The sequence below is a fragment of the Schistocerca cancellata genome, chromosome 8 (genome assembly GCF_023864275.1).
Source record: "Schistocerca cancellata isolate TAMUIC-IGC-003103 chromosome 8, iqSchCanc2.1, whole genome shotgun sequence".
In the NCBI taxonomy this organism is placed as follows: Eukaryota; Metazoa; Arthropoda; class Insecta; order Orthoptera; family Acrididae; genus Schistocerca; species Schistocerca cancellata.
Window position 1 is genome coordinate 312,268,481 of NC_064633.1, and position 144,179 is coordinate 312,412,659.

At 42.0% G+C, this 144,179-nt stretch overlaps 1 protein-coding gene across 1 annotated transcript; it reads left to right on the forward strand.

Moving 5' to 3' along the window:
* The first annotated feature begins 6,786 nt into the window (after positions 1 to 6,786).
* LOC126094754 (sorbitol dehydrogenase-like) lies at positions 6,787 to 112,774 on the forward strand. Its single transcript, XM_049909305.1, has 8 exons — positions 6,787 to 6,902; positions 36,386 to 36,419; positions 56,341 to 56,505; positions 60,387 to 60,546; positions 91,165 to 91,349; positions 99,008 to 99,186; positions 99,268 to 99,386; positions 112,468 to 112,774. Exons 1-8 carry the CDS (start codon positions 6,849 to 6,851, stop codon positions 112,625 to 112,627), a joined length of 1,056 nt encoding a protein of 351 aa, XP_049765262.1. The 5' UTR covers positions 6,787 to 6,848; the 3' UTR covers positions 112,628 to 112,774.
* Positions 112,775 to 144,179: the final 31,405 nt, after the last annotated feature.

The following is a 144,179-nucleotide window of genomic DNA, read 5'->3' on the forward strand; positions in this document are numbered from 1 at the left end:
CTGTAACATTTCTTCTGTAACAGAAGCAGTGAAAGTGTATATTGCAGTTTTCAATTCATCGATGGATTTTTAGCGGTGTTATAGACATTTGCTTTCGCTGCACCCCAGAAGAAAAAGTCAGGTGGTGGTAGGTCATCATGGAGACCAAAGTCCCTACGAAATTATGCGATCACCAAAAACATCAGCAAGCAGTGACATTGTAATGCGAGCTGCATGAGCGGTTGCACCATCTTGTTGAAAATAGCCATTCAGTATTTCACTTAACACAAGATCTCCTATGAATAGGTACAGAATATCGCTGCAGTATCGTTGTGCCTTTATTGTTTCGTTGAAAAATATGGGACCCAAAATACGACGTCTAGAAATTGCAATCCACACTCCTATTTTCACAGAATAAAGTGGTTCCTTATGAATACACAATGGATTTGCAGTACTCCACGTAAGAGAATTTTGCGAGTTTATGTACCCGGATAAATGAAAACACACCTCATGAGTGAAAAACTTTTCATTAAGAATATCCCTTCCACTTTGTTGAGCGAAATTTTTCAACCATTGAAATAAAGCAGTCACTAGCCATGATCGCTATTTTTCAATTCTTGCACGACTGTCACTTTGTATGGGAAAAGTTCGAACAGCTGTGTGGGCCGTTCCGACACTAACATCGATTTCCTGGGCGAGTTTTCTGACTTATTCGGACTCATGGACATTTTATCGGAAATATCGAGTAATTTATCCTCAGACAAAACGCTGGGACGACCACTTTTCGGTGCATCTGCCACTGAACCCGTGCTTCGAAATTTGTTAATCAAATCTCGCACAGTATCGCGATGTCGGAGTGTTGTCTCCGGGAAAACTGAATTAAATGTTTGACGAACTGAAACTGCGTATTTACCGCCAGCTTTGAACACTTGTTCGACTAAAAACAAACTTTCTTCAATGGTCAGCATTTTAACAGTGACAAAAACGATACAAACGAACAAAGAAACTAAACTTAAACGTTCACGTCAACACGTAACGACACACACGGATACTGCTGACGCTGGCTGAGATAAACGAAACAGTGGTATGTTGGGAGAGTCCACTTGAAGGGAAGTAACCCAGGCAGGCGAACAATCATACGGCACGCTCGGCTAACAATCACACGACACTGCGGAGACTTTTGGAACATCCCATAGAAACAAATTTTGTGGCTATGCGCCCTTTAAGTGATGGTGTCATGTGTGTTTAACGGTAATTCAACACAACTGCTTGTGGTTTATAAAGCGTTTACTCCTCCATCTCTCCCACTTAACAAATATGTAGTCGAATTCTACGACGACATAATTGTCTTGATGATAACCCATATGAATGGCGTCCGAAAGCTTACAACACAGATGGGATCATCGAGAATATTATACGCCACGATCGGCTTCGTGTACGAAGTAAATATCACCACATCCACATAAGAAGAAAACGTATCCTACATTTTGGATAAAAGGTTAACTGTGAGAGTCCTTTGTGCAAGATTAGCGCCGTATTTCTTGAATGTCGACCAAAAGCATAAATCAAAATTAATTTCTCAGCAATGTTTGGATTCCTTTATATCAGGTTGCGCATTAGTTCGTAGCGTTTTTCGATAAGTTTAATAAATACAACAGACGGACGTAATAGAGACTTTAGTCATCAAGAACATATTCTCCTTCACTATTTACAACAGTCTGCCAACGCTGGGGTAACTTTTTGATTCCGCGACTGTAGAAATCACATGATTTTCGAGCAAAGAGCTTGTCGAACCATTTTCGGAGCGTATTTTTATCCGGAAAGGAAGTTTCTTGAGGGCTGTTAATACAGAGAGGAAAAGGTGAAAATCTGAGGGCGCAAGATTACGTGAATAAGGTGGGTGCGGAATGACTTCCCAATATAACTCTTGCATAGTGTTTCTTGTCAGTCTAGCAGAATGCGGACGGGCTTTATCGTGGAGTAGCATTACTTCTCGCAATCTTCCTGTCGTCGTAGTTGGACTACGTCTTTAAGACATCTCAGTTGAAGACAAATGTCAGCAGTGATTATTACATCTCGGGGAAGCGATCGTTAGTACATCACACAGTGGCTATTCCACCAGATGCATAACATTATCTTTTTTGTATTCGAACACGCCTTTGTGTGGGGAGTTGCTGCTTTGTTTGGACTCAACCATTCCTTTATCTTCCTTACGTTAGTTTAAGGTCACCATTCAAAAATGGCTCTGAGCATTAAGGGACTCAACATCTAAGGTCATCAGCCCCCTATAAGTTAGAACTACTTAAACCTAACTAACCTAAGGACAGCACACACATCCATGCCCGAGGCAGGAATCGAACCTGCGACCGTAGCGGCGCGCGGTTCCAGACTGAAGTGCCTAGAACCGCTCGACCACACCGGCCGGCGGTCACCATTCCTAGTCAGCATTAATGATACGGGATTGGAATCTCTACAGATCTAAACCAGTCATCCACAAATGAAAAGTAAAAGCTTATTTGTGACCACAACTATGATTGCTAAATAAATTATAATTTTGTCAGATCGCTGTTTTCTGGAACAATATTCCAAAAAAATTTGTTAGGATGATAATTTGATGCAGAGCTCGCACTCATGGTTCGAAAAAATGGAACAATAAATAAATATTCAATCGATACCAAATGCATAAGACAAGTACGTAAATGTGAGGACTTCCTACAAACGAAGTGCTAAAGAATACCGACCAGAACTGAAACTTACGCTAAGCGTGCCCGCTCTGGGCATCACTACGCCGTCAGTAGGAACAGTCTCTCTCGAAACCCTCCAGATTACCATGCTAGCCGCCGTTGCCCGGATCATCTTTGCAGAGTGGAGGGATGGCTGGTAAATTGCAAAAACGCAAAAGAGGCCCAAGGCGTTTGTCCAGTCGGGAGGATTCTTAAAAAAAAAATAGCGGGAGGCCATTGTTCTGTCACATTTGAATCAGATTCCGTGGAAACTTTCCAAGACTCTAGAAAGAGATTTAACAAAAACTACTCTAACACTCCTCGTAAGTGTGCACACCCAAGTACCCGCACATTCACACATTTCAGAGTTTATTTATGGTGGGATTATGAAAAAAGGATAAAACAGGATGCCCTTATAAAAAACAAAATATAATAATCAGTAAAAATGAGTCCTCACGCAATCCTTCTCCCAGTATAGAAAATACTAAAAGAAAAATAGCAGGAGCTGCTATAACTCAGAGAAGCTACGTACTGCAAGTAACAGTTATGTGAAAGGACACTGAAACAGGCTCCTTTTAACGTGTACTAAGCTATTGATCCAGACCAGATGGATAAAAATACGCGAGAAGAGGACTGAATTGTAAAAGAAATAAAAATTACACCACATTCCTCATATTCACCAAACATCTTTGTATCAAAATATTATATTGAAAACAACATGTATTATCTGTCTTTCGCCCATTTTGATGCTGTTCACCAATTCTTTCATCCAGCAGAATTCTCCGTTTAACTTACTGCATTTCACTTCCTCCATAATTTATAATATCAATTTCACTGCTCTTTATCCCTCGCAAATTTTTGTTCTGCTGTACCTTTTATCAGCTGGATAATTAGTCTAGGACATTTTTGAATATTCTGATCCTCCATTGCTTCACACTGAATGCATGCTCCAATTGTCATGTTATGGTGCGTGGCGGAGAGAATTTCTGATACCACAACTTTCAGCCCTTCTTGTTCCATTCACGAATGGTACAAGTCAAAAACAACTGTTTATGAACTTCTGTATGGGCTCTTCTTACTGCGGTTTTCTGGTTGTGGTCATTTTGCAAGACATATGTGGGAGGGAGTGATGAGATGACCGACTCTTCTTCGAAAGTACACTCTCAGAATTTCGACACTAAATCGCTCCGTGATGCATAACGTATCTTTTGTTGCGACTGCCACCGGAATTTTACGACTGCCACCGGAATTTGTTCGTCTCACTAGTGTTCTCACGCGGGCTACACGAGAATGTAATTGATCGTGCCACTCTTCGTTGCATCTTCTCTACCTCATGTGTTACCGCGCGACCGCTACGGTCGCAGGTTCGAATCCTGCCTCGGGCATGGATGTGTGTGATGTCCTTAGGTTAGTTAGGTTTAAGCAGTTCTAAGTTCTAGGGGACTGATGACCTAAGATATTAAGTCCCATAGTGCTCAGAGCCATTTGAACCTCATGTGTTAATTCTACATCGTAAGAGCCCCAAGCTGATTATCAATACCCAGTCGAACAAGTTTTTAGTAAACCAATTCTTTCGTAGATAAATCAAATTTACCTGGGATTCTTCCACTGAATCTCAGTCCAGCATTTTGTTTTCCTATAATTAGCTTTAAGGGGTCATTACACTTTAGTTCACTCCAGATGGTTAGGATCCACGGAGGATGTGGTGGCTGGATTCTTAGTGGCCAGTTTCATCCTATGTCCTGGGCGAGTTCAATCGTTTGTCTGGAAGGGGAGGCCGACACTGCCCGCTTTCGGCCAGTAGGTGATATGCTGCGATGGCAGAATTAAGGCACACGCCCTGTAATCTTTCTCAAACGGTTTTACAGAAACAATTCGGTAAAAAAAATCATTTTTCCGTTACGTATAGCTTTGTATGTCAGCTGCATGAGGACATGCCCATTATTTCGTTAATGGTTATAGATAGTGTGATATTTGCATTTAAGACAGTGCGCAAAATTCGAAAAAGTTTGCAATGAAAAATAGGGATAGTTATGATTTTGCGTCTGGTGCATACATAATATGTTGCTGAATGTGAAATTTAGCTAACATACTGAATTTTTCCCTGCAATTGGGCGGAAGTCTCTATCTGTCACCAACGACGAGGAAACTGATTTTATGTAGTGCACTCATGTGGGATCGTTTGTGCCATCAATAAAGCCGGAGTGAAATATGCATAACATTCCTTAGATCTCATAAATGGTTTTAGATATCGAAACGATATTTTGGTAAATGAGAGCACGCAAGGAGGAGAGTATTTTGCCATATCGTTGTTATGTGAAAATCATTATCTACTTTGTTATTCCACTAACAGACTTTTTCAATGAAAGCATATAATTTTTAAGGGCCTTCAGTAGCTCGCTAAAGGAGAAGTGCTGTGGGTTTTGGAACAACATAAGTGAAGAGATTACACGCTACTTTTTGCACTAAGGACGTGCTTTGTTGTAAGTTATTGACCTTAATTTTCGTCAGTACCTCTCTTAGTAAACTTAATAAACCACTGTTTCAGACTTCTCTCGCAGTTGCGTCTGCAAAAAACGTTAGTGAGGTGACATTGTGTATACTCCGTTGTGTGTTGGCAAAAGAAGTGAATTAACATGGAACAAGAGAAATGTAGGTTTTACTCAAAATCCGCCACTCATAAAAAATTACAGACAGTTAAAAAGTCAGGCGAAAATAAATCACTGCTTTTTTATTGCATTTTCAGCGGAATTCGTTTTAAATACTGTCCAAGCAGAAGTGACAGTATATCTTTTTGGATGGTCACCACGAAAGTGTGGGCGTGGAGAGGCTCCACTTAATATTTACAATAATGCGAGCGTAGGCTTCAGTTCAGAACAGCACTTACCTCCAGAGCTTGGCACTTCCCAAACAGCGCGTTGGTAACCGTTCATAACTCCCAACAGTACCGCTATCCCCACGCTTGCCCTTCCGTCAGCTCAGGCCACGTTATTCTGTGCACACTCTGCTCGTAGGTACTTTAAGGCAGTAACTGTTCTTCACTAGAACTATAATCCAACAGTAATGGATAACTTTGTCTCTTTACGCTCAATGTGTTATATTTATTTAATTCAGGGCCAACTGCCTGTTCCTGCACCAATTCTTGATCCTTTGCACGTCTTTCTGCAGTTCACTACGCTGTAGTGTTGTCGCATTACAACCTACCTACAGACAACTGCATCTTCCGCAAGAATTATCATAGAGCTTCCAACGTCAACTGCTAGACCGTATACAAACATTGTAAACAGTCCTACAACATTCGCTTGATGTACTCCCGAAGTTACCTTTTTAGTCTGTCTGTTTCATTCCCTTGAAAATAATGTACTGAGTTTTATCCACAAGGAAGCCTTGAATTAAGTAGTAAATCTGGTCCGGTACTCGGTAATTTCGTATTTTGTTCACTACACGACATTAGAGAACTGTATCGAATGCCTTCTTGAAGTCAAGGAACACAACATGAGCCTGGGCGCATTTGTCTACGGAACTGCGGATTTCATGGATGAACAGAGCGAACTGTGTTTCACACGATATCTGTTTAGGGAATACATGTTTCTTGAGAACGAAAATCTCTTCTGCAAAAGCTCATGTCATAATGCGAGAGTATAGAACAAGTTCCATAATCCTTCAACAGATTGATGTCAGGGATATAGGGCAACAAATGTGTAAATCACATCGTCAACCCTTCTAGAAAAACAGGACTGACCTGTGAATTTTTCCCTTCAGCTAAATACTCGTATGTCCACGCACGGACTTCCTTTTTGTCTACTTCGTCAGTTTCTCATATCGTAGTCTTCCTGTCCAGCTAGTGTTGAAAGCTGTTAAGCGAAATCTGGTAACGATATCAGCCACAGTTTCTTAGCCTGATCAGCGAACCGCTGCAGCTCTCTCACTTTGTCCCCGGGACAAACACCATTGCCTTGGCAACTGTCAAGTTTCTCCCTCAAGTCAAGATATGCAACAGTAGTGCTGTAAGCTGTTACGAAAGGCACCCAACTGTCAGAAACGATAAACCGCTGCCATATATATGTATTCTCGGGGCAGCGTAATGCTGTGTGCGTGACTCTGCCGACGATACGGGCCCAGTGTAGCAGAGTCGGAAACAAGAGTATGGCGTCGAACAATCTGAGCGCTATTCTCCACGGCAAGAATGATCTTCGTCTTGTGAGTATCCATTAACGCAACGATTGAGTTATCTTTCTGTCATACGGCCATAGCATATCGAAATATTTGTGTAATTCCAGTTTCGTGGCCCTGCGCAGAAGAATGTATTGTCATTTAGGATTAAAGTATCTCGCGTTTGTGACCGTACCACCACAAAAACTTAATCGGTTTAGTTGCTATTTCAATCAGCCTTAATTAGTATGACGATGGCGGTATTGTCATCCCAACGATCTTCGTATCGTCACTCAAAAGAAGGGCACCTATAATTATGATCGAGCCGGCCGCTGTGGCCGAGCGGTTCTAGGCCCTTCAATCCGGAACCGCGCTGCTGCTACGGTCGCAGGTTCGAATCCTGCCTCGGGCACGGATGTGTGTGGTTTGTCCTTAGATTAGTGAGGTTTAAGTAGTTCTAAGTCTAGGGGACTGGTGACCTCAGACGTTAAGTCCCATAGTGCTTAGAGCCATTTGAACCATTTGAATCATGATTGAAACGTTGGAGCACTTGAAACCATTGTGCTGTAACAAGTCCACAAGCACTTATCCAAACTATCACCGTCCAATGAATCCTGCTCTCTTATGTATTCTTCATTTTTATGTAATAGCTTCCGGTCTAAGCAATTTATGTACTCTAGGTAATATAATACATTCGTGTTATAATGAGATGTAGCAGATAATCGAATCACTTGCTGATCAGTAGAGCGAGTGCTACAACTGGGTTACTGCCTAAGATCTTTAGATAGATTCAGAGGACCTACAGGAAGTTCTGAGTTCAATTTAAAGTCTTTGTAGAGCGCTATAAGCCTGTCAATGCTCTACAATCCGAGATGTGATTAATCTCAGAGTCTGAATCAGGAAAACTAAAATTTAAAACAGTGTATTGCAAAGAAGTATCCGTAGCCCGACAGGAACAAAGGTTACTTAGTAGGGATGAGTTGTCAATTGAGGCAGAGTTCCAAGAAAACACTGCCCTGATGGCAGCCTTGACACAGCTGGTTCTCTTTCAACAGGTGCTTTGCTCCTCTTACGTTGTTTTCCATCTCAGATTAGAACGTTATGCAGGGCACATGACGACGCATAATCTACTTCGTGTCGTCAAGGAGGTTACTCAGTACTTCGATAGTCTCGAGTCAGCCTCCAATGCCAACTATTCTAGGTGTGAAGAGTCTGCCACGCTGTCTAGCATAAGAAACTTTATGTAAACTCTTCACTCAAGGTAAGCTGGGCTCATATGAGATCATCGTCAGTTAAATGAGGTAAGCGACTTCGCTTACAGGATCGCTTCCATGGACAAGGGCGTTTTCACTACTTATGCCACCACTTTCCTATAACGGTGGGAACCAACAGAATGATGTAGGCAAACGACATGTCAATCATCATACGAAGTTGATGACCTGTCGTACTATAGCACGGAATACAGCCTACTACGAATGTGATCGACGCTACAATGCTCATCGAACAGCGTCCATTAGAATCTTCTATATCCTCATCACACAGAAGCAGCCCGTAAAACTTATTGGCTACATCAGAATGAAGCTTGGACATGGCCATGACAGCATGTATGGAAATGAATCTCCCCATCTCAAAATGTTGTGCTGAGCAGGGTCTTTGTCTCTCGGAAGCAATGTACTGCTTCAGAACGACATGCACGCTCAAGAGTGTTTTAATTAGAAAAGCCTATTCAACAGTGCTTGGATGGGTGACGGTATGGTCTGCCGAGCGCTGTTGTTAAGTGGCACGCACGAAGCCCTAGTGAGGAAAATTTAGAAACTACTTAATCGAGAGGTAGGAGCTCTGGTCTCGTCAACTGATAACGGCCGGGAGAGCGGATTGCTGACCACATGCCCCTCCATATCCGCATCCTGTGACGCTTAATATCTGAGGACGACACGGCGGTCGGTTGGTAACATTGGGCCTTCAAGGCCTTTTTGGATTGAGTTTTACTTAACAGTCTGAAACACCCTCTTTCTCCCAGATGACGATGGCGACGTATAGTGGCACAGATTCTACAAGACACCAAAAGTGGTGGGCAGCCAAATTGCTCTATGATTGTTAGATTAGCACCCTCACGTCACGATCACTGGTTGGAGCCGTATTCAAGGCGGAGACATTTTGCTCTGCAGCATCCCAAGTGTGACCAGTACGGCTGAGATAAGATCATCTGTGTGGCCACATCCTCATGTGAGCAGACTGTACCTCAAACCTTTCTGTCCAAACTAGTTGGAGGTATGGGTGATCTACTTTCTTACTCTAGGCGAAGCAACAGACAGCAGATCTCTGTATGAAACTCCAGCAAGATACTGTGGCAGGGACCTCAATTCGCCCATGTAAATGCCTCCATCCACCTTCTCCACCCTCCTTCCTGTACCTCTACCTCTGTCCCCCTCCCTTCAAACTCACACCTTCCTCAGAATAACTCATGCCTGAACGGAACCATATTAGTGAGCAGGATACATTATCTTAATGGTTTACAGTGTATGCCACGATTCTGTAACTTTATTTTCATGCCTCGAACCACCAGCGACGCTGTTCCTCCGACCATGCTTATTCTTGTGCCCACTGAGACGTGTGGTTACCAAAGGTGTGAATGGTGATTTCTGTATCCTTTTTCTTGGAGTTTTCTTTCTTATTTCAATGTATTGGCCTTCTGTTCGTGCCCATTCAGTAATGGAAAGATGATATGATTGGCGACTATGTTCTCGTCAGTTACGGCGATACAAAGGAAAGGACAACACAACCGGCAGATCCCGAGAGGAGAAAAATGCCGACCCGGTCAGAACTCGAACTCGAGCCCTTTCGGCAGGCAATCTGCTGTGGTGACCTCGCGCCTACCGAGGCGGATAGGCAGATAGTTTGTTTCGACAGTAGGGCTTCTGACTCGTACTTGTCGTCCTCCATTGTCTTGGTGTGTGATCTGCTACACTATGATTTTTCTATCTGCTATTGTTCACGATCTGTATATTGAACAAGCAGTAAAGGAAACAAAAGAAAAATTCGGAGTAGGTATTAAAATCCATGAAGAAGAAATAAAAACTTTGAGGTTCGCTGATGACATTGTAGTTCCTCCAGAGACAGCAAAGGACTTGGAAGAGCAGTTGAACGGAATGGACAGTGTCTTGAAAGGAGGATATAAGATGGACATCAACAAAAGCAAAACAAGGGTAATGGAATGTAGCCGAATTAAGTCGGGTGATGCTGAGGGAATTAGATTAGGAAATGAGACACTTACAGTAGTAAAGGAGTTTTGCTATTTGGGGAGCAAAATAACTGATGATTGTCGAAGTAGAGAAGATATAAAATGTAGATTGGCAATGGCAAGGAAAGCGTTTCTGAAGAAGAGAAATTTGTTAACATCGAGTATAGATTTAAGTGTCAGGAAGTCGTTTCTGAAAGTATTTGTATGGAGTGTAGCCATGTATGGAAATGGAACATGGACGATAAATAGTTTGGACAAGAAGAGAATAGAAGCTTTCGAAATGTGGTGCTACAGAAGATTGATGAAGAGTAGATTGATAGATCACATAACTAATGAGGAGGTATTGAATAGAATTGGGGAGAAGAGGAGTTTGTGGCACAACTTGACTAGAAGAAGCGATCGGTTTGTAGGACATGTTCTGAGGTATCAAGGGATCACCAATTTAGTACTGGAGGGCAGCGTGGAGGGTAAAAATCGTAGAGCTAGGCCAAGAGATGAATACACTAAGCAGATTCAGAAGGACGTAGGTAGCAGTAGGTACTGGGAGATGAAGAAGGTTGCACAGGATAGAGTAGCATGGAGAGCTGCATCAAACCAGTCTCAGGACTGAAGACCACAACAACAACATTGTTCACGATGCCAACGGCCCTGTCGCAGTGGTAATACCAGTTCCCGCCATATCACCGAAGTTAAGTGCTGTCGGGCTTGACTAGCACTTGGATGGGTCACCGTACGGCTCTGCGGAGTGCTGTTGACAAGTGGGCTGCACCCAGCCTTTGTAACGCTAATTGACGAGCTACTTGACTGAGAAGTAGTGGCACCGGTCACTAAAACTGACAATGGCCGGGAGAGCTGTGTGCTGACCACATACCCTCCACACGCGCATTCAGTTACGCCTAAGGGCTGAGGATGACACGGCGACCGGTCGGTATCGTTGGACCCTCAAGGCATGTTCGGAGAGCGTTTCTTTCTTTGCGTGTTTTTTTTTTCACGATAGTCGACATTGTCCTGACATCAAGACGTTGTTATCCTTCAAAGCTGACACAGGCGCGACTGTTTTTTTTTTTTTTCCTTTTTTCTCGACGTGAAAATCTCAGTGGTTACACAACATGGGAGGAGTTACCGTACATCAGGGGCCCACGAGTTGACCGCCATCAAATCTAAATATTGTTTCTGTACTTACAGCCACCGAATACCCAGAGACAAATGCAACAGAGGAAGGAGAATGTGCATTGAACCCCCCCCCCCCCTACTTTGTCTTGGTACGTGGCCAAATATTATGATTCCGACAATAGCCATGTAAATAGCGACGCGCTGATACTGGTATGATATGCGCAATTGTCCTAGCTGCAATATGACGCCGCAGATAAGAACGCGATGATGCTGATTTCAGGATTTCCGGAATGACATCAAGGTCGGGATCAAGACTGGGTCTTGTACCCAGTGCTACACCGCTCATGAATCCCGACAAACTGACAAAAATACTGTTCACTTATTTCGGTAAACCACAAATGAGTAACACGTGATGAAAAAGAACTGTAAGGGACGTAAATGGACTCCGAATTTCCCCACAGGATTTCGAGGAAAGAGTGCCGTTCAGTAAGAATCTGGAAGATTTGAAAGGTTTCCATGAAAATCCCTAAGACGGATGAGGCTCTTGAAGTGAAGAAAGAACAGAGAATGGGAAATGATGAGAGAAATGTGGAAGGAAAGGAAGCAGGAAGAAAGGAAATAAACTTAGTAATACGTCACATTTATTATTTCACAGAGTAAGATTTTATTCGGGATTCCAAAACACCATATTATTTCCCACTCTTTTAGCTACAAGATCCTATTGCTCTACATAATCTCCGTTGAATGTAACGGACTTATGCCATCTTGCCGATATGACATGCGCAATTGTGTCAACTGCAATATGAATAGTCGACTTCGGAACCAACGCCTTGCTGGATCAATAACCTCCCCATCATCCACGCACTGCTTCTCATGGAGTGCATCCTTCATTGGGACAAACAGATGGAAGGTGCGGCATCCGGGCTGTGCGGTGGCTGAGGAAGACCAGTCCAGTGAAGTTTTGTGATTTCCACTCTGGTGCGCAGACTTCTGTAAAGCCTTGCGTTGTTACGGAGAAGGAGAAGTTCGTTTGCATTTTTGTGGCGACGAACACCATACAGGAGTCACAGCTGTGTGCGACCGGCCTGCACGCCGGAGATCCGACAGATTTGCGCGACCTTGCTGTAATGATGACAGATGCCTCGCCTAACGACTCACCATGCTTTTGTTCTCTGGCAGGTCTTTCCAGACATTCTGCAAGCGCCTATGAATATATGTGATGCTCTGTTATTCCGCCAAAAGAAACTCAATGACAGCTCTCTACTCGAAACGCACCTCTGCTACAGACAACATTTTGAAGGTTACGTATAGCACCGCCACCTATCGGAACTTCATGAAACTACAGGGGCTGAAGTGGAAATACACTACTGGCCATTAAAATTGCTACACCAAGAATAAATGTAGATGATAAACGGGTATTCATTGGACAAATATATTATACTAGAACTGACGAGTTATTACGTTTTCACGCAATTTGGGTGCATACATCCTGAGAAATCAGTACCCAGAACAACCACCTCTGGCCGTAATAACGGCCTTGATACGTCTGGGCATTGAGTCAAACAGAGCTTGGATGACGTGTACAGGTACAACTGACCATGCAGCTTCAACACAATACCACAGTTCATCAAGAGTAGTGTCTGGAGTATAGTGACGAGCCAGTTGCTCGGCCACCATTCACCAGACGATTTCAATTGGTGAGAGATCTGGAGAATGTGCTGACCAGGGCAGCAGTCGAACATTTTCTGTATCCAGAAAGGCCCGTACAGGACCTGCAACATGCGATCGGGCATTATCCTGCTGAAATGTAGGGTTTCGGAGGGATCGAATGAAGAGTAGGGCCACGGGTCGTTACACATCTGAAATGTAACGTCCACCGTTCAAAGTGCCGTCAATGCGAACAAGAGGTGACCGAGATGTGTAACCAATGGCACCCTATACCATCAAAAATGGCTCTGAGCACAATGGGACTCAACATCTTAGGTCATAAGTCCCCTAGAACTTAGAACTACTTAAACCTAACTAACCTAAGGACATAACACACACCCATGCCCGAGGCAGGATTCGAACCTGCGACCGTTGCAGTCCCGCGGTTCCGGACTGCAGCGCCAGAACCGCTAGACCACCGCGGCCGGCCCCATACCATCACGCCGGGTGATACGCCAGTATGGCGATGACGAATACACGCTTCCAATGTGCGTTCACCGCGATTTCGCCAAACACGGATGTGACCATGATGCTGTAAACAGAACCTGGGTTCATTCGAAAAAAATGACGTTTTGCCATTCGTGCACCCAGGTTCGTCGTTGAGTACACCATCGCAGGCGCTCCTGTCTGTGATGCAGCGTCAATGGTAACCGCAGCCATGGTCACCGAGTTGATAGTCTATGCTGCTGCAAACGTCGTCTAACTGTTCGTGCAGATGGTTGTTGTCTTGCAAACGTCCCCATCTGTTGACTCAGGGATCGAGACGTGGCTGCACGATCCGTTACAGCCATGCGGATACGATGCCTGTCATCTCGACTGCTAGTGATACGAGGCCGTTGGGATCCTACACGGCGTTCCGTATTACTCTCTTGAACCCACCGATTCCATATTCTGCTAACAGTCATTGTATGTCGACCAACGCGAGCAGCAATGTCGCGATACGATAAACCGCAATCGCGATAGGATACAATCCGACCTTTATCAAAGTCGGGAACGTGATGGTACGCATTTCTCCCCCTTGCACGAGGCATCACAATGACGTTTCACCAGGCAAAGCCGGTAAACTGCTGTTTGTGTATGAGAAATCTGTTGGAAACTTTCCTCATGTCAGCACGTTGTAAGTGTCGCCACCGGTGCTAACCTTGTGTGAATGCTCTGAAAAGCTAATGATTTGCATATCACAGCATCTTCTTCCTGTCAGTTAAATTTCGCGTCTGTAGCACGTCATCTTCGTGGTGTACCAATTTTAATGGCCAGTAGTGTATTGCACTATATTCCACAAGACATTCCGCATTCGTTGAACCGAAACTGGCCGAGAACAATACGTGTTTCAGTACTTACTGAACATCCCTTGTGTATAATTGCAGTTCGTACATAAAAGAAGAAGAAACTGATGGTCATTAAAATTGCGACACTATGAAAATAGCATGCAACTAAATTTAAATTGGCTTGAAGTGAATATGCCAATGATTACCATTACAGTGCAGCTGCAGGAAGTAAGGGGGACTAAGCGATGTTCTGTATACAAGGAAAATTTGCGAAGCGGTTTTCTCATTGAGAAATTGCATTGCAATGTTGTTTACCTGTGGAACGATGGTGTTATTCCTCGAGTAGGAATAAGTAACATCTACAGCCACGTATCAAAAGTCGACAGCTGTAGGATTTTCGCCAACAGAGATTCTTATCGTTCCGCAGTAGTACTGCTCGCGTTAGTAGGGATCCAACGACTGTAGTGCAAATATGGAATCAACCCATTCAGGAAGGTCATACTCAGCCCCAGGCAGGAACTCAGCGAACCGACATTACTAACGGCCAAAAGGACACGGCCGTGTAGGATCGAAAAGCCACGTCTCGTAACTTGAGTCAGGAAATGGGCTGATTTACTGTAACATAATTCCACATGGGCAGTGGGCCGCCTAGAACACCACAGACTGTCACCACGGGGACCGTCGTTGAGGATTGCAGTCTTACGTTTGTAAATGGACGGTGGGACGTCTGGAGCACCACGGAGTCTCGCCACAGAGACCATTGTTGAGGCTTGCAGTAACGTAAGTTTCCATCCGAATAGTGGGATATCTGGAGTATCACGGATTGTCACCACAGCGATCAAACTTTCCTTGACGGGAAGGAGAGAGTGAGGCGCCGACAGTGGTGTAACCAAACGACAAACACTGGACATGGGAGTGACACCACATCGACTTTTCAGATAAGTTCCGGTTCTGTGTAAACATTAAGATGCACGCAAAAGTGTGCGTAGGCTCCGAGGTAAATGAAAGTCGCCATATTACATCAGTCACAAGCCCAGTGTCTGGCGTAATGGTATGAGGTTCCATTAAGTACAGAACACAGTCACCTCTGGTTCGCATAATCGCAAATGTGGATAGAAGCCGTTACATCTCTGAGTTCTTCAAGGCTGGCAGCTTTGCCCTATGAGGTGTTCGTGACATTGTGTTTCAACAACATGTTTTATGCTCAAAAATTATGACGCTTTTGAAATAACGAAAATTTTCTTTACAAAAATCTACGTGGATTCCGGAAACAGAGTTCTTGTGATAGTCAGCTTGCTCTGTTTCTCCGTGAGATACATAGCGTTGTAGACGACGGTACTCACGTAGATGCCGTGTTCCTTGACTTTAGGAATGCATTTGACATAGTCCTGCACTACCATTTACAGAAAAAAAACGAGCTTATCGAGTATCGGACCACAGTTGATGTGGATTTCCTTGCAGATACAACTCAACATTTGGCCCTTAACGGAACAAAATCGACAGAAGTAAATTTACGCAAACGATCTTATTCTTTATAGTGTATGTAGTTAATCCAGTAGGTGTTGGATGCTCTTTAAGACTGTTCGCAGATGATGCGGTTGTCTGTAACAAAGTAGCAACGCGTAGAAGACAGTGTCGATTTGCAGAATGAACTGCAGAGGATTGATGAACGGCGCAGTCTCTGGCAGTTGACCCTGAACGGAACTAAATGTAACGCATTGCGCATATATAGGAAAGGAAATTCACTAATGTGTAACTACACTGCTGATGAGAAACTATTGGAAACAATATCTATGGGAAAACATCTAGGAGTGCCTATTCAGAGAGGAATGATCACAACAATAGTAAGAAAAGTAGGTACCAGACTGGGATTCATAGGAAGAATCTTGAGTAAATGTAACCCATCTACGAAGGAAATGGCTTATAACACCCTTGTTCGACCGATTCTTAAGTGCTGCTCATCAGTATGGGATCCTTACCAAGCAGGACCGATGGAAGAAATAGAGAAGACCCAACAAAGAGCGGAGCGTTTCGTCACGCGATCGTTTATCAGCGAAATGACCAACAAATTACATTGGCAGACATTATAAGAGAGGCATTCTTCGTTATGAAGAGGTATACTACTGAAATTTCGAGAACGCGGACAACATATTACTTTCTCCCACCTACATCTTGCTTTATGACCACGACGAGAAAATTCGAGAAATTAGAGCCAGCACACTTGCCGACAATTATTCTTCCCACGCACTAGTCGCCACTGGACCAAAGCAGGGGAGGGGGTCAGTTAGTGATGCCAGATGCCAGATGCCAGACTGTTTGATGGCTTGCGTTGTATGATGTAGATGTAGGCAATGTAAGACCGCATGTACACCATGCTATCCCGACCTATCTCAATGTAGAGGATATTCAACTGTTTCCATAGACAGCATGTCATCCACATCTCATCGAGAGACTGGTACACCACCAACTGCCAGCTACTACAACTGGTGGACTACAGCGTACCGTTGAAGCACTGTGGAGTCGTACACCTGCATCTGCCATCCAAGTTCAGTTCGACTTCATGCCCAACTGGATTAGAGTCGTCTTTGCTTCCAGACGTGGTAGTTAACGGATATTAAATGTCGTACGCCGTACACCGCAAATCAGCTACAAATTTAATCTAGTATTCTTCCTACTATCGGTGTGCATGCGACGGCATGTGTACCTAATATGTCCCACAACGCCGCGCATAAAAACAGAATTTTCCGGTGCTCATACCTCGGGTTCTACTGGTGCTAAAAAAGGTGGTTTGGATAGCCCTTTGGCTAGGCACCATTTGTATAGCCAACAGAAGGATTATCTTAGCTTCACTATCCTACAGTGCAAAGTCGAACTGTGAATATTACACACGTCCTCCTGCTTAGACAAATGGAGCAAAGCGGCTAATTCTTCTTGCATTTGATGTGGTCTACTGTGGATCTGACGGGACTTACGAAGCAGTTCCTCCGAAAACGCCACAAACGTGTGTTTTCTATATTTTCGCCGTCACCGCCGGACCAAAACTCAGCCGAGGATTCCAACAAGGCTATGCACAGAAAATGGCTGAAATCTTTTTCAGAAATCTTTATCCCTTATCGATAAACACCCCAAATAGTTGTTGTTGGGGTACCTAAACCCAGCCGCGCATGCACAGCACATCAGTTTTACGATGTGTTACTAAGATCCTGGTCTCGAACATCCTTGAAAATTTTCTTCATATCTTTACCCGTTTCCCAGATACAGTGGTTCAAAGTTACTCTTCACGTGCACGTAGAAAACGCACGTAAAATCCGGTGTGAGGCGAAAACGTAGTTTATAAAGTGACGCAGCGCTAAAAAGTATGATGTAAAGTGTCTTCGTAATCGTCTGGGAGCCCCATGCTCTAGTACTAAAGCATATGCAAAATTAATTTGCACGTAAAATCCGGTCTGAGGTGTAAAATTAGTTTTATGTTATTCCAGTTTCACATAAGTAAACTATCTAAATTCTTCTGACCAATAAATTTCTTTTCATATGAGTTACATGCCCTGCAGTAGCAAGGAAAAGAAGGGAACCAGCGGAAGAGTGCCCCTATGGAGCACTAAAAATGAGAATATGATACTGTTTATCTAAAGGACTGTGACTGGAAAGTGGGGTATCAGCTGCCTCGTCTTACGTTCCTTAGTACCATTAAAAATTTTGGCATGTAAACATATTCACCCTTTTTTATGCTGAGGGAGAATAAGACAGTGGTAGTGGCAAAGAAATGGAAAAGTATACTGGAAGACAGTAGATAGTTCGAAGGAGGCAATGGCAGTCTGAGAGGAAGAGGACACAGTGGTATTGAAACATAGTTGGCAGTGATAGAACAACGCTGGGAAAAGCATGAAGGAGACAGTGGCACTTAGGGGGTGGGAGGGGGGGTGGGGGGGGAGGCGGGGGAGAATAAAAAGAGAGAAGTGGAAGTGGATGAGTGCCAGTGATAATGAGAGACAGAGTATATTACAGTGACAACGAGGAAGAGAGAGATAGTGACAGTGAGAAGAGATACTAGCAGCAGGAAGGAAGGAATGAGGTATTAGCAGTAAGAGAGATCAAGAAGGAGACAGTGATAGTGAGTAGACATAGTAGCAGGACAGGACAAAGGGGACTGTGGCTATGACACAGGAGACAGTAACAGTTGGACTCGAAGAGACAGTAACAGTCAGTGGGGCTGAATGATTGAGTGAGAAAGGGCAACTGGGAGTGGATTGATGTGAGCGACTTACAGCGGTGGGCTAGTCAGGAGTGAGTGAGTTACAGTTATGGGAGCTTTTGAGAGTTGAAGTGAGTTGGATGTTAAAAACAGCGCGAATATGTTCACACTCCAAAATTCAAAATTTCGGGGAAAATTTTTAAATGCGCTGAGGAAGTTAGAATGAGACAGCTGGAATCCCACATTTCAGTCAGAGTCTTTGCATACACAGGCACATATTCGGACTTTTTGTGCTCCGATAGAAGCATTTTTCCACCGATACAGTATAAGCGCAGTAAGTAACGTTTCTTTCTTGATGTTGGAATCTTAATGGTCCACAGTGTCGTAATAATAATAATAATAATAATAATAATAATAATAGAGGCAGTGAAAAGCTCAAAAGTAATAATAAGTAAATGTACAAAACATAATGACTCACCAATTTCTGAGAAGGGGAATTTCAGGTCAACTGCCTCGTATTTGGAATGTGTGAAACATTTAATATCCATGAGCTCTAATGGAGTAAAGAGTGCCTCCAAATACTTGGACAGAAATCGTTGTTTTTATAAGAGATTTTTAATCTCTGCTATTATTCATTTATCTGCTATTGTGATGTAGGTCATGTTCCTACTACCGAGCACCATTTAGAGAAGTCGGCGATATGACGGAGTCAGAAACAATGGGTTTTGCTCGAACGGGCTATTCAGGTTATGGTGTTACGACCGAGGAGATATAATCGCGCATAAGTTGATCAGACGGTAAAGTAAACAGAGTGCGAAGATCACTGCGCTTGTCTTCAGGTAGTCAGCATAAGGAAAACAGATGGTGAAAGGTGACAAATATACCAATATGGCTACACTGAAAATCGCACTTAAGTGGCTGGCAGAGGGTTCATCGAACCACCTTTACAATAATTCTGTTATTCCAGTCTCGAACAGTGTGCGGAAGGAAACAAACACCTGAATCTTTCCGCGCGAATTCTCGTTTGCTTACAGTATCTTTATCATCGTTTCTTCCCATATAGGTCGTCGTCAACAAAATATTTTCGCGTTCGGAGGAGGAAGTTGGTGATTAAATTTCGTGAGAAGTTCCCGTCGCAGCGAAAAACGCCTGATGTCCTGCCAAACCCATTATCATGTCAGTGAGACTCTGTGACGTCGGTGGCATTCGTTACGTCATATACAAAAAAATTACATATATATTTTATATATTTTTGTTTTTAATTTATCAGCATGCTTCTTTCTCTCAGGGATATTGTCTTTTCTTATCACTTTTACTTACGTGCATAAATAAATATGAAACGGGTTCTTGAAGGGCCTCAGTTATTCATGTACCAACTTTAGATTTTGAAAGTGATGACTAAAATATAGTTGCCGTTAACTGAATTGAATGTAATTTTGTTAATTTCTATTTATTGATTGCAAAGCAAGGCTTGAGAGAATTTCGATTGTTGCCGTGGAGCGGCCAAGATAAACTTTACCGAAATCATGGACTCTGTATAGTTTAAAAACATGAACTTTAACGTAAATTAATCATCTGTTGCAATTAAAAAAGGTTCTTATAACGAAATTTCTCGCATTTACAGTTACTGTTAACACTGAAAAATAAATTAATACTTCGGCGCGTAATGGCCGCCCAGAGGCTGCAACGGAAGATGAGCTTCTCGCAGCGCAAATTACTAAAAAAAAATGCTTATTAAAAATAATTAACCACTGCGAGCATTTGAGGTGACAACTATTACAAAGAAATTCATTTTGTAATAATAATAACAAGTTTATTTTAGCAATAAATACTAAAACTTACATAAAATATGTGTAGCCACTCAATGGCTGCCTTCCGTATAGCGGAATAAAACAGTGTGTCTACCACAAAATACGTCCTTCCTCCTCGGCCGTACAATCGCGTCTCTTTTGATCCTTTTTTATTTTCATAGACATTAAATAAAGATGCTACGCTTTAATTATCGCTGCATATCAGTTGTTTCAAGAACATTAACTATATCTTTTACACCAATTATATTCATAAAATACTTAATTACGGTTTACAACCGATAAAAATGTCAATATTTATGTCACGTACCGTCACAACTCTCTCCCCTATTTCTCGATAACACAAAACGTGCTGTAGTTCTATGAACGTGCTCGATGGACTCAATCAATCCTCTCTGGTAAGGATCCCACACCGCGCAACAGTACTCCAAAAGGGGACGGACAAGAGTAGTGTCGGCAGTCCTTTAGAAGTTCTGTTACATTTTCTAAGTCTTCTGTCAATAAAACGCGGTCTTTGGTTTGCCTCGCCCATAACATTTTCTGTGTGTTCTTTCCAATGTACGTTGTTCGTCATTGTAAATCCTAGCCATTTAGTTGAATTTACGGCCTCTGGATTTAATTCATTTATCGTGTAACCGAAGTTTAACGAATTCCTTTTAGCGCTTTTGTGGATGAGCTCACACTTTTCATTATTTATGGTCATTTGCCAATTTTCACCATAGAGATATCTATTGTTTTGATCTTCTGACGACTTTACTAGTCGGTAAATGACAGCATCATCTGCAAACACCCTAAGATGGCCTCTCGAATTCTCTTAAATCGTTTATACAGGTAATGAACAACAGAAGGCCTGTAACACTACCTTGGATAACGCCAGAAATCACTTCTGTTTTTCTCGGTGGCATTCAGTCAGTTACCATGAACTGTGACCTTTCTGACAGGAAATTAGGAATCCAGTGGCATAAATAAGACAATCTTCTATAAGCAAGCAGTTTTATTACAAGTCGCCTTCTGGAAATCTAGAAATGTTGAATCAATTTGCTTTGTCGATAGCACTCAACACTTCGTTGGAGTAAAGAGCTACTAGTGTTTCACAAAAACGATGTTTCCCAAATCCCAGTTGACTATGTGTCATTGGCTATGTGTCAGTAGACCGTTCTCCTCGAGGTAATTCAAACTGTTCGAACACAATATATCTTCCGAAAACCTGCTGCATATCGACGTTAATGATATGGTATGTAATGTAGTGGATTACTCCTATCGCTTTTCTTGAATATTAGCTTGACTGGTTCAACTTTCGAGTCTTTGGATACGGATCTTTCGTCGAGCGAACGATTGTGTACGATTATTAAGTACGGAGCTATTGCATCAACACATTCTGAAACGAACCAACTAGTGTACAGTCTGCACCGGAATACTTGTTTTTATAAAGTGATCTAAGTTTCCTCACTTCTCCGAGAATATTTACTTCTAAGTTACTCATGCTGACAGCTGTTCTTGGTCCGCAGCTCGTGGTCGTGCGGTAGCGTTCTCCCTTCCCGCGCCCAGGATCCCGGGTTCGATTCCCGGCGGGGTCAGGGATTTTCTCTGCCTCGTGATGACTGGGTTTTGTGTGATGTCCTTAGGTTAGTTACGTTTAAGTAGTTCTAAGTTCTCAGCACTATCATCGATGGTATATTCATTGCTATCGGCGAGAGAAGGCACTGATTGCGTCTTGCCGCAAGCATACTTTACATACGACCTGAACGTCTGTGCATTTGCTGCCAGGTTTCAAGGCAAAGTTCCGTTTCGGTAACAAGTATAAAGCATCTCACACTGAACCCCGCGCTAAATTTCGAGCATCTGTAAAAGATCGCCAATGTTGTAGGTTTTGCTTTTTTTAAAATTTGACATGCTTTTTTCGTTGTTCTGCAACAATATTCCGTGATATTTTGTGTATCATGGGGGATCAGCTCCGTCGTTTGTTAATTTATTTGGTTTAAGTCTCTCAATTACTGTTGATTCTATGTCTTTGAATTCAAACCATTTATGGTCTACATTTACATTGTTAATTTTGGAAGGAGTGGAGATTATCTCTCAAGCGAAATTTCATCTGCTTTTTTGAGTAGATATATATTTCAGTTTATTTTTGGTGGATTTTAGAGTTACAGTACTCACTCTCGCTACGACAAAAATGTGTCCACTTGTAAGCTTCCTTAGGAACATGTTGCAGCATGACGTTATTGTAATGAGCACTTGTACGTTTCTTTTTCAGGTCCAAAGCAATTTTTAGATTTTTCTGGAACCTAAAGATATGCTGTGCAGGTTGTAGCTGTTTTCAGCCCAGATGGGGTTTTTACACTCTTCACCGACTGAGAGGAGTTCGTGTTAGTCTCCCTTAGGATCCCGAAATTTACGATTGATGAGGCTGGAATGACCAACAACAACACCCACATGGCTACATACTTTTTCCCAGGAGTATTAGCCGTGCAAGTCGTGCCTGGACAGTTTAACCATTGCCCACGAAAGGCAAGGCCGCGGGTTCGAATCCACAGTAACGCCCACAGTAAGGAGGTTTACGTATACTGGGAATCACAATCCTCTCGAATACGATCAGGAGGTTTCCGATACAGACGTCCCCATTCGCAAGACGAAACACCAGAAAGAGTGGGTGTCATACGTGAGAGGCTGCAGACAAGTTTGGGATTTAATCCAGCATCCTAGCACAAAGCCTTCTCATCAGCAACTCATCTTTCCCTACCAAATACTGGATGTATAAATTTTGTACACCGTTAGGATTCGAACCACCTACCTCTAGTAGAGTGCTGGCGTACAAGTTTTCATTGGCGATCTTGGCTATGGAAGCAGGTTAAACGGATTATATGTTAATGGGGGAGGTAGCTCAGCTATTTCATTATGCAGCAAACTCTTCATAGCAAAACGAAGATGAATCGTTAGTCAGCAGCACTGTGCTCCTATTCTTGTTGTACTGTATCTAAATAATAATGTTGCAGTTCAGCCAAAAAGAAATGTCATAGCTGCACCTAATAGTTTTACAGGCAACGAAATATGCCACAAATCTTATCCATATGTCTATGAGTTCTGAGAAATTAGGATAATACGTGATGGACCAACGCTGGGTAATCATTTAGTATGTTTCATAACACAAATAGCAAGTGCAGTCAGGTATAAAATGCCGAAGTTCATGAAAAGTGGAAAAGAATAGTCACTGGTTGCGCGATGGTCACAATATGGTAATTACACTACTGTTTGGAAAAAAGTGGAACATCAAGACCGAGAGATGTGATCAAAATGAAATTTAATCCACTGATTAGGGACATGACACTACACAAATAATTAACATTACAGACCTGTACATACACTGTGACTGTGGGAATTCAGCACAGAGTAGCGCAACTACGTGCTGCATTCAAAACAGCTAGAGATCGTGGCGTGGAATCAAAGAGCACCTGATTATGGTGATGGGATATACTCTGCCACACGGTTTGTAGGCGCATCCACAAAACAACAACTGTGACTGCGGGATGACCTGAACGTACAAGTTGCCGACCGACAATATCCCAGACATGTTTGAGGGGCGACATGTCAGGGAAACGGGCTGGCCAAGTAAGCAGTGGTTTTCGTAGCTCTTCGAAGAAGGCTTGCACATTCATCGGCACATGTGGCCGGGTGTTATGCAGCTGAAATATGGCACGTGAAACGGCCTGAAAGGGGGCAGTACCCCGGGCTGTAAAACCTTCCTAATGCATCTGTTCAGATTATCCTCAAGCTGTAGGAGGCGAGATCGTGTCTTACAGGCAATGCCGCCTGAAACCGTCACATTTGGCGTTTACCCGCTACGCTGCTAAACAATACATTCTGCCCAACTGCATTCACCACGGTAGCGTCAAACCCGTAAGCGGCCATCACTGTAGGACCAGTTGAAGTGGGATTCACCCGAAAACACTAAATTTTAGCACTCAACATGTCAATGTCAAAGTTCATGTGTCCATTGCAGTCCTCGATGTTGGTGGGTTCTGGTCAGAGGATGCCGACGCAGTGCCATGAATGCAACCAGTCCAGCCCTCAGAAGACGGCGTCGAACCGTCGTCGCAGACATGACCACACCCGTTGCACTCTCCAACGTCGCTCCAACACTGTGGACGAAGCTGTTCTGCCCGCTACGGGCAAGCAGACAAGATGGCGGTCATCTCGCGCTTTGGTCAAACTGCGTCGTCCAGTTCCCTGTCGAAGCTGTGTACGGCCCTCTTCTCTCCACTGGTTCAACATACGCCTCTGTGTTGAAGCAGCATGCCCTGTACGAGCCGCAATGTCACGCAACGATGGACCCAGATCCCGGAGACCAATCATTGAGCCCACTTAAATGCCGATATTCCACCCTGGGATGTCGGCGAGGCGTAGTGGCACTTGGTTACACGTTACCAATTCGTATGACGGCTCCGCACTGACTTAGCGTTGCACAGCCCTGACCGGTCCGATAACACAAAGGAGGGCACTGTTGAGCCAATGTGGACGTCACCTCTCTGCCATTTAAATGACTTATAAACGTTCTGCTTTTCTAATTGTCCCCTAATCACGTCGTGTTGCAGACCACTGCTTGTGAGTGTTTTACTCTTAACAAGCAGTAGTGTACTTTCATTTAAGGCAGTTGATAATGACAAAGATGATGAAACGCTTAGTTTAATGCAGAAATAAATGTTTGTTGCAGAATTTTTATAAAAATTTTTCAAAGTCAGTACTGTGACAAAATAATAAACGAGGAGTCTAAATGCTGACCGAGTGAGGTGGCGCAGTGGTTAGCACACAGGACTCGCATCCGGGAGGATGAAGATTTCCCTAAATCGCTTCAGGCAAATTCTGGGACGGTTCCTTTGAAAGGGCACGGCCGACTTCCTTCCCCAACTTTCCCTAATCGATGATATCGATGACCTCCCTGTTTGGTCTCTTTTACCACATCAATCCAATCTAAATGCTGATTTAATGGTTCTAGAAGTACTGACTTCCTACTGAGGTTAATAAGAAGGTTTTTTCTTTTGAGGGATAGTTTGCACTGTTTAAAATAATCTACTGTTCTTGACACCATACATACTGCATATGAGCATCAATACATTTATTAGCTACTACTGTAATTTCGATTGTTTGTCATTTTCAAGTTTACATACGAAATGCCGTGGCACACATAAGCAATAATTCTGACGAACAAGATTGTTAAAATATTGTTTGTGTGTGCCACGTCATTCGACGTAAGCTTGAAAATGACAAACCACAGACCTTCTAATAAATCTATTGACCCTATTTCATGTACGGTAGAAACAATTATTACCGAAGGAGAAGACATGTAAGAAATTGTTCCTTGTACCGTTTCGTTTGATCGTTGTATTTCCAGCAGATTTTGCTAGCATATAACATTGTTAATGTATAGCAAGGTATTCGGTAAGTGCGCTAGAAAATTACAAACCTTAGAAATTTCAGTCGTAGCTTGTAATTTTACTGGTAGTTATAAGTAGTATTTATTACGTTCAAAAATTTTGTAAGGCTGTTCAGTTGTGTTCTATTTAGATATCTAGAGGAGAATTGCAAACATATGGCTACGAATTCAGAGGAAAAGTATTGAAGTTATATATAGTGCTAGTGGACTGACATAACAGCAAGCCGAAAATTAGGTTTTCAAGAAGAATTACATCACCCAGTTAACAGTCAGGATCACACACATCAAATCACAGCATGCAACCAGCGGGTTTCGTCAATAAACAGTGGAAGTGATTATCAAAATTTGTATGTGAACAAAGCAAGTTGTAAGTAAAGAAGAAAACAGCACTTAACTAGTAGAGGAAAATTTTCAGCGAGTTGGGTCGTGACATTGAAGATAAAAATTAATAAGCTAATAGCAAGCGCATATACTGTTAAACAGTCAGGTCATGATAAAATAGCAGCACGAAAATGGATATCGGGAGAGGAGCAACAAGATAAAAGTTTAACTTAAGGCCGTGACACGAAAACAACATGGGGGCAAAGACACGAAAGAGCATCCCGATAACAAAAAATAACCTGAGACCTTCTGTAGACAGAAGGTGATATCGTTGAATACATCGTTAGAGATGTTGAAACGCGAAAATACTAGCAGAATTCTAAAGCGAGTTTCACATTGTAAGGCAAATAATACGCAATTTACGCAAAAAAAAGTTCACTGCTTAAATCAATACTGTTGTCTACTCGTATTGGTAGATTTCATGGCTAATTTGTGAGAAACAGGCTATCTACGTTTGCTGTCTGACGCATTAAAATATTTCCCGTAACACTTTTACGGAATAAAGCCGAGCTTTTAAGAAACTATTTATGTTTATTGTACAGAGTGAACAAGACTTTGTTGGGCTCTTCATTCAACAAAGAAATGACTTAAATGTAACTCTGACCATCTTCATGGGCACGACGACTATCTTTTGCTATTACAGATAAAGAAGATAACGAAAGTAATAACACTCGACGCGTCATTTCCAATATGACGGCAACTTTGGTACCTACGACAGAAACTCTCGTTAACAATCACTTCTGAGAGCGAATTAGCAACTTATGTCAGTACAGAGAGAAGCCGCAAAGGTGATTTGGAAATAAGTGTGCAACTCAATAACAACCGGTTTATAACACGGTCAAAGTCCAAAAAAAAACTTGTCGTTGTTTGTATCCGACCATGATAGTACATGATGCTTGTTGTAAGAAAGATTTGAGTAATTTTTCCATAGCTCCATACGCGAATCGAAAGGACAGGAACTAGGTAACATTGTTACGAAGAGGTCTCCGTTGTATACAACATGGTGGATTGTTGAATGTGTAGGGGAAGGTTAAAATGGTCACTCTAAGGGAAACTGAACTTTCACCAAAACAGGGTCATTTGCAGAAGCTTACCGCTTACATATTTTGAAACTTCATACACTACTGGCCATTAAAATTGCTACATCAAGAAGAAATGCAGATGGTAAACGGGTATTCATTGGACAGATATATTATACTAGAACTGACATGTGATAACTTTTTCACGCAATTTGGGTCCATAGGTCCTGAGAAATCAGTACCCAGAACAACCACCTCTGCCCGTAATAACGGCCTTGATACGCCTGGGTATTGAGTCAAACAGAGCTTGGATGGCGTGTGCATGTACAGCTGCCCAAGCAGCTTCAACACGATACCACAGTTCATCAAGAGTAGTGACTGGCGTATTGTGACGAGCCAGTTGCTCGACCACCGTTGACCAGGCGTTTTCAATTGGTGAGAGATCTGGAGAATGTGCTGGCCAGGGCAGCAGTCGAACATTTTCCGTACCCAGAAAGGCCCGTACAGGACCTGCAACATGCGGTCGTGCATTATTCTGCTGAAATGTAGGGTTTCGCAGGGATCTAATTAAGGGTAGAGCCACGGGTCGTAACAAATCTGAAATGTAACGTCTACTGTTCAAAGTGCCGTCAATGCGAACAAGAGGTGACCGAGACGTGTAACCAATGCCACCCCATACCATCACTCCGGGTGATACGCCAGTATGGCGATGACGAATGCACGCTTCCAATGTACGTTCACCGCCCGGATGCGACCATCATGATGCTGTAAACAGAACCTGGATTCATCCGAAAAAATGACGTTTTGCCATTCGTGCACCCAGGTTAGTCGTTGAGTACACCATCGCAGGCGCTCCTGTCTGTGATGCAGCGTCAAGGGTAACCGCAGCCATGGTCTCCGAGCTGATAGTCCATGCTGCTGCAAACGTCGTCGAACTGTTCGTGCCGATGGTTGTTGTCTTGCAAACGTCCCCATCTGTTGACTCAGGGATCGAGACGTGGCTACACGATTCCTTACAGCCATGCGGTTAAGATGCCTGTCATCTCGACTGCTAGCAATACGAGGCCGTTGGGATCCAGCACGGCGTTCCGTATTACCCTCCTGAACCCACCGATTCCATATTCTGCTAACAGTCATTGGATCTCGACCAACGCGAGCAGCAATGTCGCGATACGATAAACCGCAATCGCGATAGTCTACAATCCAACCTTTATCAAAGTCAGAAACGTGAAGGTACGCATTTCTCCTCCTTACACGAGGCATCACCATAACCTTTCACAAGGTAACGCCGGTCAACTGTTGTTTGTGTATGAGAAATCGATAGGAAAATTTCCTCATGTCAGCACGTTGTAGGTGTCACCACCGGCGCCGACCTTGTGTGAATGCTCTGAAAAGCTAATCTTTTGCATATCACAGCGTCTTCTTCGCGTCTGTAGCACGTCATCTTCGTGGTGTAGCAATTTTAATTGCCAGTAGTGTATCATAAGGTAACACATTAAATATTTACAAGTAAAAAAAGTATAGACCAGCATGCATTATTCTGAGAGCATGCATTAGTCAGAGAGCCCTATCCCCAACCTAATGGAGTAAAGTGGCTAGTGCGGCAAAACGCTGTCCAGTCACGTCAGTGCGATACAGTCACGTTAATGTGACCACCTACCAAAAGCCTCAATAATCACAATTTGCAGCGAGGAGCGCTGTGAGATGGGCAGGAAGAGAGTCAGTGATATTCTGCAAGGTACCGACAGATATGTGGAGCCACGCCGACCCCAGTTTCGTGTCCGCAGCTCGTGGCCTAGTGGCTAGCGCTGCAGCATGTGGATCAAGGGGTCCAGGGTTCGACTCCCAGCCGAGTCAGAGATTTTTCTATGCCTGGGTATTGAGTAATTATGTTGCCCTCATCATTTCATCATGATTCGGGAAAGCGGCGAGACTGGACAGTGGGAAGGTTGGGCATTTATATAGGCGCTGATAACCATGCAGTCGAGCGCCCCACAAACCAAATATCATCATCATCTAGCGTTATGTCCAACTGCGCTGTATTTCTCGGTTGAGAATCCATGACGTGAAAAACCCGATCGAGGTGGTTTCACAGATCCTTAGTCGGGTGTAAATCGGGGGAGTTCACCAGTGGTGTGCGGTTAACTTATCCTGGTGCTCTTCCAACCACGCACATACACTGCGAGCTGTCACATGTTGTATTTTCCTGCTGGTAGATGCCATTGTGTTAAAAACATGTTCCCCAAGGATAGATGCATATTTGTGTTGATCCGCTGTGGCTTCCAGAATGACGAGATCACAGACGGAATGCCACGAAAACATTCCCTAGTCCGTAACCCTACCTCCTCCGCCCTGGACTCTTCAGAGAGTTGTTGCAGGGTGTTTGCTTTCAGACGTTTCACGCCATACACGCCAACGGCCATGTGTCCGGTGGAGTATTAAACGTGATTCATCTGAAAAGGCCAAGTGTCGACTCTCAGTGGACGTACAGGTGCGATATTGGCGTGGAAATTCTAGCTTTCGTCGCCGATGAACAACAGTCGGTATGGGTGCATGAAACGGGCTCCTGCTGCAGAAGCTCATGAGCAGCAACGTCCGCTGAACGGTCGTTCAAGAGACAGAGTTGGGAGCCCACTGGTTCATCTAGGCGGTCAGCTGCGCGTCTGTTCGCCCGCACACATCTGCGCAGTCGTCTTTCACCCCTAAGGCACGCATTGAACCACAGCTGCCTCAGCGCCGGTTTTGGATAGCATTTGTACGGGCGCTGATAACCATGCAATTGAGCGCCCCACAACCCAATTATCATCATCATCCAGTGTCAATAGGTCTAATATAATAGAACAGAGACGGTTTTAAACGACGTTAATTAGTTAATTAATTCAAAATGACAGATGACAGCTTTGTATACAAAGGGATTTAGAAGTCAGTATGCAGTACTACGTCTGATATGTGGAAATAACCGACTCTTACTAAGGGATTCCGCAGCCCATGGTCTCGCGGTCGCGCTCTCACTTCCCGAGCACGGGGTCCCTGGTTCGATTCCCGGTGGGGTCAGGGATTTTCACCTGCCTCGAGATGACTGGGTGTTTGTGTTGTCCTCCTCATTTCATCATCATTCCTGAAAAGTGGCAAGACTGGACTGAGCAAAGGTTGGGAATTTGTACGGGCGCTGATAACCGAACATTTGAGTGCCCCACACACCAAACATCATCATCATCACCATCTTACTAGGGGAACCAGATCAAAACACTGGCCACCTTCGCCATTTTTCCAGACGAGTAGTGTGGCCATTTTTCCCAATTGGACGGCCCGTAGCATTTCCGGAAAGTGAATACCGTTTTGGAACAATCAGTCTACTGACTGGTTTGATGCGGCCCGCCACGAATTCCTTTCCTGTGCTAACCTCTTCATCTGAGAGTAGCACTTGCAACCTACGTCCTCAATTATTTGCTTGACGTATTCCAATCTCTGTCTTCCTCTACAGTTTTTGCCCTCTACAGCTCCCTCTAGTAGCATGGAAGTCATTCCCTCATGTCTTACCAGATGTCCTATCATCCTGTCCCTTCTCCTTATCAGTGTTTTCCACATATTCCTTTCCTCTCCGATTCTGCGTAGAACCTCCTCATTCCTTACCTTATCAGTCCACCCAATTTTCAACATTCGTCTATAGCACCACATCTCAAATGCTTCGATTCTCTTCTGTTCCGGATTTCCCACAGTCCATGTTTCACTACCATACAATGCTGTACTCCAGACGTACATCCTCAGAAATTTCTTCCTCAAATTAAGGCCGGTGTTTGATATTAGTCGACTTCCGTTGGCCCGAAATGCCTTTTTTGCCATAGCGAGTCTGCTTTTGATGTCCTCCTTGCTCCGTCCGTCATTGGCTATTTTACTGCCTAGGTAGCAGAATTCCTTAACTTCATTGACTTCGTGACCATCAATCCTGATGTTAAGTTTCTCGCTGTTCTCATTTCTACTACTTCTCATTACCTTCGTCTTTCTCCGATTTACTCTCAAACCATACTGTGTACTCATTAGACTGTTCATTCCGTTCAGCAGATCATTTAATTCTTCTTCACTTTCACTCAGGATAGCAATGTCATCAGCGAATCGTATCATTGATATCCTTTCATCTTGTATTTTAATTCCACTCCTGAACCTTTCTTTTATTTCCATCATTGCTTCCTCGATGTACAGATTGAAGAGTAGGGGCGAAAGGCTACAGCCTTGTCTTACACCCTTCTTAATACGAGCACTTCGTTCTTGATTGTCCACTCTTATCATTCCCTCTTGGTTGTTGTACATATTGTATATGACCCGTCTCTCCCTATAGCTTACCCCTACTATTTTTTTCAGAATCTCGAACAGCTTGCACCATTTTATATTGTCGAACGCTTTTTCCAGGTCGACAAATCCTATGAAAGTGTCTTGATTTTTCTTTAGCCTTGCTTCCATTATTAGCCGTAACGTCAGAATTGCCTCTCTCGTCCCTTTACTTTTCCTAAAGCCAAACTGATCGTCACCTAGCGCATTCTCAATTTTCTTTTCCATTCTTCTGTATATTATTCTTGTAAGCAGCTTCGATGCATGAGCTGTTGAGCTGATTGTGCGATAATTCTCGCACTTGTCAGCTCTTGCCGTCTTCGGAAATGTGTGGATGATGCTTTTCCGAAAGTCAGATGGTATATCACCAGACTCATATATTCTACACACCAACGTGAATAGTCGTTTTGTTGCCACTTCCCTCAATGATTTTAGAAATTCTGATGGAATGTTATCTATCCCTTCTGCCTTATTTGACCGTAAGTCCTCCACAGCTCTTTTAAATTCCGATTCTAATACTGGATCCCCTATCTCTTCTAAATCGACTCCTGTTTCTTCTTCTATCACATCAGACAAATCTTCGCCCTCATAGAGGCTTTCAATGTATTCTTTCCGCCTATCTGCTCTCTCCTCTGCATTTAACAGTGGAATTCCCGTTGCACTCTTAATGTTACCACAGTTGCTTTTAATGTCACCAAAGGTTGTTTTGACTTTCCTGTATGCTGAGTCTGTCCTTCCGACAATCATATCTTTTTCGATGTCTTCACATTTTTCCTGCAGCCATTTCGTCTTAGCTTCCCTGCACTTCCTATTTATTTCATTCCTACTTAGTTGCCTCAATTGTTCAGGCATTTATCAAAGCAGGAAACCAGCTTCTCCATGCTCTCTTCAAAGAAAGTTGCCGCCAGTAAGGACAGCCACTGCTGAACAACATTTTTTGTGTCACATAAGTGTGCGAACACTATGACTACCAAACTCAGAGACATTAGAAGTCTGGGTATGTCCGCAAGGAGTGTTCAGACAGCCGAAGCAGTTAATGCGACCATTCGCGTTAACTGGGAAACGTGGGTTCCTATCTCGAATAAGACACAAATTTTCATTTGTCTCCAGCAAATTGTGTAGCTATGGTGGAAATGTATTCGCGGTTTCCGAATACATTTCGTGCTTTTGCGTTTAGGGTAGTTGCAGAAATTGAAGAGATTGACAAGATGACGACGATGATTGATTTTTGGCGCTCTCAACTGCGCGGTTATCAACGCCCGTACAAATTCCCAACCTTTGCTCAGTCCAATCTCGCCACTTTCATGTATGATGATTAAAACACAAACAGCCAGTTGTCTCGAGGCAGATAAAAATCCCTGACGCCGCCGGGAACGAACCCAGGACTCCGTCCTCGGGAAGCGAGAACGCGACCGCGGGACCACGAGCTGCGGACAGAGATGGCCAGCCAAGTAAATGAACAAGTATAACGGGAGTCTGAATTCCTTTTGGTGAACTATTGAGGGTTTTCAAAATTAAGCTTCCGATACGTCTGAAATGGTAAGATATAAAATGTATTTGTTTTCAGTTTGGAATTATGGCAATGAGATGTTGACTTTTAATGCGAAAACCATTCAAAAACTGAAGTTGGCAAGCGATTAATGCAGAAGTACATGTCGGGCAATGCTAGGAGAGACTGGAAAACAAAAAAAATGTGCAGGGAACAAAATGGTTAGGAAGAAAGACGTGTTTATGACGATAACAAAAATGAATGGGAGATTGGCGGCGCATGTCACCAGTCGAGGCAAGTGGTGCAAGGAGGCTCTTCGGTGTAGGAACAGACCGAAACGACGATCTACTTGAAGGTGTGGAGAACACGTAGAAGCAATGTGGTTCTAGGGAAAACTCTAGAAACGGACTTCATCCAGCTGCTAAAGATGATGCTGAATGTCAGTTTTTTTAAAAATATGTGTAGATAAATTTTCAAATTATTCTAAAAAATCGAATTTTTACCCTCATCAGCAGTGTGAAGGATTATTAAGCCGTTTTCTACGTCATGAATTTTGTGTGTTATCCCACATGTGTGTGGCCACAGATGATTTACTCAAATGTTAGAGTTTGAAAGTGTCTACGCGTTTTCTCGTATGTTTTAGGAAGCTCCTCCCCGTTTGCTTTACGTGGAAAGACGAACAGGCTTCAGGTGAATACTTGTACAAACGATTTCGTTAGTACATATCAAAACAAAAGTATCCAGTCACTACTATCCAACCAGAATCAACCACTACATATCACGAGAGGCGGATCCGACAGCGTAATTTGAGGAGCAGAGTACTGTGTTGTCTGTAGTGTAGCAGTAAGAACAGAAATTGTCCGTCAAGATGACTTAGTAGGTGTTAACAGAGTAACAGTTATATCAAGAACATATCAGCCACTCTAAAGCTGCCCAAGTCGACCGTTGGTGATGTGACTGTGCAGTGGAAACGCGGAGGAATAACAAAGCTAGACCAACAACCGGTAGACCTTATGTATTGTCGGACAAGGGTTGCCGGACACTGTGGGGGGCGCTCATAAAAAAATCACTTGAAATCAGTGGAAGGAATCACTCGTAAGTATCAAACTTCTACTAGTAGTCCAGCTAGCACAATGACTACGGGTAAGGAGTTAAAAATAATTGTGTACAATGGTCGAGCAGCTCCATGCAAGGCACACATTTCTGCAGTCAGTGCGAGGTGACTCTTGAGGTGGAACAAAGAGTAACACCATTGGACAATGGGCGACTAGAAACGAGGGATTTAGAATGGTGAATCTCGCTATAACCTGTGACAATCCGATGGAATGCCTTGCGTTTGGCAATGCCTAGAGAACGTTTCCCGCCGTCATGTGTAGTGCCGACAGTGAAGTATGGAGAAAGTAGTGTACGGGTTGGGGATGATTTCGTTGTTAAGATGTGGTCCCCTTATTACACTTAAGAAAATGCTAAATGCGGAATTATATGAACACACTTTACAGACATCGAAAAAGTTCAAAGAAGGGCAGCTCGTTGTGTATTATTGCCTGATACGTGAATTGGAGTGGCAATCATTAAAAAAAAGGCGTTTTTCGTTGCGACGGGATCTTCTCATGAAATCTCAATCACCAGTTTTCTCCTCCGATTGCGAAAACATTCTGTTGGCACCCACCTACATAGGCAGAAATGACCATCACGATAAAATAAGAGAAATCAGGGCTCCCGCAGAGAAATTTAGGTGCTCGTCTTCCCACTCGCCGTTCGAGAGTGGAACGGTAGAGAGACAGCTTGAAGGTGGTTCATTGAAACCTCTCCTTCGCGCTTTATTGTGAATAACAGTGTAATTACTTAGATGCAGATGTAGATGTACAGCATTGTGCACTGTGTGCAGCAGAGGAGCTTTTCGGGGGCCATGACTGTATTAGCGTGACAAAGCACCCTGTCAATAAACCAGCATCTGTGAGGCAATGGTTTGTGGGCAACAGCATTTCTGAAATGGACTGGCCTGCCCGAATTCCCGACTTGAAACACCTTTGGGATGAGTCAGAAGGTCGGCTTCATTCAAAACCTGAGTGTACATCACTACCTTATCTCGTTTCGGCTCTTCAAGAAGTACGAGCTCGTACTTCTTGAAGAGCCATCCTCCCACAGGCATTCAGACATGTCGCTGGAAACGTACCCTGCAGAATTCAAGATGTCATAAAGCAAAAGGGTGGACACACGCTATATCAATGTCCACAGCCGGCCTGTGTGGCCGAGCGGTTCTAGGCGCTACAGGCTGGAACCGCGCGACCGCTACGGTCGCAGGTTCGAATCGTGCCTCGGGCATGGATGTGTGTGATGTCCTGAGGTTAGTTAGGTTTAAATAGTTCTAAGTTCTAGGGGACTGATGACCAAAGTAGTTAAGTCCCATAGTGCTCAGAGCCGTTTGAACCAATGTCCACAAACAGGGACCCGGACACTTTTGATCAGATAGTGTAATTGTCCAGTTTGTAGAAAAACTGGTAATGAAGGGACTTAACCAAGTTTCACATATCACGTCACACTTGGTCGGGAAATTTTCAGCTGAATTTAGAAGGCCTGACTCAGAACACATCTCGCCCTACTACTGTTTTGTCTTTTACAATACTCCTCCTTGATCTGAAATTTCCCAATGCTGACGTAAATAAGCAGCAGGTAGCCATAAACGTAAGAATTGTTCTTTATTTTGAATCAAAGTTGTTGATAGCACTGAACCAGTAAACGCTTTATATAACGTCTTTCAGCTGATAATCGGCCATTTTCAGGAATATTTCTGTTATACTTTAAGGTGTTAACGTATGTTTGCTAATGGTGTCACCATTCTCTCATGTGTCTGTACAAAACTGTATACTGCGTTCAAGACTGACATTTTATTTAGCGGTAAATTGCTGAAAATGATCGCATCTTTCTCAAGTAAACGTTATGTCACTCTCTATGAAAGGACAATGCATATACAGAAACTCGTTCAGTTCTCTACGAAATACAAGCTGAAATTTTCTATCTTAACAGTAAACACACCAAAGTTTGGACTGTATTAACTTTAAGCACGTTTTTAGATTGCCAGTCGCCGAGTGATTGAAAAGAAGAATCCATATTACTGTTACGACTCAAGGTAAGTGGGTGGGGCTTTCGTGCCGAGTAGCCATCGTTAATGAATATCATGAGAGTGATTTTTTTTACATCCGATAGCTCGTAGTTAGTCCCCCCCCCCCCCCCCCAATGTACCGTATCTTGCAAAGTATATTGTAGGCAGCACGGTCGACAGATGCATCAGCTACGGAAACAACTTAATTAACGAGCTCAGCTCTTTCAGAGGCTGACATATTTCTACAAGTTACAAAGGTGGAAAAGAAGCTACAATGTCATTCACAAGCAAATTACACTACCAGTAATCTCAGCCACAAAGACTGTGAGCTGGTGGCAACAGATGAGTGATGTAATAATTCCTTTTGTTATCTCTGAGCACTGTAACTGACATACGTCATTACTGTACTATAAGCATCAAAATGCGTAATTTAACGTTGTCTCGTCTCCTTTTCAGGAGCAGAGGCCGATCCCAGAACCCGGAGAAAACGGTAAGATTCTCTTGGATATGACCTGCATCTATACTTCATTTCAATGTTGTATGTTCAGCTAGAAATAAAATTTATATTTCGAACTGGAACTTCAGTAAAAAGGACTTTTCATCTCGTTTCTCGAGTAGAGAAAACGACTATATGTACCATATGTGTAAGCAATTTTTATCCGTTGTTCAATTTTATCTGCTTGCTTGTTATTTTAAGTGTACAATTTGGAATCTCGATAGTTTGGTGTGGAAAATCACAAAAGAGGCACTCTCTTTTCTTCTAATTATCATAAAACACAGTGTTCAATAAGCGTGCTGTCACTGCTTACGAAACGGAAAGAGAGAAAATTTCTAAAGCCAAGATCGCATAAATATTTCTTTATTTTCTACAACCAGTTTCGACAGATTTTGCTGTCATCTTCAGGTCTTAGAACTTTTTCGTACAAAACATGTCAATTGTGAGTTGCAACCTCATATCAAGTTGTCATGTTAGTGGTTAAAATGTAGCACTTTATACACTCCTGGAAATGGAAAAAAGAACACATTGACACCGGTGTGTCAGACCCACCATACTTGCTCCGGACACTGCGAGAGGGCTGTACAAGCAATGATCACACGCACGGCACAGCGGACACACCAGGAACCACGGTGTTGGCCGTCGAATGGCGCTAGCTGCGCAGCATTTGTGCACCGCCGCCGTCAGTGTCAGCCAGTTTGCCGTGGCATACGGAGCTCCATCGCAGTCTTTAACACTGGTAGCATGCCGCGACAGCGTGGACGTGAACCGTATGTGCAGTTGACGGACTTTGAGCGAGGGCGTATAGTGGGCATGCGGGAGGCCGGGTGGACGTACCGCCGAATTGCTCAACACGTGGGGCGTGAGGTCTCCACAGTACATCGATGTTGTCGCCAGTGGTCGGCGGAAGGTGCACGTGCCCGTCGACCTGGGACCGGACCGCAGCGACGCACGGATGCACGCCAAGACCGTAGGATCCTACGCAGTGCCGTAGGGGACCGCACCGCCACTTCCCAGCAAATTAGGGACACTGTTGCTCCTGGGGTATCGGCGAGGACCATTCGCAACCGTCTCCATGAAGCTGGGCTACGGTCCCGCACACCGTTAGGCCGTCTTCCGCTCACGCCCCAACATCGTGCAGCCCGCCTCCAGTGGTGTCGCGACAGGCGCGAATGGAGGGACGAATGGAGACGTGTCGTCTTCAGCGATGAGAGTCGCTTCTGCCTTGGTGCCAATGATGGTCGTATGCGTGTTTGGCGCCGTGCAGGTGAGCGCCACAATCAGGACTGCATACGACCGAGGCACACAGGGCCAACACCCGGCATCATGGTGTGGGGAGCGATCTCCTACACTGGCCGTACACCACTGGTGATCGTCGAGGGGACACTGAATAGTGCACGGTACATCCAAACCGTCATCGAACCCATCGTTCTACCATTCCTAGACCGGCAAGGGAACTTGCTGTTCCAACAGGACAATGCACGTCCGCATGTATCCCGTGCCACCCAACGTGCTCTAGAAGGTGTAAGTCAACTACCCTGGCCAGCAAGATCTCCGGATCTGTCCCCCATTGAGCATGTTTGGGACTGGATGAAGCGTCGTCTCACGCGGTCTGCACGTCCAGCACGAACGCTGGTCCAACTGAGGCGCCAGGTGGAAATGGCATGGCAAGCCGTTCCACAGGACTACATCCAGCATCTCTACGATCGTCTCCATGGGAGAATAGCAGCCTGCATTGCTGCGAAAGGTGGATATACACTGTACTAGTGCCGACATTGTGCATGCTCTGTTCCCTGTGTCTATATGCCTGTGGTTCTGTCAGTGTGATCATGTGATGTATCTGACCCCAGGAATGTGTCAATAAAGTTTCCCCTTCCTGGGACAATGAATTCACGGTGTTCTTATTTCAATTTCCAGGAGTGTAGAAAGGTTTCTCAGAAATAAAACATTTACAATCAAAACGCGCTGTGTGCACATGGTCATGTTTGTATATGTAGTGCTCACAGACGATTCTTACGTCATAAACATCACAATACACAATAAAAAGCACATTAACTCATATATTTACGGTAGCTTTACACGTTCCTTTCAACAATGATCCACGTTCTACGCCGTATATGGTGCAACTAGTTGTACTATACATGGTTGCCACTTAAACGTTTAAGCGCAAATACCTCTGGGTCAACAATAGATATTGAAAAACGACTTTCAGAGGTATGAATGAAGGGAGCGGTTCACGAAAGTAAATACTATAAGACATTCTAAAACGTAATCTAATATTAGTTTTTACACATATTTATGTTTTGTTTAAATGGGCACCCCATATTACACAGAAGAGCCAAACAAACTGATACCCCTGTCTAATAGCATGTTGGGCCTCCGCGAGCACAAGTGCCGCAACACGACGCGGCATGTACTCGACTAATGTCTGAAGTAGTGCTGGAGGGAACTGACACCATGAATCCTACAGGGCTGTCCATAAATCCGTAAGAATACAAGGGGGGGGGGGGGGAGAGATCTGTTCCGAAAGCACGTTGCAAGGCATCTCAGATATGCTCAGTAATGTTCATGTCTGGGGAGTTCGGTGACGAGCGGAAGTGTATAAACTCAGAAGAGTGTTCCTGGAGAAAGCAATTCTGGACGTGTGGGGTGTCGCAGTGTCCTGCTGGGATAGCCCAAGTCCATCGGAATGCATTATATATTTGATGGATGCAGGTCTCAGACAGACAGCCGGTGTGGCCGAGCGGCTCTAGGCGCTTCAGGCTGGAACCGCGCAACCGCTACGGTCGCAGGTTCGAATTCTGCCTCGGGCATGGATGTGCATGATGTTCTTAGATTAGCTAGGTTTAAGTAGTTCTAAGTTTTAGGGAACTGATGACCTCAGATGTTAAGTCCCATAGTGCTCAGAGCCATTTGAGCCATTTAGGCCTCAGACAGGATGCTCACGTACATGTCACCTGTCATAGTCGTGTCTAGACGTATCAGGGGTCCCATATCAATGCACCTGCACACGCCCCATGCCATTACAGAGCCTCCACCAGCTTGAACAGTCCCTCGCTGACTTGCAAGGTCCATGGATTCATGAGGTTGTCTCCATACCCGTACATGTCCATCCGCTCGACACAGTTTGAAACGAGATTCGTCCGACCAGACTACGTGTTTCAAGTCATCAACAGTCCAATGTCTGCGTTGACAGGCCCAAGTGAAGCGTAAAGCTTTGTGTAGTGCAGTCATCAAGGGTACACGAGTGGGCCTTCGGATCCGATAGCCCATATCGATGATGTTTCGTTGAATAGTTCGCAGGCTGACACTTCTTGATAGCCTAGCACTGAAATCTGCTGCAATTTGCGGAAGGATTGCTCTTCTCTTACGTTGAACAATTCTCTTCAGTCGTTGTCGGTCCCGTTCTTGCAGGATCTTTTCCCGGTAGCAGCGATGCCGGAAATTTGATTTTCCCTAATGATTGAAGATTCCTGATATTCGGGGTACACTCGTGAAATGGTCATACGGGAAAGTCCCGCTTCATCGCTACCTCGGAGATGCTTTGTCCCATCACTCCTGTGCCGAGTATAACACCACGTTCAAACTCACTTACATCTTGATAACCTGCCATTGTAGCACCAGTAACAGATCTAACAACTGCGCAAGACACTTATTGTCTTATATAGGCGTTGCCGACCGCAGCGCCGTGTTCTCCCTGTTTACATATCTCTGTATTTTAATAAGCACGTCTATACTAGTTTCTTTTGTGCTTGAGTGTATTTTTTAAGTAATCAGTAACATGAAAAATAACAAAAAGAATAGCGTTGGTTGCATCGCAGTATGTCAATTACATCGAGAAACATTGCAAGGCGAAGTTGACACTTGAAATAAAAGAAACGTGCCGCTATTGTACTTCCCGAGATGCCAGAAAGATCCTCATGTTGCTTGTAATCGCAATGTTATTTACATACTACGATGTGACAAACGCTATACTTATTGCTATTTACACTGTTACTAAGAGGACTGGAAACAATACAGATGTCCAGCCACACACAATGGAAAATAAGGAAACGATTTGTTGATGGTTAAAAGATTACATAAACGTACAGTAGTACCTAGAAAACAAAACACGTCTTCTCAGAAACACAGAAAATGCACTCCTGTATGCAGTCACATTAACCGGCCGCAGTGGCTGAGCGGTTCTAGGCGCTTCAGTCTGGAACCGCGTGACCGCTACGGTCGCAGGTTCGAATCCTGTCTCGGGCATGGATGTGTGTGATGCCATTTGGTTACTTAGCTTTAAGTAGTTCCAAGTTCTAGGGGACTGATGACCACACATGTTAAGTCCCATAGTGCTCAGAGCCATTTAAACCATTTTTGAGCAGTCACATTTCTCACAGCAGAAACGCTACAATGTAAGTTCGAAGAGATCACCGTTAAATGGCAACACGAGGTGCGCCCTCTAACACCGATCGACTCGCTGCTGTCAGTGTTTTTGGTGTTACTACACCACATGCAGCTGCAATGTGGGCTTTCATGTTGTCCATTGTTGCTGGAACATACTGATACACCACATTTTTCACATGTTCCCACACCGAAAAGCCCATGGGGGTTAGGTCGGCGACCGCACTAGAAATCTTTTAACAGGACTGCCCCGTCCTATCCATCGATTTGGGAATTGTTTTCTCAGTGCATTTCTCGATACCATGGCATTATGCGCAGGGTATCATGCTGATACCACATTATTTGACGCAGATGAAGCGACAGGTCTTCCATCAGTCTAGGTAAGGTACATCTCAAGAACCGCCCATATTGTCGTCCGTTAAGAGAGCTATCAATGAAATACGGGCCAGTGATGTGTTGACCTGCAATACCACTTCATATATTGACACATCACTGACGCTGAAGTTCTGCCTGACAAAGCAAATGTGGGTTTTCCGCCGACCACTAGTGCATATCGTGTGAGTTGACGTTCCCACGGTCTGTACATGTAGCTTCATTGGGAAACAGCACCCTAAGCATGAAGTCTATCGTTGCCGTAGAACCAACTGTCAGTACTCCAGACGAATTGAAAGTTATTACCTTGTAGCGACACGAGATATGGTTGGTATCTATACCTGTGAAGAATAAGTAGCACGCTTGTTCGAGGAATTCTCACCAGTCTCTTCATTTCACAAGAACTGGCATGAGGATTTAATGCAGCGGCCGCCAGAATCGCTACTTCTGCTGCTTCAAGTGTTACCGTTTTGCTACGAATACGCGTCCATGGAGACACTTGTTGCGAGAAGCTCTCTAACAATATTCGTGAAGGTAGGGCGGTTCGGATGATGTCTATTAGTGTAAGGCTGGCCACACAGTTATGCCGCTCGTGTGCCTTTTTGGTGCAGAACTCCGTAAAGTAATAACAAAACCATTTCCAATGCCTAAAACGGACGTATAGGTAAATTAACATCAAATTTACAACATTGATACCAATTACAATTTACAGTGCATCAGCGCCATTTATCTGTACATGAATCTACCTACTTCCAAGTGAGCTGTTCCACACACAGCACCGATTGCGGTCCGTTCCAGTACACAACTGTGTAGTGTAATGGGTGGGCGTGTACAGACCGGTACTCTTCCGTAGTGCGTAAGTAGATAAATAAAACATGCAAGAGGGAAACCATAAATACACGTCAATGTTTGTCGCAGGAAACGGTATCATTACTTTGGGCATCGTAATGACACTGAAAGTAAGAATAGGTACCTCAATCACATAGGGCTTACGCGCACCATGGAGGTCACGCTTGCATCTCAGGATTTGCTATAGCGGTGCTTTTTGTTTATTTCAAGTGTCAACTTCTCTTTGCAATTTCTCTGGATGTTATTGATGTATTGCGATACAACCAACGCCGTCCTCTTTGTGATTTTTAATGTTATTGATTGCATAACAAATAACAAGGGGTGTCCATTTAAAAAACATAAGTTCGCATGAACCGGCTGTTTGCTTACTTTTTAGAATATCTCGTAGAATTTACATCCGTGAACCCCTGCCTTACACTCACGCCAGTGAAAGTCGTTCTTCACCATGTTTTGTGGATCCAGAGACGTTTGCTCAGAGACTTTTAAGTGTGCCACCCTGTATACGCCATCTAAAGTTGATCATTAGTGAATGGAACCTGTCAAGCTAAAGTAAACGGATGTACTAGTTAGCATCGCAACTTCTTAATTCTGCGCGTTTCGTAACAAATATTTCGAAGACATCAAAGTCTGCTGAAACTGGTTGTTGATGATAAAGAAAACTAGGCTTTTGAAAGCTTTTTACGAAGTAAAACAGATCATTTCTTCAGATTTCTCGATATGAGAAAATTCTATCACCTGAAACGAAAGTTGAAACCTTGCGAGCTGCTCAAGTAGATTACAGTAATCACTGAAAGAGTTGAGGTACTCCTCTTGTAAGACGATGAAGTATTAACTTAACATCTGAGGTCATCAGTCCCCTAGAACGTAGAACTACTTAAACCTAACCAACCGCCGGCCGCGGTGGTCTAGCGGTTCTAGGCGCTCAGTCCGGAGCCGCGCGACTGCTACGGTCGCAGGTTCGAATCCTGCCTCGGGCATGGATGTGTGTGATGTCCTTAGGTTAGTTAGGTTTAAGTAGTTCTAAGTTCTAGGGGACTGATGACCATAAATGTTAAGTCCCATAGTGCTCAGAGCAATTTGAACCATTTGAACCTAACCAACCTAAGGACATCACACACATTCATGCCTGAGGCAGGATTCGAACCTGCGACCGTAGCGGTCACGCGGTTCCGGACTGAAGCGCCTAAAATCGCTCGGTCATAACGGCCGGCCTGCAACGTCTTCTTCCGACTCCGCAAATCACGAGGAGAACACGGCAAGTGCCACCACCCGATTTATCACGAACTTCGTTCAATGAAAGAGCAGTCAAAATAAGCGAACACGTGTCTCGGCTTCTCTGTGGGTATCCGACCGTTCCTGAAAAAACGATCAAAGTTTTCAATACATGTTCAAGATACTTTATGTGCCTTTTACCGCGGAATAGCCTTAGACGAAATAGTCGCTCTGTTGTTAGCGTCGCAACTTCATAATTCAGCGCCAAATGTTCGAAATCCGATTACTCTTTTTTTACTTATTTTATTTTATTCTTTTTTTTCATTTATCTACCCATGTTCATACAAGGTTACTACACAAGTGTTTCGTATCGTATTAGGGAAAATAAGGGCGTTATATTAATTGTAAAATTACAACTGGATTTCACAATAAGTGTCACACATTTATAAACATATGCCTGTGTGGTATTTTGAGGGGTTACAATCTTTTTAAATTCTTGTATTCTAATATTTCATTCTCATATCAATTCTTACATTAATTCTCATATTTTATTCATGTATTTATTCTTCAGGAAGATTTGGTGCTTTCTCTTGGATCATACCGATCGTACAAACATTCGAAACACAGATATTCCGCCGGCCAGGGTGGCCGAGCGGTTCTAGGCGCTACAGTCTGAAACCGCGCGACCGCTACGGTCACAGGTTCGAATCCTGCCTCGGGTATGGATATATGTGATGTCCTTACGTTAGTTAGGTTTAAGTAGTTCTAATTCTTAGAGCTCTAATGCTTAGAGCCATTTCTACATATAAATGACCTTGCTTGGTTATACAACATACACATTCCCGGGTTTTAAAATCACTTTCATTTAGGTTTAGCCGTTCAAGCCGGGATACGTCCCTGAATGGCAATCAAGACTGCAGCGCGCTACCTGAACTACTTCAGCGTGCATGCTTTATGAGTCATCACTGGACTATACCAGGTTCATTTCTCCTTTTCATTTTCCATTCGCGGATGATGCACGGCTAGAGAGATTCAACTTCTTTATATAACGCTGAGGTGACGGAAGTCATGGGATAGGAATACGCTTATATATATATATATATATATATATATATATATATATATATATATATATATATATATATATATATATATATATATGGTGAGTCACCTAACATTACCGCTTGATATATTTCGTAAACCACATCAAATACTGACGAATCGATTCCACAGACCGAACGTGAGGAGAGGGGCTAGTGTAATTGGTTAATACAAACCATAAAAAATGCATGTTTTTTAACACAAACCTACGTTTTTTTAAATGGAACCCCGTTAGTTTTGTTAGCTCATCTGAACGTATAAACAAATACGTAATCAGTGCCGTTTGTTGCATTGTAAAGTCCGCAGCTCGTGGTCGTGCGGTAGCGTTCTCGCTTCCCCCGCCCGGGTTCCCGGGTTCGATACCTGGCGGGGTCAGGGATTTTCTCTACCTCGTGATGACAGGGTGTTGTGTGATGTCCTTAGGTTAGTTAGGTTTAAGTAGTTCTAAGTTCTAGGGGACTGATGACCATAGATGATAAGTCCCATAGTGCTCAGAGCCATTTGAACCATTTTTTTGCATTGTAAAATGTCAATTACATCCGGAGATATTGTAATCTAAATTTGACGCTTGAAACCTCCGACGTTCAGTTGCGTGTTGTTTATATGTTCAGATGAGCTAGCAAAACTAACGCGGTTCCATTCAAAAAAACGTAGGTTTGTGTTAAAAAACATACTTCCGTGGAATTTTTTATGGTTTGTATTAACCAATTACACTAGCCCCTCTCCTCACGTTCGGTCTGTGGAATCGGTTCGTCAGTATTTGATGTGGTTTACGAAATATATCCAGCGGTAACGTTAGGTGACTCACCCTATATATATATACAGGGTGTTAATTGCGGAATGTGCAGGTGCACCATCATGCTGATACCACATACCACGTTAGGTGACTCACCCTATATATATAGGGTGAGTCACCTAAGGTTACCGCTGGATATATTTCGTAAACCACATCAAATACTGACGAACCGATTCCACAGACCGAACGTGAGGAGAGGGGCTAGTGTAATTGTTTAATACAAACCATACAAAAATGCACGGAAGTATGTTTTTTAACACAAACCTACGTTTTTTTTAAATGGAACCCCGTTAGTTTTGTTAGCACATCTGAACATATAAACAAATGCGCAATCAGTGCCGTTTGTTGCATTGTAAAATGTTAATTACATCCGGAGATATTGTAACCTTAAGTTGAAGCTTGAGTACCACTCCTCCGCTGTTCGATCGTGTGTATCGGAGAGCACCGAATTACGTAGGGATCCAAAGGGAACGATGATGGACCTTAGGCACAGAAGAGACTGGAACAGCACATTACGTCCACATGCTAACACCTTTTTATTGGTCTTTTTCACTGACGCACATGTACATTACCATGAGGGGTGAGGTACACGTACACACGTGGTTTCCGTTTTCAATTACGGAGTGGAATAGAGTGTGTCCCGACATGTCAGGCCAATAGATGTTCAATGTGGTGGCCATCATTTGCTGCACACAATTGCAATCTCTGGCGTAATGAATGTCGTACACACCGCAGTACATCTGGTGTAATGTCGCCGCAGGCTGCCACAATACGTTGTTTCATATCCTCTGGGGTTGTAGGCACATCACGGTACACATTCTCCTTTAACGTACCCCACAGAGAGAAGTCCAGAGGTGTAAGATCAGGAGAACGGGCTGGCCAATTTATGCGTCCTCCACGTCCTATGAAACGCCCGTCGAACATCCTGTCAAGGGTCAGCCTAGTGTTAATTGCGGAATGTGCAGGTGCACCATCATGCGGATACCACATACGTCGACCGTTTCCAGTGGGACTTTTTCGAGCAACGTTGGCAGATCATTCTGTAGAAACGCGATGTATTTTGCAGTGCTCTCCGATACACACGATCGAACAGCGGAGGAGTGGTACTCAAGCGTCAACTTTAGGTTACAATATCTCCGGATGTAATTAACATTTCACAATGCAACAAACGGCACTGATTACGTATTTGTTTATATGTTCAGATGTGCTAACAAAACTAACGGGGTTCCATTTAAAAAAACGTAGGTTTGTGTTAAAGACATACTTCCGTGCATTTTTGTATGGTTTGTATTAAACAATTACACTAGCCCCTCTCCTCACGTTCCGTCTGTGGAATCGGTTCGTCAGTATTTGATGTGGTTTACGAAATATATCCAGCGGTAACGTTAGGTGACTCACCCTATATATATATATATATATATATATATATACAGATGGCGGGATGGCGGTAGTAGATCATACACAAGGTATAAAAGGGCAGTGCGTTGGCGGAGCTGTCATTTGCACTCAGGTGATTCATGTGAAAAGGTCTTCGACCTGATTAAGAACGCACGACTGGAATTAACAGCCTTTGAACGCGGAATATTAGTTGGAGCTAGATGCATGGGACTTTCAATTTTGGAAATCGTTAAGGACTTCAGTATTCTGAGATCCACAGTGTCAAGAGTCTGCCGAGAATGCCAAATTGTGGGCATCACTTCTCACCACGAAGAATCCAGTGGCAGACGGGGTTCACTTAAACACCCTGAACAGCAGCATATAGTTATCAGAGCTGACAGAAAAACAACACTACGTGAAATAACCGCAGAAATCAATGTGGGACGCACGACGAACGCATCCTTTAGGCAGTGCGGTGAAATTTGGCGTTAATGGGCAGTGGCAGCAGACGACTGACACGAGTGCTGTTCATAACAGCACTACATCGCCTGCAGGGATTCCCCTGGGCACATGACCATATCAGTTTGACCCTAGACTACTGGAAAATTGTGGCCTGATCAGACGAGTTGGCAAGCGCTAATGGTATGGTTCGATTGTACCACAGACCCCACGAAGCCATGGACCCAGGCTATCAACAAGGCACTGTGAAAGGTGCTGATGACTCCACAATGGTGTGGGTCGCGTTTACATGGAATGGACTGAATCCTCTGGTGAAACTGAACCGATCATTGACTGGAAATGGTTAATTTCGGCTGTTGGAGACCAAATGCAGCCATTCATGAACTTTATGTTCCCGAGCAACGATGCACCATGTCGCCAGGCCACGACTGTTCGCAACCGGTTTGAAGAACATTCTGGACAACTCGAGGAGACGATTTGGTTACCCAGATCGCCTGATTTGAATCCCATCGAATATTTATGGGAGATAATAGAGACGTCACTTCTTGCGCAAAACCCTGCATCAGTAACTTTTTCGAAATAATAGATGGCCGTAGAGGCCGCAGGGGTCTTATAACTACTAGTTAGTGTATTGTATTGTATGGAGCTGGGGACCTAGAAAGGACGGAGAGGCTCCGTCCTCGCCGTGGCACACAGACCCACAACCGGCTACAGCAGTCCACTCACCCCACCGCCGCCCCACACCGAATCCAGGGTTATTGTGCAGTTCGGCCCCCAGTGGACCCCCGGGAACATCTTACACCAGACGAGTGTAACTCCAATGTTTGCATGGTTGAGTAATTATGGTGTACGCGTACGTGGAGAAAGTGTTTGCGCTGCAATCGCCGACATAGTGTAACTGAGGCAGAATAAGGAAAACCAGCCAGCATTCGCCGAGGCAGATCGAAAACCGCCTTAAAACCATCCACAGACTGATCGACACACCGGACCTCGACACTATCCGCCGGGCGGATTCGTTCCGGGGACCGGCACGCCTTCCCTCCCGGAAAGCAATGCGTTAGACCGCACGGCTAACTGGGTGGGCTAACTACTTGTTAAGTCCACACGATATCGAGTTGCTTCACTAAGCCGGGCAAAAGGAGGTCCGACACGATATTAGGAGGTATCCCATGACTTTTGGCACCCCGATCTCTGCCTTTCCTTAGAGATTTTACCCTCTTCAGCTCCCTCAGGTACCATGGAAATTGTTCCCAGATGTCGTAACACTTGTCCTATCATTCTGTCCCTTTTTATGTTTTCCTTATATTCATTTCCTCTAGGATTCCTCATTCACTATCTTGTAAGTCCACGTAACTTATAACATACTTCTGTAACACCAGAGCTCAAACGTTTCGATTCTCTTCTGTTACGGTTTTCCCACAGTCTAAGATTCATTTTTATTCAATGGTGTACTCCAAACATGTATTCTCAGAAATGTCTTCGTCAAATTGATGCCAATTTTTATTTTTTTTATTTTTTTTTATTTTGTAGTCCTTCTTTCGCCAGGAATGTGCTCTTTGGCTGTGCTACTCTGCTTTTTATATCTTCCTTGCGTCATTCGCCATATGCTATTTTGCTTCATTCGCCATATGCTATTTTGCTTCCAAAGTAGCAAAATTCCTTCACTTCGTCTTCTTCGAGGTCCCAAATTCTGATGTTAAGTTTATCGTTCAGCTCATATCGGCTACTCCTCATTACTTTCGTTTTTCTTCGGTGAATCTTATCATTCATATGGTTTCACCCTGAATTTACTTTCCCACTCCTGAACCTTTCTTTCATTGCAGCCATTGTTATTTCGAAGTACTTGCGTGGACTGAACAGCAGCGGCGAAAGATTTCACCTATTTCTCATCCGAGCAATTGTATCGTTTTGAATTGTCTAGGTCGACGAATACTATGAACTACTCTAATTTTTCTTAAGTCTTGCTTCCATTGCCAAGGACAGTGTCGGAATGCCTTTCCTAAATCCAAACCCATTTTCATCAACCATATCTCCAATTTTTTTTTTCAGTTGTTTTATATAGTGTTGCTCATTTTGAGTGATATGAGTTGGAGGAAGTAATATGTCTCTACTCTCTTTCTGGAACAAGAACACCAAGAATCATGATAGTAAGGTTCTATGTGATGGAAGTGCAGTTTTGTGGTTTGTGCCCATTTTTGTAAACCTCCCGCCCTAAGTAAATATTATTTATTCTTCTAATTATCTCTATTGCTCCTGCTGATTCCGTAAGGCTTCTAGATCCGAGAACAATGGTGAAAATTTGGTCCAACGAGCCTTTCATAAGTGACATCCTTCATCGGTGAATTATCCTACTTTTGGATTAGTCCAACAAATCTTTCTGGCGTCTGCCTTCCCACAGCTAATTTTGAGTGTCTGTTTTCATCTAGTTGTGCGTTTCATGTTTCAAGTATGCATATTAACGGACAGCTTTGCCTCAGAAGCTAACGAACTGCAAGCCTTCCCACATTTGGCAATCCTTTTTTAGCCGCTTGTCTTCAATCTACACATCTGCGACGTCTGCGCAAAGTCTTAGGGACCTAAAAACGTTGTCTGCCTGGTCGTTTACGTACAGGTTGGTCATAATTAACCTTCCGCTACTTGAGATGGTCCCCGTGAAAAACGAGTGATTGTAAAAATCATAAATAAATCATTGAAAGAAACACATTTTAATTTCCACCTTAGAGAGAAACATTTGTTAACAGCGTGCCATGTTCACATAGGTTATAAACGTTGCTGAATGTGACGGCCGTCACCATCCACGACGGCCTGGAACCGCACTAGAGATAGCATTTCATAACTGTTAGCGTCCGCCCCAGTAGCTGAGTGGTCAGCGTGACGGATTGCCGTCCTCCGGGCCCGGGTTCGATTCCCGGCTGGGTCGGAGATTTTCTCCGCTCAGGGACTGGGTGTTGTGTTGTGTTCATCATCATTTCATCCCCATCCGGCGTGCAGGTCGCCCAATGTGGCGCCGAATGTAATAAGACCTGCGCCAAGGCGGCCGGACCTGCCCCGCGAGGGGCCTCCCGGCCAATGACGCCAAACGCTCATTTCCATTTCCATAACTGTTAGCAACACATACCGAACGGTGGACCATGGAACGTTCAACTGTCATAACACAGCTCGAGCGCTGTTTGAAGATCGCACACTGCGTCCAGCATTCTCAGTCATGGAAACAGTCAATTACTCAGCACTTTGTGACGCAATTCCAAAATTGCCGTTTAATTCGAACTTCGCAATCGTGCCGAAACAGGATCTCTCCGAATTTCTTTACTGTATCGATACTTGCGGAGAACAGCAGCACTACTGCTGTTGTTTTGATAAATCCTCTTTACGAATAAAGCTATGCTCACCTCGTGCAGATCCACATTGGCTATCTGAAACTGTAACGCACACTGATGCTTGTGTTTCACCTCAACGTTGCTATACCAGTACCGGCGCCTAAAGACAAGTCTTGACACTAACATTACGAACATCGCAAATCCTGCAGCACACAGTCTGCACGTCATTCCCATAAAGTTAGGTACCCATACGGTAAATAGTTTTCCGTGTACATTGGCTGAAGTACCGAAAGGTTACTTATAAGCGCCCTGTATACAGCGAATAAATAACGGCCTTACCCTCTTCCTAGATTACGCCGGAAGGAGCTATAATTTCTCATAATGGCTTCTCATTAAGAAGGACGTCGTAGAAAATCTCGCAAGGAAAACTCCCCATCGCACCCCTCTCAGATTACGTGGTATGGTAAGATGGCGCAGAGGATACCCCGTCAAAAGCTGAACATGAAAACAAGCATGAAAACAGGAAGAACGTGAACTGAACAGTGAAAAAGAAAAGCGAAACAGCAACAGTGAACGGTCCAAAGGGAAGAAGTGCAATGAGAACAACCTTAAACTGCTAAGTGTTCATAGCCTTGGCCTGCCACGCGGGCATGCCGTTTTCAACACTCCCTCGACTTATTAATTTTCTTTTTCCCCACAACATTATGAACTATCTGTCCGGTCATTGAAATGTTTTTTCTCTTTCTGTAATCTTGGCAGTTGTCATACTATACATTGGTTATAGAATGTGAGTCATGTGGTAACAATACGTTACCGTCGCAAGTAAATGTGATGAATAGCGAGGGCAGGCGAGATACTACAAAGACGTCTTACAGAAATGAAAACAATAAATAAACGTCTAGTGAACTATGTCACAGCAAAGGAATTCAAGAGTTAAAACTTCTGAAACGGAACGCAACTTCAAAAACGTTAAAAGCATATGTTTTGACAGAGCACAGAGAAATTGTGTGAATGTGAAACTATTGCGTTTATTTGTTGCAGCTTATGTGACAAAATATTATGTGTTCATCATTTTCTTGGAAGTGGTCACTTTCACTTTCATACGAACCCCTATCTCGGGCAAGGAGGCATCTCTCACTCACTCACCTGTCCTGCAAATTACGTGCTTCGATAAGAGATTCCTATCAGATAACACACATACTGTCACGAATGCCGTGTATGACACACCAGACGTGTTTTTCGGTGGAGGATTCGGTTGACTTGTCGCCTTGTCATCAAATGTTTGCGGATTCCATTCGAAAGCCACTTCCTTTCGGCTGCTAATAGAGTAGTTGTGCAGAATCAGCTAAGCGAACAGTGAGAAAAAAAATTGGCACGAGTGAAGTTTGAACACAGTGTGGCCGCGTCACAGTCAACACCGTAACCACTGAACCAGTACGTCGTGTCAATTCGCTTCTGCTATATGCTGCATTTCCTGGTCTTGGACAGTTCACTGTTTATTTATTTATTTATTTATTTTTTTTTTGTTGCACAGTCCAGTACACCTTCTTCCTGTTTTCTTGCTTGGTCTGTGTTCAGTTTTTTACGGGCTGTCCACTCGGCCCTCTTACCACTATATCTGAGGGGTTTCTGATGGGGAGTTTCCCTTGTCAGCAGGAAAGTATTAAATCGAATCACATACCTGCTCTGACGTTACGCAAGTAAGCGTTTTGTGAGTTAGTCGTCTGTACAGGAGCATTAAACCAGCCAGCACACAACATTGGAAGTTATGTTCAATAAATCAATGGCATATTGATGTCAGTGAGATAGGTCTATTGTTCTTTGTATCCAGAGCTATTGACTTCTATGCATCAGGTACAGATACCCCAAGCTGTAATAAAGCATTAACCTTACACTATAACTTGAACTAATGCCAAAATGGCACGATGTGAGACACTCTACAGTTTTTTATGACTACATTCTTCGATAAATATTTCCACGGTGAACAGATCGATGAACGTATTCGTTTCTCACTTATATAGAGTTGTCAGGAACAGTCTGAAAACTTGTGAGAATGTTACCGGGTACGTTGTGCTCAAAAATAACTGTTAATAAAAAACTTCGATACGTTGCGTCTTTTATGAGTTAATTAGCATTGAAGTTAACCAATCATACCCCTGCGCGTGCAAATTCAAGCGGCCCGCCGGATACAATCAGAGTCAGTTGTTCTCGTAGCATAGACGATAGCATACGAGACTGCTTAGCCTTTAGCTAGGATTCGAGGCTTGCTACCGTTCCATGCCAAATTTTTGTATCGCGCTATTGTCCTGTTTGGCGATATCGTCTCTGGCAAGCCACTTGAATTTGCGTGCACAACGGCCTGAATGGCTAACTTCAATGTTAATTAAATCAAGAACGGCACAATGTATCGAATTTTTCTCTTAACAATTATCTCTGAGCACAGACTATCCTGCAACCGCCGAACAAGCTTCTCAGACTGTTTCTCACCACGCAGTAAATGTGATAAGAAATGAAAATGAAATGATTATGAGGCATTATTGGTCGAGAGACCGCATTTGGGGTTCTTCGGCCACCTGGTGCAAGTCTTTTTATTTGACGCGACTTCAGCGACTTAATCGATGAAGATGAGATAAAATTGTTAGGAAAACATAGAAATCTAGAGCCCGAGCGAAGAAAATCTTCGACACAGCCGAAAATCGAACCCAGGACCCCGGTATCTACAAGCAGCGACGATAACCGCTAGATCACGAACTGTGGATATGGGAAACAAAAGTGGATAACTCGTCCAAAGTCCTTTTATCAATGGCACTTGTTTATAACGGTACCTCTGCTCGTTTTTTTATGTCCCATGTTTTCTTCGATTTTATCCGTCCCGACATGATACATATTTCCGAAGGTCAAAAGGACACACAGATCACAGTCGTCCACAAGAACGGCAGCACAAGTGATCCACTGAATTACTGTCCAATATTTTTGTCATCCATTCGTTGTAGAATCTTAGAACATATTTTGAGCTGAAACGTAATGAAGTGTCTTGAACAGAATGACCTCCTCCATGCCACATAGCATGGATTCCGAAAACATCGATCATGTGATACTCAACTCGCATTTTTCTCACATGTCATCATCAAAGCTATGGACCAACTCAGTAAGATAAACGCAGTGTTTCTTGATTCATTATTATCAAAACTGTGGTTGTATAGAACATCAAGAGAAGAATGTAACTTGATTGAGAGATGACGCATCACATTATCTTAGATGGAGAGTTTTCGCCAGATGTAGAGATAACTTCGGGTGTGCCCCAGCGAAGTATTTTGGGACCAAATTGCATATTAATGGCCAATGGCTTCGTAGCAGTGGATCACCGGTTTTTGTCAGATCACCGAAGTTTATAGCTGTAGGGCTTGACTAGCACTTGGATGCGTCTGCCATACGCCGTTGGCAAGAGGGGTGCCCTCAGCCCTTTTGAGGCCAATTGAGAAGCTACTAGATTGAAAAATTGCAGCTCTGGTCACGAAAACTGACAACACGGAAGCGAGAGCGGTTTTCTGATCACATTCCCCACCATTTCCACATCCAGTGACGGCTGTCGACTAAGGATGGCGCGGCGGTCGATTGGTGCCGACGGACCTTCTGAGGCCTCTTCGGACGAAGTTCAGTTTTTGTATATTAACGAACCTGCTGTCAATAATAACCTCAGACTTTTCGCAGACGTTGCGGTTATCTGTAATGATATCCTGTCTGAAAAAAGATCGAAATAAATTCGCTGAATGTGAATAATTTAGGGTCAGCTGTATTAGGTACAGTTGTTATACTTGTGGTGAAATATGAAAATTTGTGCCGGACGGGGATTCGAAACAGGAATTCCAGCTTATCACGAGCGGTCTCTTTATCATCAGGTTACCCGTGCGCTCCCCGGGGCGATCCAAACCCCCTGTGTCTACATCCCTACACCTTTGAGGTAGAACATTTGTACCTAATGCAGCTGACGCCTACTTACGCGCATTCAGCGAATTTATTTCGGCCTAATTACGAACGGCTCTCCGTTATCATCAACGTAAATATGTCTGACGCAAACTGTACAAATATTTAGTCAGACCTGGAGAAGAATTCTAGCTGGTGCAAAGAGAAGTCACTTGCTTTAAAGATTCAGAAATATGAAATGTTGCAATTCACAAAAAGAAAAAAAAAGTAGTATCCTGTGACTACGATATCAGTAGGACGAAACATTAATCAGTCATTTCATATAAGTATGAGGATGTAACAGTTTTCGGGAACATGAAGTGGAACCAGCACACAGGCTCAACCGTAGACGAAGCAGGTGGCAGACTTCGGTTCATTGGTAGAGTAGTAGGAAAATGCAATGTCTACACTGCGGCCTGTTTGCAAAAAAACTCGTGCGCCCGTCTTAGAATATTGCTCAAGCGTGTCGAATCCTTATCAGATATGACTGACAACGGACATTGAACATATCCAAAGAATGGAAGCATGAATGATGACAAGTGTGTTTGACCCATAGGAGAGTGTTACAGAGATGCTGAAGAAACTGATATGGCAGACACTTGAAAACAGGCTTAAATTATCACGAGGAAACCTACTTGCAAAGTTTCTATAACGCGTTTTAGGTGAGAAATTTAGGAATATACTACAGCTCACATCTTTCCCATAGGAATGACAAAACAAGATTAGAGTAATTACAGTGCGCACAACGGCGTTTACGCGTCATTCTTTTCGCGCTCCGTACAGGAAAGCGCCCTAATTTCTAGTACAACAGGAAGTACCCTCTGCCATGCACTTCACAGTAGTTTACAAAATATAAATGTAGATGTAGATGTAGATGTAGACGCAGATGCAGATGCAGAAAGTCATCAAACTCTACGCAAAACAAGATATTTCAACATACACACTGAAAGGGTATTTATCCAAAAAGAAAACCAAATAACACTCAGTGGATTACGAATAATAGCCAACCATTTGCAAAATACAGGTTTATTAAACTTTCGCCATGGTTTTGGCAGTTTTAAAACTGTTTTCTTCAGATGACTTTGTACCTATTAACAAACATTACGACATTGTGTGTAGAACAGGTAGTGTAAATAGTATGCTTTGTTTACCTGAGACTGTAGGCTCTTTATTTGCCATAAGACTTTAATGGCATGCCTTGTAACCCCTCCCCCCTATTTAAACTTTTTAATTAATATGTTTATTCCAATGTTAAATATGTACTTGTGATGCAGCATACGCTGCTCGTTGCAGCTACGTGCATATACGACGCGCATGAGCGTCACCTACCAGAAGCGACCTGAAACTAGAGCCTCTACTCTTCAACTAGTCGGCGAATGTCACTTGTTCTGTATGTGGCATACTTACGCTCCTTAGGATCCGATACCACGTTTTATATTTAATGTCATATGTACACAGATCTGTCAAGTGGCACACTACATGTTGTTGGATCCAGCGTCAAATGCGATGTTTTAAATAGATTTAAGACGAAGCTCTACAGTAGAGCGCTACTACTTTTGAATCACATATTTAAATGGTGATTAAGTGGAGGCGACGCGCATGTACCAGACAGATTCAACGACTCCCATGTTGGATATAGATAATGTGATTCTACGTGAGCATGCTTCACTAAAAGTGTTTGTAAACGTTTACTGTAATTCTGTTTATTATAACGATACCGTATCTCTTCTACATAAAATGTCGTAATATTTGTTAATAGTGTAATACGTTCTGCAGAAGACAGTTTTGAAGCTGTTGAGACCATAGTAAAGGTTTAAGAAACCTGTATTTTGCAACTGGTTGGCTGTTATTTCCAAGCCATTGAAGCTGTTGCACGCATAGTTGCTGAAGCGCAGCCATGTTCAGAATCTTGGATATCATTCATTTTGGGCTGTCTGGGATACCTGTATTTCTTACGGTCACCGATCTTGCATGGGAAAAGTTCATCTTCTTTTTCTTCGTAGCACGTGTCCGTGATCGACACCTGCTTGCAACATTCGCCAGAACTGGCAAGTCTTGCACGGACGTCTTTTTCTGCTTGCAGAGGTACTGCTGCGTATGGCCTGCGTCGGCATCTGCGGCTCCGACGTCCACTACCTGACACACGGCAAGATCGGCGACAATGCGGTCGAGGTGCCCATGACTATCGGCCACGAAGCTTCAGGGGTCGTCGCCAAAGTGGGGCCCGGAGTAAAGCATCTCAAAGTGGGTCAGTGCACACGTTTGGAAATTTTTATTTTGTCATGACACGTGCGACAGAAACTTTAAATTACAAATTTAATAAAGATTTAATAAAGTACAAGTATCTGTCGTCTGAATGATAAACCTGGTTGTCTTACTATGGGAGGTCACAACATTGGCAAAACGGATTTTCTTCGAACTTTGTACACCTCTAGTAGGCCATTAAAATAATATAATGCGTGAGTAGTAAGGTGCAGTGCTCTGGCAATTCCGAGAAAATCGCAAGAGAAGTTTTACGCATATATTACGTAACTGATGTATCTGTGCGTAGGGGCCGCATGTTAGAGATCTTGGTGGTCAAGTAATGCCGCACGGTAGATCAGCATGTGCAGTTAGAGGGTTAGGTGCCCTCTGTAATAAAGAAAACTGAGTGAATGGATCAACTATGAACTTGAACGAGTGTCATTGGACGTCCGCCACGAAAGACGAACGTGTATGAGGCGACGGTTCGACTCCTGCTCAAACCGTAAATTTTGGGATATTGAACAAATTTGCACCTACACTATTCGTTCTACAATAGCAACGTCTCACCGCTACGCAGGTTAACTGCCAGATGGGGCCTGCCCCTACGTCTGCAGCTCGAAGTTTCGAGGTACAAGTAGTTCCGAGTACCGTACCAGACTGTATATATAAGGGATTTAGCAAATCACGACAGGCATACATTTTCAGAAAACTCTATGCGTCTCTTCATTTACTCGTCGATAGTTATAAATATGTTTGGTCTAATAATCAAATTTAATTAAAAATACTAAGCCGTCAAATAACATGAAATTCACTAAAACTCCTTGCAAGTGCACATCGTTTTTTAAATTATATTGCCTTCATATAAATTAAATAATATGACAAGTGATGAAGAAATATAGATTAAAAATTAAGTTTGAGCAGAGGCAAACCGTCGCTTCATACAGGTCCATCTTACAAAGCTCGAACGCTAATCTCTTCACCAGCATGAAGTATAACGTCCAGCCCCTACGCTCAGATACATGTTACATACACTACTGGCCATTAAAATTGGTACACCACGAAGATGACGTGCTACAGACGCGAAATTTAACTGACAGGAAGAAGATGCTGCGATATGCAATGTTTAGCTTTTCAGAGCATTCGCACATGGTTGGCGCCGGTGACGACACCTGAAACGTGCTGACATGAGGAAAGTTTCCAACCGATTTCTCATATACAAACAGCACTTGACCGGCGTTACCTGGTGAAACGTTGTTGCGATGCCTCGTGTAAAGGGGAGAAATGTGTACCATCACGTTTCCGACTTTGATAAAGGTCGGATTGTAGACTACCGCGATTGCGGGTTATCGTATCGCGACATTGCTGCTCGCGTTGGTCGAGATCCAATGACTGTTCGCAGAATATGGAATCGGTGGGCTCAGGAGGGTAATACGGAACGCCGTGCTGGATCCCAACGGCCTCGTATTGCTAGCAGTCGAGATGACAGGCATCTTATCCGCATGGCTGTAACGGATCGTGCAACCACGTCTCGATCCCCGAGTCAACAGATGGGGACGTTTGCGAGACAAAACCATCTGCACAAACAATTCGACGACGTTTGCAGCAGCATGGACTATCAGCTCGGAGACCATGGCTGCGGTTACCCTTGACGCTGCATCACAGACAGGAACGCCTGCCATGGTGTACTCAACGGCGAACCTAGGTGCACGAATGGCAAAACTTCATTTTTTCGGATGAATCCAGGTTCTGTTTACAGCATCATGATGGTCGCATCCGTGTTTGGCGACATTGCGGTGAACGCACATTGGAAGCGTGTATTCGTCATCGCCATACTGGCGTATCAGCCGGCGTGATGGTATGGGGTGCCATTGGTTACACGTCTCGGTCACCTCTTGTTCGCATTGACGGCACTTTGAACAGTAGACGCTACATTTCAGATGTGTTACGACCCGTGGCTCTACCCTTCATTCGATCTCTGCGAAACCCTACATTTCAGCAGGATAATGCCCGACTGCATGTTGCAGGTCCTGTACGGGCCTTTCTGGATACAGAAAATGTTCGACTGCTGCCCTGGCCAGCACATTCTCCAGATCTCTCACCAATTGAAAACGTCTGGTCAATGGTGGTCGAGCAACTGGCTCGTCGCAATACGCCAGTCACTACTCGTGATGAACTGTGGTATCGTGTTAAAGCTGCATGTGCAGCTGTACCTGTACACGTCATCCAAGTTCTGTTTGACTCAATGCCCAGACGTATCAAGGCCGTTATTACGGCCAGAGGTGGTTTTTCTGGGTACTGATTTCTCAGTATCTATGCACCCAAATTGCGTGCAAATCTAATCACATGTCAGCTCTAGTATACTTTACGTGTCCAATGAATACCCGTTTATCAACTGCATTTCTTCTTGGTGCAGCAATTTTAATGGCCTGTAGAGTAATAGACGCGTAAAACTTCTCTTGCGATTTTCTCGAAATTACCAGGGTAGTGCATCTTACTGCTGGCACATTATGTTGTTTTAATGGCCTATAAAAGATGTACAAAGTTTGATGTAAATCTGTGACCCCACGTCGTGCGCCCCCCCCCCCCCCTGCTTTTTAGAGTACGACTTGCAAATCTGTCCCTTGTACTGGTAAACGTTTTTTGAGGACGAGTTTCTTCTTCTACAGCATTTCTCAATTTCTCTTCGAATATCTTTCGCTTCCAATCAGATACATCGTAGAAAAGATACTCGACAGACTCAGAAATTTGTCGTAAAAAAAAGAGTTTTGGTATCCAGGCATCCTGTACGGGGAGACTGATCCCGAAAATTAACATCATTCTCATATTATTTGTGTTCCGCTGAAGTTATTTGCCAAAATTTAGTCATAAATTCCTCACCCAGTGTGATGAAAACACGTTGAAACGTTAAAACATGTACATATTTTTTGTCAAGCAGTAGGCCTACTTGAGGTCACGGTTGTTAATTTTGTACCGAAGCTAATTTCTCATGGAAAAGTTTACGTTCTACTACAAGCCACACAGCTTGTTTTCAGCTAACATTGCTGCAGTCACGCAACTATCATCATAGCTCACTGACAGTGCTACAGTACTGCCTGTACTCAAATATACTTGCAAATTACTCTTCTCACGGACTACTATTAAAATTCTATCAATTTCGATCCAATGTTTCTTGGGGGGGGGGGGAGAGGGGGGGGGGAGAAATTAATGTCGTAAGTCGTCTTTCAGATTGTACATGTCATATAGAAAAGTTGACTGGTCTTTTAATTTTTCTCTAAACTCATTTTAAAATATGTTTATTGAAATTATTTTATTTTATTACGGGCTTCACTAGCATTAAAACTGACTTCCAAATAAAAGGTCATTGTTTTATTCATAAACTTTGTCTCCCTTTAACTGTAATCTGAACCTCAGCAGACTGAAGGTATGCTCGCTATATATGTAGAAAACCTTATGAAACGTTCCCCGTACGTATCTTAAATAGTATATCAATTTCAAATATCTGGTTCAAATAAAAATCACCATTTTGACTGAGAATTAATGTGAATGTTTTGGTATGTAGATGCACCGAGGTAGGTCTATTATCAGGCAGGTGGAAGATCTTTAAGTGTCAATATTTTTTGCAATTTTTAGTTCAACAGTTATATTATTTTTTTCTTGACGTAAGTAGTTGTGTAAGGTCGGTATTAATGATTTCTAAACAACAACAAAGAACAAAAAGATCGTCGGCATAGCCTAAATAGAATGTTTTCTCAGTGATTTCTACTAATAGGACACGGAGGAAATCTGTAAAGATGGTATTTAAGCCTGTGGATCTTTCACATGATAATGCAGTGTTAACTTTATCTGCTCCGTGTGTAGCGTAAATACTCGAATGTACACTTCCAGGTGACCGAGTCGCCATAGAGCCTGGTGTTCCGTGCCGTAAATGCGACTTCTGTAAACAAGGCAGCTACCACCTGTGTCCGGACATCTTCTTCTGTGGTACTCCGCCTCATAACGGAAATCTCTCTCAGTACTACAAACACGCAGCTGATTTCTGTTACAAGTAAGACTTATAATAATAGAATTATGTTTTTGTTTTAAAAATAACGTGTAGCTTGGGCTGTAGCGTTTCTGACATCCGTTTAAACGCTCTTGAAGTACAGAATATTTTTTCGCAACATCCATTCAGTTTTACTGTTCTTGGAAAGAGCTCTTCATGAAATATCGACTATTCATCATGCAAGAATTGCCTGTCTCATTATGAAACATTTAGTGATTACGAAACCGGTTCTTTAAATGTATAAGCGCCTAAGTGGTCCTTCCTACAGTCCATCTTATCCACCTTATCTTTAACAGCTTCTAGTAAATTTTCCCTGTATCTTCAGTTTTTCCCAAGTCAAAAACGGAAAGATGACGGTGTGCATTGTACCCTGACAAATCTGACGCTGGAATCGTTACACAAACGTCTCTTTTCATGATCATTCTTAGACTCGAGACACCTATCCCCACCATGTGTTAGGTTTCGTGTTAAACTTAACATAAAAAAGAAAACATTGCCCTACTTCATTACGAATCAACAGTTTTCTTCCCATCAACAATAAAAAGAATTGTAAGCTGTCGTACTCATTTCATTTACTAGACCCATGCTCCCAGAAACTTCCACATTACTTACAATATTACCACTACATCTTTAATGTTTATCTTAAATCACGATTCCTAGGAGTAGCTTCCACCCAAGGAAATATCAGCTACATTTTTGTATCAACAAGAAGTGAAAGCTATGACGTTTTCCGATGACGACGTACTTCTGGCTGAGAAGGAAAAGGACTGGACACAATAATGTCTTCAAAGGAGATTATAAGAAGAATAGTAACAAAAGTAAAATAAGGGCAATGCAATGTGGTCGAATTAAACCAGGTGACGCTTACACTTACGCCTGAATAAGGTGATGACACACCAAAAGTATGCAATGAATTAAAATAACTAACGATGGCCGAAGCGTAGAGAACATGAAATGAAGACTGGCAATAGGAAGAAAAACAGAAATTTGCTAGCAAGGAATGTACACTGAGGTGACAGAGGTCATGGGATACTTCCTAAAAATCGACTCTTCCTTTTGCAGGACCTCGACGTGGCACGGATTCAACAAGTCGTTAGAAATCCCCTGTAGAAATAATGAGCCATGCCTGCTTAGCCGTCCATAATCGTGAAAGTGTGACCTCTCGATTATGTTCCACAAATGTTCGATGGGACTCATGTCGAGCGAGCTGGGTGGCCAGATCATTCGCTCGAAATGTAAAGAATGTTCTTCAAACCAAATACGAACAGTTGTGTCCTGGTAACGTGGCGCATTGTCATTCATTAAAATTCAGTCGTTAAGTGGCTGCATATGGTCCCCAAGCTGCCAAACATATCCATTTTAGTCAATGATCAGGTCAGTCGGACCAGAGAACCCAGTCCACTGCATTTGAATACAGGTCACACCATTATGGAGCCACCACCAGGTTGCACAGTTCTGTGTTGACAACATGGGTCCATGGCTTCGTTGGGTCTGCGGCACACTCGAACCCTACCAACTGCGATCTGAAGTCTTCTGACCAGGCCATGGTTTTCCAATCCTCTAGGATCCAACTGATGTGGTCACGAGCCCAGGAGAGGCGCTGCAGGCAGTGTCGTGGTGTTAGCAAAGTCGCTGCATAGGTCGTCTGATGCTACAGTCAACTAACGCCACATTTCGCCGCACTGTCCTAACGGATACGTTTGTACATTCGTCGTACGTCTGAAATGTCCCCTTAGAAAAATTAGGAATGACTGATTTTCAAACAGCTGAGCAAAACTCAACGTACTCAAACAGTTTTCTCTTTACTTATTCTTATCATCACTAAACTGACACACAATATTTTTAACGCAACGCAATCTGACATTCAATAATTCCTACAAAAGAATGGCCCTGATTAACAAGAACCTATACCTTTCATGAATCACTTACCTCACAAAAACCTTCGTTACTCGATCTACTGCAACACAGCGAGCGCCAATACTGCCAGCTAAATAAAAAATTCTGACTACTGAAGGTACTAACTACTGATAGGCATAGTTAGCAAATGAAAGATTTTGATAGAGAACAAACAATGTATTTACCTTAATAGTGTTCAAAAAAATGTTCAGATGTGTGTGCGAAATCTTATGGGACTTAACTGCTAAGGTCATCAGTCCCTAAGCTTACACACTACTTAACCTAAATTATGCTAAGGACAAACACAGCCGGCCAAAGTGGCCGAGCGGTTCTAGGCGCTACAGTCTGGAACCTCGCGACCGCTACGGTCGCACGTTCGAATCCTGCCTCGGGCATGGATGTGTGTGATGTCCTTAGGTTAGTTAGTTTTAAGTAGTTCTAAGTTCTAGGGGACTGATGACCACAGCAGTTAAGTCCCATAGTGCTCAGAGGCATTTGAACCATTTTTTTGACAAACACACACACACACACACACACACACACACACACACACACACACATGCCCGAGAGAGGACTCGAACCTCCGCCGGGACCAGCCGCACAGTTCATGACTGCAGCGCCTTAGATGTGTTCTAAAGTCATCATATATATATCTATCAATTCATAACATCCATCTTTACAAATTTCCTGGCGGCTCACCTCCAACTGCCCAACGCTACGCGCTGTTCACATCCAACTGGCCAACACTACACAAGCGAATATTCCAACAATGAGTCCAACCAGCCAGAGACTGCACACGACGCAGTCAGCGATTTTCATACACAGCACTACGTGGCATTACCAACATAAAAACCTAAACAGTGTACTTACACTTCCTACGTTGATTTCCTGCTGTCATCTCACGCAGTACCCCTTGTCTGTTAGCACTGACAACTCTACGCAAACGCCGATGCTCTTGGTTGTTAACTGAAGGTAGTAGGCCACGGCGTTGTCGGTGGTGAGTAGTAGCAACCTGAAACTTGATGTTCTCGGCACACTTTTGATACTGTGGATCTCAGAATACTGAATTCCCTAACGATTTCCGAAATGGAATGGCCCGTGTGTCTAGCTCCAACTACCATTCCGTTTTCAAAGTCTGATAATTCCCGTCGTGCGGCCGTTGGAAAACTTTTCACATGAATCACCTGAGTACAAATGACAGCTTCGCCAATGCACTACATTTTTATAAAGGGTGGGACAAGTAAAAGTGACCCGGAGAACAATGTTTCAGAGTACAAAGAAACACAGCAGAGGAGAGGGAATACAGCACTAACTTGACTATATCAGACGATGAGTGACCACTATTCATTACTTTACATTTTTGAGCCCCGGTAAGTAAGTTGCTGAAGGTGGATCGAAGCTGGATTACTAGAATTGCAGCAATCTCATCTGAAATGTTCTGCTACCACTGTCTACTAATGTCTCTCTCCCACTGTCTCCTTTTTCTCTCGTTGGCACTTTCTCCCATCTGTCTCTCGAATGTTACTGTCTTTATCCCTTTCTCTCATCTTGCCTTACCACTGTCTCCTTCTCTGCCACTTTCACTGTCTTTCTTTCCCACTGCATTGTCTTCATCCCACTCTTTTTCTCTTCCATGGCCACTGTCTCTTTCTTTCTCGCTTAGTCTGCAGTCTTTCTCTTCAACCACCATTGTCTCCTCTCCACACATGTCTTTTGGGATGATTAATTTGGGGTTTTCACCTCTAGACGAGGAAACTACAACATGTGAGTATAGAGAGTGTCGGAAACTGACCAAATCTTTTGTGTTAATTTTCGCCGGTCTGGGGGAGGGGAAGATGTAGCAGGAGGGCCGAGGTCAGTCCACCCCCCCCCCCCCCCCCCCATCTCCGACCAAGCCTATGCATGATCTCAACTTTGCCTTGGCTCTGACTGCGGTTTTATTCATCCATCTCTTTATCTCTTCCACTTTCTCTCTCTCCATCACCTCTCTCTATCTCTCCTACTGACTCTGCCTCCTTTCTCTTTCACCGTCGTCATCTCTCTGCTACTTTCTTCCAGCACGAAAAAGAGTGAATACGCCCGCATGCAAGGCGAAACGAGGGTTGGCACAGCTAGTTCTCCGCTCATTAGCCAAAGTCTTTTAAAGAGGAGCATATCCGCGTTTTTTATGCTCTGATAGGGGCATTTTTCAGTTGGTTCCCTTCTTTTCGCTGTTACAACAGGTTGCACTGCTTGTATAAAACGAATTCTGTAAGAAAAGTTTTGACAGTTTATGTATGAGCTTCGTCATATTGTTATACTATGACACACATGAAAAACAAGTAAGTACGCGTAATATAAGATTAAAACAATATCGTCTCTCTTCCAAAGCAAGTTCACTTAACACTACTTTGCATAAAAATGCTCCAACATTTTTAGGCTACAACTACAGCATACCAAAAAATGCTGTGTTTGATTTGTAAGAACAAAGGATTTCGTATGACAAAATACCTTTTTGTAACATCCTTACGCCGCCAGGTGATGCCATCGAATAATCTCCAGGTCAAAACGGTTTGTACAGGTGTGAAGTGCCTATTATTGAGGAACAGCGCGTCATAAAGTTTTTTTGGTGACAAAATGGCGACTAAAAACAGAGATTGGTGACATCAGAAGCTTTGTGGGTGGCACCGGAACCCTTTGCATGTGTTCAGTACGTCAGTTAAAACTACATTTACGGCCCATACCGGACATTACGATCATCTTTTACGCGCATATGTACTGTCACTTTGAACATCTGAATCTTGCTAATGATAACGATAACGAAAAAATTTCTAATTTTCCGGAGAACAACTTCTTAAGAACAAATGGTAAAAGTTTCGACAATTTGTGACGAATGGAAAGTATAGAAATGGCTTGCGTAGGCCGAAGGAAACGTATAATGGTTAAATTTTGACTCTGTAGTATACTATAGCTACAGTATTCCCGTTTTTCTGGTATTTCTACAAGTGATCGCTGCATCAAGGGCTATCCAAAACGCTTGACACCTTCTCTTTGTGATCAGTAGTGCACGAGACATGACTCTCTGAAAATGATATTTTCGCGCGCGGATTTTTGGAATTATTGGTACTGTGCACTGCCATGCACGGACCGGTAATAATAATTTTGTGTGACACAGTGGCCTAGTGCAAGTCTTTCAATCTTTCAACTGGACGCCATTTCGGTGACTTACGTATCCCTAATCTACGCTAGTTATTCGTCCGCGAAAGTAGACATGCCGTTTAATGTGGAATCCGAAACACTTTGTCTTTTCTGGCGACTCCTCACATTGTTCAAAGGTGATGGGTGGGTTAAAACGCAGAGTGAAAAGTGATGTTGAATCGAAATGGACAAAAAGGAAATTTATGACACAGCTTGACTAAAATAAGGGGTCGCTTGATAAGATCCACCCTGAGACATCAAGGAATCGTCAGTTTGCTGATGGAAGGAAGTATAGGTATTGATTGTAGAGGGAGACCAAGATATGAATACGGTAAGCAGGCTCACAAGGATGTTGGCTGCAGGGGTGAAGAGACTTGCACAGGATACAGTAGCTTGGAGAAATGCATCAAACCAGTTCCAGACTGAAGACCACAACAACGACAAAAAAGTCAACTGGTCTCAGAAGGGCTGAGTTCTCCCCGCTTACCAACAGTACTCAGCAGACCCTGACGGTTAGCCATCCAAGTGCTAGCCAAGCCAAACAGTGCTTGACATCAAATGGTTCAAATGGCTCTGAGCACTATGGGACTTAACATCTATGGTCATCAGTCCCCTAGAACGTAGAACTACTTAAACCTAACTAACCTAAGGACAGCACACAACACCCAGCCATCACGAGGCAGAGAAAATCCCTGACCCCGCCGGGAATCGAACCCGGGAAACCGGGCGTGGGAAGCGAGAACGCTACCGCACGACCACGAGATGCGGGCAGTGCTTGACATCGTTTATCTGACGGGAATCGATGTTACCACTGCGGAAGACCGTATTTTCACAGAGCAACCGGTCATAATCTGGCCTTTAGAATTCTCACCCATGACGTGGCGGATGTATTCTGATGAACAGTAAATTTAGGGATGCATCACAAACAATTTTCGTACTGCAATTTCCCGCGTGACAAACTACGTGTTGGACAGGGTCTCGAACCTGAAACCTTGCCTTAAACGGGCAATGCTCTTAACAGTAATGCTGTTAGGCTAGGCGCGCACTGGCGATTTTCCGTCGCGCGATTTATTTGTCGCAAGAATGAAACACAGTGGCTCGAACAGGAGCGCGCGCACGTACGACAAAAAAGTAGCGGCGATTTAAAAGACGCAACCGGCCCTATTTCACGCGCGACGCGATTGTCGCAGGTGTGGAATGATTCTCAGGCACTGGCATGGGCCCGCGCGCACTAGCGACGCGATTTCTCAGTCAGTTGCACTCGCTCTGTGTTACAAGTTCAGTGCGCCAGCAGCATGTCTGATAACGGGAGTTGCGCTACGGATAACGTTGTAAGTTATGTTGTCGATTCAGAAAGACAAATTGCAGAAGTAGAAAAGCGACCAGCTCTCTACAACAGGAAATTAAAAGAATACAGTGATCGCAATTTGAAAGAGAAACTATGGGGAGAAGTATGCTGCAGCCTAATTCGGAACTGACTGGACTGCCTGGACCAGAAAAGATTAACAAAGATATTTGATGGTTCACTTATTTTATTCATTCATGTAGACATCACAGTTACAACAATTTAAATGTTTTCATATTGCCAAGATACTGATCCTTGTGAAGTCACAAAGTAGTTTGCAAAATAATCCCTTATCTGCATACCACATGCATCAGCTTTTATTCCTACAGGCTCACAGCCTTGCAGAAGGCATTCCGTACGACTTGTCCTCAGTTCGTACACCGTCATTTTGTCTTACGAAATTATGCAGAATACATGCTTTTATCATTATGTTTTTGCAGTTTTCTCATGAAACAAGTTCGCAAGTTTCGACTTGCAGTGGTGATTTTCTCGATGTATCTGATCAGTAATGTACAATGGCAACAGCAATTGTTGAATGAAATGATCCTCTTGATGTATCTAATCAATAATGTAAAAGGGCAATAAAAACTGTTGAATGAAATAATGTGTGCTCACCTCAAAGTCCTCATGTGGTATACACTTCCTCCATGTCGTACCTTGTTTTGTTACATTCGGTCCTACTGTCTGAAGCAGCGTATCAAAACTATTCTTACTCATTCGATAGTATTGACAGAATTTATTTTGGTGATTTTGTAACTCTTCGTGTAATTTGTAAAACTGCCCTCTAACTAGTCTCTGACTTACAATCGGATGCACCCAGTAACGACATTTGCGCTGCTTTCTCGCTCTTCTTCGTAGTATAAGCGCCACCAAACAAGCTGTTTCGATGAAATCCAAGCTGGTACTGATAGTAGTTGCGATTTTCCTGCCGCTGTGTGCGCACCACAATGTACTTCCGCGACAGCGATTGTTAAGTCGCGCCGACTGAAAAATCGCCTGTGCGCGCCTAGCTTAGCTCGGGTCGCGTATCGTGCCTGGATAGCTCATTTCGTAAGAGCATTGTCCGCGAAAGGCAAGGTTTTGGGACCGTGCCCAGCACACGGTATTAATCCGGTAGAAAGTTGCATAACAAAACTCACTCCTCAGCAAAGTGGGAGGTTCATTCTGGAAAACTTAGCACTTTCATCCTGACGATGAATCGATTGGACAGGTAAAACGCCAAATAACACTGAAAATTGTGGAGCCACACAGGTCCATGACTGTTCAGTAACTGCAAGCAACGCTCGAATATTCTTTTAAATCTAAGATGTCAACACCACTCACAACAGCAGAAACGATCTTGTTACTAGGACTGTAGTCTAGTAATTTTGTGAGTATGGCAAGTGTTCCCACCTCTGTGAGGTTTCACTAGGAAGTTGCTAGCGAACAAATGACTATAACGGATGTTTTGCCGACACCAGCATGCCCTACTGGCAAGAGCTTTCTCATCACTTCTTTTGCTTTGCAGGTGAGTACCGTGCTCTTTTATTGCATCTCAGATTAAGTGACACTAAGTCTCCAGGTACTTTGAATAGCTTCTCATGTCTGCTTTTTAGCTCACAATGCTCATACATGCCTACGTGGGATTGTCAAACTTATTGGAAGTTGTATTTGGTGCTTACAAGCCTAAAAGCTCATCTGCTGTCACCGGAGGGCCCTCTTCTTATCTCATGTTCATTCCCAGAAATAGAGGTATTTGTGAATTAGCTTATCTTTCTAGTGATTTACTTCCGTTTAAAAACTTACTGTTAACACATCAACTGTTAATCCAACAGAGGTAGAAGAGCTAGCACTATACCTTCACCAAAAATATTTCGGAACTTGACATATTGTCAAGAAAGAAACGTAATTTAGTAATGTAAGGCACTGTTGCTACACTGTCATGAATGAAAAACTACAATAATAATAATAAACTCGAAGTAAGGTATATAAAAGACAATGGATAGACTGCCAATAAAAACAGTACAAACATAAAACACATAAAAGAAGAAAGTGTGCCCATCTCTTTTTTGTACTTGAAGAAATTTCGAAAAGTACGAAAATCACTGCCACGGCAAACTGCTTAAGGGCCATTCCACACAAAGTGGATCAATAATCTCCACCTGAACATCTCCAGTATGAATAAAATTTTGCACAGATGATTCTTATAGAATAAAACTAAGCTGTGCAAAATCATACCTCAAAATACAAAGAAGTCGTTGTTTTGCAAGGCTTTCAGTCGGAGGCTGCGAAATGTTGTATGTCCCAAAGACTGTTTTGGTCAAATTTAAGACAAATTAAAATTGAAACGAGATGTAATCTAGAGGCGATATTTGGATTAGATGCACAGCTCTTTGCGTTTAACACGATGTTAAAGCTTCAAGTTTGTGTCATTCGTCGTGAGGTCAAAATTGGAAGTAAGTAAACTGTGACAGCTTTCCAACCAGTCTGTGACTACAATACCGTTTGGAAAACCAAGTGTGTTGTTTATCCTTTAGTGGTTCCACAGGGAAATAATTGTCAGTTGCACCGAACTGCAATGGTTATAAGGATGTAAATATGGCATCAAATTTTTTTGCGTACTCTTATGGCGCAGTGTTAATTATTATCAACTTACTTTTGTTTCACATGAAGCGGCACGTTATTTTATACTACAAAAGGGTTTATTTGTTAAGGCCCATTGGATACGTTAAATAACATTCACAAACCATAATTTTAACAATCGCATTTATATAAGAGACATAAAAATAACTAAATGGTAGAGACATTCTTTGACCTAAATATTCAGTACAGCTTTCACAAAATGTTTCAAAGTTTTTACATACAACAGTCCATTTAATGTATTTTCATTACAGTTAAATTCGTTGTACTCCAAGTAATTTAAAATTCTATTTTGTATGTTACGAGAAAGAACTTCACCCTTTTTCTCATGAGTAATTGCCAATGTAACCACCCGCTCTTCAAGTTTTGTGGCTTTTTTTGCTAATTTAGGATGAAACTAATTTAATGAGCTACCTGTGTTATCGACGACTTTTTGGAGTGAGTGTTAACATTTTCATTTTACATCAGCCTTTTAAGAACCTCACTTTTTTGTTTCAACTCTTTCAGTAGGCCATCATAATAAACACATCACCATTGCTGGTCGTTACAACTGTGTTGTACAAGTGTATCTGGTTCAAACCCACCAGAAACTGAAAGCTGGCCCAAATTCCACTTAGTACTTGAGAATTCTTGCGTTTTATGTAGCTATATGAATCTTATTTCGAGACTTTATGACTTTTGGAAGAGAATACTCACGACTTCACAAACTTCAGTTGACTCTTTTTGCTGTTTCTATTTGTCCGTCACTACTGGAACCTAAAAACTCTGTGGAGAATAACAGATCTGCAGGTTCCTTGTGAACCTCATTTTGGAATACCGAGCACAGCATTTGTGAGCGTTCTTAATCCAGCTACGCATGTTTTTTAACGATACTTGTTTCTGCAATAGGTTTGTAGAAATGCTTCTGCGAGAATTCAAACATCGTAGAAGCAAGACTTCCTGATATAAGTAGATAACTTAACACATTTCAAGGTCACAAGCAGAGGCTTTAGCAATCTTCGGTATTCGAGTGACTCGAGTTTTTTTTACAATTACTAAAAGATGCCAGATGAAACTCTTAATTTTCATTACAACCACTTTTGTAAGGTAGTAATTCACGGCCAGTTTTAAGTAGACATCCTAGTGATACAAAACATTGAAGCTGCTCAGTAAACAAAATAGTTCTATTAATATTGTGAGCTTGACAGCTAAGTTGGTGCCACATTGAACAGTGTGTCCCTGGACTGAAAACTTATTAATTCTTGGTTATAATTCATAAAAGCAGAACAGACTGCCACTCACCCATAAATGATTTGTACAAAAGTACACCTTTAAGTACCAGACATATGCGCACACTCCACACACACACACACACACACACACACACACACACACACACACACACACACGCAGTCGTTTACAGACGTACACTGCTTAACGAGCACTGCGTCTGAGTTGCTGATGGGAGCCACCAAACATTATCACACTAACGACCAGGCTGCCACCAACACCTTTATGTCAAAACACACGTTAACCATTATGCTTCTGGAAACACTTACATGGGGCTGCCTCTAGGACTTAAAAGAGTTCAGTTGTAGAGTCACCTGAGTTCAGTGGTAGCGTGTTTTCGATTTTGAATTATGACTAAGAAATGAGCCACTTCTGAGTCTAAGACTAGTTGTTAGACTAGCAATTGTCGCTAGCTGCCACCAGCAGGTAAAGTGCAGTGTCCACAGCCCTTGCGTGTCTCGAGACAAATAATGTGGATGTATTTACTACGTGAAGTGTGTTACTACGATCATCTACAGATGACAGATAGACTGTTTTCCTTTTTCAATTATTTCGGGCTCTGAGCACTATGGGACTTAACATCCACGGTCATCAGTCCCCTAGAACTTAGAACTACTTAAACCTAACTAACCTAAGGACAGCACACAACACCCAGCCATCACGAGGCAGAGAAAATCCCTGACCCCGCCGGGAATCGAACCCGGGAACCCGGGCGTGGGAAGCGAGAACGCTACCGCACGACCACGAGATGCGGGCTTCAATTATTTCCACCCAGGATTTGTACTGCTGAATAATTTCTTGGATATGACTTATCTGTGGGTGGAAAGTAAAAATATTATCAAATACACTTAAAATTCTGCCAAACATTAAATATAGCAAGAGTTTGCCAATGTTTGACTCCAGCATTTTCAAACTCTTTTTCCAAACCTTACCCAGATAGTATCCACAAAAAACAAAAGCTTTTCTAATACAAAAACAGTTCTCTTCCTAATGAAACGAAAATAAATAAGTAGGTGGTCATATTCGGCCATACGACATCAAAGTATAAACAAATATGAAGCAAAACTTTTTGATTGCATGTTTACGGTGGAAGCGATAACAAGCAATTTCACTGCGGAACCACTAAAGGACAATCGATATGTTCGTACAAAAATTGTTGGAGTCACAAAATGGTTGAATAATTGTGATTAATTTTTCGCTATCTTTGACTTGACGTAGCGCCTAAAACGTTGAACGACTCAGCCTTGAAACTTTAACAGTGTGAAAAGCACAGAACGTTGTGTATCTGATCGAAATATCTCGCTTATTTGGCACCCATTTTCAATTTTAAGCCAGTTTTAATTTTGCAAAAACTGTTGTACAAGTCGGAAAGCATTTTGCAACACTCCACTGGACGCCTCTTAAAATTTTGAATCTTTGGTATCTCGAGTTCAAATTTTGCACAGTGTACAAAGCTTTATTCTGTTATTGGGAACCTCTGCAAAAAATTCGTTCGAAATTGTGATGGTCAGGTGGAGCTGGTTCCTAAAACCAGTTGCTGTGGAATGTCCCTTAACTAAGAAGTCAGTTGTACGATTGGTCACTACGCTCATTGTTCGCAGTATGCCTATGTAGTGACCGATACGCGAACAGATGCAGTTTCAGGTTTAGTACGTTTATTTAGTTTTGCTATTCTGTCTGCATCCAAGATGCCGAAATCCGCGTTGGGAGAATGTATGATATCATCAAACGATGACCGTATTCACAGAGAAGAATCTGTTGCAAGATGCAGTATTTGTAGCGTCTCAACCGCAATTCATAGAAAACATCAATGAAATCAGTTCAGCATCATGTGGAAAGGACAATGCAAGCTAAGAATTACGAATACGTCTACAGTACGGTGAGACAGCAGTTCATTCGTGAGGCATTGGCACTTAAAGTAAAAAAAGTGGGAATTGTGTTTGGAAATTTTACGTGTTCATTGATTACTTACCTTATAAATATTAAAGTATAACGAAATAGTGATAGCAAAAATTACTTACTGAAATAGGTTAATTCCGTTACTGAACCCTTTTTCTTTGCACACCTCAGAAAATTTGATAAGGAATCAATAGTTTGTAGAATTCAGACACCCCGCTGGTACGGAGCGAGGTGATGCAGTGATGCACATCTCACACTAACACACAACAAAGCAAACAGAAACGATCCGCCGAATTGTAAACACATATCACAGACGTCAGTTTGAAGTAGAATTTTGAAACTTACTCTGTTTGAATTACCCCGAAGAAAGCGATCTATGGACCTTTAATCAGTACGGATTCAGAAAGTATCGCTCTTATGAAGTACAACTGGCTCTTAGTTCGGACGAACTAATGGATGCTGTCGACAGCGGATCTCAAGCTGCAAGGGACTTCCAATCAATGCGCGTGACTATGGAATATTGTCTTTGATGTGCGACAATATTCGTGATTTCCTGACAGAACAGTCACAGTTAGCAATGAATGGCGGGAGGTCATTTAGTGAAACCGAAATTCTATCTGTGGTTCCCTAAGGACGTGTTGTAGGCCAACTATTACGTTAAATCTACACAAACGAGTTTACCGTCCAGTAATGTTATCTGAAGATTAAAATCCATTACGAAATTATTTAGACAACTTATCTGGATGGTGCGAAAAGAGGCAACTGAGTCTTAACAATAAAAAAAAATACCATGTCCTCCACCTGAGAACTAAAAAAAAATTCCGTTAAAATTCGGTTCGTGATACAAAGATTATCGAGTCAACTAAATGTCTAGAAATTACAGTTACGAACAACTGAAATTGGGACCATCACAGAGAAAATGCTTTTTATTGGCAGTAGGTGCAAGAAATCTACACGGAGGTAACAAAAATCATGGGATACCTTCTCATGACGTGTCGGACCGTCTCTTCTTCCCGGGGTAGCGCAGCAACTCGACGTCGTGGCATGGAATCAACAAGTTGCTGGAAATCGCCTGTAGAAATAATGAGCCATGCTGCCTCCTTAGGCGTCCATAATTGTGAAAGTCTTACCCTTGCAGGCTTTTGTGCACGAACTGACCTTTCGACTGCATCCCTTAAATGTTCGATACGATTCACGTCGGGCAATCTTGGTGGCCAAATCATTTGCTCGGATTGTCCGGTAGGTTTTTGAAACCAGTCGCGAACAACTGTGACCAGGTGACATGACATCGATGTTTGTGGACATGAAATCCATGAATGGCTGCAGGAGGTCTCCAAATAGCCGAACGTAACAATTTGCCGGCCGCAGTGGACGTGCGGTTCTAGGCGCATCAGTCTGGAACCGCGCGACTGCTCCGGTCGCAGGTTCGAATCCTGCCTCGGGCATGGATATGTGTGATGTCCTTAGGTTAGTTAGGTTTAAGTAGTTTCTAAGTCTAGGGGACTGATGGCCTCAGATGTTAAGTCCCATAGTACTCAGAGCCATTTGAACAATTTCCAGGTAGTGATCGGTTCAGTTGGACCAGAGGATCCATTCCGTTCCATGATAACACAGCCCACACCATTATGGAGTCACCACAAGCTGGCACAGGGCCTCATAGGCAATTTAGGCGCGACAATCGAACCGTACTACCAACTCTTACCAAATGAAACCGAAACTCACCTGACCAGGACACGGTATTCCAATCGTCTAGGGACCAATCGATAAGGTCACGAGCAGAAGAGAGCGCTGCAGGCGACGTCCTGCTGTTAGCAAAGGCGCTCGCGTCAGTCATCTGCTGCCAAAGCCCATTAAGGCTAAACTTCGCCGCAATGTCCTAATATATACTTTCGTCGTACGTCTGACAATGATTTCTGCAGTTATCTCACTCAGTGTTGCTTATCTATTTGCACTGACAACTCTATGTAAATGCCGCTGCTTTCCATCGTTAAGTGAAGGACGTCGGCCATTGCGTTGTCCGTGGTGAGAGGTAATGCCTAAAATTAGGCATTCTCGGCACACTCTGGACACTACGCATCTCGGAATATTGAATTACGTAACGATTTTCGATATATGATGTCCCATGCGTCTAGCTCCAACTGCCATTCCGCGGTCAAAGTCTGTTAATTCCCGTCATGCGGCCATAATCACGTCGGAAACCTTTTCACATGAATCACCTGAGTACAAATGACAGCTCTGCCAATGCACTGTCCTTTTACACCTTGTGTACCGCCATTTTTACACATCGTTATCGCATGACTTTTGTCACCTCATTGTATTTCAGACATTGCCTACTCTTAGCTTGTCTGTCCTCTTTTGAAGTACTGCTGCGCGATATGGAATCCTTACTATATAGTATTGTCGGAGGACATCGAAAAAGTTCAAAGCAGCGAAGCTCGTTTTGTATTACCATGAAATACAGAGTATCCACTGTTTAAAAGTCCATAACTGGCAAACTAATTGACGGAGTTGTCTCATCTTTGGTAGTGTAATAGTTCGTATTTCCGGCAATCGCCACACAAGCGTTGTATTACGTTGATTTGTTTTGTCAGATGACAGTCGCCAGATAGTCAGTGTTTTGTTCTTAGTTGCACCTAGTTACTCGAGTAAACATGGCTGGCTCAAGGCTTACATTCGATGAAAGGAAGTCAGATTTGAGGTGGTATTTTAAGTACGAAAACATTAATGAGGTCCAACGGCAATGGCGAAATGAGTATCAAACAGGGCCATCGAAACGTTTAACGATTCCCCGCATTCGAGACAAATCTGAAGCCGAAGGCTGTGTTAAAGATGTACACAAACAACGATCTGGACGACCTGTAACAATAACAAGTCCGGCTAACTCCCGTCGTGTGCTACAACAATTCACTCGCTCACCACAGAAGTCTGTGAGACAGTGTGCCCGTGAAACTGGAGTGAGGCGATCAAGTGTTCGGCGAATTTTGAAGACAACAAAGTGGAAGTGCTACATCCCACGTTTGCTACACGCAATGAACGAGGACGACCCAGATCGTAGAATGGAGTACTGCGAGTGGTTTACCAGCATGGTGCGCAACGATGAAGAGTTCGCAGAGCTGATTGTGTGGTCTGATGAGGCACAGTTCAAACTCAAATGCCCCAGCCCACTACCAAAATAGTGTTAGGGCGTATCTCGACGAAAATGTACCAGGAAGATGGATAGGCCGTAGAGGTGCTGTGGAGTACCCACCACGTTCCCCAGACCCAACTCCTCTGGACTTTTACCTGTGGGGAACACTAAAGGACGTCGTTTATCGACAAATGCCACGCATATTGGATGAACTTCGAGAATCCATCGTGCATTCATGTGCAAATATCCAACTGAACACGTTGCAGTCAGTAGTTCGTGCTGCAGTTCGGCGGGATCGCTTGTGTGTGGATATTAATGGTGACCATTTCGAACACCTACAGTGATACCTTTAAGTTGGACTTTAATTTACACTATCACCAAAAATGAGACAACTCCGTCAATTAGTTTTCAAGTTATGGACTTTTAAAGAGTGGAAATATTTTTTGGAGCCCTCTGTAGATGGAGAGAGGGTCACGGAGCTGTAAGCGAATTGGTGTCAGTATCATTAGAACAACGGCGCATTTCATTGCGGTGAAGTCTCAACAAAAATTCAGTCACTAATTTTCTTCTCCGAATGTGAAAATATGTTGTTGACTGCCACCTACGTAAGGAGGAATGATTATCGTAATAATAAAAAGATGAATCAGAGAAGGAATATTTAGGTGTTCAGTTTTCACTCGAGCTGTCAGGAAGTGTAACAGAAGACAGATAATCTGAAACTTGCTCTATGTACCCTCTGCCAAATACTTAAGTGCGAACTGCAGATGAGTCATGTAGCTGTAGACGTGGTAAAACACTGGACTGGTCTCTCGGTTAGCCTGCGTTAGAAATGACAGTATAAGTTACTATATCAGTCAAATTAAGAGGTCATCTGTGAATCATTTGGGAGCAACTGAGCACTGATGCAGAAAGTGAGACATCCTGATTTAAGTTTCCTATAGTTTCCCTAAATTACTTAAATTAAGTAGGACATTCTGGTTTAGATTTCTTCTGGTTTCCCTAAATTATTTACATTCCAAAACTGCTCCCCTGAAAAGGACACAACCGCTTTCCTTCCCTGTTGCTCCCCAAACTCGAACTACGTCTCTAATGACGTAGTCATCAACGGAATGTTAAACGTTAACCTTCCTTTTTTGCTTTTATGTTGCTGGTTAGTTCCACTGAGAAAGCGCACGCATATTAACTTTCTCAGAAGAGCTCTGCAAATAATTATCTTGTAGATATATCTGGATTTCCTCGTCCAGTTAACGACAATTGTCATGTCTATGTATAGTGGTGAGTCTTTATCGGCCTTCCACTGGCCATGATGAACATTTTCTGTGGCTCTAAATCTTCACCATGGCCTTGAAATGAAACTTCGTGGCACGGTCAAAGTTACTGAACCTCCGTACTGAGTCTTACGTATTTCAAGGGATTCGAGGATCCCATAATCGTAAACAGGATTCAGGTGGAATTAAGTTCTAAATGTTAGCAGGATACTACACTCTGACTGCAACGTAAGTTTACGTCTCTAATACACTGCTTTTCTTTATACAGGCTTTCCGGGCCGGAGGCATACAAAAACATTTATTTATATTTAACTGCCTATTAAAAAATGTAAATGTCATGTGACTAGGGCCTCCCGTCGGGTAGACCGTTCGCTGGGTGCAAGTCTTTCGATTTGACGCCACCGGTGACTTGCGCGTCGATGGGGATGAAATGATGATGATTAGGACAACACAACACCCAGTCCCTGAACGGAGAAAATCTCCGACCCAGCCGGGAATCGAACTCAGGCCTTTAAGATTGACATTCCGTCACTCTGACTATTTTTTGTTGTTGATCGTTGTGTTTAATCGTTTAGGACGTCACATGACATCCGTTAAAATTCGTTTTGTTGATCCTTCCACTCAGTTTTTTATTACAGAGGCCAACCAGCTCTCTGACCGAACACACGGAGCTACCGTGCCAGCAACCACTCAGCTACCGGGGGCGGAAACTGCCTCTTAAGGATTATAACTTTACTGGTCCAATATTACTCACAGGAGCTCCATCAGTTTTATGAGTGTTGGTACAATTCAATGTGGGCACCGTTCCTTGTTGGACAGATATCGGAACAGTGTTCCACATCTCGCCACATGTTCGTAAGCATGAACGGTGTTACGGCCTCTACTGCGGCGTAGATCCATTGTCCCAAATCTACCAGGCCTCTAACTCTTGTTCTGTTCAGAATGTTCTTGATAAACACCCATGCACTGAGATCTAGCAGAGTCAGTTCGGGAGACCGAAGGGGCCGGACAATGGAACATCTCCTTCCTCTTCCTCTTCCTCCCCCTCCCCCTCCCCCTCTCCTTTCCGAATCAAATCTCAGAGAACATCTCATGAAGGAGTGTGGTAACATTCCCATGATAGTGGGGTGGAACACCATCCTGCTGGAAAGTGACTCGGGAGGCGAATGTGGAACTTCAAAGTTCGCCAACATGTCGAGATAGGCGTGCTCTGTCACTGACGCGCATGCGCCTTGCGACTCAGCGCTGTTCATGAAATGGTGAGGATCGCTTCTTGCATCGTGTCTCTATAAATTGCAAATTTACCCAACAACATAAAATGTCGAATGCTTTCATTATAAGAATTTGTTTGTGTATACACCTAGTCCGGACAATACGTAGGTTACACATATTTATGTGAAGGGAGCGATCTGTCTATTAGATAGAAAAATATTTCTTCTGAAGCCATTATCCAGCGATCTTTGCACTGCTTTTCGTTATCTTTATACCGGTTGCCATTAGAATCAGGCAGCGTTCCTTTGTTATTGAAAAAGTACTACAGTTGCGGTGTGGGAAATTCTAGGCGGTAATTCACACTGATCGCTAACCTCTCCGATTTTCCTTTTCTCCCAGTTACTTCGAACGTTTGAAAATTAAGATTCTCTGCTCGCGCTGCCCGACCTTGCTTGTTCACGCACAGCAAGACGAAGCGTAAGATAGAGCAGTTTACCTCGGCACAGCTCGTTACGATAACATCCTGAATCCTGGGCACACCGTCCATTCTAGAATACATTGGCTTATCACCAACCTCTGGGAATTGCTTCTGCATATGAAGTCTTGCGCGTGGTGCGCTGCTGAAACTTTTTATGTTAATGCAAGGCAAACTCGTAGTCTTTTACAACGCGAGTGCTGCAGTCTACAAATCTAAGGAACCTACATCTATATATATACTCTGCAAACCACATTAAGGTGTGTGGCGAAGGGTACTTGCCCCCTCTCCTGTTCCAGTAGCGAGTGGTTCACAGGAGAAACGGTTCTCAGTAAGCGTCTGTCCGAGCTCGAATCTCTCTAATATCACTTTCATAGCCTTTTCGCAAGAGATATATAGGAGGCAGAAGTGTGTTGGCGAACTCTTCTATGAAAGTACTATTGCAATACAAAAAGGAATTCTGCGTCATTGTAAAATTTTAGAAGTTTTTTCCCCCAGCACAGTATGATAATTAGAATGTAACCAGGAAGTGAAGCCAACTTGGCACTAGTGGAGAACACAACTGAGGCATTGCCACAGAGTGTGACCACAGCAGAATAACCGCATCATAACTTCATTCTGACAGAAATGGAAGGTGCCGTAACAGCACGTAAACCGTACACAAGAACGGCCTACTGGTATGGCAGAGAGCACCAAGTTGCAGAAGTGAAAGTGACAGCAGGGACACTGCAGAACGGTGTAAGCTGCCGACAACCTTAGAAAACGAGGCTAAATGATGCATTCTCACCATGTTAGATAAGAGTGGCCTGCTCAAAAGGTCCCATCTTTTGCACTAGACTAAAGGTCAAAATAAATGCTTGAATATGACGTGTTCCAAGTCAGCGCAGCTGCGCTGCCAAACGAAAAATCAGTCAGAAGTAGGGAGAGGAATAGAGTGCCTGCCACGTGAACTAAGAGCCGCATGACCAGAAGCAGCATAAACTACAGCCTCGCATTCTGACAGGCAGACTAGAGTTCAAATACATTACTGTTACTGTCTCAAAAGAGACCGGCACATACTGACACTTGCAAAGATGCATAGCACCCACAATTTTCGATAAACAAGCGACAAAAACAATGGATATTGCATATTGCAGATTGAGGACTAGGCGCCATTCTAAGCAAACGACAGGCCAAAAAGTTATAAGTTATTCATTTCTTTTATTTAACTGACGAGTGGCGTATTTTATGTATATTTTCGTGATGATACATAAATGTTGATATTATTACGAAATTAGGAAAATTTAACAGCTTGACAACAATTCTTTACACTGCTTAGCAGACTAATTTTTGTTAATTGCTGTTCCTAGTCTCGCTTTTAGTGACAAGACTCTCACACGCAGTCAATGACTGGTGACAAATTATTCGGAAGTTCTTAGCGCAGGAGTAGGAATCTGTCTGCAGTTGTTAGGAAGTTTTGTAGCATTCCGAATGCTCCAAAACGTTCATGTGCAATAGCGTTCCAGGAATGATCAGATCATACATTTTCTCACATCATCTACATTTTCTTTTCTCCGTGCAAATTTTTCTCTTGCTCACTTACCTCGTATGCTCCTCAACCCTGCGACAAACGACGTAACTCATTGTCAGTCAAGAAAAACTGTAAAAAGTTAACTGCATTGGGTATGACTCGAAGCAGCATTCTTTTGACCATTAATCAGCTGAAAATTTATTCTAAACATTAGGTATTCGCTCACTACCTAAATCAGAAAAGTCCGTTAAATGACTGTATTATGCATTTATACCAAAACATCTCAAATCGATTGGTACTGAAGAACGTGTATGGGGCACTTTGTCGAAAACCAACGTTGTGGAATGGTGCGCTTAATTTCGCGCTGGTCGCAATTCGACACAAGACTCCGCTCGATCCCGTATCATAAATGTCGTAACGCAGAAGTTACGCCAACAAAAATGTGAGACTCTCGAGCACCGTCCTATGGTCCTGATCAACCCCCCCCCCCCCCCCCCCCCCCCGTGCGATTATCACGGCTTCCGCCCCTGAAAAGAACCTTGAAGGGTTGACGATTCCTGATGGACGAGAATTTGCAGCAGGCATTTACGGACTTCTTCACGCAACAGGACACAGTGTTTACCAAATGGCCATCTTCAGCGTCATGCTTCGATAAGGCGATTCCCTTATTGCTCACGAAGATTGTGTCTGATTGGCATACCAATTCCGGACTCTACGGTCTTCGAACGAAAACATTTTGATCGCTCCTTATATTTATGATGGCGAAAAACGAACTTTTGTTGTTAAAAGCTGTTTTATGACTATTTTACAATAAAGTCTTTAGCTAGCTAGATAAAGTATTAATCAAATTCTTCTCGGTTTGAGGCCGCATTGTCATCTGTAAAATTCCGACGTTTCGGCGACTGCTGCAAGGCGCCTTCCTCAGGGTGTATTGCTAACTGCTGAATGAGCACTAGTTTGGATACTTATATACTATGGAGGAGTGCTGTAATTGGATGTGAGGGTGAAGAGGAAGGGTACTAGTTCATTTTATTGGTCTTTGTATTGCGTGTTGTCATTGGCGGAAACGGGCATTAAGCCGATTTTTCGTAGCAACAACAAAATAAAAGACATTCTGGGCTCGATGAAAGATACAATTGACAAGTTTCATGCCACCGGAGTTTATGAAATCTGGTGCGAATGTGGACTGGTGTATGTAGGTGAGACTGGGTGTGCAATAAGCACAAGGTTAACTGAACGCAAGAGATATATCCGCCTCAAACAATACAACAAATCAGCGGTGCCAGAACATCAGGAACAGTATAGAATGAAGATCGAATTTCGAGAGGTCCGCGTACTGGCGAAACAGCCGTTTAGTTTGAGCAGGAAGATTAGAGAGGCTATTCGATACTAGGCATTTAGTAAACAACGCTTCGCTGTAGTCGCCGCTCAGTTTCCTGTTCGCCGATTTCCACCAATGGCAAGCAGTAAAGGAAACTCCAATGGAAAACGCACATTTCCGCCAATGACAACATGCAATGCAAAGACCAATAAAATGAACTTCTAATACCCTTACTCCTCACCCTCACATCCAATGACAGCACTCCTCCATAGTATATAAGTGTCCAAACTAGTGCTCATTCAGCAGTTAGTGATACACCCTGAAGACGCCTTGAAACAGTCGCTGAAGCGATGGAATTTTGCAGATGACAATGCGGCATCAAACCCAGAAGAATTTTATAGACAGTGACAACGGCCGCGGAAGCCTACGTTTACGTTTACAATGTCGTGTTAGTGTATTAAAAAGTTTCTCTTAATTCATAACTCAATGTTTCGAGTTTTATGTAAATTTGTATGCCTCAGCAATCAACTTAAATTTATCAACCCTATTACTATCTGACAGTCTAAGATAAAATCAACATGTTGGAGTATGATCTAGCGACTTGATACGTTCTCGCAAAAAACAAGCCATAGGTGCACACAAAGCGTGGGAACTACGTAGCAACATCTCTGCTCGGCGTATTGAAAGGCCATCAATACTGCTTCTACATGAGTGATTACATATCACTACACCACAATAGGCGTAATTAAACGATTTTGCACAGATCAGTTGGTTTGGACTATCTGTTCATTAAGAATTCGTTGACATCCGTTACGAAACGGTACCCTTCCTTTACTAAATATACACTCCTGGAAATTGAAATAAGAACACCGTGAATTCATTGTCCCAGGAAGGGGAAACTTTATTGACACATTCCTGGGGTCAGATACATCACATGATCACACTGACAGAACCACAGGCACATAGACACAGGCAACAGAGCATGCACAATGTCGGCACTAGTACAGTGTATATCCACCTTTCGCAGCAATGCAGGCTGCTATTCTCCCATGGAGACGATCGTAGAGATGCTGGATGTAGTCCTGTGGAACGGCTTGCCATGCCCATTTCCACCTGGCGCCTCAGTTGGACCAGCGTTCGTGATGGACGTGCAGACCGCGTGAGACGACGCTTCATCCAGTCCCAAACATGCTCAATGGGGGACAGATCCGGAGATCTTGCTGGCCAGGGTAGTTGACTTACACCTTCTAGAGCACGTTGGGTGGCACGGGATACATGCGGACGTGCATTGTCCTGTTGGAACAGCAAGTTCCCTTGCCGGTCTAGGAATGGTAGAACGATGGGTTCGATGACGGTTTGGATGTACTGTGCACTATTCAGTGTCCCCTCGACGATCACCAGTGGTGTACGGCCAGTGTAGGAGATCGCTCCCCACACCATGATGCCGGGTGTTGGCCCTGTGTGCCTCGGTCGTATGCAGTCCTGATTGTGGCGCTCACCTGCACGGCGCCAAACACACATACGACCATCATTGGCACCAAGGCAGAAGCGACTCTCATCGCTGACGACGACACGTCTCCATTCGTCCCTCCATTCACGCCTGTCGCGACACCACTGGAGGGGGGCTGCACCAAGTTGGGGCGTGAGCGGAAGACGGCCTAACGGTGTGCGGGACCGTAGCCCAGCTTCATGGAGACGGTTGCGAATGGTCCTCGCCGATACCCCAGGAGCAACAGTGTCCCTAATTTGCTGGGAAGTGGCGGTGCGGTCCCCTACGGCACTGCGTAGGATCCTACGGTCTTGGCGTGCATCCGTGCGTCGCTGCGGTCCGGTCCCAGGTCGACGGGCACGTGCACCTTCCGCCGACCACTGGCGACAACATCGATGTACTGTGGAGACCTCACGCCCCACGTGTTGAGCAATTCGGCGGTACGTCCACCCGGCCTCCCGCATACACACTATACGCCCTCGCTCAAAGTCCGTCAACTGCACATACGGTTCACGTCCACGCTGTCGCGGCATGCTACCAGTGTTAAAGACTGCGATGGAGCTCCGTATGCCACGGCAAACTGGCTGACACTGACGGCGGCGGTGCACAAATGCTGCGCAGCTAGCGCCATTCGACGGCCAACACCGCGGTTCCTGGTGTGTCCGCTGTGCCGTGCGTGTGATCATTGCTTGTACAGCCCTCTCGCAGTGTCCGGAGCAAGTATGGTGGGTCTGACACACCGGTGTCAATGTGTTCTTTTTTCCATTTGCAGGAGTGTATTACCCATAATCACACTACGTGCTGGCTATATCGGAACACATGATTCGCAGACACCACTTTAAGCAACCGATGTTCGGAAAACCAATATTTGATCGTCCTAGCAAAATCGATACGAGAATAATTTATGAAGATTGCAGCAAAATCAGTTTCCGAAAGTTTTATATTTGTCTGCTCTTAGTAGTGTTGCACGTAAACGTGATGTGTAGACAAACCAATTTCCTGGAAAGCCACTCGTGCTGCCTCATCCAAACTCACTCGTTGACACCGAGCCCACTCTTGCTGGGAAGCTGTGCTGACAGTAGTTTCCGGGTTTCCACTTTATCTGATAGCTCTTCATTGACTGAGTTTAGCATTATACTGACCTTTCCATCCACATGCGAGGCAACACGTGTGACATTCGCCTGCAGTCAAATCAGTTATTGCTGGTACAGTGCTTTACACAATCTCCAAGTTTGAGTTTATTCGGATCAATCTTTCTGAAGTTGTAATTTTCTCAGAAGTTGGTATATTCTGAAATCTGCTACTGTTAACTCTTCTCTCCCGTGCATTTATAAAATTACAATCTTTTTTTTTACGGAGGATCTTTAAATTACTCAAGCAAACACGTATGGTGTTCCATGCCCTGTCCGGTTTACAAACCTGTGCATTTCCAGACATTTGCTTCTGACCTGTAACTTCCGCACTGACACACTACACTTTTTTTCACGATCAGCCATAGTGCATACTCCACCCTGCATCTTCCATTCACCTGCAGGGGCTCGCTTTCCCGCCCATTTATTTATAAACCCTCATCCTGCACTCGCACCTCTATCATATTTACGATTTGCTGATCATCATGCCCAACAATTTCCGTCATCTACTCACCAGAGGAAGCATCATCACACGCAGTCCATTGCACTGATCTGTTATTGTGTAAAAATTACACTAATGTAAATCATACTTGGTTGTGTCTTATCACGAATTATTTTATTCATTTAAATTGTATAAATCTCTCTAAATTTTAAATGATATTAGGCTGTAGAAACCTAACATGGCCACTTGCCAGCCTACACGTATATTGTAAGAATAATTACGTATTTCCACTATTAGTGATGATCCTTAGGATAGCATTTTGAGCGAACTGCTCACTTAGACAGCATAAAAAAGTAGATTTTCCTACATTTATTCACTGATAATGTAAATGTTGTGTGACCAGGGCCTCCCGTCGGGTAGACCGTTCGCCTGGTGCAAGTCTTTCGATTTGATGCCACTTTGGCGATCTGCGCGTCCATGGGGATGAAATGATGATGATTAGGAGAACACAACACCCAGTCCCTGAGCGGAGAAAATCTCCGACCCAGCCGGGAATCGAACCCGGGCGCTTAGGATTGACTCAGCTACCGGGGGAGGGGGGCGGACATACCCACTGATGAAATTCGCAGTTAGCATTTTATTGCAATTTATTGGAATCTGCGAAAGTTCCAAGAAAGTGGTATGGATATGTGCACAGACGAGTGGAGTACTACGCGGGGAGAAGAATTGAAGACCTAGAAATCGAAGGATCAAGGAGAAGAGGAAGACTGAAACTGAGATGGAAGGACAAGGTAGCAGGGGACCTAGGGGAGAAAGGACGGCTCAGAGAAGAAGCACTGGATAGGCATTTATGGAAGAGAAGGATCCAGCAAAACAACGCCGACCCCACATGACGTGGGGAAAGGCTGAGATGATGGTGATGACACTAGTAGGAAAAATTTTTTTCACTACTCCCTATTGCAGGTCCTCTCAGGGTGTTTGCACCAGCGCAACACACAGTGCAATGTGCAGAACGCCTCTTCACTATTTTGACGACGATGCAAAGCCCCATTCCTCGACTTGTCACAATAGCGCTATCTCTCTCTCTCTCTCTTTCCATTACGCTTGTCTCGGTCGTTCCGCCTATTTCGACCTTTTCTAGATCTTCACCTCTATTTCCTTCGTCACTGCCAAATGTTTATGTGCAGTAGGCGGAGAGTTTAGTCTGGTGGGACAAGATTAGTGGGACAAAGCAGATTTAAATAATAATAATAATAATAATAATAATAATTTCAATTTGGTTTCAACAGCAAATTATCTATTTCATTTTCTCATTCTTTTAAAAATGGTTCAAATGGTTCTGAGGTCATCAGTCACCTAGACTTAGAACTACTTAAACCTAACTAACCTAAGGACACCACACCTAACTAACCTAAGGACACCACACACATCCATGCCCGGAGCTGGATTCGAACCTGCGACAGTAGCAGCAGCGCGGTTCCGGACTGAAGCACCTAGAACCACTCGACTACAACGGCCGGCCTCATTCTTTTATTCGCAATAATCTGCTAAGATCTGAAACAAGGGATCGACTGACAGCAAGTTTTAGAGCATTTTTAAAATTACAATCAGAAGTACTTGCACCTAATCTGGTTTTAGTACAAGACAAAACAGAAGAAAAACTTTCACATACGTATGTGGAATCAAACACAGAGATAATCTTCGCTGCTTCTCTGTGCAGCTTAGGAAATTCTTCCTTCCACAAATTCTGGTAAAATTCGAGCAGACCTTTGGTACTGTAAAATAACTCCTTCCGGTGATCATCGGTTTGCAAATCGATTAGTTCGAAATGTAAACCGGAAGGCGCACTTTCAATTGCTATCGACAAGATCTTTACAAACACTTCAAGTATTGGCTGCAATGTAGTAATTTCTTGTAACAAAAAGAGAACCAAATGTTAATAATTGAAAGTAAAGTATAAAGTTGCTTTGAAGAACTAAAAGGTGTTACGTTTTAAGAAACAGGTACAATGGACTATGGTTTTTAATGTAATGTAACACTTCTAAATTTAACTAAATCGATTTTATTTTTCTGTTAATGATATACCGGTACACTATCTGGAATCGGTCGTTAAGCTCATTTTCAGTGATTTTTCACAGCGCGCCTTCCCGTACAGAAGCTGTCAAACAAAACAATAATACCGTTTCGAATAAAGCGCTTTCAAAAGCCCGGATGGATGATTAAAGGTAAAATTTATATATCGCTTGCATAACTCACGAAATTGTAGCGGACTTTTCTCTGAAAAGTTGTTTTTGAGGAGCTGAAGTTTACTTTGTAAAGCGTTTATTTTCCCAACCATAGCCTTGATGAGTCTATTTTGTTTTTGGGGTTTCTGACTTAAATCATTTAGGAGAGCTATAATGTCTGCTAAAAATCCTAAATCAGCTGTCCATTCAGGGTCATGCGAAAGTGCCTCCGGACATCCTTTGCCCTCCAAAATTGTCCGAAAACTCAGGAAATCTCTTTTCCTTTGCTAAGCCGGCATACCTCAGCATGGCAGGGGATATCTGGATACTTCTCCTCGAATGAACTAAAAAAGTCTTTGAGTTGACTATGAATGAGCCCGTGAGAAAGATACGCATCATCACATTCATTGCGCCTTGAAGACCGATAACTTTTGCACAAAGTGTGCAAAACAATGAACGGAAGGTAAAGTAGGCATGTTAAGCTTTTTCCACCGTACGGCAATAAATCCTTTTACTATGCCACATACTGCTGGCGGCCGTCTATGGTTGAAGATAACAGCTTTACCCAAGTGAGTCCTATCCCTTCAGCTGCCATTTCGATCACTTGTAAAATATCCGTCCCCGTAGCGGTGTCCTTCATCGAAATCATATCGAGGAGCACTTCCGTTACATGTAGGTCGCCTTCTACGTCACACAAACAAATGGCTAACTGAGTGTGTCGCTAATATCCGTGAACTCATCAAGTGCGATGGAGTGAGCTAGGAGGTTTTCAATGTTGGCTGCCACCTGTTCGTGCAAATTCCCGGCAATGTCGCTGATTCGACAAGATATTGTCATACTGGGAAGTGGTAATCTGCTGTATGTGGAAGCTAATGTGGGATTCATTGTCTCTACTATGTCCAACAAAACATTCTTTATTAATGACCTTTCCATAAACGGCTTCCCATCTCTTGCTAAGAGTAGAACAACTTTATGACTAGCTCTAAGAGTCCTTTCGCAGCACCCTTCGTCTGCTTCTGCCTAAATTAGAATAAAAAGATTGTGTTGGGAATAATACAAGCGAAAACAAAAGATAATACACATGTGAGAGGAATGTAAACAAACTTCAGTTCGTTTCGTTGTACCTTTAAGCAAAATAAACAAGCTAAAGTATTAGTACAAACCTCATATAGGGATGCAAAATTCTCTTCTGCAAGAGTTGGCAACCTCCTTAAGTCTTTCTGTCTTTCTCTCTGGCATCCCCTATACTTTTCTGAATGCAGATTGCTGTAGTGTCTTTTAACAGGCGACTTTCGTACACGCGTAACCACTGTGACGAGGTTAGACACTTGGATTTATCGTCACAATTAAGAAAAAATAGTAAGGTTCTCATTCCAGTTTAAACAGACTTTCGGAAATGTTTTTTCGGAGCAGTTTATTCCACAGTTCTAGTAACCGTCCTGCGCTTATTTATTTCAGTGTTGAATAAGCCGTCTATCGACGCCATCGGCAGCACACCACGGCGGCTGCACCATCCAAGCCGAGTAGAGGCGAATTAAGCCGAGTTTAGACCGATTCACCGTGCAAGCACGCTCTCTGCGCTTCTCTTGGCGCGCGCACTTTTCTGAGAGTGAGAGGACCTGCTCTATTGACTGTAATTTTGGCCCAAAGTGAGTGAAATACTCATACACATTAGCAAACGGTAGCAATTTACCAACTGAAAAATGTGTGGTGGACTACGGGAGTATTTCGTAATGCAGAGTAAAATGTTTCCTCATTAACAACTACTTCTACAACACAAAAATTTCTTTGGACAGAAATAAGTAGTCAATTACAAACTCCTAAATGTCAATTTTGTAGCTTTTTAAATACATTTTTTCAAGAAGAATACGTAAATTTTATTCGTTTTCATTGTTCCACATCATAAAATTTATCATGAGTGTAATCCGTGGACCACGTAACTGAACAAGATAACAATAAAGTATAGACTAATTTCGTCACCAGGGGAACTCAGAAGGTTCAAGAATGAACCGTTTACAAGAGAAACTCCCCATCGCACCCCTCAGATACAGCCATAAAATAGGCCAGTGAGAAGCCCGTCAAAAACTGACCATAGATTAAGCATGAAAACAGGAAGAATGTGTACTGCACTGCAAAAAAAGAAGCAAAATAGAAACAGTGAACGATCAAAGCTCAAGATGTGCAACATCGAACGTACTGCGAAAACGGCGGCGTCAGGTTGAGTGGCACCGCTCGCCGCGTCGCTGCCATGCTTGCCGTCAATAGCAATTTCGTGTATCGTAGAAAGTCGATTCACCAGTGGACACAGTGTGAAGCCATTCATCAGCAGGCCTTGCTTTCCCATCGCGGCGCCATTTCAAAGCAGCCGTTCGATTGTGGTGTTAAAGGCAGCCTACATACGAGGTGTCATCAAAAAGTAACGGAATTTTTGTTTTTACTAAAGAATATTTCATCAACGTCAGCTTTGTCCTCTTCAACGTAATCCTCTTCAGATATAATGCACTTTGATCAGCGTTTTGTCCAATCTTCGAAACACTTCTGGAACTCACTTTTCGTTAAAGTGTTGAGCTACTTCAGCAGTTCTATTAGTTCTCGTCAGCCACTGGAATAGAAAGAAGTCGCAGGGGGTCACGTTCGGCAAATACGGTGGCCGCAGCAACATAACGGTTTTGTTTTGCCAAAAAATCGCGAACAAGCATTGAGATGTGAGCGGGAGCACTATCGTAATGCATCCATGAGCGGTTTTGCAACAGTTCTGGTCGTTCTCTTCGGATTGTTCCACGCAAACGGCGCAGAAATTCTAGCTAGTATTCGTTATTGACCGTGTGACCATAACGCAGGAAATCGTGATGCATTATCCCGTTGCAACCGAAGAAAACAATGAGAAGAACATTCACATGTGGTCGAACGTCTAGAATTTTTTTCGGTCTCGGCTCTACAGACAGTTCCCATTTGGTACGATTGGACCTTGGTTTCGACGTCATACCCTCATACCCATGTTTTGTCACCTGTTATGAACTCGTTTAGAAGTTCTGGATCGTTGTTGACTTCATTCAGCAACTTCTGAATGATGTCTTCGCAACGTCGTTTTTGTTCAAAATTCAGCAATTTCGGAACAAACTTTGCTGCTACACGTTTCACGCCCTTCTCGATCCTTTTTGAAACGTTTACAAAACTCGGAAACTCTTGTGTTTCTCATAGTAGAATCGCCAAACGCCACAGTCAACATTTCGAATGCGATGCTGCACTTTATTCCAATTTTCAAGCAAAATTTAATGCAAATTCTCGGTCCATCTTTTTCGAAAGCAAAAGGTCGCCGAGCGTTCGAAAACACTTATAACCTTTTCGACTGTCAGTAATAAAATAACTATTCAAAACAGCTGAAAATGCAAACATACATCTGAAACATACATGTGTACCAACAAGAAAAAGTATTTGAAAATCGGATGTATAAAGCCCGCGAAATTAAATAAATTCCCATTACTTTTTGATCACGCCTGGTATTGAACTTCAGTTCCCTTGTTCTACCTTCCCCAGCATTAACTATACGGGATGACACAAAATGTTGTAGTGGGCCCACTATTTGTTATCCGATGGCATGCACAGCTGTAAGGTGTTAGGACGTGCCTGGTGCACCAAACGGCGATCCACCCTTCTGGTGCTCGTTCGACTCGAACCTTGACAATGGTTAAGCCTGCCCTCACGATCCCATGCAGTTCAACGTTGGGCCGCTGTTACATCTGAATGCCTCACAAATCTGGATATTGCATTATTCGACCAGCTGGCCAAATGGAGACCCACAATGTGGCGCAGTGGTCACAAACGACACTAGTGCACTCTGGTGGCCGCTCTGTCACGGAGAATTGTAGCTCTTATCACTTACAAACTCGCCACTGGTCTGGATGTGATAGAAGTTGCATCGACATCCGACCATGTCATCAGGATGCTTTTCTTTTTGCATTAGGCACTTTAGTCCCCTAAAGAGGCAAAATACAATTAACATGTCTATATCTGAGCAAATTCAACGTAACTCTCTCCAGATGATTTGTTTAAGACAGTTGTTATTAATGCTAAAAGAATTTTTCACACGATGGGAGATGACAGGTGCCCCATTCGAAGAATCTATTATTTCTGAGATTCCTGTATATGTTCCAACTGACCCCAGCTACCACATGTGTTTGTTTAGCAAGTGTATGTCATGGAGCGTTTTTATGAAGGCTTCCAGAACACGTGTCTCTGGAGGAAGGCGCCCTGCTGGAGCCGCTGTCGGTGGGAGTGCACGCTTGTCGCAGGGCTGGAGTTACACTCGGCTCCACGGTCCTCATCCTGGGAGCAGGGCCCATTGGACTTGTCACTCTCATAGCAGCCAAGGCAATGGGAGCGGCGAAGGTACTCATAACAGGTAAGAACGAGGTAGACTTGTCAAGGTGCCAGCAGCTGCTGGATTTCCAACTGGTTGATTAGAGTAGAGAAGCTATCGATCTTACAACGATTATAGGTGTGCCCGCTGACGAAAATGATCGTCTCGTCGGTCCAAGAATCAGAAAAGTGCTAACGAAACTACGTTAACTTATGTGAAAACTGTAACAGCGACAAAGAAAGAAGTATATTCAAACTTAAAAATGTGGATAAAAGTGTTTAGGAGGCTCCACGCTCTGCTATGAAGTCTTTTCCTAGGTCGGTGTACACCCACTAGTCAGTGCCACCAGCCTTGAAAACGGGCAGACAGGTAAGCCAGTACCACGCCAGCCTAATGGAACACACTGGTGAAGTGTTTCAAAACTTTTCACTCGGAGAAAACCACTTGGGTGACCACTGACTACCAACTTCCAAAATACGCCAACACTACCTCCGCACAGAGTCCACAAAACGAGCGTCGTGTACAAACGAGGGCTGCCACGAACTACAAAACCGCTCCAGTAAACCATTTTAAAATGCTTTTACGACTCCCCAGCCACAGGAGGTGTAAATCCCCAGGATGGCTGTGATATATCGTTTGGGAGAGACGGATGGAGCACGCGTGGATGTGGAGAGATACGCAGACAAGTTTGATATCGACTTTTATTTCGTTGAAGAATACTCAGTGCCCCTGCTGATCCGGACATCGGCGGCGCGGTGTTTGTGCATATGTCAGCACAAAAGCTAGCACCAGAATCTGCTGCTATGCCACCGGCCGATCCGACCCAGCGATGTAACTGATGTTCAACTAAGTTGCAAAAAATATTCTAATGTGTGTGAATTCCTAAGGAATCAAACTACTGAGGACATCGGTCCTTAGTCTTACACACTACTTAAACTAACTTATGCTAAGAACAACACACACTCCCATGCCCGAGGGAGGACTCGAACCTCCGGCGGGAGGGGCCGCGTAATCCGTGACATGGCTCCTCAAACCACGCAGCCAACCAAGTTGTATCGTCTAGTTGTCTAGTTGTTCAGCTGACTGTTTCAATCCAAAAGAAAGGAAATATTTGCCTCCTGGCCTTTGTTCTTCTAAGATAATGAGAGGTGTCATTATACCGTAGATCATATTACATCATAATTACGCTGATAAAGAAAAAGAGTTTGAGAAACTAGTTCTTCTGCGCAATGTCGAGACGCTACATTTAGTGCTGATTCCTCTTAAACGTGACATCAATCATAAATATACTGAACGATCAAAAATTTTATGTTTGAGGACGTTGCTGTAGTGTATATGCAACGTAGCGCGACTCTGATGCAGGTATATAAGCTCCGACAGGTAGGCAAGAAATGTGTGGCATTCATATCTTTCCGTCCTGTCTACCGTACATGCGGAAACGTCAACTATGGCTACGTTATTATCAAATGCATCCAAGCAGGACCATCTTGCTGTTGCTCTCTTCTTGGATGCCAAAGGACCAACATCGATAGACATCCATCGGAAAATGAAGAAAGTTTATGGTGCAGCGTGTCTGTCGTAAGCCACTGTCGTGGAATGGTGCGCCAAGTTTGGTGCTGGTCGCGATTCGACACAAGACGCAAGTCGATACCATATCGCAAAGCAAAAGTTATGTCATCTCAAGTGGGAGATACTCCAGCATCCGCATTGTAGTCCTTATCTCACCCCAAGCCACTTTACGCCTTCGGTCCGTTGTAAAAGGTATAAACGGCTTTAAGGAGGCGGCAATTTTTGTCAAACGAGGATGTGCAGCAGGCACTTACGGACTTTTTCACGCAGCACAATACGGTGGCGGCTTTTTTTATTTTTATTATTTATTTATCTTGAATCGTCAGTCTTTCCAATGGTTTGATTCGGCCCCTTCACGAATTCCTCTCCTGTGCCAACCTTTTCATCTCAGAGTAGCGCTCAAGTCTTAACAGATGTGCTATCATCCTGTCCCTTCTTCTTGTCAGTTTTTTCTATATATTCCTTTCCTCTACGATTCAGTGGAAAATATCTTCAGTCCTTTCCACATCAGTCCACTTAATTTTCATACTTCTCATATCCTTCTCTTTTCTTCTTTGTTTTCCCACAGTCTATGTCTCACTGCCATACAATGCTGTACTCCAAACGTACATTCTCAGAAATTTCTTCTCAAATTAAGACTTATGTTTGATGTTAGTAGACTTCTCCTGTCCAGAAATGCCAATTTTTGCAGAGCTAGTCTGCTTCGTCCGCCCGTCATGGGTTATTTTACTGCCTAGGTAGCAGAATTCCCTAACTTCCTCTACTTTGTGATCAATCCACTCTTCTCATTTCTGCTACATAGGATACTTCCGTCTTTCTTCGATGTACTCTTAACCCACATTCTGTACTCATTAGACTGCTTATTCCATTCGGTACTTACTTTCACAGAGGATAGCAATGCCATTAGCAAATCTTATCATTGATATTGTTTCATCTTGAATTTTAATCAACTTTTATTTTATTTTGGTCACTGCTTCTTCGACGTATATGTTGAACAGTAGAACGACTGCATCCTTCTCTTACAGCCTTTTTAATCCGAGCACTTCGATCTTGGTATTCTGTCCTTATTTCTCCCTCTTTTTATGGTTGTTAAACACACTCTATATTACCCGTCTTTCCCTATAGTTTATTCCTACTTTTCTCAGTATTTCGAACATCTTGCACCATTTTGCAAGGTCTAACGCCTTTTCCTGGTCGACAAATCCCATAAACAAGTCTCGAGTTTTCTTCAGTCTCGCTTTCATTACCAACCGCAACGTCATAACCGCCTCTCTGCTGCCTTTGCGTTTCCTAAAGCCAAACTGATTGCCATCTAACACATTCTCAGTTTTCTTTTCCATTCTTCTGTATATTATTCTTGTCAGCAACTTGGATCCACGAGCTGTTAAGCTGAGTGTGTGGTAATTTTCGCATTTATCACCTCTTGCAATCTTGGGAACATTGTGGACGATGTTTTCTCCGATAGTCCGATTACGAGGGTTGGAACTTAAATAGTGGCGACTATTTATTCACAACCGATTTAAAGAGTTACACGTTTTCACCTGTTGCTATCCTTGAAAGTAGTCACCAGCGTTATGTAGAACCCGTTGCCAGAGATGTGGTAGGCGTAGTATACCGTTAGCAGGGCCTGTTCTGTTGATGGTGCGAACGGAGCGGTCTACTGCCTGTCGAATCTCTGGAACAGTTCTGAATCGAATGCCACCGTCAGTGCACAGTATTGCTGTTCGTTTTTGGAACATCACCTGTGACCAGCTTTGCGAAAGAAGCGGCTACACTTTCTGCGCAACCCACCCATCATTTTGCACAATGCGCGGGCGCACACAGCGCAAGCTGTGGCTGCTCTGTTCGGTCGATGGGACTGGGAAGTACTGTACCATCCACCATACTCCCCGGACTTAAGTCCTTGTGACTTTGATTTGATACCGAAGATGAAGGAACGACTTCGTGGCATTCGCTTCAGAACTGTTCCAGAGATTCGACAGGCAAGTAGACCGCTCCATTCGCACCATCAACAGAACAGGCTCTGCTAAAGGTATACTACGCCTTTCACATCGCTGGCAACGGGTTCTACACAACGGTGGTGGCTACTTTGAAGGACAGTAACAGGTGCAAACACGTAACTCTTTTGTATCAGTTGTGAATAAATAGTTTCCACTATTTAAGTTCAACCCTCGTACATGTTGCCAGTCTTATACTTTCAACACATAAAAGTGAATAATCGTCTTCTTGCCACTTCTTCCAATGGTTTTAGAAATTTTGATGGATGATTATCTATCCTTTCTGCCTTATTTAAGTCATCCAAAGCTCTTCTAAATTCTGATTCTAATAGAGTATCCCCTATCTCTTCCCTATTGACTGATGTTTCTTCTTCTATTACGTCATCAGATAAGTCCTCTCCTTTATAGAGGCCCTCAATCCAGAATTTCCCTGAATATTTATGTGGTTCCTTCTTGAAGGATTTCTTCTGTTACCCATGATTTCTTCGCAGTTAACCTTCCTTGTACCTAAGTTTCCTCTCCAACTTCTGTAACGTGCCCTTTTTAGTGACGTCAATTCCTATACAAGTGAACTGCCTACTGAGCTATTTATTATCGCAGTACCTATAGTCTCAGAGAACATCAAACGTACCTCATCATTCCTTAGTACTTCCGAATCCCACTTATTTGCGTATTGATTCTTCCTGACTAGTCTCTTAAACTTCAATCTCCTCTTCATCACTAATAAATTGTGATCTGGCTTTATATCTGCCCCTTACAATCTAATATTGGATTTCGGAATCTCTGCCTGACCATGATGTAATCTAATTGAAATCTGCCAGTATCTCCCGGCCTTTCCAAGTATATCTTATCCTCTTGTGATTGTTGAATAAAGCATTCAGTATTATATTCTACACTTAGTTCAGAACTCAATTAGTCTTTGTACTCTCTCGTTCCTACTACTCATCCCACACTCTCCTCCTACTCTACTCCTTCCCCTACAACCTCATTCCAGTCCCTCGTGACTGTTAGACTTTCCTTTCCCTTTACGTACTGAATTACCCATTCAGTATCCTAATGTACTTCCTCTATCTCTCCATCTTATACTTGAGGCGTCGACATGTATAACTGAACTAGTGTTGTTGAAGTTGGTTTGCTGTCGATTCTAATGAGAACAACACTGGACTGTTCATAGTAACTCGCTCTCTGTCCTACTTTCCATTTCATAACGAATCCTACTAACGTTACATCATTTTCTGCTGCTGTTGATATTATGCTACACTCGTCTGACTAGAAATTCCTGTCTGATTACCTTAGCACTTCGCTGACGCTCACTATATCTAGATTAAGGCTTAGAATTTCCATTTTCAGATTTTCTAGATTTCGTACCACGTTTATTACCAAACGGTTATCTTCAGCCCGGTGTGTCACTGGGATCACTGTCTCAATGGTCATGGCGATTTTGCTTGTTTGTCATAACGATTGTAGACTGTGAGATCTTCGAACGGAAACTTTTTGATCGCTTCTTGTAGTATTAATCTAAACACAGAGTGGTGATAGCCGGAATTTAACCAGTGTAAAACTTCAAGTTACGGAACACGCTCTCCTGCATAACGGTTTTCATTCCCTTCCACCTTCAGTGACAACTGAGAATTGCGAGGCGATGTTCCGAGTGGTGTTAAATCTGTTGTTACAACAGCGAAGAAACTGAGACAAAGAAGATGAGAAAGAAAGAAGGAAATACGTGTGGAATTCATGCATTGTTGTTGTATAGGTGGTTGTGTAATTAGTTTAAACTGGTAGTTAGTTATTGGGGTAGATGATTTAGTAACATGTATTGAAGGTACGCCTCCGTAGCTGAGCGGTCAGCGTGTCTGATTGCATAGCAATGAACTCCTTATCGATGGCCAGTACTGCCAGGGAAGTTTCCTTTTTGGAGGTGGTGTACTGAGCCCCGTGAAGTCATCTGCAGAAGTACAAGACTGGACTGACAATGAGTGGCTCCTAGGTTCTGGAAGCTGGCAACCGCTCCCTATAGCGTCCAAATGACGCCATTGGCAGAGGCTGACTCTGCAGCCGGTCGGCATCTGGCTGTCCACAGGAACTGATAATGGAGCTTTTTTTAATTAAGGTAGTAGGATGTAATGGGAGTGACTTGTAGTAGCTCTCCGTGCTATGATCAGGAATCCAATGCAGCAATCCAAGAATCCACGGACCCTGCATGTGAGTAGGGGACTGTTCAGGCTGGCGGATGACTCGTAAGGCGTGAGGCGTGTGCAGTTGGAGTGATATGGGACCTCCGATACGTCTAGATGCGACTCAGACAGTGACACGTACAGGGCTATTACAAATGATTGAAGCGATTTCATAAATTCACTGTAGCTCCATTCATTGACATATGGTCACGACACACTACAGATACGTAGAAAAACTCATAAAGTTTTGTTCGGCTGGAGCCGCACTTCAGGTTTTTGCCGCCACTTCAGGTTTTTGCCGCCAGAGCGCTCGAGAGCGCAGTGAGACAAAATGGCGACAGGAGCCGAGAAAGCGTATGTCGTGCTTGAGGTGCACTCACATCAGTCAGTCATAACAGTGCAACGACACTTCAGGACGAAGTTCAACAAAGATCCACCAACTGCTAACTCCATTCGGCGATTGTATGCGCAGTTTAAAGCTTCTGGATGCCTCTGTAAGGGGAAATCAACGGGTCGGCCTGCAGTGAGCGAAGAAACGGTTGAACACGTGTATCTGGACATGCTGGAAAATTGGCTCATGCCACAACTGGAGATCGACAGCGCCGACTTCATCTTTCAACAGGATGGTGCTCCACCGCACTTCCATCATGATGTTCGGCATTTCTTAAACAGAAGATTGGAAAACCGATGGATCGGTCGTGGTGGAGATCATGATCAGCAATTCATGTCATGGCCTCCACGCTCTTCCAACTTAACCCCATGCGATTTCTTTCTGTGGGGTTATGTGAAAGATTCAGTGTTTAAACCTCCTCTATCAAGAAACGTACCAGAACTCCGAGCTCGCATCAACGATGCTTTCGAACTCATTAATGGGGACATGCTGCACCGAGTGTGGGAGGAACTTGATTATCGGTTTGATGTCTGCCGAATCACTAAAGGGGCACATATCGAACATTTGTGAATGCCTAAAAAAACTTTTTGAGTTTTTGTATGTGTGTGCAAAGCATTGTGAAAATATCTCAAATAATAAAGTTATTGTAGAGCTGTGAAATCGCTTCAATCATTTGTAATAACCCTGTATGTAAGAATCCTGTTTGATCACCTGCATCCATTCATGTCAATTGTGCATTCTGACGGACTTGGGCAATTCCAGCAGGACAATACGACTCCCCATATGTCCAGGATTGTTACAGAGTGGCTCCAGTAACTCTCTTCTGAGTTTAAACACTTCCTCTGGCAATCAAACTCCCCAGACAAGAACATTATTGAGCATATCTGAGATGCCTTGCAACGTGCTGTTCAGAAGGGATCTTCATCCCCTCGTACTCTTACGGATTTATGGACAGCCGGCACTACTTCAGCCGGCCTCGGTGGCCGAGCGGTCCTAGGCGCTTCAGTCCGGAACCGTGCGACTGCTACGGTCGTTGGTTCGAATCCTGCCTCGGGCATGGATGTGTGTGATGTCCTTAGGTTAGTTAGGTTTAAGTAGTTCTAAGTTCTAGGCGACTGATGACCTCAGATGTTAAGTCCCATAGCGCTCAGAGCCATTTGAACCACCACTACTTCAGGCATTAGTCGAGTCCATGCCACGTCGTGTTCCGGCACTTCTGCGTGCTGGCGGGGACCCTAAGCGATATTAGGCAGGTGTACCAGTTTCTTCGGCTCTTCAGTATAGAAGTATAGCACAAACATAGGCAGTCTTGCCTGAAGTACTTTATGTAACGGTATCGACAGTAAAAACGTCAAATATAGGCAGTCTTGTCTTAAGTACTTTGTAATAGGTTCCATATAACAGTAACGACAGTGAAAACGTCTTTGCGAATTTTCTTGCTTCAAAAGGGAGTTTTTGCTCCCTCGTAGATGTGATAACTTGCCTCTTGAGACAGACATCATTGCAGTGGAGAGAGAAAGGTCTGGATACGAGAAATATGCCTACGAATCTTATGTGTTCATTTTTCAGATATAAATTCTCATCGCCTGGAAGTATCTAAGAAGTTTGGTGCTGACTACACATTGCGGGTGTCTAAGGGTATAGACGAGAAGCAGGTGGCCAACGAAATACGAGCTATTTTGGGAGTGGCTCCTGACATCAGCATTGATTGCTGCGGCATGGAGTCCACTGTGGTTCTTGGACTGCAGGTACGGCTGACATATAGCTAGTTCTTTTGTTGCACTTAAGGAAACGAGCTTTCTAACGGTGGCGTGTTTCCCTGTTGACAGGCGACGCGACAAAATGGCGTAGTGGTGGTCGTGGGGTTGGCGGAGACGCACGCCCGCATACCACTCAGGCCTCTCTTCTACGAGATAGACTTACGTGGCATCTTCCGCTACTGCAACGAGTACGTATGCACTTTCGTCACGCTGACGCGGTATCACAGTCTAAGAATAACATTTTAGGAATGTCTACATTTTTATAAACCAGCGGCTATAATTGCAACTAAACACCCGAAAACGCCACATTTAGCGGGTTCACTGCCAGGAGATTGTTTGTGAAAATTGCTGCACCTTAGAGTAATAAGCAGCAATCAAAGAAATTTATTCGACTCACGAAACGTGGCTACAATTTTGTAAAAAAGTTGTATCATTATAATTTTCAGAGTTAACTGACTTTGAAATTTTCATTTTTATAATTTTTTTCACAATCACTTGCACCGTTTAGGCATCCTGTTAATTAAGACATATGTAAGGAGTGAATCACTTAAAATGTGCACCACAAATATTGCAGAAACCGAAAGTGCTACTGAAGTGCGGTTTTCACAGAATGGATTGGTAGCCAGGGGCTCGTATTGTTAACCACTAAACAGATTGTGGTAATACTTAGGAAGTGTATCTTTGTGCAAACAATCTCTGTTTTGAATGAAACAAATCCCACTGACATTAACAAACTAGAAGTAGGGCAAATTAGAATGTCAGTGGTGTTTGTTGTAGGGTTCTAGTGCAGGTCGTTTGCGAGATATCGTGCAAGTTTTAGGTGATCCACTCAGTGTGTCGGGAGCCCCATTTGCAGATAAGTGCAGGTGATCAAAATGGGGTGAAAATTATTTGATAAAATCCAAGTAAATTGGAAGTTGGACAAGGGTGTAATACGTCACCCGTACTTTTTCTACACAGGGTTTAACTAATATGAATGAAACCTCTGGGGATTGGATGGAGGACTTAAAAAGAAGCAACAAAGTTCATATATACACATTGCATTTTCTTAGATGCGTTTTTTGCTGTTTAGCTGTTTTGGAAGCAAGGCATCAACAACAGTTTGGCGTTAATGTATCGGCTGGTATGACTGGAGAAAGATTAATCAGACCTTTCATTTTCCATGGAATACTGGCTGGAGCATCATACAGTGAATTTTTAACGGAACATTTATATGTTTAATTGGAAGACGTTCCACTAAACTTACCACAAACTATTTTATATTCCGGGCAACCGCAGCTGTCGAAACGCATGACGTTAGGAAGATCTCCGCTGACAGCTGGTAAAATTGTTGTTTATTAAAACACAGCCAGTTTCACGGCTTAAAGCTAAATCATCAGGTGCAACAACGTTAAAAGGTCATAAGCATACCCACCGCTCTTAGTTAAATTTTATTATTCAGGGAATATCGTCAGTACTATTGTTTGAATAGTGTATTTTGACTAGGAGCGATGACGTTTTAACGTTGTTGCACCTGATGATGTAGCTTTAAGCAGCGAAACTGGTAGTGATTTAATGAAAAACATTGCTAACAACTGTCAGCGGCGTTCTCCCTAACGTCATACACTAAAGTTGCGTCAGAACATGCGATCCACACACAATCGGGCATCTCATTTTTCTCTGTAAGAAAAACCAATTTTAAATCAGTATTTCCAAATTCTTAACGGATAGGTCATAGGGCAGCAACATCTGGGCCTGCTCGATCTCCTTTCAGTCCTCTGGATTTTTTATTTTTTGGGGAATTTAAGGGATATAGTGTATTCAGGAATTACTGCGAATGTTGGTATTCCTCGGCAAAGTGTTCAAGAAGGATTTCAGCAGATACAGCAGACACTTGAAATATTGGAGCGAGTAAGACAATTCATGACGCAGTGTTTATAAGCTTGCGTTAGAGCTAATGGTAGACATTTTGAGCCTTTCATTTAGTCATCAGAAGACAACATTTGAAAAGAAAAAGTAACTGTAGAACCAAGCTGGAAATTTGGTAACAAAAAGACAGAAACGAAGCGAACATGTAAAATGATAAAAGTGTCTGTAACTAAGAAAAAAGCAATAAATAAAAGTTACTGAATATATGAACTCCATTGCTTCTTTTTAAGTTCTTCATTCATTCTCCAGAGGTTTTCCAAATATTAGTTTACTGACGACTTCTTGAGAAAGTGGAAACTTTTAGTTCATCAGTTAACTGTATGTGCTGATGAAAACAAACTGCATAGCACTATCCTCAAGCTGAGCTCACTGTCCCAAGAACCTAATATGAAGATTATTTTATTCATTATGGTTATAGAACACCGCAGATATTTTCGTAAATTTCACTGTAGGAAATGCTGCGATGAACCATAAGTTTTCTTGAAACGATTTTATTGTACCGTTCCTAATTTCGGACCTGAGCCCATCATCAGACGGTAGCATTGACTTCTTTGCAAGTTTTACATGTCTGCATACTATTCATTACTGAAGTGTCAGATCAGACTGAAAACTATTCTGTGTCAAAAATATCAATATTAGTTTTTCCACAAACGACGAAATGAAGCCAACATGGTTCACGACTTAAATTTAAAAAATTAAGTACACCAAAGGTCTGGCACTTATAAGCTAAATTGTTCTGTGTGCCACAAATTTTACAGTGGCCGAACTGGTACGAATCAAAGTGCGATACCGTTAACACATGGACGCTCTCAAGGTCAATGACTTAGATAAGTCAACTCTCGCTATCTGATTGGTCCAACACGGAAACACAGACATAAGCATCGAAGAAAACTGAGAGATATTACATTTTTCCGGAAAAGGACTTCAGATTAATTTGTTGAGGAATTAGAAATATACAAGCACACTTACAGTAAACCTCACTGCATCGTGAATGATCAACTAGAATTAAGGAACCAACTGTACCAGCGAAAGTTCATAAAACTCCTATAATTTGTAATGACATAAATAATAATTTCTTGACAGAGAGACAATTCTTCGTTGGCCATTACCAGCATATTTCATACTTAATTAATTAAATGTATAACCGTATAAAATTATCTGTACTACGAAGTACAGTATCTTTGCAGTAACTCCAGAAGTGTGCCATATATGCATACATATCACATTCTTTAGCCAACCAAATCAGCAACCGATGTAGACAAATGCATCAGCCATCTCGTATTTAGTTCAGTTCATTGTTCAGAGTGAATCGTAAAATAAAATAATAATAATTATAATATAATATAATAATTATAATGTTATAATAATAATTATAATATTTAAAAGAGAGCTTTTCGTGAAGTATAAAGCATTTATTGTGCATACGGAAGTGTAAAACTATACATTCACAAAAACCTTATCATATTTTAGGACACAAATGTAAAACTTGCAAAGAAGTCAACGGAAGCATCTGACCATGGACCCACGCCCGAAACGGTACAATAAAATTATTTCAGGAAAACTTGTAGCTGCTTGCAGTATTTCATACAGCGTAATAATATGAATATCTCTACCAATAAGGCAAAATGAATAGCTTTGAGAGTAATCGAACATATAAGATGAAAAATGGGCTCTTATGACAAAACAACAGGGCATGTAACACATTTTAACTATTTTGCAAGTCAAATAAATTATCTAGACGATTAAAATGTATGTAAATAGACTTGTATTATTTCAATATGTATCTGGTATTGTAAACAGAATTTTGAAAAAATTAGTTAAGAAAAATTATATTGTATAAAACTATGACAGTTCATGTACTTCTCTGCAGCAGTGGAACCTTGATCCTTGCTAAAGGACAAAGAAGTAAGATTCAAGCGTCTGAAATGAGCTTACTACGAGTTGTGAAACGGTGTACAAAATCAGACATAATAACAGATCCAGATATTATAAACGAGTTAATAGTTGAACCTATGACAGATATAACAGATGAATACAGAGACAGATAGAAGGACCGTGTGGAAAGAATGCTGGAGCGGTATGTCTGCTGCTCGCCATGAAACGTTTTGCACATAGAGAAAGAAAATACAAGAAGAGAGGGCATGAATAAAATTGACCCATAAAAAAGGAACAGGCGTCACCTCTGGTCTCTGAAAGTGATGAAAGCTAAGCTTTGTCTCCGCAGCCAAAGCCGCCTTTTTCGGCAGTCGTCTTTATCTCCACGCATGAAGAACACTTCATCTCACTGATAAGGATGTTCTCCGTCGTCGTCGTCGTCCCCCCCCCCCCCCCCCCATTTTCTTTTTTGCCTTCGAAAATGTTTTGTAGGAAAATATCATGTGAAATTAAGTGGCCAGTGAATTTTGCTTTACGCTGGCCTATAATTTTCAGTTCTTCCTTCTCTCCTGTTTCTTGTAGAACTATCTCATTCAGTCCATAACCACATTTCCGCAGCTTCAAGGTGAGCTTTCTCCAGCTTTGCTCACGACCAGCTTTCAGATGTCTCTGTCAGATCACTCCACGCAAAAGTTTTCACAAATCTTTTCTTAGTATGGAAGCTAGTATGCTTGTTCAGTGAAAGGGCTTATTTTGGAATTCGCTCTTGGGCAGTGCTAATCATCTCTTAATTTTGGTCTGACATATTTTGTTTTTCTCCACAGTGCTACCGAAATAGCAAAATTCGATTATTTCCTCTAATTGCCCACTGCTTACTTTTATGCCAGTTTTACATTCACCTACTTTCGTGTCTATAACCATGACTTTTGTCTCTTGGTAGTTATTTTTAGTTTTACTTTTGTTGTCTTCTGATTTCTTGTGATTTAATAACTTATGCATTTTATTTAGTTCTTTCTCTTGTCAGTTCTGCAATATCATCGTCACATCTGATGCAGTGATTGTGAATACCACTGATTTTGTTTCGCTGTTGCCTCGTCGATGAACATACTGAATAAGTGAGGTGACAGAGGATCTCCCTGTCTTAAAAATGGTTCAAATGGCTCTGAGCACTATGCGACTTAACTGCTGAGGTCATCAGTCGCCTAGAACTTAGAACTAATTAAACCTAACTAACCTAAGGACATCACATACATCCACGCCCGAGGCAGGATTCGAACCTGCGACCGTAGCGGTCACGCGGTTCCAAACTGAAGCGCTAGAACCGCAAGGCCACACCGGCCGGCCTCCCTGTCTTACCCCACTTCTGATTTATATTTCTTTCTTCCAACCATTCACACTCAGTTAACATTTGTATGTACTCAAAGTTAATCGCCTGTCCTTCCAGTCAAGCCTTACTTTGCGAATTGCTTTAAATAATAATAACTTCCAGTCACCCTTGTCAGATACTTCTAGGTCAAAAACGCTGTATACGTTTATTTCTGTAATTATAATCTTCATACAAAATCTGGCGTAATGCTAATATTGATTCTACTGTTCCTTTCCCATATCTGAAGCCACATTGGTAACTCTCTAAGTTCGAATCTATTTTCTTTTTCATCCTTTCTTTAACTGTTGACAGCAATGTTTTCATGCATGTGACAGAATGGCAGTCCTTTGCATTTGTCCTTAGGCAATAGCTCTTCTTTTTTAAAGTCGGCTGTTATTATACCCTCTTCATAACATTTTGATACCACAGTAAATAACTTACTGTGGATGTAGTCACAATTATTCTGTAAGAGCTCTGGTGGGATGTCATCTATACACATTGCTTTATTTGATTTTAATATGTTTTGTTCAAGGAAGAGCTTATTGTTTTCATGAATTAATTTTTCATCTTCAGTATACTCATGTAAACTTCCAGTTTCAGAAACACTGTACAGATCTTCAAAATACTCTTTCCATTTGTCAGTTACATCTTCTATGTCAAATATCAGCTTCCCATTTTAATCTCTCACTGTATTATTCTTGGTGCTCTGTCTTTGTTGTAAATAATTTAATCTTTGAGCAAGCTGTATCCTATTTTCCACATTTAAAATTTCTTTGTTAATTTTTCATAGCCACTTTTCTTTGTTTAAACAGCACATTGATGTTTTCTTGTTTTTTACTGCATTATACTGATCAAGGCTTTTCTTTTTTTAGGCTGTTCCTTTTGTAAGTTGAGTTGCAATATTTCTTGGATCATTCAAGACTTCCAGGTTCTAACTTCCTTATTCTTAATACGTCTGTCGACACATTTGTTATATTCGACTTGATAACATCTCAGCTGCCTTCTTCCTGTGTGTTTCCATTGTTACATGCTTCAATTCCTGCACAACCTCTACATTCTTCAATTTATACACTGCCCATTCCTTTGGATATTTCAGCTGATGCTTCTTAAATCTGCTACTGTACTTTGCTGAAACAAGTGTATGGTCACAATCTATATTAGCACCACGGTAACTGTGACTACATGTCACTTGATTCCTTTACCTCTGCTTTACTATTATATAATCAGTCATGTTTTTCCCGCTGTGGCCAGGTGTCTTCCACACTTAGTGTCCTCTCTTTGGCGCTTCATAGCATGTGTTTGTTACAACCATCTGATGTTCTTCACAAAATTCTAATAATTTCTCACCTCTTTAATTCATTATTCCCAGTGCGAACTTACTAGTGCAGGTGTTGTTCTCTTGTATACCTATCGATGCATTACAATCTCCAACGTGAATAACATTTTCTTTTGTGTTTATATATTTTGTCTATAATTTTCATTAATCGTTCAATGGCGTCATGAGTGTTTTCTGTTTCTTCATCGCTACTATTGTCGTTCGTAAATGTGCTTGGATTATTGTTAACTCAACTGGGCTAGCTCTTAAGTTTATCATTAATATCCTATCACTTACATGATAGGCGCTGATTACATTATGCACGTATTTCTTTGATAATACAATAGCTACTATATTCTTCCTTACTGTTGGTTTCCACTACGACAAATACTCAAATCATCTAATGAGCCACCGTTTCCATCCCATCCTGTATCACGTAGTACTAAAATATCCTGTTGACATTTCGACACAACCTTTCCGACTTTATCCCGTTTTCCAGGATTTAACAGTATTCGCACATTCGATGTGATAATGTCAAATTTACCTTTTGCTTCTCTGTGAGGATTTCGTTGAAAGACGACCTGAGAAGCCACACCTGTCCTCCAGCCGTGTCTTGAGATCCGAAACCCACGGTCAGTAAGGATACATATACTGTATTATTAGATTCTGCTGTGTCTGCTACACATGGGATATCCACATGGACCTTTAATGCAGTAGTTTCCAGTTTCATTCCACATCTCCATGCCGTTGGCCTTGGTGGCTCATCCATCAATTAATGAAGGGAAAAACCGAAACTACACGTCCTATTGGTGGGGAGCAGGCAACGTTTCAGACAGCTAAGGTAGTTGAGGGATCAGATGTCTCTAAGAATAAGGAGTTGCAACGGTCTCTTTCGAGAGCGGATTAATGGATCTTGCTTTTGGGATATGTGTTTTATATAGTCGCTTGCAAATCTTTCGGTGGGTTAAACTTCTAAGCCGTTTCCAGGCCACTCAGGTAACTATTTTTCTTTCTCTCAAAACAATCCAAAACCATTTCCGGACTATGGAAACGAGCACAAGTATACATAAATATATCCATGTTACAGGTAGATCTTCGCCACCAGTTTGTTTTCCGACACTTCTACGTAACATTTATGTCATAATTTTAGTAGCTAACATGCAGTCATAGCTTGTTACTGTAATTCACCCAATAATCGACGCATGATATTTGACAGATAGAATACACAGATAGCCATGAGGGCACTCTCTCTTTTCGTATTCTAATTGGTCTTACATGCGACCAAGCAAATAGAAGATGGAAACCATCAACTGTTAAATTTAACGAAAACGGTAGAAATATACGCACAGTTTAAACGCCTACGGTCACTAACTCGCGTCTGTGCGCTGGCGCTTGAAATCCTGGTGGTGTAAAATTTTCATTGTCATTATTTGGCCGGCAAGGGGAGGAGAAGTGGAGACGTACCTGATCGCCAGTCTTTGCGCCAATGTCCCAGATTACATTCCAAACCTCTCCGTAGTGTCTCATGAAATGAGTGCATGTGGTACTGATGGTGGTAAGCCGTCCGTCGGATGGGGACGTTAGGCTCAGCGGTCCCCTTTGTGTAGGAGTAGTGGGCTATGTGCTGTTATCGGGAGTCAACCTCTTTCTTGCCCAGGTACATAACAACACAAACCCAACACTACACTGTACAAACAGTCATTACAGGTCAGTTCTATTGTCCGATTCCACTCGTCGTGGTCGTAACGTCATACCTAAGGCAGAGAGGCTACATAGAGACAATCTTTTAAAGCAATTGATCATATTCGTAAACAAGAGTGTAGCATACGATAAAATTATAACCACGGTGATTAATTACTTAGCTACAAATTATGTCGACAAGAATTAAAAGTAACGAAAGTAGATAAGAACAGGAAAAGGGAAGTAAACGTGTCTGAAATAAAGTATTATTGTAATTTGTACGACTAAGAAAAGCGCAAATAACTTTTAAATCCATTACAGTATTGCGTATGAGGAGTCATAACACTGTGAAATATCGTTGACTTTTATTAATAACTTTTAAATCTAACGGGATTAGTACACAAGTATCGAAAATTCACAAAAAGCAGAGTCTCAAAAATAAAGGAATCGGTAACTAGAACTGACCTACACAGGTTAATTCTAGTTACCGATTCCAACCTTTCCTCGGTTCGTTATTTAGTTCGTTTTAACAAGTGTGTGCACTAAAGTGTTACAGAATTTCTACATATGGTATTACTCTCTTCACTGCTACGAAAAAGATAAAAATTTGCAAGTTGTACCTACAACGGTCGTTACATTCTCGTAGCAGTTCCGGGATCAATAAGAAATATAGAAATCCGTCCAAAATTATGAACCATCGAATAGTTGAAATCGGTAATTAGACTTGACGTCCTATACAGGCCAGTTCTAGTTACCGATTCCAGCCATTCGATATTCATTATCTACATAGTTTTTTTTCAGTAAGTGTGTGCACTAAAAGGCTAATAGAATTTCTGCACTTGTAACTGCTCTCTGAACTACTGCAAAACGGTTACTAATACTGGAATCGGTAACTAGAACTGACCTAAAGACCAGTTCTAGTTACAAATTCCAGTTTTCGTTATACACCGCAGTAGTTTTAGAGAGCAATTACAAATGTAGAAATGCTATTACGTTTCACTGCATACTACCCCTGGAAAAATTATTTACGTATGAATCACGGAGCGGTTGGTAACTGAATTTACCTTCATTGTCGATTCCAATATTCGTTATTTTTTGTAGATATTCGTTAGTTGAGTTCTGGTTTTTATTTTAGAATTTAGTGTGTCGATTTCTCCGCATTTCATGCTACCGTTTCGTATTGTTGTCATTCATTTCATCCTCCAGTTTTCTCTTACATTTTAGTTTCTCCCCGCCCCAAACCCCAACTTCCCTGCATGTCCACCGTTAGATACAATAACTAATAATAAAATTAGCGCTATTTTCAGCAGGTGTGGGCACTAAAATGTAGGCTAATAGGATTTATGCACTTGTAATTGCCACTCGCTTTGCTGTAAATCAATTTAAAGGTTCTCTGTGCTTTTCTGCTCTCATAAGTTACGAGAATACTTCTTACCAGACATGAAAATTGGTTTTTAATTCTTGTTCTTAATTATTTCCGTTATCTCCAATTCATTTCGATATAATTCACGACTAAGTAAAGAACTGCGTGAAATGTGATGGTAATTTTATCGTATGCTACATTCGTTTATTTACGAGTATGATCCTTTGCTCTCATAGGTTGCCTATACGAAGCGTCTTTGCCTTAGGTATGACGTCATTGCCCAAAGCCAACTAGTGGAATCGGACACTAGGATTTATCCCTCATCACAGTCATCCATACGACACAGATACATGCTTTTTTTTTAAATGAACACACCGTCATTTGACTGTATGGTTGTTTATTTAATTACGACCCAGGTTTCGGCCTTTTATGCCATTTTCAAGTAATTGAATTTATCGGTTGAAAATGACATAAAAGACCGAAACCTGGGTCGTAATACGGTCAAATGGCAGTGTATTTATTTAACAATTATTGTACGACTATTGTTCAGCAACATAAGAAAAACATGCATACTTGATACTTCCTAACAGGTCGGACGAATACAACGGCAACTACCTCCACGGCGATGCAGGATTCCTTCTTCTGCTCCCATACACTTATTTACTCAGTATGGCACTTCTACTATTCACATTTTAATTAAACTTATGAGCACATGAGGGTTAGTTAATAACATTTAAAAACATTAACTTATATAATCCGCAAATCTACTGGATCATTTGGCGGCTTATAGAACCACTGAAGTGGCCTGAAATTAATCGAATTTGTAATCTTGACTCACATACTTGGTTTTCTGACTTCATAACTAGTGTTCGAAAGCTTTCTTTAAACAGATATCAGCAGTAAGCTTACAGCACAATGCTCTACCACCCCGTTGCTTAGCACATTACGCGCAATTATGTAGAAACAGCAACTCAGGAAGATTTTTTTGTTCCACTGACTTCCATCAGTATCGTTGCTAGACCAGTGTTGAAGGGATTTTGCGTGATGCGAGTTCTGCAAGAGCAAGTCTGCCACCGCAGTGTGTCGTAAATTTTGGGTCCCATTTAACAAGGCTCCACCTGGCAGACAGTCCATATACAAGTGGGAACAGCACTTAAAAAAAAAAAAAAAAAAAAAAAACAGAAGTCTTTGTAAAGACAAAACCAAGAGGCTGCAGTCAACATGATGGAACTGTCTAAACGAATGAAGAAAACATTCCCTAGCAATTTTCAAACGTCAGTATCCGGTGGCAGTCGCGACCCAGAAATTCTGAAGTCGACTGTTTTGGATAGAGCTGAGAAAAAGCCTACGAATGAAACCGTATCGGATTCAGCTGCTCCAAGCCATTACATATGGCGAGAAACACTGCATTGATAAGCGGTTGTGGACTCACTCGTGCACAATTTGATCACGCAAAATGCCTTCTCCGTTGGTCTAGCAGCCCTGTTGTTGGAGATCACTGTAACAAAAAAATCCCTTGAGTTGTTATTTCCATGTATGTAATCATATAATAATTTACCTCAATCCAAATATTTTTTGCAATTACTTGAAAGTGTCAAGAGAATTTTGAATACCCTTGTAATATCAGTTATCAGTAAGGTCTCCAATTTTCTTGTAGCCTCATGTCTCATAGTAAGTTCAGCTTGTGGACAGCAGTTTGCAGTTTATTGTCATTATTATATACAGTGAACTGGTCGTCAGCGAACGAACAAATGTTTAATATATACGTATACCAAGAAATGCGGACTACATACTACACCCTGATGTATATGGATTTTGTGAGATATTTTAACCAGTTTTGATCAATTATACGTATTTTTAGAATGGTAACTACTGACAGAGATGCCATATACTAACTAATGGGATCATCAAAAGGCGCATTTCCCTTAGTCTGAAGTTCTAAGAATGAAAGATTCACTACAGTTAACGTAAACTAGTATTTATCAACAAATGATGATGGAGCTTCATTATAAAATTTACAGGTCGAATAAACATCTTTCATTGCTGATCATTCATCCACGGTACAGTAGTTTTAATACGTAAGAATCTCACTTCCTCTGTATTTTCTTTAGTGGTGCTGTTTCCATATTTTCCGAATATTTTAAAATTTTAATATAATGTTCGCTGTTACGAGAAAAATACTTAAATTACGGGTTATTTATTAAATTCTGAACCACACAGTACTGATGATCCACACTAATATTTATTTTGTAATTAATTGCGAGTCATATTTAGGCCGTCCCTAGGCAACTTAAGACTATCAAGATAGCCCACAGAACATCAGTGGAATAGATATGCAAAGATCATTTTTCCAAAGACATGTGACTTTTATGATTACATATCTGTAAAAAACATAAAAGATTGATGAAATACAAAAAAGTTGGGAACATAAAGAACTGTACATAATCTTTCAAAGCATAAGAATGTGCAGGCCAAACTACTGCACAACTGAGTACTGGCGCAGACTACTACCTTATATGGACAAAATAATGTTATTGAATGTGATGAATACGCAGAAAGTAGAGAGGACAGAGGAGAGGAATGAGTCAATGGAATGTGGGCGTGGAACAGCTATAATGTTTGCTTGTTTGCAAGAAGTATATTACCCTACAATGAGAAAATAATAAACGACCTATTACTCAGTCTGTATTTTATCTAGTTAACGTAGTGGTGTGCTCCAGTGCTCACTTGTGTACTGTTTTTGACTGGACACTCTTATATTTTTGATCTTCGAATAAATGTGGAATTCATTTGTTCATAGGATTTTTGTTTATTTCATTATGCCTGATCGTTTTTTTTTTTTTTTGTGTTTAGTCCTGTCTGTCTAGAAAGGATAATGCCAGTTCATAATGAACTAAAAAAAAGTATTATTGTGGGAAATTAATACTGTTTATTTCAGTTTTTCATGTCTCTGTATTCCTCCAAGTTCTGACGAACTATTCCATAAACGTTATAGGCTATTTTTGTGACTAATGTTGCAACAAATATCTCACCTAACTTCGAGTTATTCAGTTGCATGATACTGTAACATAACTGCCTTGTCATGGTATTAAATACTTAAATATTTCAGGTATATTTTCAGTACACTATGTGAAACAGGTGTAGTGCTTATATGGATGTATAAAATTACATAAATATAATAACAATTAGTTACGGATTGGACACCATGGAAAACAAAGCTCGCATAGCTTCGTTGATTTGTTTCACATTTTTCGAAATGATTTTCGAGCAAATGTATCTTCTCAACTTTGTTAAGTCCTTTAGACTAATGTTATAATCAGCAATTGCAAATACCTCTTAGCTGAAACAGAACTTGATTTAAAAAATTTGGTCACGTTCATACAGTGATAGAAACAGCGACTCAGTGAGCGTAGGAATAAAAACGACGTAACATTCTCAAATTTGCGCTCTCTGATATCCTACCCACTGCGGCAACGGCCTGCTCTTCGTGTTTCCGCGGAGTAATTACAGAAAGAATAATAACTCATGCTCACTATACTTAAGCACAGAACATACAATTTCTTCATCACTAGACATAAAAGAAGAACAAGCCTTCAGTATAACTTGTAAAAATCATAGAATTTATTATAGATTAATGCGAAATGGCGACAGCATTTTTGTGTGCGCTAGATCAATGCATGTAATGTTGATTGAGCAAAAATATATTTCTGCTATACAGTTCTTAAATTCTTCCATTACTTACTTTTTTTTTGTATTTTGCAGATATCCCATGGCCTTAGAGCTTGTCGCATCGGGGAAAACAAATGTCAAAGGTCTGATTACGCATAACTTCAGCATGAAGGACACCTTGAAAGCCTTCTCAACTGCCGTTTCTGGGGAAGGAAATCCTATCAAAATCATGATCCATTGCAACAAAGATTAGAACAAAACCCCAGCATTCAAAGTCTACAATCCAATTTTAAGGAAAACGTAGCATTACTTATGGACGTGAAACATTATGAGTTACTAACCTTAAGAGTTCGATATGTAAAGCATCGTCATTTGTGATTACAGTTTTTGATTCCATGAATATCGTATCGTATTGTTGAAGATGTTTTCTGATTACTTACAATTTGCAGTGTTACTTCCACAATCCGGGCTAACAAAATGGTTCTGACCACTATGTGACTTAACTTCTGAGGTCATCAGTCGCCTAGAACTTAGAACTAATTAAACCTAACGAACCTAAGGACATCACACACATCCATGCCCGAGGCAGGATTCGAACCTGCGACCGTAGCGGTTACGCGGTTCCAGACTGAAGCGCCTTTAACCGCACGGCCACACCGGCCTCCGGGCTAACATCTAATGGTACAAACGCCACGGAATCCAAGAGGCTTTTAAAGGATAAGCTAGCCTTAATGTCCCATTAAATGATGTAACGTTCTACGTTCGCAGATGCCAGCTTCTGTATTCATATTAGACAGATGCATGTACTGGATACAGAACACAGGGTTTGTGAATGTCCGATGATACGTCATTTGACAGAAATATGTAACGCCGTTGTATGTTGATTATCTCATTCTCCTGTGTGGTTCACGACATACTGAGAAAAGGAAGCTTGCAACGTATTTTTTGTGGTGTTCCATGATAATATCAACGGATTCAGATTAGCTAATTCCCAATGAAATAAATTATTTGTTGCAAATAAAAAGCGGCTTGATGCAAGAACAACTTCTTTGGCGATTGAAATAAACACTTCTGACAATCGTTTGAAGTTGTCTACCGAGACAAGCAGCTGATTTTCTCTCTAAAATCAAATAGCAGACAAAACGGAGAGATATTAATCATACAATAAGTTTAAATTTACAGCAGCAATGATAAAATAAACTATTCCAGAAGAAAACAGTAAGAACGGGCAAACAGTACCAAAAATAGTTTGTCAGAACATGCCAACGGGTGAAAGAAGGTTCCAATTCTCGTACAGAAGGGTCACAACAGTCACAGAGGCGAATCTTCTAACGCTTAGACCAGACAATCAGACAAAAGAAGCTCTAATTTTAGTAGTGTTCCATATTTAGGTGCACTATCCGAAAAAATAGGCACGAGACCTAACAAAAATCGTTCCAGCGTATTTTACTTCCTCCGATCCTGGTAGAAAACTGTGGAAAACTGAGGAAAAAAAAACTGTGGTAAATGAGTATAATGAGCTGGGTGCATACTACGTTGTATCGAATAATTTTATTTGTAAGGCAAACGGATGGTCGTTTCGCAACAGATTTTAAGAACACCGCAGTTTAAATAGCCCCCGATCTGCATTAACAATGCACTCACGAAAAGCGGGGCACAGCATCACAAGTCTTTCAGAAAAGTTGAAAATACTTCACAAAAAAGAAAAAAGAGCCGTATTGTGAATATATTAAAGGAAACAGAAATTTTTAGATGTAAAAAAGAAAATGCACAGTTCGCTTTGAATAATTAGAATTGAAGCAAATAACATTCCAGCTAATTGTCGTTGTTTATATAATAAGTGTTAATACGTAACAAAATTCTATATTTAACTGACTCTGGGAGAGCGCTCCCAGTCATGACTACATGACGTCACATCGTCCACAAGATAGTTTCCATTCTGCCACTTTGTTAGTCCGTCTTAGTCTCTTCTATTATTCCCAGCACAGGATTACCCTGCCGTCACACAGGTAAGAAAGTACCACCTTATATCGTTCCACATAGTAATTTGGATTGTGCCCTGACAACTCACATTATTAGTGGCTATTTTATAGCTTTTTTAAAAATTGCTTTAGCGTCTTCTTAATATAAAAAGTTTTTTTCTTCATTTAGATGCAGTCAAATGGTAAAGGGCCCTTAACTACATGATCCACCCACCAGCAATTTTAACGAAATTAATGGATCACGAGGTTGCCACCCTTCGTTCGCCAATGTAATGTAGATAATATTCACTGAATAATATAACTTGACTGGGAGCGATGGGTACATATATGACCGTTTAACATTGTATCTATTACCTCTATTAATTTTAATACTCTACAAAGTTGAGACATTGTATATTGTTCTTTAAAACGTAGGTTGCACCTGATGATTTGGTTTCAGGCCGCAAAACCGGTTGTGCACCAATAAGTGGTCAGCGGAATTCTTCTTAACATCATGCCCTTTAACTGCTGCGGATGTCCAGAGTATAAAATAATTTTTGAAATAGTAAGTAAGTGAAGTATTTTCTTCTCTAGCAAACACTGGAGGTCTGATACAGTCGTCAGTAAAACAGAATGGTTCGAGAATTGCAAATGCGCAAACAAAACGGTGATCAGATTCTTGTACAAATTCCTTTTCGCGAGACTACTTTAAATAGCAAATTCATAACTTAGTTACTTAATTACAGCACTAGTGCAAGTTGCCCTTGTAAAAAAAAAAAAAAAAAAAAAAAAAAACAGGTGGTGAACCACCAGCTACTAAGTCCGTCTTAAGATTGTCGTACTTGGGTATCCAAGTCTGAAGGACTTTGCGCTTTGTACAAACTAAAAGAAAACATAAAAAAGTTTGTGTTGAGTATCACAAATATATCTTATTTTGATCGTTATAGTGGGACTTACAACAAAATACTTTCTTACTGCTTTCACACTTGAGGGTCAAACAATTCTCGGTTAGTAAGTTATAAGAACATGCTGGAATTTTCCTACTCAGCAATTCTTTCTCCTCTATATCTACATTTATACTCCGCGAGTCACCTTACGCTGTGTTCTATTGACCAACGCTGATAACCTCGACGATGAGCGTCCGTAAGCTCCTTCTCTATTAATGAACGGCGCTTGGCAAGGATGGCTGTCGATAACGCTCCGTGCGACATCCAATTTCTCTTGTAAACCCTCCTGGCCAGTTTTGTAAAGGCCTCGTCGCTCCTGCCATGGAGGTCGAGTTGCCACTGTTGTTATGGTGGGCCGAGGTTCTGAGATCGCGAAACGGCTTCTGGTGCAGTACACTGCTAAGACAATTTCTCCCTCCTACTATTACACAGCTAAGCCCCAGGGTAAACTAACAGGATAGGAGAACGAAGGTTCTACAACACTTGAACAACTTAGTAACAAAGTCACACAAATGAATTAAAAAGGTTTACTTCTCTTTGTGAGTTGTCAAATGAGGTTCAAATGGTTCAAATGGCTCTAAGCGACTTAACATCTGAGGCCTTCAGTCCCCTACACTTAGAACTACTGAAACATAACTAACCTAAGGACTTCACACACATCCATGCCCAAGGCAGGATTCGAACCTGCGACCGTAACAGCAGCGCGGTTCCGGACTGAAGCGCCTATATCCGCTCGACCACAGCAACAGGCTTCACGAATAAGGAAGTCTGCAACACTGTATGTAATATAACAAAAAAAACTCTCAAAGGTAAGTGCAAATAATCGTAGGTAAATTTTTACAGTACATAGCAAATGCAATTTACAACAATGGTCTGCTTACTTCTAACAGTTCACTAAACGACATTCCCTGTCTTAAGTCAGCCCTGGACGATGACCTGCAACCAAGTGGGCAGAGCTGTTTTGCTATCTTACAAGTAAACTTCCGTCCGTTGTGTTCCGGTCATTGGCGGATTCTACTCCAGCCGGCAATTGGCCGAGACGAGGTGGATACACTATGTGATCAAAAGTATCCCGACACATGGCTGAAAATGACTTACAAGTTCGTGGCGCCCTCCGTCAGTAATGCTGGAATTCAATATGGTGTTGGCCCACCCTTAGCCTTGATGACAGCTTCTACTCTCGCAGGCATACGTTCAATCAGGTGCTGGAAGGTTTTTTGGGGAACGGCAGGCCATTCTTCACGGAGTGCTACACTGAGGAGTGGTATCGATGTCAGTCGGTGAGGCCTGGCATGAAGTCGGCGTTCCAAAACATTCTAAAGGTGTTCAATAGGATTCAGATCAGGACTCTGAGCAGGCCAGTCCATTACAGGGATGTTATTGTCGTGTAACCACTCGACGACTGGCTGCGCATTATGAACAGGTGCTCGATCGTGTTGAAAGATGCAATGGCCACCCCGAATTGCAGTTCGATAGTGGGAAGCAAGAAGGAGCTAAAAACATCAATGTAGGCCTGTGCTATGATAGTGCCACGCAAAACAACAAGGGATGCAAGCCCCCTCCAGGAAAAACACGATCACACCATTACACCACCGCCTCCGAATTTTACTATTGACACTACACACGCTGGCAGATGACATTCATCGGGCATTCGCCATACCCACACCCTGCCATCGGATCTCCACATTGTGTACCGTGATTCGTCACTCCACACAACGTTTTTCCATTGTTCAATCGTCCAGTGTTCACGCTCCTTACACAAAGTGAGGCGTCGTTTGGCTTATGTGCAGCTGCTCGACCATGAAATCCAAGTTTTCTCACCTCCCGCCTAACTGTCATAGTACTTGCAGTGGATCCTGATGCAGTTTCGAACTCCTATGTGACAGTCTGGATAGATGTCTGCCTATTACACATTACGATCCTCTTCGACTGTCGGCCGTCTCTGTCAGTCAACAGACGAGGTCGGCCTGTATGTGTCCCTTCACGTTTCCACTTCACTATCTCTTCGGAAACAGTTGACCTAGGGATGTTCAGACGTGTGGAAATCTCGCGTACAGACATATGACACAAGTGACACCCGATCACCTGACCACGTTTGAAGTCCGGGAGTTCCGCGGAGCACCCCATTATGCATTCTCACGATGTCTAATGACTACTCAGGTCGCTGGTATGGAGTACCTGGCAGTAGGTGACAGCAATAATATTCTCTCGTGATAATTTCGCAAGGCATATTTGTGTGTGCAAGGGTGGGGGGGGGGGGAGGGGGGCGAAGTAATATGTATCCCGACTCTTCTTCAATCTGAATTTCTGGAAGCGTCTGGCACTGGAGTGTGTTGAGCTTCCACACTCGTGCCGACTTGACGACCCCGTGACGAATCGTGCCGCTCTTCTACGTCTACATGACAACTCTGCAGTTCACACTTTAGTGCCTGGAGGGGGGGTTCTTCGAACCACTTTCACGCTATTTCTCTACCGTTCGACGCTCGCTATGTAGATGGGTGCCATGTTTGAAGGAGAACGTTGGTTCCTGAAATTACGTGAAAATATTTCGCCACAACGATACACACCTTTGTTTTAATGATTGCCACAGCAATTCGCGTACCATATGCGTGACATTCTCTACTCTACTTGCTGATAAGACAAAACGAGCTGCCCTTCTTTGAAATTTTTCAACGTCCTCTGTCAGTCCAATGGAGTAAGGAGCCCATACTGCACAGTAGTGGTCTAGCAGAGGATGGACAGGCACAGTGTAGCTAGTTTCTTTAGTAGGCCTGTTGCATCTTCCAAGTTTTTAATTTGCCTTCCTCACAACATTGTCTATGTCATCGTTCCAATTTTAGTGTTCGCAATTGTAATTCCTAGGTATTTAGTTGAATTGACAGCCTTTAGGCTTGGGTGATGTATTACGTAATCTAACTTTAACGGATTCCATTTATTACTCAAGTGGATGACCCCACAGTATTCCTTATTTATGGTCAATTGTCATTTTTCGCACCAGGCAAATATCTTGTCTAAACTATTTTGGTATTTGGTTTTGATAATTTAATGACTTTACAAGACGGCAAATGACAGCATCATCTGCATACAGTCTAAGATGGCTGCTCAGATTGTCTCCTAAATCGTTTATGTAGACTAGAAACGGAAGAGTGCCTATAACATTTACTTGGAGAACGCCAGATATCACTTCTGTTGTACTCGATTACTTCCCGCCAATTACAGCGATCCGTGATCTTTCCGACAGGAAATCACGAATCCAGTCTCACACAAGGCACTTAACTTGATTAGAAGTCGTTCGTGAAGAACTGTGTCGAAAGCCGTCTAGAAATATGAAATCAGTATGGGACCCCTTGTCATTGCACTCATTACTTCCTGAGAATAAAGAGCTATTGGTGTTCAAACTTCTCTCCCTCTTCTGTTAATTCTAGATGGTAAGGGTTCCTCGCTGATTAATCATGCTCAAGAATCGGTGGAACAAGTGTCCTGTAAACCGTTTATTTCGTGGATGAATTACGTTTCCTCAACATTCTGCCACTAAATTTCAGTCTGGCACTGTTTTTCCTACAATTTGTTTTATGTGGTCATTGCAGTTTAGGTCGCTCCCGATGGTTACTGGCAGGGCAGTCTCTTCACCTACTATTCTCAATACGTTTCATTTATTCACTTTGAGAGCCAAATGGCAGTCCCTGCACAAATAATCGATACTCTGAAGGTCTTCCTGCGTTTCATTAGTGTATTTTGGCTTTGAAACCTTCCTGTAGCCAGCAGTATCGTCCGCAGCAGCAGTATAGCAGCTGAAGAGAAGCCTAGTAGCTGCTTGCGGACTCCTGGGACTCTCGTCACGGGTTCTGTCTGCCCAGGTAAGTTTTTAAGGTGCTCAACAAATGCGGATCCATGGCACGGAGAGTTTTGCCTAATTGAGGCGTCTTAGAAGGATAATTTGCCGTTTTATACACGAGTGTGTTAAAGTCACAACCCTCTGTAATCAAGCTACAGGATGACGCGAAAAAGGAGGGATGGCACAGCATAAGCACCCTTTGCTACTTCTTGTCATGTTCAGATTTCGTTGAATGGTGTTGAACGGTAGCTAGTGGTTTCAGACTGTACACGAGAGCAAAAACTGTGGTCGCGCTGCACTCACAGCTCCACGCTACCATTAGAGAAGAATTTAAACGTCCGAGGGCGTAGGCAGTTTCAAAGGTTGTGTCAAAAGCTGTGAAACACGTCTTACCGTTGCTCAGCGCTCTGCGAACTGTCGTTTTCGACCGCGAAATGTGGGGGAATCAATGCCCCAAGGAGAGAGGCGGTTTCATTGAGGTTCCTTATCCAATCCACTGAGGCCTTTTCGTGGAGATTCTGAGTAGCGGCGTTTGGAATATTTTTATAAGAAAACAGCATGATTTCAACGCTGTGCGTCGTCGTCCTAACCTCCATTGCTGAGGCGTCGAAAGAAGGGGTGAAATGTGGGTAACAGGGGCTGTGGCGACTTTTCCAACTTTTGGTACGTTCACGGTAGCATTGGGCAGAATTGTGGTGAATTTTCTGTGGTGTCACCGCCAGACACCACACTTGCTAGGTGGTAGCCTTTAAATCGGCCGCGGTCCGTTAGTATACGTCGGACCCGCGTGTTGCCACTATCAGTGATTGCAGACCGAGCGCCGCCACACGGCAGGTCTAGAGAGACTTCCTAGCACTCGCCCCAGTTGTACAGCCGACATTGCTAGCGATGGTTCACTGACAAATTACGCTCTCATTTGCCGAGACGATAGTTAGCATAGCCTTCAGCTACGTCATTTGCTACGACCTAGCAAGGCGCCGTTACCAGTTACTATTCATGCTGTAAAACATGTACCGTCAAGAGCGATGTTCACCAATGATGGATTAAAGTTAAGTATTCCAGCAGCTACGTACTTTTTTTGCTACTATAATTCCTTGTACTGTTCCAGACCTCACGCCAGCCTGCGTGAGCTTAAACGCGTGCCTTTCGGCTTCCTCCTAGTGGATTGGCTGTCTTGCCAATTCATAACATTTTCGTACCAATGTGACGTCATTAACCCACTTTACAGGTCGAATGAAGGTCTGAGCTGTGGCCTTTTCTTCGCATGTGTCAACACCTTGCTGTTCGAAGTGCCAACGAGCCCGAGGGTGAAGTCGCAGGGTGACACAGAGGGAGGTTGTACGCACCTTTGAGCCAAATTTCAGGTTTACTTGACGCAATCGTTGGTAATTACAGGATTTCGAGGAAGTGATCCTTTTGTAAGTAGGCTGTTTAGGTTTTTATGTTGGTAACGCCATGTCACGCTCTGTATGAAAATCACTGGCTGTGCTGTGTGCAATCTGTGGCTGGTTGGCATTGTTGGAATATTCGCTATTGTAGTGTTGGGCAGTTGGATATGAACAGTGCGTAGCATTGTGCAGTTGGAGGTGAGTCGCCAGCAGTGGTGGATGTGGGGAGAGAGATGGCAGAATTTTGAGAGCAGACGATCTGGACGTGAGTCCACCAGAAAGAGTAAATTTGTAATCCTGGATATCATGAACTGATATATATATATATATATATATATATATATATATATATATATATATATATATGATGACTTTTGAACATTATTAAGGTAAATACATAGTTTGTTCTCTATCAAAATCTTTCATTTGCTAACTATGCCGATCAGTAGTTAGTGCCTTCAGTAGTTAGTATATTTTATTTAACTGGCAGTATTGGCGCTCGCTGTATTGCCGTAGTTCGAGTAACGAAGATTTTTGTGAGGTAAGTGATTCATGAAAGGTATAGGTTATTGTTAGTCAGGGCCATTCTTTTGTAGGGATTGTTGAAAGTCAGATTGCGTTGCTCTAAAAATATTGCGTGTCAGTTTAGTGTTGATCAGAATACGTAAAGAGAGAAATGTCTGAGTACCTTCAGTTCTGCTCAGCTGTTTGAAAATCAAATAACATAAGGGGTTTATCAGCACAGTCATTTCTAATTTTTCTAAGGGGACGTTTCACTTTCATTCTGTCGCACAGAAGTAATTTTCAGGCAAGACATTCAGAGCAGTCTTACACGAATCCCTTTCTAAGGCACCAGTTTTCATTATGTGACTGACCCATTCTGTAGATGTCAAGTGGAAGTTTCACCCTATTACAATAGCATGATCAGGAAACGTACTCTTGATATTGTTCCAGTCGTTTTGGCATTATTATCTTTATTATCCGATATTACACTAGTCATCACAGTACTATAGTTACGTTAACACAATCTATAAAAAAGCTAATCAAGTTATCGACTTTGTGAAATCAGTTTCACATTAACGTATCTTAAATATAGCAAACAAAAATGACGTTTCTAATCAAGGAAAGACTTCTCTAATGCTATGTAAATTGTAAAATCTATTTATATTCAAAATGATGTTCTCCATGTTGATGTGTAACTATAGAGGAAAGAAACTAAGTATTTAGAGTTAAATTTCAATGGACAAATCATACTCATGAAATGATACCCAAGAAACACCTGTTGACAACGAACCCGAAAGCCTCTCCACCCCCCCCCCTTACACACACACACACACACACACACACACTAAAAGAGCGAAACCAGTTCTCAAAAGCATTATAGCCATAACTTTGTCATCGGATGAGGTGAAATCGGGTCGCATCCACATTCGTGCTTCAACGGATATAGAAATATGTAGCGCTGTCAAAATGAAAATGACGGGTACGGCAATCCATCCAAATGGTTCAAATGGCTCTGAGCACTATGGGACTTACTTCTAAGGTCATCAGTCCCCTAGAACTGAGAACTACTTAAACCTAACTAACCGAAGGACATCACACACATCCATACCCGAGGCAGGATTCGAACCTGCGACCGTAGCGGTCGCGCGGTTCCAGACTGTAGTGCCTAGAACCGCTCGGCCACTTAGGCCGGCCAGCAGTCCGTGTCACATCAAGTTGAAAACCGTGGTTTCTTTACTACTACGTGAAAACATTTTTTATTCAACAAAATAAAACACAATTGGATGACGGAGAAAGGATATTTGTAGCCTGATTTTCACACATTGGCGAAAAACGTAAAAACAGCGGTAACGGGAAAACAACAAGTAACTGATACGTTATGTTGGTACTATAGAACTCTTACATAAAAATTCTACATGCAGTTCAGTGTCGTAGAATTCCGTTTATTTCAACTGCAGACAACTGCAGATTTATAGCGAGATGGGGAGAATGCGTAGTTAATGTTCATGAATCTATTAGTATCTTACATCTGATGATAACAAGTTAATTCCTCCAATGTGTCATATATTTATCGATTTGTGATTGTTACAGTATTTTTATTCCTTAAAAAAAGAAGAAAAAACCCGGGCGTTGCATTAGTTAGTTCACTGGTCTCGAATTCTGGCGAATGGCAGTTCAACTCCCTGTCTATCCATCGAACTTACGGTTTCTTTGGTTTTCCTTTCACACTTATGGCAAATTCCAGAGTGATTGCTTTGGAAAGGATACGGTCGATTTCCTACCCTATTCTTCCCCCAATCCGAGCTGGTTCTCCGTTTCTAATTTTCTATTGGTCGACACAGCACTAAAACCCGACCTTCCTGCTTCTGAAAAATTAAAAATTAACTGTTTTTGGACGCTTTTGCAGCGTAATTTCAGATGCTAAGGGGAAAAGAAGGTAAGTATAAGTTGCTCTACAAAGTTAAAAATAGATGTAGAAACAAACAATGGAAACGACGAAATAATGGAGGAAGAAAGGAAGTATTTAATACACGAGAACTAAAAGCCAACGAGTATAAGAGAAAGAATATAGCATATCTCGAAGAAAGAACAAAAATGGTACAAGGAAATGATGATTTAACGAAACAAAACAACAAAAAAGAGGGAAATGAAACTGTCACGCCACTTTTCATTTGAAAAAAGAAGAAGTATGTGATAGTTTACAAACTAGTTTACTAGGTAGCTGGTTCTGAATCTCATACATTATTTCATCTTGTATGTATAAAGAAATATTTTAGGTTGTGTCAGTCTGTACTGTTTTGTTAATTTTTTAAAGTATTTTATTCACGACTGCACGTTCTTCCCTAAGACATCACTGTCTGTACTCAAGTAACCTAGTCCTACTTGGTTTCGCTATTTTCCTGTCACCATCAACGTTATTTTCTACAACATGATCAGAAACGGGTATTGTCCGATGAAAAGTAAAATTGTGATATAGTTGACAACTTGATCACACGACCGATCCGGATGTATGAATATACACAGCAAGTCACGTACATTTAAAATACTCCTCTCACATACTTTATAGTCCATTACGTAAGTGTACCTTGGGGAATGCTGTTGTGACGAAGTCGTAAACAAGCCTTCGTGCGGACGATAATGTGATTACGTGCACCTTCATGACTACGATGTAACACTTCATAAACACGCAACATGGTCTTGCTAGTCAGCGTTCAATACATTGTAGAACCATCGGATGCAAAATACACAATCTGCGTCCTCTAATTCTTAAATAATTTTTCTCTCGTGTTTATACACTTATGGGACACGCAAGAAACAATTCAGAACATAAAATCAGCCTACTTCCACGGTTCAATTTTGGGTCCATTCCTTTTCCTTATATATGTGAAAGGCCTTCCACTTAATAATCAACAAGTAGAATTCGTGCTTTTTGCAGATGATACTGGCGTTATTATAAATTCCATTGCAGAGAAAGCAACAGAAGAAATTATAAATGATGTTTTTCCAAAGAATTAGTAAGTGGTTCTCAAAAAATAGATTCTTCATAAATTCTGAAAGAACACATTACAGACAGTTCTGTAAAACAAATAACATCATACCAGCAATTTTTTTTTTGACACAGCATGTAGGCAAGAGTCAGTAAATAGGTTAGAATGCTTCAAACTTTTGGGCGTACATATTAATGAAACATTGAACTGGAAGAAGCATATTACTGAGCTTCTCAGAAAATGAAGTTCAGCTTCTTTTGCTCTTTATTTAATTGTTAATCTTGGAAACAAACGAATTAACTTCCTGAAATATATTGCATATATCTACTCAATAATGTCTTATGGAATAATTTTCTGAAGTAAGTCACTACTTATAAAGAGAGTATTGATTGTAAAAATAGCAGCAGTAAGAATAAAATGTGATGTTCACCTACAGACATGATTTAGATCCGTCAAAAGGACCTAAACATTTTAACTGCGCTGTCACAATATATATATCCGCCGATGAAACAGTCTTAAATAATCCATTTGAAAAGAATAATAAGGTTCACATCAAACTAGACGCAAAAACTACCTTTATTACCTATTATTAAAACTGTCAGTAGCTCGGAAGAGGAATCAACCTGTAGTAACAAAAAAGTTCGACCATTTGTCCAATAACATAAAATGTATGACAGCAAATTTTAAATCTAACATAAAAGGATTTCTCCTAGTCAACTCCTTCTATTTCATGGACAAATTTGTATTTAAAAACTGGTTGCCTGTAAAAAATGGTTGTTAAGTATAACATCGTTAGTAAATTGTTTGGACATTCGAGTGAGTTGGAAATCCTGAGAGACTGTTAGAAATTTTGGCAGCTGACAAATAAATCTAATGTAATGTGCTTAAACACATGAAAGAAACGTGATACCGTTTGATTATGCGATTTTCGATCAGTCACTGTAATCAGCCACAATCGTCGAATATCTAACAGTATTTGTGCAGAACTATTAAAGATGGAGCGACCACATAAATCCAGGCGAGGGAAAGTAGCCAGGAGGTAGGCAGATCCCAGACTCAATTTTCTGAAAAAATCTTAAGGCAGTGTAGTTCTCTCTCGAAAGAAATCATTTTAAAAAATTCTCATTCCGTCAGTTCTGCAGCAGTGTTCATCAGTCTGGGACCATTAATGAGTTAGATTAATGGAAGATAATGGATAAGATCAAAGAAGAGCTGAACGACTAGTCAATGTTTCTTTGCTCTGTTTGAGAATATCACAGAAATGTGCAACAAATTGTAGTGGTAGAGCAAGAAAGATGTGCATCGTGAGGAGGTACGTATATTTTCCAGAGCCCATAATACCAAAGTGGTCGAGAAACATACTACTTCCTTCAATATATATCTCAAGTGTAGTTGCATGAATGGGAATAAAATTATGTGTTCGTTAATGTTAACACTAATCACGTTTACATAATCCATAAACTAATTCGCTCCACATCATTTCGGTAAAAGAATCGTTGAAATGATCTATGGAACATGTAACTAACTAACTCACGTTAATGGACAAGATGGAAAAATTTGGAATTGTAGACAGAGGAATCAACAGTAATTCTGCTTCAATGGCATTTGATAGTGCAGTAGGAATGAGGCAAACGGTGCGGGGGCATTATGTTCCCTCCACCACACCATACACTCGCTTGCTGAGTATAGTTGCAGACAAAGACGAAGCATACACGCCTTTGGAAAATTTGGAAATTTGTGGTAAGTTCTATGGGACCAAACAACTGAGGTCATAAGTCCCTAACCTAACACACTACTTAATTAATAAACTTACACTAAGGACAACACACACACCTGTGACCGAAGGAGGACACGAACCTCCAGCAGTGGGAGCCGCGTGAACCGCGACAAGACGCCCCACACCATGCATCTACCCTGTGCAGCTACACCGTGTGGCTACTCGCCTTTAATTCTGATATTCGCTAATTTAAACTATTGCAGTTTTGGCAATTTGGCCATTATTAGATGTTATCCTGTAGACTACGTACTTCAGTAGTGAGTTGGCGTAAATCATATAAAAATATTAACAATCTTAAAAAAAAAAGAAACAACCTACAGATTCGATGAGCACTGAACCCAAGCATGTAATCATTTCTGACGATGTGCCATTCTTGTTGCACAGTGCTCATACTGAGGGACGACATGTGTTACTTAGTTTTTTAAGTCTGCTCACAGATTACACTTCCCACATTACTTCTCTGGTCATCAGTGTTTCAAAAGGCAATGGCACATTAATGAAATACGTTACACTCGTATTTGTTGTTATTAAACTGACAACTACTGGGGGCAGATATCTTGAAATATCAGTGTAACCCACCTTCCTGACTCCTTTTGCTTGTGTAGCTTGTCAGCTGTGTAACTCTGGGATAACGTGGGAATGATATGTCCATCTGCAGAGCAATGTTGGTGGTTTTGAGGTGGATATTATAGATATGAAAGTACCTCAAAGATGAAAGAAAGTGATTGACTGTAGCCTACTTGTCTGAAAGTGTTAGTAAGTGTAAATATTACATCTAATCAGCATTCCAGCTAATGTTGTTATACTATGAACACGTACACACGAGCATTCTGGTGTAATGAAATATGTTTGGAGACAAAATATGTGGCTTATGCCACACAAAGTTTGTTTTTCCCATAAGAAGATTCAACATTTCAGACTGTGTAATCTCCCCACGGAAAATTACCCTCTACCACGCAATAATTCATAATGGTCAATCAAATCATCCACCTTTATTTACGTATGAAAAGTATCTGAGCAGATTTTCTAGTAATATATGCGCCGACAGCTCGTCGACGCCAAGGTATTTTTCGAGTACGTTTATTCTTTGGAACAACAGAGGTACACAGGTGTATGCTCCATGGTCAATATAGTTATAGAAAGAGAGATAGAAAGAGAGAGAAAGGAACAGCTTCGGAAAGTATCGGTTGGAAGATTTTCGTATTGCAAAAGGAGATTTATTTACTCTTCTTCGCGATAAAGCGAGGCAGGAAAGTTTGTGCCGCTAGCGAGGTAGACAAAGAGAAAGAAGGACTTGTAAAAGTAAATTTCATGAGACTAAAATTCCACGGAAACGGAACATGTACGGAAATGGATTCAATATACAATTTTCCTCAGAAATAAGGTTTGTGACCATTTCATTTTAGAGTGAATGACGAATGCGTTCTCTGTCTGAATTGTTGATGATTGTCTGGGGCCTGTAATTAATTGGGAAGTTTCAGCTGTGACGAAGAGAGCCTGCAATCTCTGAGTTTTATTGAAATCGTCCAAAAAGGCTTCGTCCACATCTGAAATTTTAGATCTGTCGTAAACTGAACGAAGTGTTCAAAACGATCGATTTTTTCCCAACTGAATGCAGCGCTTAATAATAATAACGTATGTGAAGATCTTTTTTAGCAAGCCAGCCGCTGAATATTAAGAAGAAGGGCTCCACCAGAGATTTTAATAGGCTGATTTCATGTAACTTAAGACTTTCAGCAAAATCGATTTAAGTAGTAAGGGCATTCATTAGAATGGCGACCGTGACAGGACACGTTTTTGGACGTTGTTAAAATAATTTTGTTCTTTGTTTCATGTGAACTACGACGAGACAACTTAACGTGGAAAAGAGAAGAAATACTCGCAGGCGCATTATTTCATCGACAAATAAAAGCAGCACGCTGGACGCAGAGAAAGGGCCAGATGTTTAAATTTTTGTAAACTTGATAGTAGTCGTAGATTTGAACAAAATAATGGTTCAAATGGCTCTGAGCACTATGGGACTCAACATCTTAGGTCATAAGTCCCCTAGAACTTAGAACTACTTAAACCTAACTAACCTAAGGACATCACACACACCCATGCCCGAGGCAGGATTCGAACCTGCGACCGTAGCAGTCCCGCGGTTCCGGACTGCAGCGCCAGAACCGCTAGACCACCGCGGCCGGCAAGATTTGAACATTTTCTAATTGTGTTCATAACAGAAGTAGTTTGATTCACTTGCCGTAGTTGCATGTACCTGTATAAGTACCATAACAAAATAGCCACAGAAGTATTCGTGTGAAGGGAGATATATATCTTGAGATATATATCTTGACGGTAGAACATTTATATGGTTTTAACGAGGGCAATGTTTAAGATGAGTCAAGCAGAGCAGAGCAATACGCAACAGCCTTCAGCTGTGAGCACTGATGATAATGATGTAGTAAGGAGTGTTGTAGAACCGATCGCTACAGATAGCGCAATAGAACGCCCGGTAGACACGGCGGGAGATGTATCAGCCAGTACGCAACATGGATTAGACCCATTGGTCATTATCATGAGGCAGATGCAGATGTTAACGGAGACTGTGAATAATATGAATACAAAATTAGCCTCAGTTACTGAAGGGCAGGAAAATATGAAAACTGACATTAACGCGAAATTAGCCTCAGTTACTGAAGGGCAAGAAAATTTGAAAACCGACATTAACGCGAAGTTCGCCGCAGTGAATGAAGGGCAAAATGATCTGAATGCGAAGTTAGCCTCAGTTACTGAGGGGCAAAATGATTTGAATACGAAGTTAGCATCAGTTACGGAAGGGCAGGAAAAGCTGAAAGCTGAGATTAAGCAGCAATTACACGACAGTTTTTCCGAATTAGAACAACGGATAGAGGCGAAGACAAAGGAACTTAAAGATCAGGCCGAAGAGACGGAACGAAAATTAACTGCACAAATCGAATTGGTTAAAGCTCAATGTGAGGAATCTACTCACCGCGTACGTGTAGAAATGAAGGAGTACGTGGCTATTAAGATAGATACCGTACGCGAACAGGTGGAAATGGTTCCGCAATTAGTACAAAAGCAAGATGCCATGTCGTGTGCAATTGCGCAACTTCCTGAATTGGCACGTACGCAGACGAACATAAAGGAAAGTGTGGAACATCTGACAGAACGTCAAGACGTTATAGACCACCAGATTAATGTATTAACGGGTAAATTATCCGAAATCACATTAGAAAACAAAAGGCTAATGTGTGAGAACGTTGAGCATAATGTTAAAGAAGCATTCCAGAGTCTGTGCGGCAAACAGGAAGAGAATTTGTTTGCGAAAGGACTAGAGGAAGTGCGACAGCAGTTAGGTGCTGATCTCGAGCATTGGAAACAAACGATAGCAGAGTCGATACGCGTTTCACAACAAGGCTCAGAACAAATGAATACCGGCCAGCAGCAGAAGTTGCCAGCGACTATAGAGCCAGTTACTGCACATTCGCACACAATACCGACTTGTGTGAGTAACTCAAATATTAAATTGCCACGAGCTAGTTGTTCGCGTGAAGTTTTATCTGACGGAGATTACGAAAGCCTTTGCCATGCCGAAGAAAAAATGATAAAGCATCGGCAATTTCAGATTTTTACTACTGACAAAAGGGGGGTCCATCCGATTGTTTTTATTCGAAGTTTTAGAGGAGTTCTACCCAGAAATTGGTCGGAGTGGCAGAAGATCAGTTTCGTTACTGGGTATATACAAGGTTCGGGGGCGATATGGGCCTCGGATATGACTTCTGTTTGCTCGACCTATGACGATTTTGAGAAAGCGTTTTTAGCAAAGTTCTGGTCAGAAGGAGTACAGGAACGCCTAAGGCAGGAGGTGCTCTACCCAGAGCCTTTCTCCTTTTCGAAAGGAAGCCTTAGGAAGTATTTTGAAAAATATATAAATAAAACTAGATATTGGGACAGACCTATGCTTTTGCCAGACATAATAAACATACTTAAAGCAAGATTACCAACGAGCATCCGGAATCAATTAATTTACGGCAACGATAAAGACCTGGAGTCGTTCCTCACGACGTTAGATCATATAGATATTATAGAAGAAAACAACCAGAAAGCCCGTAACAACAGATTCCAATATCGGGAGATAGAACCTCCGCCAAATGGTAGGCAAGGGAACGCACAGAGATCGATAAATAGTGGAGAAACCCCTCAAAATCTCAATAATAATACCGGCAATAGTCTCGCGAGGGGCTATCCAAGGAACAACAGGAATGGGAAACGATATAATCCCGTATGGGGGAACGAAAGGAATTTCACACCACAAGCTTGGAACAATAACAGTAATAGAAAGTGGAACCAACCGGGGGGAACAAACTCAAATAACCAACATCAGTGGGGACGGACATCCGCGAATCAACCGGTAATTACCGAAGTGACGGATGAGGTCAACCACCAGGTGAATCAAAATCCAACAAACTTGTAAGGACCCACTCGTGCCCCGGAGGAGCGGTCAACAATAGGTTGAGGGGCAACAGGATATGTATACCCATGCTAACGTATAATGATGGACGATTACTGGCAGATGAATTGACCGAGGACTTAGAACCCCAAGATGAGAATAGGGAACAGGTGGCAGTAGCCGAAGTGCAAGTCATTTTGGAAACTGTACCTATAGTGGCAGTTTTAGACACAGCTGCAACCACAAATGTCATTTCGGAGGCTCTATTCAACAAGATCAGAAATATAAGACGAGTACCAATTTTTCCAGTTCAAAATTGCAAAATAATAGGCGCCGTTGGGGCTCGATCGGCGAATGTAAAAGTGCAGTCACTACTTAGTGTAGAAGTAGGAAATGTAGCAATATTAAGCACATTCCTTGTGGTGAAAAATTTGGTGGTAGACTGCATTATCGGAGTCGACAGCCTGCGTCAATACGGATGCAGAATAGATTTTAAAACAGGAAAAATTTGGTTAGATGTAAATAAACAAGAAATTGAATTGGACTTGTTGAAAAAAGAAAGCCTTACCAGAAAATATAATAGTGGGATCAGTGTGCAAGTAATCAGGACTGCACGAAATTCTAAACAGCACGTGAATAATGAGTTCAAAGTCAAAGGAGATTTCGGTCAATTAGTGGATGAGAAGTTAAATGAATCCGACTGCATCACGGAAGATCAGAAGAAGCAGCTCAAAGGGTTATTATCAGCGTATGAAAACGTGTTTGATGAAAGGCCAGGAGTGATTAAAGGATACATATGCCATCTCTACGTTAAGCCGCACGAAACGTATTGTAGAACTTTCTATCCTGTTCCCTGGAGGTTAAAGGCTCAAGTTCAAAAGGAAATAGATCGCATGTTGAAATGGGGTTTGATCGAACCCTCTGCAAGCCCATACTGCTCCCCATTGTTGGTTGTGCCAAAAGCAAATGGAACTGTGAGACTGGTACTCGACGCCAGGGAAATAAATAAAATTATAATTCCAGTGAGGACACACCCGGAAAACATAGACGAACTGATACAACGGTTCCAGGATATCCAATATTTGACGAGCATCGATTTGCGGAGTTCTTATTGGCAAGTCAAGCTGGATGAGGTATCGAGGAAATATACAGCTTTCATTTATGCAGGAAGAAGTTACCAATTTACTGTAGTTCCTTTCGGACTCAACATTAGTGCTGGAATTTTTATAGCAGCGCTAGATTACGCATTAGGCCCAGAATTAAGAAGCAGGATAACAGTATTTGTTGATGATATGCTTATTGCATCGAAGACCTGGGAAGAGCATATTACTTTACTGAGGCGGGTGTTGGACGTTTTCAAAACCATGGGAATAACTGCTAACCTACAGAAATCACATTTTGCACTAAATAGAATCAAGTTCCTGGGGCATATAACTGACGCAAAGGGAATTTTACCGACCAAGGAGAAGCTAATGGCGATTAGTAAGTTTCCAACACCAAGAAATAGGAGGCAATTAAAAGGGTTTTTGGGTCTTGCATCATTTTTTAGAAGATTTATCACGAATCAGGCCATGAATGCAGCAGCACTGAATAGTTTGCTGAAGAAGGATGTGCCCTGGCTATGGACATTAGAGTGTCAAGAAGCATTCGAAGAGATAAAGAAGCAATTAGTAAATGCACCGCTTTTGTACCATCCGGACATGCAAGAGGAATTCTATTTGTCAACAGATTCGTCAAATGTGGGTCTTGGAGCGTGCCTTTTCCAAGTACGTAAGATAAATGGACAGCTTAACTTTTGTCCGATTGCGTTTGCTAGTCGTGTTTCGTCCAACTGTGAACGAACGTACACGACGACAGAATTGGAGGCTCTTGCGGTCGTCTGGGGATTTAAAAAATTTCACTATTACTTATATGGGTCGAAGACTATCGTATATTGCGACCACCAATCATTAACGTTTTTACAAACGTGTAAACTGTTACACCCCAGACTCGCTAGATGGACTCTCGCCCTGCAACAATACCAGTTTCAGATCGTACATGTCTCAGGGCAGCAAAACATTATTGCGGACGCTCTATCAAGGTCACCGCAGGGTTTAACCAAAGAGATTGAAGTAAATAATTCCTCAGAATTCCCGATATTGCTGCTGCAAGAAAATCCATATAAGACGTACTACATCAATTTGTGTGTGCATATGGCCCAGTTACAGAAAAAGGATGCTAAATGGGGAAGTGTCATTCAAAGGTTACAACAGCAACCTTCGGATCAGATTGCAAATTATTACAAGCTAGTAAATGGCGTATTATTTTTCCGCTGTGGAAGGCCAAACAAAGTCCGTTGGTGTGTCTGTATACCTGACGCACAAATAGAGAAACTTGTCTGGTTCACTCATTTGACCTGGGGACATTTCGGTGCGACAAAATGTGCAGACAAGATAAGTGGGTACTGTTATTTCCCCAACATAAAGCGCAGAGTGCACGAGGTCTTAAAGAGGTGCATAATCTGCCAAAAAACAAAGCCGGATTCAAAAGGGACTAAGCACCCATTATGCTCTATAGTAGTACAAGAACCAAAAGGATTAATTTCGTGCGATCTGTGTGGACCGTTACCTACTTCAAGAGGTGGTGTTAAATATGTGTTAGCATTTCTGGATGTGTGCACGAAATACGTAAAGCTATACCCGATAAAGACGGCTACAGCAAAAGTAATTGTATTAAGATTAATAAGAGATTATCTTCCACATGTGGGTATACCAAAGGCGATCACAACTGACAATGCTAAAATATTTACGGGACTCCGGTGGAAGCAGACTTTGTCTCAAGTAGGTGTGAAACATGTACTAACATCATTTTACCACCCACAAGGTAATTTGGTGGAGAGGATTTTTAGAGAATTCAATCGATTTATGAGGACGTATTGCCATAGTAAGCAAACTGCGTGGGCAAATTATGTGGAAGAGTTTGAGCAAATATACAATAACATGCCACACTCCTCAACTGGATATACACCTCGTGAATTGATGTTCGAAGAGAAGGAGGAAAACTTCTGGACTCACCATATCCCCAAAACTCAGGAAACCGAGATGCCTTGGGAAGAAAAAATAAGACAAGCTATCATAAATATGACGAAAAAGGCTGATCAAAGAAAACAACGATATGACAAATTGATCAAGAGGGTACAGACATACCATGTCGGCGAGAAGGTACTAGTCAAACGACATACCAAATCATCCATAATAAAGAAAAGTATAAAGAAGTGGGAGTTACTATATACTGGACCATACATTATCCTAAAAATTCCGAATCCTGGAGCTTATCTGTTAGCATACCCGGGATCGAACAAAATAAAAGGGTTATTTCCTCATAACGACTTAAAAAGATATAATGAAGATTAGAAGATAGGGAGGAATGGTGTTCCGAGTGACAGAGATGAACGCTCGCAAAAAAATATAACAATAAACTGTGTGTGTGTAATGTTAAAAGCCTTTAAATTGAAATAGTTAGTTAGTGACATAGAGTATAGAAATAATGACTAATTAGTACTATTGAGGGTTGTAAAAAAGGATAGTGGAGATAGGCTTCACCTGTGGTTTGGGTGAACATAGAACTTTAGCATTGCTAATGTTATCAAGATGTATAAAAGATCGGACTGACCTTCAAGAAGAATAAAATGTTTCCCTGCAAATGACGCTGAATAATCTAAAGAGGTTCGAGTGAAGATTCGTATATAATCTCATGTGAACGCTTAAATGTGTAAATATGTGAATTGTGGTAGTGAAGCGTGAGTGATGGTTAACGACGCAACGATTATTTCCCGCGCAAAACAGTTGACGTTAGCGCGAGAATTAAAATCGATATAGACGATACAGATATTCTTTGTAAGAGACTCGCACCAAACGCGAGGATAAATTGATTCATGTTGAACTTTAAAAGAAATAGGTGGTATAATTAGAAGTTAAGAGTTTTAATTTATTATTGAATGATTAAAGAAAGTAGTATTCATAGATTCACTAGTAATTGAATGGTTCGTGTTCGTTTGGGAATTTTGTGTGAAAAATCCATTTCCATATATGAGCATGGATGAACGCCGTATGAATCAGAGAGTAAATGAAAGAAGTGAATCCGCATTCTTCAATGCTAATAACTTCTACATTTCAGCACTCAAGTGTAGAAATATATGTATTTAGAATAAAAAGTTTTTTTTGAGTATAGCTAAATTATGTGACTTATCAAAGAAATATGGATGATGTCTTGAAATAAAATGAACTACACTTTCCATTATTCGAGAATTTGAATCCAAAATCTATAGTCAGTTACATGAATCCTTTAAATTACGAAGAACAAATCAGTCACAGAAAATCTGTTAAAACTTTTGGACTTATAAGCACAAGTGGGGAGGCAAAGTCAAAAGGAGTATTCAAACGAGAGTAAATCAGTTGATGCTTTTGGCAACATCATTAATTAAGAGTTGAATTCCTTGAAGTACGTCGTAACAAAAAGGATCCATGAAGCCACAAGGATTTTGCTTTCAAAAAAGGAGAATCTTGGACGGTGCTACCTAATCAGTTCTCTTACAGGAAGAGTTTCCCTTTTGGTCATTGCTAATCCTTTTGGAATGAATGTTGCATGTGAATTCGAGTATCCCTGTCCCTTCTACTCTTCCCATTGTGGGCCGCGTAGAAGATCAACGACAGAGGGGGCCGCATAGAAGACCGACTACAACTGTGGACGTCGGGGACATGCAAGACCCGGGGGAGTTTAGCACCGCAAGATATATTGTCCTAGAAGCAAGATTGTAAAACGCAAATTCACGTTATTTATTGTAAAACGTTTTTTTTTGCTAGAGGCACAAACTACTCTTCTCCAAATCGTGGTACTAATTAGGCCCTATCTTTCCTTTAGAGATAAATTTCAAAATTATTTTTGTTCTTCTATAGGCTTTCCTATCTTCTATGTACCATAGGCTGGGGGTCTAAGCTTAAGAGGTTTTCCAAGGTTTCCCTGCTTAAGAAAGTTCCCGAATGGGTAGACCCTGACATACGTTCATGAAAGATCATCTTCCTTGGTTGTGCACAGCAAACATAACACCTAGATGCACATAAAAGTAATACAGCCGCGGTACCGGTCTCTTCATTTCTTCTGTCTTCAACATTTCTTTTCTTCGTCTAGTTCAAACACAATATTCTTTTTCAGTTGGAGGACTGACAATCATCACTTCCGGGTTATCCACGCTAATAGATAGCTCGCGAAGTGTGTTCGGTGAATAAAAATTGACCTCACACACTTCGCTCGCTGCGAGGGGCATTGTAATCTCCCCACGGAAAATTACCCTCTACCACGCAATAATTCATAATGGTCAATCAAATCATCCACCTTTATTTACGTATGAAAAGTATCTGAGCAGATTTTCTAGTAATATATGCGCCGACAGCTCGTCGACGCCAAGGTATTTTTCGAGTACGTTTATTCTTTGGAACAACAGAGGTACACAGGTGTATGCTCCATGGTCAATATAGTTATAGAAAGAGAGATAGAAAGAGAGAGAAAGGAACAGCTTCGGAAAGTATCGGTTGGAAGATTTTCGTATTGCAAAAGGAGATTTATTTACTCTTCTTCGCGATAAAGCGAGGCAGGAAAGTTTGTGCCGCTAGCGAGGTAGACAAAGAGAAAGAAGGACTTGTAAAAGTAAATTTCATGAGACTAAAATTCCACGGAAACGGAACATGTACGGAAATGGATTCAATATACAATTTTCCTCAGAAATAAGGTTTGTGACCATTTCATTTTAGAGTGAATGACGAATGCGTTCTCTGTCTGAATTGTTGATGATTGTCTGGGGCCTGTAATTAATTGGGAAGTTTCAGCTGTGACGAAGAGAGCCTGCAATCTCTGAGTTTTATTGAAATCGTCCAAAAAGGCTTCGTCCACATCTGAAATTTTAGATCTGTCGTAAACTGAACGAAGTGTTCAAAACGATCGATTTTTTCCCAACTGAATGCAGCGCTTAATAATAATAACGTATGTGAAGATCTTTTTTAGCAAGCCAGCCGCTGAATATTAAGAAGAAGGGCTCCACCAGAGATTTTAATAGGCTGATTTCATGTAACTTAAGACTTTCAGCAAAATCGATTTAAGTAGTAAGGGCATTCATTAGAACTGCTTACGCTTGAATATGTTCATCTCAGAAATAGTGTTGATACAAATAAAACTGACAGTCAAAAACGAAACTACAGTATCTCAAAAAAAGTACTGTAAGTAAAGTAAGACTGTGAACTGTAATCATGCAAACATATTCCAATGCAAATGTTGATATTACAACAAATACAAACAAATATTGTACTAATATCCCAAGGAGCATCTTATGCTACATGTCAATTACTTCATCTTTTTTGTTATTACAATGAAGGGAAATTAAATATTATAAAATATTTAAAGTAAGAAAATTCATACATTAATATAATATATATATTTTATATTGATAAATTTATTTAAATATATTTGTAATTATGTTATCATAATAAATACAGGTAATTATTTGTCTATAATATTTACATTTACTGAAAAGCTGTATTGATTGTAGCACATATATAATACAATATTTAATTACATTATTATAAATAATTTTATTACTTCATAATTTATGTTCCCATGAAGCAGTTTCCTCTAATATTTCATATAAATTAAAATAATGAATTATTATTAATTAATTAAAGAAAAAGTGTAATTTTATATTCAATTAAATGTAAATATTTTACATTATGTTATTTATTTAAAAACATATAAAACAGAATAAATTTACATTTAAGTACAAAAACTAAATAATTTAAAACAGAACTACACATAAGCAAATACAAAAAAATTTTAATTTATATATTAAGTAACTGAATCAAATAATAAAATGCCTGGTTAAGGGGATAGCTTTAGCCAGTTAAGTAAAGTAAACCAAATTACCTTCATTAAATATTATGTGTGACAGAATTAAACTATCTGATTTAGTATCAAAAACTACCATGTATCACACATCTAAATGTAATATTATTAAAAGGTAAGCTAACCAAGATTCATATCCCTTTTACAGAGGTATCAAAATTCTTCTTTTTAACTATCAACAACTCTGGAAAACTTGTCTTCCTATCAATATTTATGATGGGACTGATTTTTTTCATCTCATTAGACACCTGATTTGGGGTTCAAATTGGACTACAGACTACAGATCAACGCACTTTCATTTATACCACCTATTAGAAAATATTTCAGATACAATTCTAAATGAATTGTCAGTTAAATATTTCATTCTTCAAGCAATAGGATTGACAATACTCTTATTTTCAATTCTATTTATTCAATTGACATACCCAATAGTGTGAGAAGGGAGTTATTTCTGTTCTCATATCTAAATTACTATTAATAATTCGCCAAGTGTGAATAGGATTCACACTCTGAGGGTTCCCTACGAACTTTATTGTTTATATAGATGGTTAATGGATTCTGGAAATCAGGAATTTCGACGATTATTGCCTGTTATCGTTATAGATATAGATACTTGCAAGATATTGGTCCAGAGAATTCCAAGATTTCCGAGAATGTTTTAATTTCAAATTTTAAGTTCAAATTATTTCTGTAATATGGAATTTGCTGCTGAAATTCCTGAGAAAAGAGTTCTTAATTGATGGACATACAGGTAGACAGATAATAAATGTTAAATAAAATATATTTTCATGTGAAATAATTACTAATTAACAGTTTTAGGATTTTTCCTTTACTTGTACTATGAAAACTTGCTGCCTTCCAAACAGCATGAATCTAAGTCAACTGGAATTCCCTAGAGATTTTTATGACTGAGTTTGTGAATATCAAAATATCATACCATTAGTCATATATTTTTATTATAGTGACTTGCAAGATTAAATCTTTTATATGGTGAATGGTCTGTAAACCTTGGTAGGTGACATAAATATCAACTTGGTATGTCTACCCATACCTAAGAGAGAAGGTTCTTAAGAGTGAGAAATATAGACAGGTGGATAACAAAGTGATCCTACAAGGGTTCAGGTAAAAATTGGAGCTGCTCCATTGCACTTTTATTTCCATTAGTTATCAATTGTTTAACATTAATAACATGACCAAAAATTGCACCTAAAACATTGTTATCATATGGTATCCAGTTAAGAACATTCATTTTCATTATTATTATTTTACGATTTAATACTGAAACTTTAGGAGGTACAAATCAAACATGATTATGGTAACATTTATCATAATTGTCAATAGGCATTTAGAATGAATAATCAGAGGGAGAAAACATTTCAGAACTGTACTTGGTATTTATTCTTTGTTCAGATTGAGTATAGGTCTGTTACTCAAACAAATATATTTATTTTTTATTAATCATTTCTTTTCAGCAAGAAATATAAAACATACATTAAATTTGTAATATTTTTATCTGTATTATCTTTAGGTGGCCTACACTGTTCCAGTGATTTTTACCAGAATGAACTGTTATACAGTTACTTACAGAGGATAATATTATAATATAACAATTGTAGCAGAATTAACGATTATTACACTATAATATTAGGCACAAATTATATTTTCAACCCTTATTATATCTTATACTGAAAACACATGATAAATAAGAATTAAATCTCAAAGCTCAGACTTCATTTTACCAATAATTGCTCTGATTCCAACACTTTAATTCCCTTACACTAAAAACTTATGTTACACAACTGAAAACCATCAAAGTTATAAATAAAACAATAATATTTATACTTAGCTAAAGTTTAATCCCTAGAATTTCAGTCTAAAGCATGACTGAATATAGCACATAAATCTTGCTAGGAGGGAAAATTTCTTGGAATTAGATTTGCAGAGTTCCAGCTACTAATCAGCCATCTTACTGCAAAAACTATCGTTCTCAACAAACTATAAAAAATTGGTACTTTATAATTAATTTGAGTATGAAGTGGAATAGCAAAAACATTAAGAAGAATACTTATTTGGGATGGATTAGGGCAACCTGGATGTATTTGTAGATGATCAAATTTATAATGTATGTATTATAGCTTATGTATTTTTAAGATTATTCTTTATAGTAATGCTTGTTATAATTGGCAGCTTTGGTAATTTTCTTGTACCTTTAATAACTGGAGTAACAGGTATAGCATTCCCTCAAATAAATATTATTATTTTTTGACTTTTACCACCATATTAACACTTCTTCTTAAGTCTTCTATAGTACACAATGGTGCTGGTAGAAGGCGTAAGGTTTATCCCCAATTGACAGGTACTGCTTCTCACAGAGCAGAGGTAGCCACAGGTGGAGGGTGGAGGGGGGTTACTGGGGGCAATTGCCTCTAGTGAGAATTCATTCAGTCTACAAACTGCAGGACCTGGACTTTTATGACCTAAAATACCTGGAAGATTATCGGTAAAATCACTTACGTAAAATTGTTATAAAAGGAACAAGGGTAACTAAAACCTCCAAAGGAGAAGGGAGTTGAAGTTACAAAAGGGATAAGCAGCCTAAGTCGCCATCTTTTTCTTCAATAAATCTCATTCTTTGAAGATGCACGATAACTGTTGTGCAACCATCTAACTGCTATTGTAAGATGTAAGTCAGCATGCAGAGGTTATCAAAAGTGAGACAACGTCTGTTGATGGACAACACATGCTTCTGGTTAGAAAATCTTTGAACATTTGCTGAAACAAATGGAGTACATACTATGATATTTCCCTTTAGTTAAAAAATATAATCGACACATCAATATACTTATTTCACAAATGGAGATTACATTTGATGCAGTAGTGGCACAGAATATCAACTTCTTCTTTCAATACACATGCAGTAAGCTAGGCAACATGCCAGATAGACACATAAACCATCAATTTATTTTCAATACATACAAATACATTCTTCAGCGCCATTGTTGCGTTTTTTATGTTTTAGTTCTTTCCATCAATAAAAGATTGACTTATTGGGTCATAAATGAACATTGGACACAAAAAGACAATAAAATAAAGTAACATCTTAAAAATGGCATTGTCCTTGAAAAATTAAATAAAATATGTTACCTATATGACGAGGAATGCAACATTAAATTTACATTTCTGTAGCCAGAATATTCAGGATTTTAGCATATGTGGAACAAGTGTGGCTCATAAGAAAAAAATAATTATTACGTATCAACAGACTCTGGAATGTTACTAATAAGCCATAATAAAATGAAATCAACTTACCAATCGTTAATGTGCGTGGTCTACACCTACATTCTCATCTGCAACTCCATTCATAATCCACAAGCCACCATAAGATGCGTGGCCGAGGATCCGTTATTTCAGTTGTCTATATCAAAATAGCAACGCCAGAAGATCGTAAGAATTTGCAGAACGACCTGTAGAGAATTCATAAATGGTGCAGGCTCTGGCAGTTGGCCCTGAACGTAAATAAATGTAGCATATTGCGCATACGTGGCAAAAGAAATCCACTACTGTATAGCTACACTGTTGGTGACAAACAGCGGGGGCAGCGTCTGCCATGAAATATCTAGGGGTAACTATCCAGAGCAGCCTTAAGTGGAATGACCATATAAAACAGATAGTGGGAAAAGCAGACATCAGACTCAGATTCATCGGAAGAATCTTAAGGAAATGTAACTCAGCCACGAAAGAAGTGGCTTATAGGGCGCTTATTCGACCGATCCTTGAGTATTGTTCACCTATCTGGTATCCCTATCAGGTGTAACTCATAGAGGAGGAAGAGAAGATCCAATGAAGAGCGGCGCGTTTCGTCACGGGATCGTTTAGCTGGTGAGAGAGCGCTACGGAGATGCTGAACAAACTCCACTGGCAGAAGTTACAAGAGAGGCGTTGTGCTTCACGGAGACATGTACTATTAAAATTTTGGTACATCACTTTTCAGGAGGAGCCGGACAACATATTACTTCACCCCGCATACGTCTCGCGCAATGACTACGAGGAGAAAATTCGATAAATTAGAGCCAATAATTCTTCCCGCGCATTATTCGCGAGTGGAACAGGGTTGGAGGGATCAGATAGTGGTACTGAAAGTACCCTCCGCCACACACCATTAGGTGGCTTGAGGAGTATGATGTAGATGTACTACTATCAGCCATTCCCTCTCCTGTTCCACTCGCAAAGAGAACGAAGGAAACAATTCCGTGTATGTCTCTGTTGAGAGACAATTTCTCTTATCTTGTCCTTATAGTCCTTGCGTGAAAAGTACGTTGGCGGCAGCAGAGTCTTTCTGCAACCAGCTTCAAATGCTATTTCTCTAAATTTTCTCAGAAGTGTTTGACGAAAAGTACAAGGGATGTGAGACAACTAACGAGACTGGTTTTTTTATCTACGAGATAGGTTTTCATTTTTTTAAATAACGATACTGTCCCCTTCAAAGTAGTTCCCTTCGGCAACTATACGCCGGCGGAATCGTTGTTCCCAGTATGCAACGCTGAAAGGTTTCAAGTGGTAAGGCCTTTAACATGTCACTCACGTTCCTTTGACTGAACTCCAGAGTCCCGAAATGACGTCCTTTTAAGTCATTTTTGTATTTCGGGAAAAGAAAAAAGTCGCAAGTATTCAAATCAGGTGAACAGAGGAGCTATGGAACAACAGGAATGCCTTTTGAGTCAAAAATTCGCGTTGTCGTGCTGCAGCATCCACTTGTTTGCAATGTCCCGTCTCACGCGATTAGCAGTTCTGATCTCACAAAAGCATACACACGTTCGGCATTTCCGTCGGTTTTTGGAATTGGAGGCCTCCCTGAGCGAGGGTCACCTTCAGCGTGTTTTCGGCCTTCCAAAAATGATTCGTGCCAGTGAAAAACTTGTGCTGTTGATAATGAATGTTCCCCATAGGCTTGTTTCAACTTTTCAAAGGTCACACCCGCGGATTGCCCAAGTTTAACACAAAATTTGATGGCATAACGTTTCGCTGTTCCGTGTTCGTAACCCACAAGAAAAACACAGCTTTACTGATGGCGATCTCAAAAATCACGTGATGGCCGTACGGAGCTGAAACTCGGAGTGAGCATCTGGAAAGGATGCACACACCGGTCTACACAAGTAGAACAACACGGCGCAGTGTTGTCAGTCTCTTACTTTTCTCACATACTCTGTACGTCGGCTACCCTGCAGGGATTCCCATTTGAGTTCAGGAAGCATCTCCGTAACACTTACGTGTTGATCAAACGTACCGGTAACAAATCTAGCACCACGCTTCAGACTTTGTTCGATGTATTCCTTTAATCCGAACTGATGTTGATCCCAGACACCCGAGAAGTACTCAGGAATAGGCCGAACTAGTGAGCTATAAACGATCTCCTTTTGTAGATCAACTAGACTTACCTACAATTGTCCCAATTAACTGAAGCCAATCCTTCACCTTCTCTGCTACCGACCTTTCGTGCCTAGATATTTAACCGACTTGACAGTGTCAGGCAGCATGCCACTCTTTTTCTTTTTTTTTCATTTTATTTTGCTCCTCGAAATAATGAACGATTATTTACAAAATTTAAATATTTTTAAAAAGTTCAGTTTATATCCATAAAATTAATATATTCAGCTTAGGTTACGATTACTACCCTTTGTATGAAAAAAGACTATAGGTTACCACATTGTAGCACATGTGCAAAATTTTACCACGAGCCGCCACTGATGACAGATACAGGTACGTCATTCCAATTGTGATTCAGTTCTTTGCCAGAGTTCATGAATTACGGTGACTGGCGAGTGGCGGACGTGCCATTCTGCCCCCAAATCATGACCATATGTTTACAGTGGGTAAGAGATCTGGATAATATGCTGGCCAGGCAACAGTCGAACACCCTCAGTATCGGGGTAGTTAACGGCAGCAAGGGCAACATGCAGTCATGCATTGCGCTCCAAACGCGTAGATCACATGCTGTATTGAAATACAGCATGTGATATTATACCAAATTCTGGTAATTTTAAAAGGTAAACTTCTGGACGATCAAGGAATCGGAAAAAGCGTTGGTATAAATTAGGATCAGTTCCTCCTGCAGGGTTACAAATTTATGTATTTAAGTTATGGTCTATCAATGCACTGCCTAATCACGTTGTTCTGCCGACCTGTCAAAAGCCTGAGTAAACACATTTTGCAGCGCGGGCCGCTGCGAGACGTGCGAGAGAAGTCAGTGAGGTTCCGGAAGGGACCGACAGGTACACTATGTGATCAAAAGTATCCGGACATCCCTCAAAACATACGATCTTCATATAGGTTCCATTGTGCTGCCACTTACTATCAGGTACTCCACAACAGCGATCTCAGTACTCATTAGACACCGTGAGAGGACAGAATGGAGCGCTTCGCGGAACTCACGGCCTTCGAAAGTGGTCAGGTGATTGGGTATCACTTGCGTCGTATGTCTGTACACGAGATTTCCACACTCCTAAACATCCCTAGGTCCACTGTTTCCGATGTGATAGTGAAGTGGAAACCTGAAGGGACACGTACAGTACAAAAGCGTACAGCCGACCTCGTCTGTTGACTGACAGAGACCGCCGACAGTTGAAGAGGGTCGTAATATGTAATGGGCAGACATCTATCCAGACCATCACACAGGAATCCCAAACTGCACCAAGATGCACTGCAAGTACTATGACACTTGGGTGGGAGGTGAGAAAATTTGGATTTCATGGTCGAGCGGCTTCTCATAAGCCACAGATCACTCCGGTAAATGCCAAACGACGCCTCGCTTGGTGTAAGAAGCGTGAACACTGGACGACTAAACAGTGGAAGAACGTTGTGTGGAGTGACGAACCACGGTACACAATGTGGCAATCCGGTGGCAGGGTGTGGGCGTGGCGAATGACCAGTAACCTTATCTGCCAGCGTGTGTAGTGCCAACAGTAAAACTCGGAAGCGGTGGTGTTACGGTGCGGTTATGATTCCATGGAGGGGGCTTGCATCCCTTGT

Coding starts and splice junctions, on each gene's coding strand:
- LOC126094754 (XM_049909305.1), top strand. CDS start 6,849: ATGGCGTCGAACAATCTGAGCGCTATTCTCCACGGCAAGAATGATCTT. Junction 6,903..36,385: donor GCAAGAATGATCTTCGTCTT/GTGAGTATCCAT, acceptor TCTCCTTTTCAG/GAGCAGAGGCCGATCCCAGA. Junction 56,506..60,386: donor AGTAAAGCATCTCAAAGTGG/GTCAGTGCACAC, acceptor GTACACTTCCAG/GTGACCGAGTCGCCATAGAG.